The sequence below is a fragment of the Amphibalanus amphitrite genome, unplaced genomic scaffold (assembly GCF_019059575.1).
Source record: "Amphibalanus amphitrite isolate SeventyFive unplaced genomic scaffold, NRLGWU_Aamphi_draft 000128F_arrow, whole genome shotgun sequence".
Lineage (NCBI taxonomy): Eukaryota > Metazoa > Arthropoda > Thecostraca > Balanomorpha > Balanidae > Amphibalanus > Amphibalanus amphitrite.
In genome coordinates, this window is record NW_024881623.1 from 17,148 (window position 1) to 127,255 (window position 110,108).

General features: G+C 49.1%; 6 protein-coding genes across 10 annotated transcripts; 2 read left to right on the plus strand and 4 right to left on the minus strand.

The window, feature by feature from the left end:
- Positions 1 to 23,642: 23,642 nt before the first annotated feature.
- LOC122381830 (fumarylacetoacetate hydrolase domain-containing protein 2A-like) lies at positions 23,643 to 25,085 on the minus strand. The gene has a single exon (XM_043366522.1). The coding sequence runs from the start codon at positions 24,662 to 24,664 to the stop codon at positions 23,798 to 23,800; it is 867 nt and encodes a 288-aa protein (XP_043222457.1). The 5' UTR covers positions 24,665 to 25,085; the 3' UTR covers positions 23,643 to 23,797.
- Positions 25,086 to 26,686: 1,601 nt separating this feature from the next.
- On the minus strand, positions 26,687 to 44,986 carry LOC122381831. 2 transcript variants are annotated; one of them, XR_006256589.1, is made up of 13 exons: positions 42,097 to 44,459; positions 32,538 to 32,623; positions 32,190 to 32,333; positions 31,652 to 31,901; positions 31,387 to 31,475; positions 31,066 to 31,201; positions 30,461 to 30,622; positions 29,812 to 29,964; positions 29,470 to 29,622; positions 28,991 to 29,111; positions 28,514 to 28,699; positions 27,537 to 28,240; positions 26,687 to 27,369 (listed from the first exon to the last, which is right to left on the minus strand). XR_006256589.1 is itself a non-coding variant. In XM_043366524.1 (12 exons), the coding sequence occupies exons 1-12, from the start codon at positions 44,146 to 44,148 to the stop codon at positions 28,134 to 28,136; spliced, it is 3,639 nt and encodes a 1,212-aa protein (XP_043222459.1). In that variant the 5' UTR covers positions 44,149 to 44,986; the 3' UTR covers positions 26,687 to 28,133. The 2 variants fall into 2 exon arrangements, 1 of the variants encoding a protein (XP_043222459.1); XM_043366524.1 differs by having other exon boundaries at positions 26,687 to 28,240; positions 42,097 to 44,986.
- A 5,875-nt stretch (positions 44,987 to 50,861) lies between these two features.
- On the minus strand, positions 50,862 to 54,877 carry LOC122381832 (co-chaperone protein daf-41-like). The gene is made up of 5 exons (XM_043366525.1): positions 54,721 to 54,877; positions 53,266 to 53,452; positions 52,796 to 53,005; positions 52,259 to 52,490; positions 50,862 to 51,153 (listed from the first exon to the last, which is right to left on the minus strand). Exons 1-4 carry the CDS (start codon positions 54,747 to 54,749, stop codon positions 52,305 to 52,307), a joined length of 612 nt encoding a protein of 203 aa, XP_043222460.1. The 5' UTR covers positions 54,750 to 54,877; the 3' UTR covers positions 50,862 to 51,153; positions 52,259 to 52,304.
- A 3,252-nt stretch (positions 54,878 to 58,129) lies between these two features.
- On the plus strand, positions 58,130 to 91,342 carry LOC122381833 (peptide methionine sulfoxide reductase MsrB-like). Of its 4 annotated transcripts, none has more exons than XM_043366530.1 (4): positions 58,130 to 58,301; positions 86,538 to 86,674; positions 88,569 to 88,741; positions 90,670 to 91,342. In XM_043366530.1, exons 2-4 carry the CDS (start codon positions 86,541 to 86,543, stop codon positions 91,059 to 91,061), a joined length of 699 nt encoding a protein of 232 aa, XP_043222465.1. In that variant the 5' UTR covers positions 58,130 to 58,301; positions 86,538 to 86,540; the 3' UTR covers positions 91,062 to 91,342. The 4 variants fall into 4 exon arrangements, with proteins under 4 accessions (XP_043222465.1, XP_043222463.1, XP_043222461.1 ...); XM_043366528.1 differs by having other exon boundaries at positions 58,184 to 58,301; positions 90,634 to 91,342; XM_043366526.1 differs by lacking the exon at positions 58,130 to 58,301 and adding an exon at positions 82,238 to 82,521 and having other exon boundaries at positions 90,634 to 91,342.
- A 177-nt stretch (positions 91,343 to 91,519) lies between these two features.
- LOC122381836 lies at positions 91,520 to 97,826 on the minus strand. The gene is made up of 7 exons (XM_043366535.1): positions 97,663 to 97,826; positions 97,216 to 97,444; positions 93,613 to 93,781; positions 93,154 to 93,293; positions 92,604 to 92,732; positions 92,167 to 92,341; positions 91,520 to 91,751 (listed from the first exon to the last, which is right to left on the minus strand). Exons 1-7 carry the CDS (start codon positions 97,809 to 97,811, stop codon positions 91,603 to 91,605), a joined length of 1,140 nt encoding a protein of 379 aa, XP_043222470.1. The 5' UTR covers positions 97,812 to 97,826; the 3' UTR covers positions 91,520 to 91,602.
- LOC122381837 (tektin-2-like) lies at positions 94,280 to 96,175 on the plus strand. Its single transcript, XM_043366536.1, has one exon. It carries the CDS (start codon positions 94,504 to 94,506, stop codon positions 95,905 to 95,907), a length of 1,404 nt encoding a protein of 467 aa, XP_043222471.1. The 5' UTR covers positions 94,280 to 94,503; the 3' UTR covers positions 95,908 to 96,175.
- Positions 97,827 to 110,108: the final 12,282 nt, after the last annotated feature.

Genomic DNA, 110,108 nt, shown 5'->3' on the forward strand with positions numbered 1-110,108 from the left:
TCCGGAGAGCCGCCGACATGTTATAGTAGGCACGCTTCTGTGGTCTGCAAGGCTTGGGATCAGTACTGCGATCTGGTCAGCAGTACAAAGGAGTCAATATTTTACCCGATAATAAGAGCATATATTTGGTCTGGTTTATATGGAGGCCTGCGATACACCTATTACACCTTTTTGCACTCAAAATAGGCATCTTTTCATTCAATTTCGGCGAATTGCATTCCATTTTAGCGATCTCTCTATTCGAAGCAAATGAGAGATCGCTAAAATTGAATGCAATTCGCCGAAATTGAATGAAAAGATGCCTATTTTGAGTGCAAAAAGGTGTACACAATGCGCATACATTGCAATAGACATTGCCAAAGGAAACGGAATGTGGAGTAAAACATACCTAATATACCTTCGCTAAAATAAACCTTTCTTCACCGATACTCAAACTCATACATTTTAAAAATCAACTAGCGAATAATTGGATCATTTATATGTAAATGCCCACATTTCTAGCGGCTCAAGAGATTCTTCCACACAGATCCCACATAATTCATAACCCACAGGGCACAGATATATCCAAATGGTTGTTCGCTTAGAACCGATCGTATGTTTGCGGGCTGCTAAACAACTTTAGAAACCGAAGGCGCGCGTGTCTCAGCATGCGTGGACTGAACAGGGACACCCTCTCCGGCAGTACGAGTCATATGACCTTGAGCAAGGTCAGCCCAAATAACTACCGGAAATGAATTACAAGGAGCTTTGGAACACGAACAACACTCACCGTGCTGTATCACATGTCCGAGCGATTCTTGGGAGCATGTATTTCACTGGCTCGACTGACTGCTAAACGCCGATGTATCTGTTCTTTTCGTCGTACGATCGGGATGGTCGGTATGATCATGATGGTCCTGTAGTTCTCATTCCTTTCGTTTCCAAGCGCAAGGCTTACCTACCCAATACCCATGTCCTTATCTTTTTTTTTTATCACCCGCCGCTTTCCGGGATGCTCGTTAGCAGGAAACCAGTTCAGGCAATCACTATGCAACAAAAAATGAAAGATTTTCTGTTCCTGGAAAGCGACCGAACTTTTCTTATTCATTGGGTCCTATCATAACCGAAATGGGCATTAGTTTTGATCTGAAAATGTTTTTTCCGGTTTTCAGGGCCGATTTTCGATTTTTGGCGCCAAAATTCGGTTTTGGGCCCACCGTGTCCGATGTAATTGAGCAATCGATTCACGGTAACTTTCATCGTCTTTCCTATGCCACGTGCTTTCGAATGATACCTGGTTTTGCATACTTGCGCCTTAAAATGACGTCATAAATCTATGTTAAAGTTAGAAAATGTTAAAATTTGGGATTTTTTAAACATTTTTTTCCATTTCGTTTCAAAATAGAGGAAAAACTAAAGGCCCTATCCAAATTCTGAGCCCAGTTCCTTGAAGAGCATTCAATTTCCGTTCGGAAGGTACTTTTTTAGTGCATTTTATCGGATTCCTGTGACGTCCAGATTGAGTTAACCTAAACACATATCCTAGGTCATATCACATAGCATTAACCTGATAACGTATGTTAACGCCATAGGGTCAACGAGGGGTCAACTGAGGTCATGTTGTTGACCCCTTGTGACCTCGGGTCACACGCAGGAACTTACTTTTGAGCAGTCCTGTCGCTCAGAATCTTGATCTGTACCTCCATTTGTTAGAGTGATTCTTCATGCACTGAACACATTTTGTCATGGAAATGGCTGGGGGCCCGTTTTTGAAGTGACTCAATCTGGACGCCACAGTAAACCGATAAAATGCACTAAAGTAGTACCTTCCGAACGGAAATTGAATGCTCTTCAAGGAACTGGGCTCAGATTTTGGATAGGGACTTTAGTTTTTTCTCTTTTTTGAAATGAAATCGAAAAAAATGTCAAATTTTTACAAAATTTCAACATTTTCTTACTTTAACATGGATTTATGACGTTATTTTTACACGCAAATATGCAAAGTCGGATATCATTCGAAAGCTTGTGGCATAGAAAAGGCGATGAAAGTTACCGCGAGTCGATTACTCAATTACACCGGACACGGTGGGCCAAAAACCGAATTTCGGGGCCAAAAATCGAAAATCGTCTCTGAAAACCGGAAAAGCATTTTCAGATCAAAACAAATGCCCATTTCGGTTATAATGAGACCCAATGAGTCCAAAAAATCGGTCGTTACTCAGGAACAAAATGACTGTTGCATAGTGTTATGTGTTCAATCTTCAGCAAACTTGTCATGATCAGTTCATCAAATGCATTATCGATCTCGAAATACCCGTAGTTCACATTCGACCACAGGCTTCCGAACGTTCCTTATCACTCCTAAGAAAGAAAAAAACGGCGAATATGGCAGAAAGACACCCGCAAAATGGCAGATGATGTTTACAGGTGCGTAACACCAGGCCGGTTCCAGTTAAGATCGCCACTTAATAATAAGATGTTTCAACCTATCTTTATTCTCTACCCATATGGCTAAGCAAATGATTCTGGGCAACGGATGTGCGGGATTTCATGCATACTTCATGGGCGCAATAAAACCGGCTAACGGCTGTGTCATGCATTTGACACTGCTTAAAACTGAAATGAATGAAATAAAAAAACATAAATGAAGTTTTGCATTTCAACGATTTGCTGTCAATGTCAATTCTGCCACACAAGGATCAAATGACAGCCGGCGATGTCGTTCCAGCAAGGGTATCAGACATCGATACCAATAAATCTACCAAATGCACGGTGTCCTTATCCACATAAACGTTCGGTTCGTATGGATTCGTCTTGACTCGATTTTCCTTTACAGTAGAGCTATTAAATTGGATAAAAGCATTGCTGACAGCATCAACATTACTGTGGTAGTACTAACACAGCGATTAGCGAGTTTATGACAGTAACAGAGCTGATTCCATCACCGCAGTGCTAAAATGCAACACGTGTCTGATGGAACATGCTGGTAAACAATATCACGTGACAGCATCGTGCTAATGGAGGGCTCAGTCCATGTAAAGACATGACATGATCATTTATAAACAGTTTAAGAATGATAAATTAAGCCCATTCCCTTGCCTATCCTGCCTGGCGCAGAGTAACCGTAACTGATTTATCCTCTAGAGACCCGAGAGCAAGTTTACAGATAAAACAAGACGAAATTTGGAATATAGTCTGCTTAAGTGGTGCGATTGATAAATTTCCAGTCGTTTTGGCCATATGCCCCAATGCGCATGCGCAGTGACCTGTATACTATAGTATGCATTCGGTTTCAGAACTTATTTTTTTGCACTTGGTTGTTAATATTAAAAGTGATAAAAATGCTTTTTAATGGTCGCATGGACAATGTCTAGCAATGTGATGAATGGGCTGATGTGTTCTAAACCTTTTGAGGTGATATCTGCATGGAAAAAACATACTTGTTGTTGTAAACATACCCAGGAGCATTGGGGGTGACATCTTGATCACCTAACTCGAGGTCACTCTCACTGTCGGACCCAGGAGCAGGATCGACTCGAGGGATGTACTCGCCCAGTAAACATGCCGACGTCGGCCCGACGTCGGCCGACGTCGGGGTGACGTCGGCATCTCGGCATCGGCATGCCGACGTCGGCACGACGTCGGCTGGATGTCGGATATGCCCGCATGTACCGACGTCCAGCCGAGGTCCAGCCGACGTCGGGCCGACGTCAGACCGAGATCAATTGCTGAGGTCCAGCCGACGTCGGGGCGACGTCGGACCGACATCGGCCGCTGTTTTGACCGTTAAAATAATATAAAATGCATGTTTCATTTTTCATAAAGAGCTTCTGTATTCAAAATATCCTCATGAAACTCAAATTTTCCTCCACGCCGCAACCCCCTGATCCGGACTGGACGGGAAACTTTAACCCATTTGGGATTGCCCGTAAGCCGAGCTCGCCCGTAGCCGGGAGCGGTGCCTTTGGCCAGGCTCAGCACCGGCAACTCACCAGGGCCGGGCCCAGTTTATATAGAAAGGCCAGTCGGTAAGTGTCACTTTGCCAAAGTGCCACTTATCAAAGGGACACTTTGGGAAACGTTGGTGCAGGTGTGTAAGAGTGGCTATATGAATCCATTGTGGGGTTGCCCTTTCCAATAAGTGTCACGTAACAGCAATGGGACCAGGGACTCTATATGAACTGGACCCAGGGTGCTCGCCAAGAAGACCAATGTCTCCATCCTATCATCCTTTCGGCTCTGAAATGGTCTTGTCAGACCGAAAGGGCATAACCCAACAAAACAAACTAAATTCGCTATCTGGATGCGTGGTTTAGTGGTTAGCGCACTAACCTCACGTTCAAATGACACGGGGTTCGAATCACATCGCCGGCTGATGCTTTTGGCGTGTTGTCCCAGTAAACATGCCGACGTCGGCGACTGGGGGCTCGAATCCCGCCGCCGGTTGATATTTTTGGCGCGTTGTCCCAATAAACATGCCGACGTCGGCCCCGTCGGTCCAACGACAAACGATCTCGTCAACCTCGGCAAACGACCTCGGCCCGACGTCGGCTCGACGTCGGCTGGACTTCGGCTGGACGTCGGAACATGCGGGCATATCCGACGTCCAGCCGATGTCGGGCCGAGGTTGAACCGACGTTGGGCCGACGTCGGCATGTTTACTGGGCGTCTCCTGAATCAGAGACATCTAGGTCGGATCCGGAATCAGGTGCTTCGAGCATGGCCTTGATACTGGCAGACGACAGGCCATCTATAAAACAGCACAGTTTATCAAACTTCGCTCTATAATCCGACCTAACTTTTCAGTGATGGCATGCAGACTGTGACGCCACGATCCCTTTTGGTAGTTTGACCATTTATTCTCCATTCAAGAACAGTAGTTTACCATCAAATACCAGTAAAACGCCGTTAGGGCGATGAACGAGAGAGCGCAAAGGTGAGTCGTTTACGTGCCTGAGTGTGAAATGGTACCCCGACTGACTTGTGTGCAACACCATACTAACCGGTCCCTAACGTTGTGCCATGTTTTAGCGCAATAATTATTGAGATGTGTCCGTGGGAACCACAAGTATGTTTACGCTTCACGTCCTGAATGTATACTTGAATGCACATGTCCTGTTGTAATGTAAGCCTAAGTGTATACTATAGTACACAAATCAAGAAACGAGTGAATCCTGATGGATACCATAGTATACACATTCAATAAGTAGGATTTAATTTTGTGGTTTAGGTATGACAATTATCTTAATATGTGTCTTACAGTCACGATACAATAAAGTTTTTTTTTCAAGAGAGTGGAATATAAGATATAGGGCACTTGCATCATCGGGTGGCATGAAATGAAGTCTGAAGTCCGGATGTATACTATAGTATACCATCAAGTACGATAACACATTTTGTCAAAATTACGAACGCTAAAGCAAAAATAACTATTCACATATTTGCACAGCACCTTTCTCATAACTAGCAACATGTCAAAAATGACGATAACATGGCATGATAATAAGAAAAAAAGAAAACATGTCGGAGCCTCACCTGAACGCGTCCGTCGCCCCGACATAGCGAAGTCAAAAAGGCCCCTGGCGGCAAATTTTGCAACCAAAGGTTTGTTTTTGGCACCAGATGGCAGGCATTGGATCAGTCTGAGGTATGACCATAGCTATTGCGATCTCGGAGTACATCGGAGCGATATAGACGGCGCTGAAGCCATGTATACTATAGTGCACCCGGGGTCTCTAGAGGTTATACGGAATGTCCACTGCGATTGCTATCGCTGGATAACAGCTCAAATTCAATAGGGCTGTGAAATGGAATTGCTAAGAACGATCGCCTATCGGTGAAAGATCACCACTAGCCGTCTATATCGCTTTACTTGCATGTTGGGACGAAACCTTTGCCCACAAAAAGATTCGTAGGTAATCGGAGATATGGACAGTTTGTTTGCGTTATGGTAACTTAGCCTGCATTATAGTGGGCGTAGTGATTTCATTGATACACATTATCTGCAGAAGGGCTGGCTTTCCTGCGCATTGGGCTATCATTCGTGTGGTGAGAGCATACTTTCAGAAACGAAGGATTACGTGGGATGCATTACCATAAGATCTTAACACCGCTTGAAACTTTCCACAGGTAGTGTTGCTCCAGTTGTGGTTTTGGGCACGCATGTGTAATGCTATAACGTTACACACTCGTGTGAATATAACTGACGAAATGCGCGAACACATAGGTAACTTTGACACAAAGCATGCTTAAGAATTCACTGGGCCTTACCGACGCACTCAGTCAAGACTCCGGTGTCGCAAACTTTGGCGAAAGTGTTGTTCATGGACACCGCCGACTTTATTCAAGAAATACTGCCTACAAATATTAAGTTTTAGACCCACAAACGACACGTTTTCCTCAAGAATTTCCTCAAATGTTAAGCTTCCATGCAACGAATAAACCTACAAACTTTATGTGCATTGTAAGCCCTACGGTCGGAAACGTCTGTATGACACACATGTGAGCACAAGTCATTCTCTGTGGTGCTTTAGGACGTCTCGTTAAAACTTGATTACCTGGCCGATGTAGCGTTTGCCCAGGTCTCGGCAAAGAGCTCACCTATCGTAGAGTCGACTGCACTGAGGATCAGGAGCACTGCCGTCAGGATACGGTCAGGAGCGACCATGGCAGCAGCTCCCAGCGATCACCTGTCACTTGCTGTGATGACAGATATCAGACACTAGCTGTCACTGATCACCGCCACCGCCACTGCCTAATAGCGATTACGGACAACGGTCGCTCATCACTAAGCCACTCGCAAATCATTCACCACTGTACACGGTCGCACGGTACAATGTCACTGATATATTTCAGCGGTTGCCGTTTCTGCTACTGTCGGCTACACGAACTCACTCCCGATTCACACCACTCGCGTCACCAGCGCAGTCCAGTCGTCGCACAGATAGCAGCTAAGCGCTCGTGACCACACCACCACCCTCCACTGAAGCCGAGTTCCATCTGACCGCCGGCAGCGTGGCTGGGCACCGCTGACTGCCCGGCCAACCGGCCGACGGCGGGGGGGGGGGGGGGGGGTGAGGGGGGGGGGGGGCGGGCGACAGGGGGGGCAGGCTCGGACGGAGTCCGCTCCAAATTCACACTCGCATCGGCGGTTCGCTAAAAGGAATACTTCGGCCCAATCGGAACGGAATGAATGCTGGAAGGGAGACGAAGGGCAAAACAGCTAAGAGAATCGAGAGGTGCTTACCAGGCAGCTTATGTTCTATAAATTGTACGCCTATTATACCGTATTTTCATAAAAAGGTGGGTACAGGATTTCCCTCTAGTATCAAGCAGCAACGGAAAGTTGATCATCAGGGTGCCATTTTTTTAATGCATTGCTTTTAAAATCTCACATTCGTATGAAATTCGTGGAAATATATTCCTTAATATAAAAGGAACATAAATTCGCTCTTAAATGGTAATGAAATATGCAAATTTTATTTCCAGAGATGTCACACCTTGGTCTCATAGTTTTCACGAATGTCACCTGGATGTAATTTGCCAAAGTATCGAATATTTTGCAATGAACCCAAAAATATTTTAGGGGGCTGCGTTGCATGCATTGACCTCATTATCCGTCCTAATAATGAGTGATTGCACTTTTTAATGGCTGCAGTGATTGGTTGCTTCCCATAAGTAATGTCAAATCCACAATTGAATAAGTTTCAGACGAAATGGGCATGAGTTTTTCTTAATTCGTTCACTTGCAGAGGACCAGATACGAGGGGGCGAGCCGTACTTTCCATCTTACTCGGGTCTCACTCCATCTTAACCGCACTCAAATCTGGGTAGCTATGGCAAAGAGCCACAACCGTTAGTAAAAACAGCCGAGGCTCATCTAGAGCTTCTCAGCTGGGCGCCAAAGCCAATCGTCGTGTTCTGGTGTTCGCCAACACCGATCTATCAGCAGCGACCGACGGACCACGGGCACCGCCGAGGTCAGCAGCCGACTGACAGACATCAGACCAGTGTGGGTCCTCAGCCGACCGACGGACATCGGAGTCACCGCTGTTATAGAGAGCCGACACGATCCGTGGAGTTATCCGATGGTCCGTCCCCGTGTCAGCTTTAACGAGCACGGAACTGGCAGCTTTGGCTGAATGTGCTGTCACACAGTTTGGTTGACAGGTGTTTGCACGATATCCATTCACAGTAAATGCCGAATTTTTAATGAATCCCTGAAACTTTTTGAATGGGTCAGACCTATCTAAGAAAAAGAATTAACATGTAATCTACCTATGCTTCTTGCAATGTGCAATGGAGCCTGGATGGTTGAATCTACAATCTGTACGTCAATTAGTACGAGACAGGTCAGTCTTTTTAGAACGCGCTTGAAGGTTCACCAAAATGTGCGACTGAACATTGTGAGCGCTTGGAGGCTCACCAAAATGTGCGATTAAACATGTGAGCCTCATATACATGACCCATTATGAAGAGGTGGGCATATACAATAGTGTGGATTTCAGCGACCTCAACATACGGTAATGCTGCCGACTGCCGTGATCGGTGCACCAGCAACATACGTCACAGTTCCGTCATGCCTGCTGTCATTTTTTTTAGGCGTATGTAGTTATGTACATTGCGTACCGCCGTCTTTCCAGAGCGTCAAAAAGTTATTTTTAATTTCAAGTGCTCATTCCTTAGGCATATACGCAGTGCATTCATGCATCCGACACGGAGCGGACCAATGCACCATGAAGCCAAGTCACTTCGGTCGAAGTTTCCAAAGAAATTCCTCGTGCCGCACTGCACGAGCACCACCATACGGAGTATGGTGGCCACCGAATGGTGGACAGCTGCAGGGGCCAGTGTGCCTCGCATTCACCAGGACTTTTATCAGACCAATACCTGCTGCACGGAGCTCAGATTTGGCAGCAACTACTATCGGTAACAACTTGCGGTGAAATCCAAATCAATTAGTCACGAAACGGCAATGTGTTTGGGAACAAAAGAACCAGCCACTGCCCGTCTAGATGACAGGCGGTGTGACTTTATTCGGTAATGTTATCGGTAAGAGCTGACACAATCGAGACCAAAACGTCATCCATTGATGTCATTTTCAAACAAAATGTTTGCTGACGTTAGCCAATTACAGGACAAGACTTTTTCTCAGAATGAGCACGCAATTTGGATAGGTATTTGATGACTTCCTTTCCGGGAACTGAAAGGGAATTCATAATTACTTCGTCTTCGTTACTCTCCGATAATTCCGACGCTTGACTGTCGGAACACATATATGAGATAATCTACATTCTACACGCATCTAGGCTGTAGGCATTCGGACGCATATACCTACGCAGTGAAAAAAAAACAAAGAAACAAAAAATCGTACCGTAAAAATCGTAAAAATCGTAACGCTGAGAGGCGCGAACAGTCATCGTGGCTCAAACTCCTTGGATACTTAACTCCAGTGGCGGATCTAGGATTTGAGTTTAGGGGGGGGGGGGGGGCAAACATTGCGCCGCCAGGCAAGTCGGCGAGAATTTCAAACGTCCAGTCTTAGGAACAAAAAAAAAAAAAAACGAGCTACCCCTATTTTTCTCCTCGGATTTCGGGATTTTTTTTTTTGATTTTTTACATTTTTGTCAGTCCGGCCAAGCCAGGGCAGCGCAAAAAAATTTGCAGCCACCCTGACCCCGGGAGATAGTTAGAGAATAGCTCACCGGCGCTATGGACGGTCCGTCCTCTACCTCCCGCATCACCTCGGCAAGACCTCGTCCGAAAGGTCCGCCCGCGCCGGTTCTCAAGGGCTTCTGTATCCGGAGACAGATAAGGGTCGCAGCAGCAGGTTCATGTGTAAATGCCCACGACCAAAGGCCACATCAGCGTACCTGCGATACTATACGCAGTCAGGGTTGCCACGTAGTTAAACGTGTTAACAGTTGTTTCCGGTAATAGAAAATGAGATCAGTCGATTAAGAACATAGGCGTAGGAACAGGGGGGGCCGGGGGGGCCATGGCCCCCCCACTTTCGGAGGTGGGGGGGCCAGCAATGTTAACTGGCCCCCCCACTTTTTGCTGACTAAGTGTCTGTCTGTACCTAACCTACCACCCGGTAACTTGACAACTATTCAGCTTGCCCTTTAATGAGGATTCTTTTTTGTTTCTACAGCGTTATTGACCGCAATTTCCTTCACTCAATGAAGGAAACCATATCAGAGACAAGACTGTGAGTCCTGGTGACAGCATTTTGTTGAATACGAGGCGCGGGACAGCGAGCACTAAAAAGGTATAGGCAATACTAAGACAATACTAGCACGGTGCAGGAGAATGCGTATACAAACGACCAACGCTTGACCTTATCTGCTTGGGGTCGGCATAGTTCGTCAAAGGCGTTCTAGCTGGGGGCCAGGGTGACCGTGCCTCAGCCTCGGTTCAAACAGGCTGGGGGCCAGCAATGTCTGTTTCTGCCCCTCCCCCTTCCACTTTCAGTGCAGTGGCGGTCGCAGAGGGGATCAGGGCCATGCCCTTCCCCCCTCCAAAGGCTAATCAGGGGGCCATCATATCATTTGCCCCCCCCCCAAACAACCAATGGGCCCAGTGGCGGATCCAGGGGGGGGGGGGCAAAATGGGCATTTGCCCCCCCCCCCCCCAAACGGCATGATTTTAACATTACGCCTATGGACGATGCATGGAAAGAATCGATAAATTTTTATGGTTTGCCCCCCCCCCCCCCAACCTCTGAGCTGGATCCGCCTCTGAATGGGCCCCCATGGGCGTATGGGGCTCTGGCCCTTATTGATTGTCACGAGACTCAAGAATCCCACGTTAGCTATTAACAGCTCCCAAACCAGTCTTTGAGGGTCCTACACTGATCTCGGAGGGCCCTTCAGTGGCGGTCAAGCGACCACATTGACCGCTGAGAGCCCACATTGACCTCATTTGAGGGCCCCTAAACCGGCCTCAAGGGCCCAGCCGGCGTCTGAGGGCCTCACACCGGCCTCTGGTGGCCTCATTTCTGTCTCTGGGGTCCCAAGACTAGCCCTTAGGTGCCTTTGAGGGCCCCGCACTGAATTCTGAAGACCCGATGCCGGCCTCTAAGGGTCCGCATCGGCCTCTGAGGGTCCACCTTGGCCTGAGGGGTCCAACGCCGGCCCATGCCGGTCTTTTAGGGCCCCACACTGACCTCTAAGGGCCCATGCTGACCTGTAAGGACCCACATTAGCCTATGAGGCCTTGTACGGGATTCTGAAGACCTGATGCCGGCCTCTGAGGCCCATCTTGGTTTTTGAGGGCCTTCTGCTGGTCTCTGGGTTCCAACACCGGCCCATGCCGGTATTCTAGGGTCCCACATTGACCTCTAAGGGCCCCGCACTGGATTCCGGAGTTCCGATGCCGGTCTCCAAGGGTCCGCATCGGCCTCTGAGGGCCCACCTTGGCCTATGAGGGCCCTCCGCTGGTCTCTAGGTTCCAAGTCCCGCCCATGCCGGTCTGTTACGGCCCCACACTGACCTCTAAGGGCCCATGCTGGCCTGTAAGGACACGCATTAGTCTCTGAGGGCCTTGCACTGGATTCTGAAGACCCGATGCTGGCCTCTGAGGCCCATCTTGGTTTTTGAGGGTCTTCTGCTGGCCTCTGGGGTCCAACACCGGCCCATGCCGGCATTTTAGGGTCCCACACTGACCTCTGAGGGCCCATACTGGCCTGTAAGGACCCACATTAGCCTCTGATGGTCCAAGTCGGCATCTTAAGGTCTCATCCTGCCCTTTGCAGGCCCTGTACTAGTCTCTGAGGGCCTTAACCCTCGCCGGCCGGGGGGGGGGCGGGTGCCGCCCCTCCGTAGTTTTTTTTCGCGATAGCTCCGAACACGCCGGCGATAGAGAGCTGAAGCTTGGCATACCTGACCTTTGAATCAAACGGGATCTTTTGACACCAACCGCATTTTCGGGTCAGATCAGGTCACTGACCCATGTGGTCATAAGTGAACCTCTGCACGGTCTTCAGATGTCGCAACTTCGCAACGCCCTCACTGCCAGGGGAGATTTCACAGGGAAATGAACCTTGGAGGACCTAGTATCCAATAGGAGTCTCTCAACATGTATAATGTATATCTCGGATTTTTCCTAAAGTTCATATGAGGTCAGGTCATTTTCGTGACCTCACCATTAGGTGATGTCAATGGGGATAAACTGGAAACTTTTTCTGGCGCCGGGAACGATTGATCTCCAACTATCTCAAGCACACCGAATCGTGATTTCATGCACTCCTTGCAAGGTTCGATGCGTCACTTTTGCAGTGTTGACCTTGCGCGACGTCATTTATGAAGTTATAAGGGTCTTATTAGTTTTTCGTCAATAACTAGGTACCGATCAAATTGAGCTAGCGAGTCGGGAAAGCCACCTATGGACTCAAGAAGACCTGCCGAATCGAATGATATGCGACATGACCTCCTTCGACCAATTTCGTGACCTGGGGACGCCGACCTGACCGTGACCCGAGGTCAACACCCTAAGTTTACCTCACCCAAACAAAAAGTATATCATTCGACGCGCCTGAGAGAGGCGAACACGATGCTAGCAAAATCGCGGCTTTGCGGCCATTTTTTGCGAAGTTATTCACCAAAAACGGAACCGTGCCTTGAGGCACTTGACCTGACCTCAGAGGTCACCGGTTTTTGTTTGTTTTGTTGGGTTAGGCCCTTTCGGTCCAATGAGACCATTTCAGAGCCGGAAGGATGATAGGATATAGGGGGAGACATTGGTCTGGGCAGGCACCCTAGTGAGTCGCCGGGGCTGAGCCCGTCCAGAGGACAGGCCACCCAGCCCCAAGGCACTCACTGCACCCGGCTACGGGGTGCGCTCCCTCGGGAGCAGCGGTGCCGCTCCAAGGGAGCAGCCCGCATGAGATAAAGTTGCCTGTCCAGCCCGGAGGGGGTTGCGGTGTGGAGGAGAAGGATTTCAGTATCCTGAGGATAGAAGCACGGAACGGTGTCAGAGGTCACCGGTTGACCCAGGACCATAAAATCGGGTATCGATCTCTGCGTCTCGTAACGGCGCACACGCTCGTTTTACCGCGACGCGCTAGCTCCACCTGGGGCGAAACGGCGAGGGGGGTCGTACCCGCCCCCCGCCCCCTCGGCCAGCGCGTATGTAGAAAACCTATAGGACCGGGCCGTGGAGGGTTAAACTGGCCTCTGAAGGCCCAGACCGTCTAAAAGTCCCACACCGGCCTCTGATAAGTGATAGTCAATCAGCCCAGTTGCAGTGGTCGCTGATATAAAACCTCTTAAAAACGTTATAGGCCTGGCTGAGCCTAGCTGGGCCGTTCATGCTGATTTTTATAGTTATATTGAAAAGACTCGCTTTGCACGTTTCACGCTTGCTCGTAATGAAAAAGTTGCTGGATGCCTCTGGAATTTGCATGGGTGCCAACGGCTGCGGAGGACAGGGGAACGCGTCCATCAGTTTGAGTTTATGGACGGGAGACTCCCTGAAATTTCAACCATTTTTTTTCTTTTTTTTTGTCTCGATTTTTTTTACCTCTGAGCATGTTTGCGAAAACAAAGTGGCCGAAATCCGAGGAGAAATCGGATTTTGGGGGTAGGTTAGGTTTTGGACCTCTGGGACCCTGGCCCCCCACTTTCAAAAACGTTCCTACGCCTATGATTAAGAATCCCAACAAGAAATAGACGAAGAACAGCGCATTTGTTTTCGGTCCTGCATTTATTGATGCAATTACAATGAACATTCCTTAACTTTGGGACTAAACTTCGCGGGCTAGCAAAATTATACAATAAGTGTTACTTTCGAGAGGAGATAAACGATGCTTCTACAGACTGCATAGGACCACAGCGCAACAGCCAACGGAATCACACTGAACAGCGTTAACATACTGAGCTTCTCCAACACCTCGCAAACCAAAAGCTCTGACTGAGCCTTTCTGTGTTTGTCCCCGTTAGATAACGGTATGGCTCATGAAAAAGCCGCGATTGGTAATCTTCTTTACGTTATTCCTCTCAGAAACCCATCTCGCACTTGTTCTCAAAGGCACGCAGTACACCGTTCTTTCTGGCCATCACTGAGTGACACAGCGGCAGTAGCTCAACCATATCGTTCAAACTGAGTTTGGCACCCCCTTTCGCTCCTCAGTCCTGCATACACATATGCAGCTCTTGTAGAGACTCACGGACTTTGGCACCCTTTTGGCACCCCCTTTGGAAATGGCTGTATCCGCCTCTGGACATAACTAATGTAGCCACAGTGGAAATGCTAGGTACTAATGATATTTAGACCCACCAATATTTTTTCAGCTCCTACACCCATGCTATCTAGCAATAAAATATTATGCAAACACTTCTTATATACCCATGCAAACCCACCACTGTCCAACCGCTCACCAGTGTGGTGACCCCTGACCCCACTGGCGTCTGGCGGGCATATTTACGTCTGGACAACGAGTTGCGTTGGAGAGGCCGGAAATAGTGGCGAGATCAGGACCGCAATAATGGACCGTCATTGGAATGATTCTTTTTTAAAACGTGCGTTGTTTTTAGCCGAAATTTAGTTCTTACTATAAAATATTTTGTAATTAGATTTTGGCCGAGAATGAATACCATCAAAGCTAAGTTTTTACTTCATTGTATTTTGTCCAGAAGCATATAGTGCTGTTTTATTGCAGTTTTTGCGCGTTTGTTACAAAATATGAAGCGAACCAGGTGAAAATATCACATTGACCTCAAGTTCATCCGTTCCTTCCATGATTGACTAGACAGATTTACACATTTCAATTTCATCTTGGATCAAAGGTGTCCGTGTGAATATCGGTGTGATCAGTGCCAACTCCCAGAGGTTAACTTGAAGGGAAGCTTGAGCTATGATATTTGCTCTTGTCCATGTCCCTCCACTAAGAAGAAGTTATTAAATATTTTGCTTTGAGTATATTCCAAGAGGAGAGAGAAGTGGGAACTATATTCTTCGTGCCTTCATGTCGAATTGAAGATGGATCATTAAATTTTCAAGGCATTGATCAACCAAGCATTTAGTCTTTCTCGTACATAAGCAGTGGCTAAGAAGAAAAAGTTAATCATACCTGAAGTTTAGTCATCTTACTTCAGCTCAAACTTTGCAGCAAGATCCCCAAGAACAGAGGATATATTGTATACCTATCCTGTAAATCAAAACATTTTTGTGCTTGCAAAGGCTTAAGTTATTTGTTGTGTGCTCAGAGTGAGGCTATGGGCGTTTTGTTGTATGTTTATGCGGAGATTGAATATAACTGTGACCCTGTGATTGTTTGTATATTTACTACAGTCAAACAGCATATTCAAATAACATACTCACCTAGCTCATAGCTGTACCCCCGCAGGATTTGCACTTGTTGATGTCTCAAGCATGAACAAAGCACTAAACTAGCTTAGTTATCATTTCCCACATTTTTCTGAGCATCTAACATGGCATACAGCAGTGCAGAGCAGCTTCAGAGAAGAAACACTTAAAATGCACAGACTCAAACCAGCCACCCAATGAGCCAGTTCCTCATTTGGCTGTTTCCCTGGATGTGGTTTGGCAAGGTGAGCTAACTGTTATCAAGTTGAAGGTTAGCAGGTAAGATTGAGTTAGAGTGAGTACCTAGTACCTATAACTGGGTGCTAATGCTATGCAGGTCTTGGGTAAGTTTCAAATAAGTGTGATGATTGAGGTTAGGTCAGGTTAGTCAGGTATGAATTGATCAGGTCACATTTTTATGGACACTTGGCAAATTAAAAAAAAAGACTTACATGACCTAATATTAGCTAACGCAACTAAACCTACATAACTACTAAACTATAGACTATAGGTACTGAGCACCTATACCTACTTGTGCCTACATCTCATAACCAAGTCAAAATAAAGTTTCTGGAAGATTACCCTGGCAGTACTTTTTATCCCAGCCCTGTGAAGAAAACAAATACTTCTCAAGTTCTGAGTCCCTTCTGGCCATCCACAGAAAGAAATGCTGACAGCTTTGCTTTTGTATATTAGACCAATAATCACCATCACGGAACACATGATATGATCACATCATTGCATGGATTGTCACATTGACAATTTTACTTAAATCCTTTTTTCAAGAAATGCAAAGTAATGATGAACATCAAATTAAACATTATAAAGCTGATTTAGTGATCCAAGCTTTCTCTTCCAGTAGCAAGCTGCAATAGAATGATCGCATGTTTCATTTGCCAGACACTGAGCAATCAGCAATGCACATTACCATCTGCATAGCAAAGTAAAGCTGCCCAGGTTTGTCCCTTCTAGATTTTTTCACTTGACTGTTAGCACTCATTGATCTTGCTGCTGTAAGTAATATTTCAATATTCATACCAATACATCAATGCGCGTTCATCAGCCAACGCCCAACATTTTCTGGCTTGATACTACGTGTGCTCTTCAGTATTGATTTCCTGCAATATTATAGCTTGTTTTCGGCCAATAAGCTCTTTTAATTTTACTTTTTCTGGCTGATAAGTGAGCCAGATCAACTTGCGTTTATCAACCAACATTTCCTAACTTCAACCTGATATTACTCAGGACTCACAACTCAGGACTCTTAGCCTCCTGTATACTTCAACTTGGGATTGTTTTCACTCAACATGCTTCTTTAATATGATATAATTCAGTCACAAGAGATTCAAAACTTACAACAAAACGACATACAAGAGTTCGAAAACCATCAGATAAGCTTAAAAAATGCCTTGGGAACGGAGCGCAGAACGGAGCCAAGTGGTGCTCCATTTGTTTGTTTACAATAATTGTAGTGCTGATGTATTGTTTTAGGATTCTAGCGGTCGGCTCATAAAAACTGAAACATTTTCACAAAATCTGTAAGGCAATTAATATTTCTCTGAAAGAACTTAAATATTCAAAAGCCAAACACCATGAAATACAGGAATCAGAACGAAAAAGTAACCCAAAAATCCAGCCTAATAACCGGCTCCTAAAACTGCGGCAAAATCAGCACTTTTCCCCGCAACTCGTTGTCCAGACGTAAATATGCGTCTGGCGGTCTGCTGTTGACGGTTTGTTTACTTGGTTCAAGGTTTCAATAAATCGCGTTATTTTTTTTTTGTAGCAGTAGCAGTGGTAGCACTGCTGATGGATGATGGACTGACATTCATGGGGCGGAGGACTTTTTATCAGCTCACAACTTAACCCTCGCCCGCACATGGGGGGGGGGGGTGGTTGCCACCCCCCCCCCAGGTAGTCTTTCTGCTCTGCACTCAACATTTTTAGAGCTAGAAGGCTGATTTTTCGTATAGCTGCTCCTCTATCCTTTCTTGATGTCCACTGAAAATTTCAAGTTTCTGTGATTTTTTGTTTCGGAGATATGACCTTGTTTTTCAGGTCATGTCATGACCCAAATGGCCAATTCTCAACATCTTGCGTTTGCCATGGGCCTTATGAGCTTTTGACACCCTGATTTCGGCCTTTTTTGCCAGTCTTACCTCCCACCTATCATGGAACATGTTGTTCGACGATGTACAGGGGTCAAGGTCAGGGTCAAGGTCAACCTAGGTCATCTAAGATAATTGCGTTTTAGGCTAGCTGAATTTACTTTTTTTGAATTTTTTTGACTGCATTTTTGGTAAAAGCTTCTCAGATCATGATTTCATGTAATATGGACCCAAAAACAATCGGTGCACACATCAGTATACACACAGACACACACAGACATACAAACACATATAATTGACCTTGACCTAACTTGACCTGAAATGACCTCAGCAGCAAAGTTCTGGTCGGGTAGTGTGACAAAGAGGTTCTAGCTGGCTTGGCACCAGAAAACAGCATCGTCATCGGTATTTGATAAGCAGCACACTTGATATCCAACGGTGACCCAAAACAGCAACATTTTTTAGTTTGACCTGACCTGGAAGGTCAATGACTGACCTGAGAAGGTAAAACTGGGTATCATTGGATTCGTCTCTTCCCAAAGAATCTTTTTGGTCTTTACTGCTAAGCTCTATCTCCAACAGGAACGAAATGGCGCGGGGGGGGGGGGGGTGGCAACCACCCCCCCCCCATGTGCGTTCTAGGATGGGAAAATGGCATGTGCGGGCGAGGGTTAATATCACGAAAATGACAACCTTCTAATCCTCCATTTATTTCACATTTTCTTTTCAAACACCATATTTTTAGTATTCAAGTTGTAGTTTTTTTAGGGGGGGCAAAAAGATATGTTTGCCCAGAGGTTTTCCGTTTAGGGGGGGCAATTGCCCATTTTGCCCCAACGTAGATCCGCCACTGCTTAACTCTCTAGTTCCTGTATCGAAAGGTCGTATTGTCTAATAGGTATGCATGACGCATGTACCTTCTGACCTAAAATCTTACATGCGGCACGCCGTTATACCAAACCTAAGCTGATGCATTCTCTGGACATGGACAGGCATCGGAAGTCAATACCATGGCTTACTATCGTTGTCGACAGTCTTTTACCCGTTGAGCGCAATGGATGGCTTGTCAGCACACGTTTTGGCGGCACATAACAGCAGATGTGGCCCATTGTCACCTCACGTTTTCTTTTGGCTCAGTCACCTTTAGGACAGCCGGCCCTCGTGCTGTGAAGTGATTAGCCTCCACACCAACGCCTTCGATCGGTGAAAAACCCGTTTGTTTATGCCGATATCGGCGACATATTGGGGCGAGACAATACCGCCAGGTATGAGTTTTATTTGATCGGAGGTTCAATATCATCCGATTTAGTCAATTGAAGCTTTCGTTGCAGGAAATTGGTCCAATTTTTCCGAGAAGGTTCAATATGATGTTACCGACAACATGTAAAAATAAATCAACAACGGGACAAATACACCCGAAACCGTAACTCTGGAAGCAAACATAACAAAAAGCGTTGTCAGTGGCGCCAGATCGCCCAAAGCATTTCGAAAATATTCCAATAAACACCTTTGACGTCTGGCCTTGTTGAAAGCATTGACATGTCCCCGCTGATTTCAGCCTTCTTCCAGCTCCAAATGTGGTGAGGACAGGCCCTTTGGCCGCATCACCAGCTTATCAGTGCATCTGCGAACAACACGGCTGGGTTCCATATGCGGCGCTACACCGGTGCACAGGCCAGGCCGGTGCCGAACAGAGACCGGGGCCGAGACGGGATCGACGAAGGACGGAGCTCAGGGGCGACCACAGTGAAACGTCAACTGCACCTGGATCATCATCAACTATCGGATCAAGACTAGAATCGCTCTTGTCAACGCATTTCGGCCATTGAAAGGCGACGCTCTACCACCGATGTATTCTGGCCACTCTCAATAAGTGATAAGTACGTGCTGCCGAGTCCAACGAATGTGAATGGATAACCCACAGGCTATAACGCGCCCGGCGGCCAGCCGGGTCCATCCTGCACGCGTGTGCACTGTGCAAGAAATTAACGGAAGTTGTGACCATACTATATGTCAGCTCTGGGGGCTCACTTCCGGTCACGTCTAATTAATGGTAATAGCCACAATGTCTTAAATACCGGGTGATCGTTTGGGAATGAGATAAAGTAAGTGGCACGTGCAGATGTGTATTCAATAGCACACCAGACAAAAGACACGTCATTAGACTCGTCATCGTGGGACATTTTGTACTGCACACTATTATACACCTGCAAGTCACTGTTCATCTACAGCAGGTGCTCAAAGTGGCCACCCCCTTCTGAGCGGCACAGCTCAGCCCGACGGCGTGTGTGACGCGCCATCTTTCGCAGCTGCGCTTCGTCCATGTTGCGGGCGAAGTCCTCAACCAGTTCCTTCAGCTGTTCCAGCGTTTGGGGCTCGCTGCGCACGATCTGAGCCGTCACCAATGACCAGAAACAAAAGTCCAGACAAGACAGGTCGGGACTGTACGGCGGCCATCGGTGTTCACTGTTCCGGGAGATGACGCGGCCGCCGAACTTCGAGTGAAGGAAGTCCATCACGGGAGCAGTGACGTGCGGCGGCGCGCCGTCCTGCTGGAACCACTACTGGTGGCGCGTCACCCGAGCCTTCACCGCAGGCCACACCACCGTCTGCAGCATCTCCAGGTAGGCGTCGCTGTTGACGGAGCCAGTGAACCAGTGAACTGGCAGGCACTTCCCATCCACCACGCCCACCCACGCTATCACCTTCTACCCCTGGGCCTTCTTGCATGGCACGAGCTTGTTCGGATTCTCTGGCGACCAGCACACGGTGTTCTTCTTGTTTGGAGACGGATGCAGAACGAACCACTTTTCGTCACTCCAGAGTACACGCTCAAACCACTCCTCATCATGGGTTAGCCAGAATTCACAGGAGTCCATCCTGGCCATCCGCGTCATCTCCCGGAACAGTGAACACCGATGGCCGCCGTACAGTCCCGACCTGTCTTGTCTGGACTTTTGTTTCTGGTCATTGGTGACGGCTCAGATCGTGCGCAGCGAGCCCCAAACGCTGGAACAGCTGAAGGAACTGGTTGAGGACTTCGCCCGCAACATGGACGAAGAGCAGCTGCGAAAGATGGCGCGTCACACACGCCGTCGGGCTGAGCTGTGCCGCTCAGAAGGGGGTGGCCACTTTGAGCACCTGCTGTAGATGAACAGTGGCTTGCAGGTGTATAATAGTGTGCAGTACAAAATGTCCCACGATGACGAGTCTAATGACGTGTCTTTTGTCTGGTGTTCTATTGAATACACATCTGCACGTGCCACTTACTTTATCTCATTCCCAAATGATCACCCGGTACATATGCATTTATTGTACACTGTATAATGGTATACGTATTTGAGAACATGGCATGCGTGTTTTGGGTCGCAATAGCAAACCACGAAAGTGAGCGTCATCATTCCGGGATCAAGCACCCACAATCTGCAACAATTTTCCCTGAGCATGACGTCATTCTGTCCGCAGAGTGCGCGGAGGCTTACTGCTGACGTAAGCAAATGCGATAAGTTCGATCTGCTTGGCGATTATCTCGTGACAGAGACTAGTCTTGTTAGTGCAGCAGCAGTCAATGTTCCGAATTTTACCAGTACTGTAGCGATTCCATCAATAAAAGTTCCCAGTGTGGTGCGATGTCTCCAGTTTTGCGATGCCGGATCCTGTCTGCCGCTGCTGCTGCTGCTGCTGCGGCTGCTGTTCAGAGCTGAGTGATGCCGCTAAGGTGATACTGAATCTGCACGACTACTCGACTCTCGTGCACCGAAATAGCTGTCACGCTCGACGGGTGGACGACCTGCTCGGTTTAACTTAATCACATGGACCGGTGTTCGCCGAAAAACCATTTCAATAAGAGCACTCGGTGACATTACGTTTCACTGGTCTCATGACATAAGCTGTCCGTCCCTTTCCGTCATTTGTTAGTTTTGTATTATACCTACCTGTTGCTAATTTGGATTCATCTAGTTTACGTTCAACCATAGTTAATATTGTAAACATAATATAAATATTACTGAAAACAATTAATGTATTTTAAGCTTGGAGGTATGTTGAGATAGCACCTTTTAGGCCAATTATAAACAAGACCAAGATTAAATCTCTCTTCAACTTCTCGAGTAAGAGTACATAAGCATCTACCGAATTGAAATAAGAAAGATGTCTGCAATGGTCCATCGAACGGGATAGATGAGTCATCTTCCGCCGTTGAAGACATACAACTCTATTCAGTCCAGTGAGTCCAACACCCTCAAAAACATCCGCCGACGCGGTGGCGCCTCATCACACCCCAAGTGGCGTGTTTGCCGAAAAGGACCTCGCGTGGGAGGTGAGTGATGTCGATAATAGCCGGATCGAATCGGCTCTTCTCCAATCGTCATTTGTATGTCTGTGTGAGTGGGTTAAAAGGGGAATTTAATAGGAAACCTGTTTAAAATTTGCATTTCTAAAGTCTTCGACCATTACCAAAAAAAAAAAAACGCTTGACTTGATGCCTAATGCACATTGTGTAACGGATATTGCATTACCAGATTTATATGCGATGACTATATATGAAACTTTGCATTGGTATTTATAAATGCTGACCATCATCGCCTAAATCTCTTATATCCTTAGTTCCAGTCCACTTCAGCTGTCACAGGCTCAGATGGCAGCACTGCGAACCGGCAGGTAGCAGCACGGTAGGCACCGTCCGTCAGCACTGCTCAGTGCATAGCGTGTAGTGTGTATCGGACGCCGAGCCCTACGCTGCGAACAAACTGGGCTTATGCAAGCTCAGATTATTACCACGGCAGGGGGAGCCTCGCCGTTGATCATGCTCTGCTCTCACGTCTAAAAAAGTCCAGGAAGTTGACCGAAATAGTTCCAAAAACAACATAGATCCTAAGGGCACCACTAAAAAGTCGAAGAAAACGCCTTTTTTTTAGAGCAATATTCAATCTCCTGAAACCCAAATTTATAACTTTTGCTTTTGGAAAAAATTGCCCGCGTTATCTCATCCACAGTTGAATGAGGCATCGATACCATCTCACACCATCAGTAAATTATTAAGCAAGCTTGCTCTAACAGTGTCTGACGTGCACTTTGGATCATATCTGACCCTATCTGTTCGGGATGCAGGCGTGTCCCTGTTAGAGCTCTGAGTAGGTATACATAATTAATCACCGCTGCCGGGAGTGAAAATAAGCGGACCATGCGCTGTGTTGACTGTCAGACGGACCATGTTGAAGACGAGCGTCAGGCGCTTTTTATTGCATTTTAAGTTAACCCGGCAGTTGCTGGGGTATTTCGCCACCCACCGTTTGCTGGGGGGGGGGGGGGGGGGCGGGAGGGGCGTTAAACGCCCCCAGCCGATAACTCGAGAACCAATAGGCGCAGCGAAACGCACGAGGCGGCAAACGAAAGAACGCGACGAGACGCTTCAGATGAGTACTTTAAAGTTGAAATTTGAGGTCACAGGTCGGGTCAAGGTCAGGTCAAACACCTGAAATCGGGCTTTCAGTAGCATGGACTTCAGGACTTCGCAATGGGCGCCTCTCGTCATAAACTCTGTCAAAACGGTGCACAATCCATCATATAAGGCCTACAAGAGTGTCAGCTCCATGTAGGGGTCAGTCAAGCATAGGCCAGGGTCAAGGTCAGGTCAACCGGGTAGGCACATATCCCCGAAAATCAAAACTGATATTCGCAGCCCGTGACACATGTTTTATGGGTAATTTGGGGCGTAGAACACGATGGTGACATTCATTTTATCATATGTGTACGTGTTTGGCTCAAAAAGTTCAATTTAAGAAATGCATGTATCATGGTCGTGAAGTAGTCACGAGAAATTGCCAAGATTCAGTTCAAGATTTTGGAAGATGCGGAACGATAATCAATAATCGAAGATAGCCATTTGATTGTTCATGGCATTGGCAGTCCCATGGCGTTTACTGCATGTCTGTATGTCTATTCTGTGATTTTATATGATTTTTTGAACATATGCCGTTTTTGGTCGAAAACTCAGAAATCATGACGTCACTAAAGCCTCGATATCTCAAAATTATTCGGACCGATTTTTTTGAAACTCTGTCACAATAACCTTCAATCAATTCCCTACAGGTACCCAAAATTTGGCGCGCCTGCGGCGCGCCGTTTTTATGCTATGGCCCGGCGAAAAAAGTGGGGGCGTTTAACGCCCCCCCCCCCCAGCAACTCGCGGGTTAATCATTCGTGGCGAATACGTACTGAACGATGAGACAAAGCGAGAAAACATCATAATACCCCTCACAATGTATTGGTCAACTGTCAAGTCAAACATCGTACATGGAAAAACTGAGAGCGGGCTCACCAAACATTCGCGTGAATATGTACAGCACAAAATTGATAGCATAACAACCTTTCCATTCCACTCCTCCCCAGTGCCGTCCATCCCCCTAGACGGCCACCACCTTGTTGGTGATGGTGCCGATGCCCTCCACGCCACATTCGACCACATCTCCGTGTTTGAGGAAGACGGGCGGCTTCCTGAACACGCCGACCCCGGGCGGCGTGCCGGTGAGGATGACGTCTCCGGGCAGCAGGGTGATGCCGCTGCGGGAGAGGTGTGAGACCACCTGGCGACAGTCGAACACTAGCTGCGCCGTGCTGCCCTGCTGCTGGGTCTCGCCGTTCACCCGGCACCAGAGCGAGAGATTAGCCGGGTCCAGGCTGTCCGCCGTGGTGATACACGGTCCTAGAGGACAGAACGTGTCCATCGCCTTGCCGACGAGCCACTGTCCGCCGTTTCTGCGCAGCTGCCAGTCGCGCGCGGACACATCGTGCGCCACCGTGTAGCCGAAGATGTAGTCGTCTGCCTGTTCGGGGCTCACGTCGCGGCACTTCTGTCCGATGACCACGACAAGTTCCACCTCCCAGTCGAGCTGAGAGGTCACGGCAGAGGGCAGCCCGATGGCGTCCGACGGGCCCACGATACAGCTCGGAAACTTGTTGAACACCACCGGCTCGGTAGGCACAGGCATGTTCTGCTCGGCGCAGTGGTCCACGTAGTTCATCCCGATACAGAGAACTTTGTCGGGAGAGGTGATCGGCGCTAGCAGCTTGACCTCCGACAGTGGCACAGCATTGGCGGTGGCTTCGGCAGCCTTGAGAATCTCCAGGACGTGCTGGCGTGGTCCGAGCTGCAGCAGCCTTACAGCCGAGTTGGGGAGATTCGGGTCGGTCAGAAGCTTCACGGTCGATTCGTCCGCTGACAGCAGACCGAGGTGGTCCTTACCACCGTGCGAACACTGCACTAGCTTCATGGCTATGTGTTCTTGCAGTGTCACTGACTGAACTCTCCTCTCTCAAAGACCACCTCGGACGGATCGGCCGCGGTCACTGAGCCCCCTCCGAGAGTGGTGTGCCAGACATCCCTCCCCTCTGACCACCAGCCGGCCGACCAGACCCACTTCAAGGCCGCGCCGCGTGGATACAGGGCGGGTCGATAAACAAACCAAGTGCCGGGCCTCTTGACGCCTCTTCACGACTGGTGAATGTCATCAAACTCAATTGTCATCGAGTCTGACTTTTTGCACATGTAACGGTATCGTAGCGCTACGTCTTTGTTTTAGAGCTTTCGTGGATATCAGGAGGAAGTAAGTGAATTTATTTATCTACAAAATCAATAACACCCCATTCAGGCGCACTGAGAAAGCTTGAAAAATTGAGGCCGATCAAACTTATGCACCCCATAGATGACCGGCTTGTTATGCATATTGCACATTGCATCCTGCATTGCACACAGCATCCTGATTTCACTTTTCACTTCTCTGCACATTGAAGACGTGCAAATGAGCTGCGCTGAACCTTCGGATATGTTGTTCGGAAGTCGGAACATTTGTATCGTGCACAGATTGTTTATACAGTCCCGTATCGAGTCCCGGGTATAAAATCGCTGCCAGTGCTAATGGTAGCTTGTTAACCCGCGACCTGGTGGGGGGGCTATTTTTTGCCCCCCCTCCAGACTTTTCGATATATCTCCAGAACCGCTGCGCCGATCGTCACCAAACTTTCAGTACCCTCCCGGACATCAATTTTACACATTGTGACCAAAATTTTTTCCAAAGGCTCTGATAAGTTGGCCGGCAATGACGTCAGAGTGACGTCATGTTCTGCCGTTTTCGACCCAAAAAAGGGTTTCGCGGGAAGAGCTGTCAGGCCTATAGCTTTGCAAATACAGGAAAATGAACATAAAAGCTGTAGATTGGACAGGGCTACAAAACTGCTATCTCGGATTTTTGAAATTTTTGGATTTTGACCCCCAAAAATCAAAAAAATAGATTTTTTGGATATCATAATCGAAAAATCCAAAAAGTTTTTTGAATTTCGCAAAAACCGGAATATATGTGATAGTCCTTACTGCCTTCCATCCACATACCAAATTTGAGATTGATACCTCTTTTTTTGGCGAAGTTATAGCGAAAAAACTGTTCAAAATTGATGACGTCAAATTTTCAAACTCAATTTTTAGCAATTCTAGACCCCGTAGCGCCAAACAAAGACCACCATTAGACTCCCCGTGACGAGCTGCATCGAATCAATACCCATTTTATTCAAAACTATCAACTTTAAAATTTGACCTTTTTTGGCCCGACCTTGACCTGACCTTGACCTGAACTTCACCAGAAAGTGACCTAAGCCGTACCTGATAGTCTTATAACCAACACCATTGAGTTGGAAATGAAAAATTGGCCATAAAACATGTATCACACAACCTTAGTAAAGTTGGGCTCATGTGACCTGACCTGTGACCCTTGGTGACCTGACCTGTGACCTGACCTGGTATTGCTAGTGACCTCTAATAGCAACATATCTACTAGGCAACTGACGCCCTACCGCTGATTCTCGACAAAATGCGTTTTCCTCGGTGTTATAGCGTATTCCCTAGAAGACCCGTGAACGGTGAAACATTTCATCTTTGACCTGACCTGTGACGTCATCGGTGACCCCGAGGTCAATGAAATTTGGTTTCCTTCAACAAATTTGACAGGCCTTTCGAACGCCGTTTGAATTTTGCGGATCCGTCCAGTAGTTTCGGAGATACGAGGGGGGGGGGGCAAAAAATAGCCCCCCCCCCCACCGGGGCGGGTTAAGCCTCCTCTCGCTAGCAAAACTGTATAGTAATTGAGTTCATGTTGACTTCGGTAAGGTTTGTACTTTGTTGTGTTGAATTTGCATTATCGTAATCTTAGGTATGAACCTACAGGTAGCGTTGATCTAGGTGTGTACCTATGGATTACGTTTTGCATGTGTATTTGTAGAAATCGAACGTTACAAAAAAAGCCTCGCAACACATCTTTGTATTTGTAGCTATATTTTGCTATTTACAAAACCTGATATCAGGACACCGCATTCATAGGACGTCATTCGATGTTAATATCCATCACACCAGCAAAAAACAAATATTTAGGGAAAATAAACAATTCGCTCTCATTGAGCGGATCAAACGTCGAAATTAATGATGAATTAGATCAAACGACATTCCCTATAAGCGCTACGCATTTCTAATCTTTCAATCGCAGTTTGATGAGCTTACCTCATTTCACCATATAATTATGCATGTCATAGATTGAACCATTTATTCAGACTTGTCAGCATGTATGTAGTCTGACATTATTTATACACAACCTCGTATGTCACTCATCGAGGCTCGGCACTGTCGACTTATTGCATGGCGAAGCGCTTCACCAATCAATTCCACTTGGTCCCTGTCTTATCACTGCAATGCTGTACAACATTACAAGAGAGCACATGAACGATGCATTTTACTTTGATCTACTATGCATGCAGAAAAGCTACTAAAGCACAACAAAGTGGCACGTAAACAGCAAGACACGAGGGCTCACGAAAAATATAATTTACAAAAGATTCAGCCATCTCAACATTTTGTTCACTTACTTTTTCAGGTCTTTGATCTGCTCGTGTAAACAAGTCTCAATAAAGCCTGCACCATTTTTGTCTGATCAACCTATACAACAAAGTGGCACGTAAACAGCAAGACACGAGGGCTCACGAAAAATATAATTTACAAAAGATTCAGCCATCACAACATTTTGTTCACTTACTTTTTCAGGTCTTTGATCTGCTCGTGTAAACAAGTCTCAATAAAGCCTGCACCATTTTTGTCTGATCAACCTATATTCTAAAGTGGTAGAATAAAGCAGATCACATTTCCAAACAAACAACAGAAACCATTTCTCTTTTAAGTCAGTTGGCGCACTGATGTGCTCAGTCACAACGAGAAACGGCACTGCTCGTACGATTAAATCAAACATTTGGCTCGTAACCTCTCTGAGCTAGTTGTTCGGTCAAATGAGCTGTCGGGTCGGTCAGATGAGTTGTCGGCTCGGTCAGATGAGTTGAGGTCGAGTCAGCTGAGTTGTAGCTCAGTCAGATGAGTTACCAGTTCGGTCAGATGATGTCCAACTAGCTAAACTCGATCGGCTGAACTGCAAGTTCAATCTACAGAACTGGTTGGAGCGGTAAGCTAAACCGTCGTTCCCAACAGATCAACGGTCGATCCTATCAGAAAACTGTCGATCTGGTCACCTATATGATCATCTGCGTAACCGACCTGTCAGTTGTCAGTCAGTCATACGAGCTATCGGTCGATAAGATGAGCTGTCGTTCAGTCAGCTGAGTTGCCGGTCGTCCAGATGAGCTGTCAGTCGGTCAGACGAATTGCCGGTCGTTCAGCCGAGTTGCCGGTCGTTCAGCCGAGTTGCCGGTAGTTCAGATGAGTTGCCGGACGTAGGTGGCCGGGAAGATGCCGATGGTGCCTCGCAGTTCCCCAAGCCACCAGCCGTCCGGCTGGCGGTCATGGACCTCGATGACGTCACCTGTCAGAAATAACAGACTGTAAGCGGGACAGTCAACTCATTGGGACAGACAGTTCCCACTTCCCTCAGTCACCAGCCGTCCGGCTGGTGGTCATGGACCTCAATGACGTCACCTGTGAGGGATGACAGTGAGAGCCAGTCAGGCACAGAACAACAGCGAAAAATGAGTGTCAGTGTCAGCAGGGTTGTGTTTGCATTGTATGAAACAATAAACGTAAAAAAGGAGTTGATTATGTTTGGTTGGAATGTAGTGACAATTGTTACGTAACTGACCTGCTCGGATAGTGAGTTCGTCATTCATGTTAGCCTTGTAGTCGTAAATGGCCTGGTACCGGTCTCGGCATGGCGCCCCCTCGGGCGGGTCTTTGACCGGGTCACAGGTCGGCTCAGCTGTTGGCGGTGACGTCACAGCCGATACAGGTGTGGATTCAGGCGGACTGTCTTCTGTGCTCAGCTCATCTGGAGAACAGAAACCACAATGCACTCATACAGGTGGGCAGGTGCGCTCTGCGCAGGACAAAGAACAATAACCGCTGCACCGTCTGTAAAAGCTTCAATTATAAATATTTGAATAATTCATCCGTGGGATATTAATTGAGAGACAAGGTAAAACACACAGAAATTATTCGTTACGGTGAAAAGATATTGCTTATGATGGATTTATTGACAAGCTACACAAACTCTGAACTCGGTTCAACAAGCTTCCGTTTCTGACTCTCGCTTATTGTGGTGAAGTGACCCTCGACTCACCCGAGTCTGATGGCGGCCTCTGGGAGGTCCCGTCGGCCGTGCCCCGGTCACGGTCAGCGCTCCACGCGGGAGACTGGTCCGGAGAGGTGTTGGAAGGCTCCAGGCTCACCCAGTTCGGCACCTGTGGCACAGACAATTGGCACAGTGAGTCTCAGGATTTAAGTTGTTCATCATCAGTCTTCACGGCCTAAGAACTTTTGAAGTTATGTTTTGATATATAATCATCTCTCGGGGACGCGTTTCACCACACCGTGCCGGCCACTGTGGTGTACGATTGCTTTAACAACCCGTTCCATTCCCTCACCCTGCGGTTTTTTGTCCTTGTCCAGTCAATTGTGATATTGTATCACTCAAACACAGCCTTATACACAATACACATACACAGTGCCTTATTGTCTCTTTCTTACCGTGCCTTCTCTTACCCGTAGCACGCATTGGACCATGCTCTGTCTGTCACTGAGGTGTGGTATCTGTCTCACCCGTAGGACGCTCTGGACCATGCCCTGCCGGTCCTTGAGCTGCTGAATGTGCCGGCTGAGCGGATGCTGAGGTCGGGGCTGTCCCTCCGTCTCTGCCAGCGCCGCCTGCACTTTGAACCGACTGGCCTCCAGGTACGCCAGCGTGGAGCGCAACTGTCGGCACATAGCGTATCCATATATTACAGTAAGACGATGTATAACGGTTAGAAGTGCACAGTACAGCACGACGTCGTCTGAACGCATTCTAACTAGCTGGCGAGAGACTCACAAAAAGTCACTGAACTGTAAAACAAATTTATTTTGTCAAGGCAGAGAACAGGTAACATAGCCCCACAGACTCACGTGCTGCAGCTTCTCCTTGACGTCCTTCTGGGAGCTCTCGGTGCTGAACTGGGGCGACTCCTTCATGGCCTTGGCCAGGTTCTCCACACCACTCTTCCCCCTCCGTTCCCGGCCGACATCCTGCTCCAGAAGGCGCGCAAACTGCTCCAGAGCCTGAGTTGGACAACAGAAACACAAAAAAGTCAGAAAAATGGCTCTATCCGGGATCAACAACAAAGTGAGGCTTCACAAAACGCCTGTGGGCTGTGACATCATACTGTGCCGCATGACTCCACAAACGCACGTGACATAGACTGCACGGCAGAATATCAAAAACGTCGTAGACTTAACTGCCGCGACGCTTGACAAAGCGCCTGTAAAATGGACTGTGCCGCAAAACTTCCCAAAGTGCCTGCGACATAGCCTGTTCCGCAACACTTATAAAACGCCTGCAAAATAGACTGCGCCGCAAGGCATCACTGAGCGCCTGCGATCTAGACTGTGCCGCATGGCTGAGCCGAACACGATATGCATAAATGGACAAAGCGTTCGCTCCTAAGCTATCCCGCTTGGGCGTTTGCTAAAAATGTAATGCATTCCTTACAGCCGACACACTATTTGATTTGCATTCTAACAGTTGACACACTAAGCCAAATCATATTGTGCGTACCTTTTTCCTCCTATCTCTATTCATGGCGTTGGTCATATCCTCGGCGTAGAAGTCGGGCAGCAGCTGCTCGGCCGGCTGGTCGGGCCGCTTCACCTGGAGCACCGTCTGCACGTCCTGGGAGACGTCCGCCCCCGACACGGGCTCCGAGAGACGGCTGGCGCTCTGCGGAGGACGGCAGGCTTGGTCAGACACGCGCTTTTGTGCAGAAAATATAAGGATTACAATAACAGAGCTGCTGATACTGGTGAGCTCAATGTGGGTGAGCTGGTGTTGGTGGCTTTGAATTCAATCGGGATTCGAACGGATAAGAAACGTTAATGACATACGGATATAAATAAAAATGTTATATGTATCTATCAAAATTACTTAAACGGGTTAAATGTTTGCATATTTCAGTTTCCATTTGTACCGTGCACACTGCACATTGCAAAATGCAGCCTAAGCAGCCTTGAATTCTAAAATAAGATATGCTGAGAGCGCGGCTGCAAGAATATAATAATGTACGCCGGTAATGCCATCACTCATCAGTTACTTATAATACTTTCGAGGATCTGCTGTGGCTTTGTGTTTAGGGAACACGTAGCCAGCAGGGGATTCGTTCGCACCTGCGCTATTTTCGGTGCCAGCTCCGCCAGGCTCTGGTGGTAAGCCTGTAGCGCCGCCCGGAGTCTGGTTAGTCGCTCCTCTTCCAGACGCTGGAAACACTGACTGCCCTTGTTCAGGGCTGTCTCCCACTCCAGCCTGGAATAAAAGACGGGAAAAGCATTACTCAATTATAGCATAATAATACTGTCCGTCATTTTTGAGGCATAAAAGCCAGTCTTCACCAGACTGATATTGCAGAACAAAAAGGACATGAAAAGACGGTCACACACAACCTTTAGGCATTATATATTGTAAAACACAAAGAAGCAGCTATCGCTTACCGCGCTCGTTCACTTCGTAAGCAGAAGTTGTAGTACTCGGTGTCCGCCTTGGCCAGGGCGTTCTCGGTTTTCTGCCTCCGACTCTCGACCTGTCGTGATAATTTTCAGTCACAATTCTCAGTTCATAGTTCGGACGGAATTTATAGATACGCGAAACTTTCCTCGAATAAACACGCGAATAGCTACTCTATGATTCACAAATAATCAGTCACTTCCGCAAAATCACTCCCTCAGTTGTAATTTTACCTCAGCTAATATCCCTCACCTTTCCGGCGTCCTTTCTGGCGCTGTCGTGCGCCAGTCTCGCCTCCAGCGCCTGCTCCTCGGCTCGCTCGTTCTCCCGCGCACATTGGTAGGAGAGCTTCTTGGCCTTGGCCTCCGCCGAGCGCCACTCAGCCAGGTTTTTTGCCGTCTTGTCGACATTCGTCTCCACGGTCCTGCGCGCCTTGTGCTGGGATTCCAGCAGCCCGCGCAGAGGCTTTACCAGCTCCTCGGTGTAGGTGACCGCCAGCGTTCTATGTCGAAGGAAACGAGCGCTGGGTCAGGAGACGGTTGAAGGAAACATCGGCTGTGCTCATGGGTCATCGATACAGGATCCTGACATGCTCATTGCTCATGAGCTCGTCTTCAATGATAGAAGTCCAGCCGGTAAGTCGATCGTCATAAAGTCGATCATCCACGATTGTTTCATCACTAAATGCTGCATTAATCCGACACTGCCAGCCTGTAACAATACCGTTAAAGGTAAAGATTTAAAAAATATATATCATCACGGAATGAGCATTGCGATTGCGCTAACTCACTTGTGGATGTCTGCCTGGTGTTCCATCTCCGTTCCGACTCGCTGCCAGGCCTGGTTCACGCTGCCCAAACCGTCTCTGGAGGCCTTGAGCAGCTTAGCAGCCAGCTTCTGCAGGCCGCGAGCGTAGGCGACCTCCAGGTCGGACCTGAGGTTACGGGGACAAAGAGGGGTCCAGGTGTCAGTACCTGCCCGTTCTCAGGTCTTGTGACGCGCCGGCCGAATAACTATAATTGTGAAGCTTAACCCCTAAGTTATACTTTGCATGCAGTTATATCGATGTAGACTGTGAGCAAGTAGACTATATAGCTGTAATTGCAAAGCAACTAAGTAAATGTTTCTTAGATCTCACCTTTCTTGCAAGATAGATGCAAGCTCCTTGCAAAAGTCGCCACCATGTTTGATGTATTTCCGGAGCTCTTCGAAACCGTTACTGCCCTGTAAAGCACAAAAGAAGCCCGTGAGACTGTGGGAACAGCCGGTCACACACAAAAATCACACTGCCCGACTGCCGCTATAAGCTAAAGACCTTGGCAACAAATATTGTTGAAGCGAACTGCGTATTACATGTCTACCTTCGTCATGAACTGGACATCTTCACCGGAATGTCAGCAGTCGCCCGGAATTTCAGATCGAAACCTCGAGGAACGATGCGTCAAACTATTTGACTTGCTGCCCTTATTACCCTAGACGGTATATCCCTGATGCATACCAAAATCCCTCATTCCATTCCGCCACCCTCTGTGCGCGTGGCTGTGCCCCGGGCATATCTAACTTTCCCTTCGGTGTTTGGGCGTGGATTCCTGCACCATCACCGGGCCGATCAGCCGCATGGCCCTCGAGAAAGTCTGCATCTGGCGCGTCCCGCGGCGCCGCTATGAATATGGGTGTTCCGCCGCCCAGGCTGGTACTGGACAGGCCAGTGAGTGCCCGGGGCGCTCTGCTCGATAAGAGGTTTGACGTCCACTGCCCCGCCTGACACACTTCTGACCCTCCGTCTGAGCTGAACACGTCACACCCCTGTCGTTGTCCGAGTATTTACGACCCATTCTAACCCGACTTTCAAGGATTAAAGTGTCCGACAGGATCGCGGTTTGGGGAGAATATCCGCCTGTCTTTCGTCACAATGGGCAAAAAAGTGAGCGGGATTGCGCATTAATGGGATCTTGGCAAGGCCAAAGCTATATGAAGCAGTCTCAAAAACTAACGCCGCCATTCCACATTTGTCCACGTCAAGGGTCGACGGCACAGCGTTTCCGGCATGTCAATCGTTGGGCGTAAACAGGGCTTTTCGCGGCACATCGCTTGTTTACAGTCCGTTATTTAGGTCCGCACAAGCTGCGCGTCAGTTTCCGACGAATGGAAATAGACATGTAACGAGAAACGAAAGCGTGGATACTGGATAGGTACTTGCGATATGTTTGTTTTTACTTCCCCGTTCTGTCGGGCCTTTAAATAGATGAACCCTACGCGCTTTGTAAGCATTCACCGTAAAGTGCCAAGATACAAGCCTCCGAAGATACCGTTGAACACTTCCCGAGCGTGTATTGTTATTGTATAGGATGTAAATGTATATATATATTTGAACAATGAGCTCGATGTGCCACAAACTAAAATGTCTTAGCAGATTTGATTCTTCCCAGAAAGACGGGGAGGGAGAACCCCGATGAATGTGCGAATCAACATTTTTAGTCGTCTTATCCAGAAAAAAATGAGTGAGGTAGAAATCCTCACACGTTATCAGAAACGCTTCTTTCCCCGGCTTTCAAATGTCACCTTACAATGTCCGCACCCATTCAGAGTCAGACATTCACACCAGATCAGAATCAGCCCTACTGGCGCAGCTTCTGAGCGCGTGGCGGCTGCAGTGATGAATGGCTGACACGGGGCGCAGACGGAGAAAGTCTCCCATCTGGGAGGGCATACGGGGCCGGCGCGGCCGCCCGGGCGGTGGTCGGACGTGTCTCGACTACACACAGCCTCTCTTGCGGCCTGACTGGGACGATGTGGGGTCTGCCGATGACATGAAGCCCGTATAAGGTCAGACCCCCAGCGTCGGAATCTAGACACTTATGGTCTTGTTTTGAGGAGAAATATTGAGAGAAATGTTGGTTTAGGAGAAGACGTTTCGTCTGTTTGTATGGGCATATTACCTTTTATTGAAAGCGAAAATGCCTCCGGTTCTTCATGCCGTGAAAAGTTTTTGTAGAGCTGAGATATATCTTCAATATTTTAAATAATGTAGGCTCGAGACTTTTCTTCATGCAAGTATCATGTTGTCAAAGTCTTTCAAAGTCTCCCATTACCACCGTCCACCCGCTCTGCATTTCTTCATTGCCACAACTTCGCCATAACATCACTTATCTAGCCAGTATGACACAATAGAACAGAAGGTTTTGTAGATGTTGCGTGCGGCAGCTGGTTACTACATCCAGTGAATGTGTTGGTTTTCTAGCATTTTGCTAACCATTTCATGTCTGTCTGGATTGAACCAGTTTTTGTTTCACCAAAGGTGATCCAAACTCGGAGGACCGGTGCGGCGTTTCCCTCTCAACACCAACGAGGTGGCACAACAGGTGTCGAAAGTGAAAACAGCAGCAGCCGAGATGGCACTCGGGGGTTTTACAGATTTGGTTCACTCCGACTAAACCGCTTCGACGCCCTTCCTGGGCGATACGGGTGTCGTATGGTGAAATAAGTGGCGAGTTCCGTGCCTGGCGTGCCTGGCACAGCTTCTGCATCGTATTTGGAAATTTTTCGTTACTTCATTTCGAAAGTGCTCCTATAAGGTGGTTTGTTGATACACTCGAACTCGAAGGTTATGCATGTGGCTATTCATCAAACGGCATATTTTAATCAGTATATGAACGGCATTTATTTTGTGTTCGGTAAATATTCAGGAAATAATATAATGTCAATAAACAACAATGGAGCACAATTTAAAGTAAAATGGTTACAATGCAATGCCTATATATGGTGCCTTCGGAATGCCATTTGATCGCGTTCCGATCGTTATAGTAGCACATCGGTTTGCATTGGCTTCTATTGCTCTGCAAAGCTGCATTCAATCAAAAAACAAAATCTGTTATCCATAACACTCCTGCCGATAACCTTCCGTTTAATGGGAGTGATTACAAAAATGTCACAAATATGCATCTAGAATTTCAGTTTAAGTGTCTTCGGCGAGCAGGAAAAGCGAATGGCTGGAAAACCGAAAAATTGTATCCAGTTGTGCAGCATCATCGAAAGCCGTCATCAAAAGCCTACTTATATCAACAAATCCAAAGACACTAGCAATCAATTTAATCCGAAACAACCCCTCGCAGTCCAACCATAGGCCCCACCCAATGTCGCCGTTTTAATTTCGAGTTACCTTTCCTCCACAGGACAGGAGACAGGCCCGGCTGCTGGAACGTCTGTCGCGTAGCAGCGGCATGGCTGACAGCGGGTGACAGCTACCGTCACTGAGCTGTCACAGAGCTGTCACAGAGCTGTTAGAGAGCTGTCACGGAGCTGTCACAGCTTCCCAACCACACCGACCGTCGAGTGTCGTACCGAGCTTTAGTCATGTAACCAGTTAGGTGTCTCACTCCACCGTCACGACACCCGTCACGCTAAAATACCACACCGCCCGTCAGGAGAACGCACCACTCGATCCGTCACAGTCCGACTAGAGCCGAACTCCGCAGCGTTCACTACACTGTCTGGAGAAAACGCCCACATCAGCGCCCTGCGCCAGCCACACTGGGGAGAGGCAGGCAGATCGGGCGGCTCCCGGGCGGCTGCTGTGGGCGGCCGTGGGCGGCGGCGGCGGCGGCGGCGGCGGCGGCTGGCGAAAGTGCGTGCCTTTAGTCCGCGGCACCAAATTCCTCGACACAGTCGACGTCAGAAATCAGCAGGTCATCTCTGCAATACTAGAGATTCGTCACTGTGATAGGGACGGTTTGACACCAAGCAGGTGTTAAAATATTTAACTGTTCTAACATTTTCACTGATAATCTAAATGCTTTCAGGGAATGTCAAGGGTTGACCGTCAAAATGGAAGAAATTATTGAGGCTTCCCCTGTAAACGATTCATTTTCCATGAAAATAGACGTCGAACAAACAAGTGTGAATGACGAATAAGCACAATTGTCGGGCAGCCCTTTACAAGGATATTTTCAACTGATCATCTGGAGCTTCTGTTTCACCGAGCCATGGTAATCAGATGTCTTACACAGACATCCATTTCAGTCACTCTGCAATTAGCTACAAAACGGAGCCATACGACCGAATGAGACTGGTGCGAGGTGCCGAACGCCAATGTTTACGGATCCTCATCGCAAGGCCAGAGGGATTGGATCTGGGACAACGCCAGCGCTGCGGAGAGGGGATTAAACAGGCGGCGATGAGAGCGATAGAAACCGTCGGCACTGTCTGCCTCAGAGCTGCTGACACAGCGTCGAGTCACGGCTGGTGGCAGAGGTCGAGGTCGAGGTCACGTGAAGTCGGCGAGAGGAGCGTATCATGCGGCGTGTCCCAGGGATGTGAACTTGCCTCGCTATGTTAGCTCATGCATTCATCAATTTCCTAGTAAAAGGGTTCAGGACCATTCAAAAGGACATATTGCTATTGCATGATATGAACGAGGCTGAGGGATTGATAGGTAAACGAGAGACATTATAGGAGCCATAGTTCACATCGGCTAAATATTAGCTCGTCAAGTTCTGATTTAGGTCCAAGTAACGCCTGTCGTGACGCGAATGATGCTCCAGTGCCAGGTGCCAATAATCATACACCGGCTCCCTAACGGCGAGGGATCTGAGACCTCTTGCACCAAACAACCTAGCTAACTAGGTAAAATCGAAAAACCGGTTTCAGAATAAGCTTATCTAACGGTGGTAACTTTGTTTGCAATAGCCCAATACATAATCCCACATGTGCTTGCTAAATTTTGCACGCAAATTGTTACGTTTGAGACTTGGACTGGGTATACGATGCAAAATAATCCAAGCATTGGTGCAAGAGGCCTCTGGACTGCACCACCCAATATAGCGCCAGCCCCGCCACCTACCGGCGAAGGTGCTGTGCTATTCGGGAGGAGGTCGGAGCGTTTCCATCCCAGGTGGCGCCACTCTGGACCAGCTAGGAACAGGCGGAGCTGCCATCTAGTGGAGCGGCCGGGGCCAAACGACGCCTCCATCGAACGATCATGCACGATGACTAGCCATTTGACTTTCTATTGACCGCTCGACATTTGATATAATGTGCAGCTGCCTAAACGAAGGCATAACCATACATTTCCGCATGTTATCTGGTAGACTCGAATGTGACATCAGAAAAATTATCATCGATATCAATCATATCGGTAAGTTTTCGTGAGCCAGCTTCATTCTAAAGTCACTGACTTAAGCATGCCGAGGTCCTGGTCGACTAATCATAGACATCGGTACCTAAGCATAGGTCTGGATAAGCGGCAAGCTGACCTACAATTCCTCTGGTATTTCATCCCGACGTATTAATATTTCAACAAACAAACCCCAGTTTCAGAGTAGGCGGTGACCATCATCCGACGTGAGTACGGAGCACATGCGGTGGGTTGACCTTAACAGGCTGGCCTGTTCAATGTTCACCGTGATAGGCTGAAATCAAATTTAGGCATGCCACGGCCGAAAAATGCAAAGCCGCAGGAACGGAAAAGCAAATCCTATAAAACGTCTCCGCATATTTATTTACGCATCATTGCACAGGACAAGGAGTAAAAAAGTGGCTGCTTTTAGCGGTGCCACAGCATTATGCATGCAGCCGCCGCCCGAAGTGGACCAGCCATGAGCCATATATCTTCATGGGACGTTGGTGATGGGATGGAAATATGAGAAGTACCTACATACCTAAGTGGGAATCTGATACCCAGCCGCTACAGGTAGAAAAAGCCCTGCAAAGTGCAGAATCCAATTTATATCACCAGAAAACAAGGTCAAATATCATGAGCGATTTTCATAGGCTTAGTGTAAACTTATGGCATCAATTGTATTGTTCGTGACTGAGCCCGACTTAAACCCAACCGATTATACATGACATTCATTTTTACACTATATAGCTCTGTTTCTTTCCAGATCATTTACAATCGTCCCTTGCGACTTTTACTAATGATACCCATTTCTCACCGGTCCCAGCCGATCCCTCACGCTCCACTGAGCTCCAGCAGTGGATGGCCCGTGTATAACCAGCACGGAAACTGGCTGACCCCGCTCGACCGCGGTCGTCCGGCCGCTCCGGACGGGGTAACTGGGCCGTAAACATGCCGCGCTGGCCGCGACCCGGTATGGAGATTATACAGACAGGTGCGTGTCAGCCGGGCCGGGCGGCTGGTCAGCGCGGGATGCCGCTACACGAGTCAATGGAGGTGGTGGGCGGGAACGGACAGGAGAGTTATCGAGACGGGATAGGAGCCGTCCACTGCATGTTGATTTTGTTTGTAAATTATTTAAGCATTTTATAACTATTGTCAATTTTTTCAGAGCTATATAGGTATGTCAAATAACGTTTACACGTTTGTAGATACAGTTTATTAGTTTAGATAACGTTTATGGAGCCATGGTATACCCCAGTTTTGTTTTCAACCAAAAACAACATGAAGATTGAAGAAGAGGGACGTTCAAATTACGAATAATATTAGTTCCCACCTTTAAGCGCCAAGCTGGTTGAACACTGAAACAGGTGGGTCCATGCTAACTCAAGCACATCAGTTAGCTCTCTCTTTTTGCAATCAGCAAAACACACACAGGTAACTCCGTGGGAGCTTTGTCTGAAAATTTGCCACGATTTCTCTCGAGGGAACTGTACGCCCGGGCTCACTGTGATTCGTGAGTCGTGATTCGTGAGTCGTGATTCGTGATTCGTGAGTCGTGAGTTGGTCGCTGTGTCACCGACAGCCGGACGGTCGTGAACGGACGACAGTGGCTGTGACAGTTTAGTCTGAGTGGGGTGGGAGCAGGGATGACATCTGAGAATGGGAACGGACGGTGCTGACAGTCCAATGTGAGTGGGAAGGGGAGAAATACCAGTTCATGAACGGCACAGTGCGAAGGCTGAGGTCGGTCCTACTACAAACAGCCTGTGGTGACAGGCGAAGGCTCAGGCCAACTTGAAACTACCGACTGTGATTCCTCTGGCTCCACTATATGGGAACAATTGGCTGTCACGGTCTGGCTAGACTGAGGCGTCTGCCGTCTTGCAGTTCAGTCACCCAGTGTGATCGAACGACTATGACAGTTGATTCAGACCAGAAACATACAGAGACAACACAGCGCGTTCTGCTGGGAACTGCCGACAGGCGACAGTGACAATTCAGTTCGGCTGGGAGCTGGAGGCACGCCGTCCGGCAGTCATTGGCGGTCAGTGGGCCACTGTGGCCGGCCGATTGTCCACCTCCACAGGCGTGACGATGCTCCAGAACTGTGCGGCGTGGTCAGAGAGCGGCGCAAAACCCGGCCCGTCAGTGGACACGTACTACCGCTCTAGGTTTGGCCGGAATTGGTAATACACCCCCAAATCCAACTGTCCAGCCAATTCGTGGCCATTATCTCATCAACTCAATCCGTCTCCAGGCTATCACGAATCCATTTCTGTCGGCTGTGGTCAGCCAAAATGGCTGAATGACTCGGCAGGAATGCAATGTAATGGTGTCACCAGCAATGTTTGGGTATGCACGAGCAGTTCGGTGTCGCTGTTATCACGCAGCTTACATAGACTGTGGCCGCGTTGAGAACCAATACACCGAACATTCCCATAAAGTGGTGAGTACTGCCAGAAGATGCAGCCAGTGATAACCTGGTTACCGGCGCATTGTGCAACTGACCGGTATGTGTGTTGTGTATCGGCAGTATCGAAGTGGCTCAACGGATCCGTGTAGCTACGTCACATGAATGTGAAATCTAGACCTACTGAGCGCAGGTGCGAGATGACCGACCTCAGGTCAGCGATCTCGTCTCTGAGAGGTGTTTTATTGGCACGTTCCTGAGCCACAGGCTGGGCTACTCTCGGTAAGGTGCTCCGGTCCTCAAACCGCTGACCGGTGTACGGGTCAGATCTCACGTATCCCGGCGGCTTTCCGACCAAGCGGCGAGCACGCACACCAACCGCATCACGACTCACTCAAGGCCCTATATACCAGGTAGGGTCGTCCGGCGATTCTACCTGATCGTGACGTCAGCTCGTGACGTCATCTGGGGGCAAGTCTTGAAGTCCCGTTTAAGTCCTATGCAAATGGGCGATTTTTGAAGCGCTCTAGAACAAACTCTGCTAAAGCTAGCACAAAACTAAGGGCATCATCGGAAAGCCGAGACATTTTTCTTCGAATTATCTAAGAAGTGTTTTTCACTAAACCCATTAGTTTTTCCAAAAATGCGTAAAAAAGCCCCCATGCCTCCGCAGCCTCCCTTCCGCCGGCCGCCACGCCGCCGCGGTAGTGTAGTGGTTAGGATGCTTGCGCCGTAATCCAAAGGTCGTGCGTTCGAATCTAGGCGCGGGTCGTACTTTAATTGAAATTGCAAGCAGAATATATGTTTTTTCTTGATAAATCACTTTTATTACAGCTAACCGTTCATAAGACTATCGATAACAATTGACTGAAATCCAAAATATAGAATACATTTTAATGAAACAAATTCAAATATGGCGGCCGTTGCGCCAGGCTCCGCCCCCGACTCCGCCCCTTCGTGTGACGTCATCTGTGCACTTGGACACACAGGGAGATAGGGGACGATATGGGCCTGGACTCACTTCGACCGGCGCACTAATTGGGACGCCATCTGGCGTACGAGGCGGTTACGGCGCGATCAGTGCGGCGTATACGCCTCCTCACACCGGCGGCGGCGAGATCGGCGACGGTGGCGGCGCGGTGGCGGCGTCAGCGACGCGGCGTCAGCTGGTGGAGGGATCTATCGAGAACGCTCCGTGAGCTATCGTCTGCCGCGACGGCCGAATACGGGTCAGCCGGGCGCCGAGAAATAGAGCCGAGCGCTGAGAAACAGAGCCGAGCTAGGCTTAGCTGTGACGTCGGGGATACCTCGCGGATATTTTCACTTCCACGGCGCAGTTTGTTCAGGATTGAAGATGGCACGACAAAGGACTATCCGTCAGAGAAAGTCGAGGGGAACAGATGAGCTGACGGGGATTAAATTGGCTCTGCGGTGGGATTTCACGGTTCCCTGACTTCCAGGCGCCGGACTCGTTAGGACGGTGATACAGGGACATATTTCACATGGTTTGTTTGAAAGGGTTCATCACCATTCATGAAGATAAGTTCTTTCATGTTTGTCATCGGCAATTGTGCTTATTGTGCACCGGCGCTTTTCTGTTTTCTCACAGTCTTCGGAAACCGTGACTACTGGAGAATGATTTCCCCATTCCAGTCTCCTGATGATTCTCCGGTAGCACCATGCACCCGTGTCAGTCATATAATAAGAGTTTTTAACAGCAGCTTATAGCCACTACGGTGATATTATTGAATTGCAAGGGCCTGCAATTACCCTCTAAACGACTGCGTAAGTAGGTTTTAAATGATATGCACATGTTTGTACGTAAAAGCATAATAATATGCATCTTCGGCGACAGTTTTCGGCGGAAACACGGTTCCGGCTGCTCATCTGTTTGGCGCGATGTATCCAGTAGTCGCTGTATCCAGTAGTCGGGTTCCGGCTGCTCACCTGTTTGGTGCGCTGTATCCAGTAGTCGCTGTATCCAGTAGTCGGAGTCCGGCTGCTCACCTGTGGTGCGCTGTATCCAGCTATGGTCCGGCTGCTCACCTGTGGTGCGCTGTATCCAGTAGTGGTCGGGCTGCTCACCTGTTTGGTGCGCTGTATCCAGTAGTCGGGGTCCGGAGCTCACCTGTTTGGTGCGCTGTATCCAGTAGTGGTTCGGCTGCTCACCTGTTTGGTGCGCTGTATCCAATAGTCCAGGTCCGGCTGGTCCACCAGGTCTGGCAGCCACGGATGGTTCCGGTGCAGGCTCATGTACTTGACGCCCAACCAGCCGGAGAGGGGCGCCGCCGCCCTGCCCAGCGCCCGTCCGGCGGCGCCCGCCCAGCCGCAGACGGTCACCCAGAGGGCGCCCAGGGTCAGCCACAGGGGCGCCGCTGACACAGGGGAGGCCGGAGCAGCGGGCGTCTCCTCCGGCGGCTGCTGGTCGCTGCTCTCAGCTGCTGACGGCAGACGGGTGTGGACTGAAGGGAGAACCGGTGCCGATGGTGGCGGAGTAAACAGCACCGGGCCGATGTCGTTCATGGAACTCGACTTACGCATCGTGCCCCGACCTCTGGTGGCCGGCTTGATGCGAACACACGCGAACTTGGAGTCCTTGGTTCTGAGCGCCAGCAGAGCCTCGGCAGGTGACGACGGCGTCTCGGTGTGCTCGGGGTGCGTTTCCAGAGCCTGACCGGCATCCACAGGCGCTGTGATCCGCCCCCGTCGCCGTCTCTTTCCCCGCGGCGCTATGTGCGCCATCCCCGGGGCGGGCCCGTCCGGCTGGTCGGGCGGCTCGGAGGGGTTCGTCTGCTCACGGAGCTGCTGCTCACGCAGCTGCTGGACCAGCAGCTTCTGCAGCTCTCCGCTGTTGGCGTACAGCGGCTCTGACGGCTGCAGCTCGGCGCTGTGCCGGCGCAGCGGCAGCCGCTCGTACCCCCGCTCCAGGGTACTGCCGCGTGAGCTGGGCAGGGGCTCGTCCTCAGTACGGTCCTCCAGCGCCGGCGGCGGGCACGTCAGCTCGCTATAGCCGTCCCAGGGCTGTCTGTCGGCGTCCCACGCAGCCGCAGTGCTATATAACGACGAACGGAACGACAGTGAAGAGCGCATGCCATGGCCATATGTCTCGAACTGCTTCGACGGCCTTAGTACGAAATTGTCGTTGATTGATTGGTTTATTGCTGCGACAGGGCTCTTCGAAGAGCGGTCTAGTTTCTTATTCGGTTTCGATCTTGTGTGCGTTTTGCGGTCTGTGCTGGGGACTGCTAATGCTTCGGTGTTATGGACCTGGATGAAGCATTGTTGGAGGTTTTGAAGACTGCGTGCCTTGTGCGGCAATGCGCTGAGTCTACCAGAATAGGTCTCCCCTCCAGACGTCTCGGGCTGATGCAGAAAGAATGGCTGTCCTACACCCCCTGGATAGGCTGGGCTGCCCTCAGCCACCTGTGATGTCCCTCCATTCAGCAGATTTTGCCTGTCCCGCTCAATCTCCTCCACTGTCTTGGGCTCCAGGTAGACGTTTTCATCGGGCGGGTCCCGGAGACACTCCACATAACACCCGTCCAGCTCCGCTCCACCGTTCGCGCCGTCACTGTCTGAGGAAGGCTCACCGACACTGTCGCAGGACCAGTTTTCGGTCTCTGCTCCGTTCGGTCGGTCCTCGGAGCCACTACCAGGGTCCTCGGCTCCAGCCTCCTGGGTCACGGCGGCACGCGGAACCTCGTACGTCTCACTCTTGGGGACGGCGTACGTGTCGCCAGCGTCACTGCCCTTTCCGGAGGACAGGCCGCTGTCGCTGGTCGACTCTCCGGTGTGATCGCGGCCCTCATCACCGCCCACTCCTGCTGTGTCTGCTCCTCCACCGAGTTCTATAGACTCAGCGTCAGCGTGTCTTGCGTCTAGGCTGCCTTCTTCAAACACATCCTGCACAGAGAGACGCCGAAGACCGTGCCGGAGATGCGGCCGGACTATGGTGCCCGTGTTGTAGCGCCTCTCCACAACCTCCTCAATGATCTCTGGGCACTCCCGCATCAGCTCGTACGTCATGTCCGGCTGCTTGCCGGCCCTGCCGTAGGTCGGCTCGATTCCTTCAGTGGTTGGAGAGTGTGTTGTCACAGAATGCAGCTCGGCAGCATCACCAGGGTCGTCGTCCTCTTCAGCACCGCCAGGCCCACCGCTAGCCGACCACAGAGTCGCTAGGGCCGGCAGACGGGTCTTGAACATCTTTCTCAGAGAGCCCATGGTGCGGATCGCTCCGTTTTTAACACGTCTCTACAGAGCTCACATATAGCCACGGTTATGAAGCGGGGTCGAATTACGTCTGAATAAATTAATCACCGCCCCCATAGCTAAAGTCAGTTACTGATAAAAGTTACCGATTCGGCTCATCACACACTCGCTCAGACCGAGTCCCTCACACTCCTGACTGAATCTCTCCTCAGTCCTCACCACTGACCTCTCTGTCCTCTGTCCACACTGTTTGTCCACACTATCCACATTCCACCGTCACCGTCCGACCGCGGTCCCCATCCGTTCACCGTCCGTCCCACACTGAGCGGCCGGTCCGAATCCGCCGCTACCGCCCCACACGCCGCCACCGAAATACAGTCGTCACCCGCGAGCGGCGGCGGCGGGCGGCTGCCAGCGGCCGGGGGGTGGCACCTCTCTCCCGGCTAAGAACAGAGTGTCTCCGCGTGGGGTCCCAGTCCTCCGGTGTGGTAGTTCCGCGCCGCTGCCTCCCACCGCGACTCACCAGCCGGGGAAAGTGTTGCGCAGATGGACGGTGCCGGTCCGAGCGAGCGACGAACGGCGGACGCACTGTCCACGGTGTGTCTCACACGGAAGTAGCTGTCTTCACCGAGGATAAGACGGGCTAATAGATGCAGCTTTTGATAGCCAGGATACGTGCACGCCGGCCACTCAGTACTTCGTGGTATTGACACGGCTCTAGTCCTGTGACACAAAGCAGCACTTAGCGCGACGGCTGCCAATACCACACCGTCTCAAAACTCACTAGCGACAACCGCGAGCTTCAAACACTATACGAGTACATACACGGCCGACCAGTCTATTATCAGCTAGTGTCAGTCAGTCGGTCAGGCGGCCGTACCGGCGACGGACCAATGGCTGGCGCCTCTGAACCGTTTCCACCAATGAGGCGCCGCGGCGCGCCGTGCCGAGCGGGCCCGCTACCCGGCGACCCGGCGAGCGGTGTTGCATGGCAGAGGAGCCCTGCCGATCAGCCGGTGATCTGCCGGGTCAGCGCAGCGGTCCGAACGGCCGCGGGCCCGAGCAACATCTCCGGCGGACCAGAGGAGCGCCGTCTGATAATGGCCGGGCCCGGTGCGTCGGTAATAAACCGCTGATTGGAACTGAACGGCAGGTCTGGGAACTGGGATGCTTACCTAAGCTAAGAGTCTTGCTTCTCTGGATGTTGCATTCTTGAGTGGAATCCGTTGGTGTTATGTTATTTCTTATGTTGTTTTCAGAAATATATGCTCAATTGCAATAAGACGTTACTTGAAGTTGAACCTATCTCGCTCAGTATTCCGCGTTTCGTAATGGCGAGAGGCACAAAAGTAACCCAACGTCGTCACGTCACCATGTAAAAATACACAGACCCATATAATTTGTAAGTGCCTACCAAGGCTATATAAACCAGGTAGAACGCTCCGGGAAAAAAGTTGGAAACAATAAATTAGTTGCAGCATTCCCTGATGACGCGAATGTGGGTCAGCGGCCGGCGGCCGGCGGCCGCTAACACTGTATGAGGATGAGTGCACGGAACTTTTGCTTGTTGGAGATTGCGCTAGGCAGTTAAATGTTAATGTTAGGATATGTTTCGAAAGTAAATTGAACGAGGCTTCGAACGCCGTCAATGAATTTGCGATGCGACGCGTATTTGTTTAGTTAGAGCCGGCGAACTTTTACCTTCCGACCGCGCGGGGAGGCGATATGGTGCCACACTAACGGTTTTTACGATAGCTCAAAATTCTTTTAAGCTAAAGAGCTGAAATTTGACTCGTCCAATCTTTTGATCAAGCTGGATCTTCTGGTACAGGTCGCATATTTAAGGTACGTCAGGTTGTTGACCTATGTTGTCGCTCGTGAGCCTCTGCACAGTCCAAAAACAATGCAATTTCTGAACACTCAGTGCCAAGAAATCCTTCACACAAAGATGACACTTGGCAGAAAGAAGAGTTGTCGGTTTCTTATCGTTCGTATGTGTCGTGTTTTCACAAGAGTTTAGTAAGGTCAGGTCCGTCACGTGACCTCCCCTCATAACTCAATAGGTTTACTTTCATAGAAGCGTTTATCAATCGCCGGAAATCTTAGCCAATCCCACTGGACACTGGATCCATACCCACATGGGGCCCTCCTGACTGGCCACTCCCTCTGAAATCCACAATAACATTGGGCTGCGGCCACGGTTATGTATTAATGCTTTTCACTGACAGAAATACAACAACTTCAACCACCACAGTGCACGCCGCCACAACAGTCCGACCGGCGTCCCTGATATCGACTAGCACCCGGCCGGATGCACATACGCGGAGCCAATCAGTCCGAATGTGACCTGAACCTTACAATTGCTGTGTCGCATGGCGCATGGCACAGGACGATTCCTAGCAGCTGTCGGCTGGAGTGGAGAAACAGCACGTTGCAACACACCGCGCCGGCGACAGAGCTCAGCAGGGCTGGTTTGAGGCTAAAGCCGGAGGTAAGGGCGGACACAGGCACATACATTGCAGGACAAATAACAGGATGTCAGTTAGGGATATAATTCAAGACGAATGATTCAAGACGGACTGAAATAATGCACATTCTGCTCACTTAGATACCAACTTCAAACTTGACATAGCACCACGGAAACAATTGGCACACAGGAAAGAAACAAAAGATGAGGTGTTTTTAACTCAAGGAGGTAAAAAGAGGTTGCATATGATGGAACAGCCCGAAGTGCAGACAAGCACATATTTTTGGTAATAGCTATCAGCTGTCCTACTTCTCTTCTCCCTTCACCAACTACTGGACACATCTGAAGCATCATATTAGCACCAATGTCCATAACAAAAGCTTGCAAGTAGTTTTATGAAGCCAGGGGAAATATGCCTACATCATGCATGTAAGCTCAAAATGCATTACAAAGGAAGGTTATCTAAAGAGAATAGTGGGCAAAAGCATGTCATAGTTAAATTATTCAAAACTGCACACAGGGCAAACATAAAAAGCAGCAAGTGTAGTGTTCTGTTATGCTTAAAAATAGTCCAAAACAAAATACAATCTTTTCTTGTTTGAATTGGTTGTTCTTCTATGCCACTTCATCCATATCTTGATTACAGATGGGCTGTTACTGTAGGCTGATGAAGTGACACTTGATTGCCTTTGTGCGAGTTTCAGTTGCAGCCTCCTAGGTACTGCACTGGAAAGCAGATTGAATTGAATGCCTCTGAAAGATAGGAATATAGGCAAAGTTAGCTGTAGTAGTGTCAATGATAATAGACATGACATTTTTGTCTTTTGACATACATTTGTTGAAGTACAAAAAGGTACAAAATAAATTGGTTTGTTTCAAGACATGCACACTGCACAAAGCCGCACAGACATTACACAAGCATATGAAATTGGTACACATAAAACTTGATGATTGAAAAGGTCAAAACTAGCAACAATAATTAATTGAAGTAAAAGTTACCATCACAATCATTTGATTTAAAATGACTTGACAAAGTCACAAGACGCAATGCTCCTATTCACTTGAGAAAAGTGTTTATGCTTTCATTATCCTCCACATATCAACCAGCTTGATACCAGGCTGTGCAATAGTGGGTACATAACCCCATGTTTCCATTTTATTAGAACAAGTGGGGTTACAACAACAATGCTAATGTCAAACCCACATCTGCAACCCGTACTGAAGTTTCAATCACCTTACAAGAACACCTTCTGGCAGTTTGATGGGCAGAATGGTCATAACTACTTTCTCCTCATATTCAACACAAATTATCTCTTATACAGATACAGTTTATACTTGGTTATGGCAAGCATTTTCGAGAAAAGATATGATAAAAGTCCAAGACAAAGGTCGAGAGAAACAACACCAACATAAAACACCGACTATGTAGCACTAATACTATCAAATTCATAAAAATATATACATGAGTCGATCAGAAATTCACTGTAGATTTCGAAAATGGTGTCAAATGCCACTCAAATACCCCCATTCGCATGTACGAAGCAATATAATACTGACCTTCAGCTCCGCGTGCCATTCTTCATAGGCCACTGTGTATTAAATAACGCGTTCACTGATCGCAAAAAAATGAGACCCACATATGACGCGTTTGCTACCAGCCAATCAGCGCTCGAGATGCCGAGCGCTGATTGGTGGAGAGGGCCGTCGTCAGCAGTCCATTACATGTCGTTTTCCTTGAACATATACGTGAGCAGCTGATGCTGCTCACGGGTTGTTTCCATTTTTCGTAATGCTAAAGGCACGGGAGCGAACCCCCCTGGTGCCTACTACCTACAGCCAGTCTAATGAATTGTTTAAAGTTTAAAAGCACTCGCAGGTCCAGCTAATGCACATTGCACAATGCACATGCTTCCAAGACTAATGAAGCTATCACCATCCTCCAGGGAGCGGCGCATGTGAGAGGCCGGTTCCGTCTCAGTAAGAGCCACCAATTGTAAATCATGTACCGTTCAAACCGTCTCCATCTCCGCGGAGTTAATTACCTCACCGTGCGTAAATAACACCTTAGCCGTCCTAACCCACCGCCCTGGAGCCATCAGCACCCCATTCGCACCGGAGTACTATGCGTCGGTGCATGAACCGTCTCAGTAACGGACTACCGACGGTCAGGACCGACTGGCGCCGTCGGCGCGAGACGACCCTGCTCACGGGTCGGCGACGGAAGCACCGGGCGGTAGCGGACGGCGGAAGGTGCGGGCGCCGGGCGGTGCCGTTTCGGAACCTAACCAAGGCCCTAAAACATAAACCTACCTATTGCGTGCTCACTGCTCAAGCCTCGAGTCCTCGGCGCACGCTCGAGCGACGTTGTGAGGTGTGTCGATGGATGCTCGATCGGATACACAACATGTGGGTACCGGGACATGCCGCCGAAAACCGGCACACCGCACGGCCGTAGGAACGGGACGGGAAGTGAGGGTGGTGGAACGGAATGAGACGGGCCGGACTGAGGGCTGGGGGAGAGGAAGTGGAACGGAATGGGATCGGCCATACGGTTTGTGGGGCGAGAGGGGATACGGAAGCCCCTAGGAGGAGTGGTGGAACAAAATGGGACAACGGGATAGGGTGCAATGGGACTGAATGTGATCGGACATGGAGTCTATGTGGCGGAAAGGGGTGAGAATAAATCAAGGAGTGGTGAGATTAGGTAGCGAGCGGGGCTCGTGACATTGAAAAAGGACGGGATGATTCAAACTTCATTACCTTCGTGGTCTCGGATGAAATAACAAAAATTATAAAAAGTATGTCCATTCCTCAGTCATCCAATCGGTCCATAAACGTTGAACAAATCTTCATAACATTTATGCAGCCATTCAAGCACTCAATTCGTAACGAACGCTTTACCTACATTTCGCCAGAACTGGCAGAACAATTGCTAAATGTGTCTACTTTCAGTAAACGGCATTGTTTCATGCAGCAGCCACATCTAATGAATCCATTGAACGTGCATTACCACGTCTACCGCCCATCGCTTCTCAACAAGGGGCACGAGTGGGATCGCCGACAGTTATCCGGCACGCAGGAGGCTATTTTAGTCTGCGGGCTGGCCCTGCTGCTGGAAAGACCGGCTCTCGTTGTGGGAGGTCGGCGAGGGTACGCCAGGCAGGGGGTCGGCTTCGGTCGGTAACCCGCCCCACCAGCCCCCTTGGATCCACCCGGGAGAGCTGGCACAGTCCCACCTGCCCCCTTAGATCTACCCGGGAGAGCTGGCAGACGATCACCTGCCCCCTTAGATCCACCCGGGAGAGCTGGCACTGCCTCGGCTGTCATGCGGGACACTTCGGGCCAGACGGAGTCCGCAAACGGCAGATGTTGTAATGGTTAGCCTTAATCTTTTAAGTTATCACACGCACAAATTCTCAATTCAAACACGCCAAATGCAAAAGAGTAGTATTGAACCATATTGGAATATCTTTGTCGTCTGTCGCCTAAAAGTACCTAATAAGCTATTTCGAACCGACGATACCCAACCTTCCGCCACCCCGGCCAAATCCGATACTGTTGGTGATACTCTGGTGATAAAGTGGGAAGTAAATTTGTGACCAACTTCCATTTTAATGGAGCGTATTAAAATCCAGTTCAGTCTTGGGTATTGCTAATTGCAGCAGTTTACGTACAATTGTCCCGTACCTATTTCTAGTTACCACCTTACCCTCATATCGACTTTGGCATAAGTAGTTCTGAAAGCTTTCTCCCCATCACAGAACATTGTCCCGAGTCGCACAGTCCATAAATGCAGCTAACCATGCTGGGCCCTAGTACTCTGAGAAGGGACCATATCCGAGATCATAAGCAGTTCCGCCGATGACGCCACCTAGCGCCATCGTGCACAGACGAGGGATACACGAGTCACCCGGCAGATGTCGCGCGGGTTGCAGTGGGTGCGTCCCCGAGTGCACAGCGACAGGGCTTGTACTGGATGGACACTGGACAGCTGCCCCCGAGCTCTATGCTTCAATATTCTTGCCTCCGGCCTTTCACTAGCACTCGCTAGTCTGCCCCACTTATCTTTCTCAATTGACGGGGAATTCGTGGAATCGTTGAAATGGACATTCACCGTTCGTGTCAGACCCACAACTCAACTTTCAATTCCCTCTCGTCGCGTCATTTCAGCCTGAGGAGGCAAGTGTTGTCACTCTGGCATCTCCTTCATTCCACCCCTATCACAACAGCCCCTTAGTCCACCAACCAAACACGCTCGTCGGAATCAATACATATGGCTGTATTTAAAACGTCCGCCGGCCGCGGTCAGCCGACATTGCCTGGCGTTCCGCGGACGGACCGACCCATCAACACATGCACCACAGAACGGCATAGTTCAATACAAAGGAAACACTTGGCTGCCGACGCAAGGCGGTCACCCAGAACGGTGGCGCGGACGGCCGGCCGGCGAACGGGCGCGCCAGCTGCTCTGGGCGGGGGCGGCGGCGCGGCGCCTTCTCCTCCGGGCGGGGGCGGCGGCGGCGCGCGGGTGATGATGGGGAGTGCTGGCGCTGCCGGGAGAAGGGGAGACATCGGTTAGATTAGAAGACCCTTCAAGTGGCTCGTGGACGCTGATATAATTGTGGCACATAACTGGAACTGACATCGAGCCGGGAAAAAAATTGACGAAACCACGCATTTCATCGCAGAACGGACGATCTTGACAGCGGACACGAATTGGCGTCAAAAACATGACGAAAACGGACAATATACAAAGACTAAGAGCCAATCAAATATAGCACCGATAACCAAGGAAAGTTTTCCATAGGGAAGTCAAAGTTACAAGATAAAGAGAGAAATACAGACGAACGCAAACAATGGAAACTACAGCAGTGCACAATCGCTTTAAAACATTGTAGTCTAATGATTCCTTATAGGATACGCCACAGTTGAAGATGAAATGAGCACGTAAACTGCCTCGAAATCGTCCCACACGACGAAATCACAATCAGACCGCAGTCGGTTTAACGGCTTCGACTTTTGATCAGCAGCCAGTCTATACAGCCGGTCCGTATCTTATCAGCAGGCGCGATAGAGGAGGGTAGCCAACGGAGAGATTCGTCGACAATGACTCGGGTGTGACGGAGGTGGGGAGACAGATGGAGTGGAGGGGTGGAACGGGCGGCGGGCGACCTGCCTCCGCACGGATAGTGTGATTGGGAAGCGGGACAGGGTTCAGTGACAGGCTCTGAAAACCAGATTGACAGACACTAGCCTGTAAACGTTATCCGAGACATATAGGTATACCAGGGCACCGCCGATGCCGGCTGTTTGAGACCAACCAGGCCCGGTTCTGTATGAACAATCAGCTATCAAAAACAAACAAACGACTTGTGTAACCCTTCCCAAACCAGCCAAAGCTCAGCCCCTGGTCACAGCAGAGGGAACTACAACACAGATCACCGCCAAACAACCCCCCCCCCCCCCCTCCATCAGTCCGCACCACCCCACCCGACACTGACCGTCCTAGTGCGTCCCGCCACCCCAGACCCTCCCCCTCCCCGGACCCAAACCAGGGTAAACAGTCACTTCAGATCACTGACTCAGCACACGCCATCCCGGAAGCTACCACCATTTATAACCACCCGACCAGACCTATTCCGCCCCTTCACGTACCGTCCGGTGTGGATGAAGAGTCGTGTCGCCGTTTGCTGACGGCCTCCTAGTCCTCCAGGTCGGGCAGATCCCCGTCGTCAGAGTCCTCCTCTTCCGCTTTGTCGTCGTCACCCATCCCCGGAGGCACGTTGGCGCCCATGCCGCCCATACCACCCATACCACCCATACCTCCCATGCCACCCATTCCGCCCATACCACCCATGCCTCCGAGGCCGCCCATCTGCTTCATCATCTGCCGGAGGTGAAAGAAGGCGAGAGGGTCACTATGGGGCGCAATCACGGCGGTAAAAAAAATACAGGCAACACTGAAATATTGCAAACAAAATCACAAAAAGATATGGAAGTTATCATAATATTCAGTAGTGATCCGATCAACTAAATTAGCGTCGTTCAGAACAAAACTAAAATAATCAAACATCGGTTGACTTTTCTTATAGATGGCTCATCATTTAAGCATAGATATCCAGTAAACTACTGACAAACAGTTTGGAAAAAGCGACAGTAGTCGGTAGATACGCCAGTCGTGTCCGTCCTCACCGCCTCGATGTCCATGTCCCCGCCGGGTCCGCCGCCGGGCGCACCGGCGCCCTCCTCGTCACTCTCATCCTCGTCCTTCCACTTGTTGAAGTCCACCTTGAGCCAGTGGCACTTCTTGGAGTCTTTGAGCAGCCGCGGCCAGTAGGGACCCTCCTCGGCCTTGATTAGCACAAAGTCGATCCCCCGGCCAGAGACGAGCTGCTTCGATTTCTGTCGGCGGTCAGGATCAGCAGTGGTCACACCGGGAGCGTGGCACGCACTCTAACATACGAATGGACACGTCCACAGGGCAAAATGAAAATAACACGACGAAATGGGACGATGCAGGTTTTCTGCAACTTAGCTTATCAGCTTTTTCAATAAACGCAATAGTGCTGACTTGACCATTCATATTTGCATTGAAAAATTACATCCGTGGATCATACTTATAAATTCATGACACAATCTGATCCATTTCACAAGTGAGTTACCTCAGGGTTGATTTCTTTGTACAATTCCATATCGACAGCATAGGTTTTCTTGTCAGGTCCACCAGTGCCTTTGAAGTGAAGTTTGTTTCCCTCTACCTTGATTTCAGGGTTTTTGACATCCTCAACCAGTATTGTGAGGAATATGAGATCATTTCGCTGGGCCCATGTGCAGGCTGGGTGAAGAGCACTGGAAAATGAGAATCATAGTGCTCAGATATTTGTAAACAAACACATTTTTACAGGTCAGCTGCAAACCACACCAAACAACAAATGTCTAGAGCACTGAAGCAATATTCACTTTGATTCCAAACACTTCAATGTGTCTGGAACTCTGAAGCAATCCTGCCAACTATCACTGTTACTTTGAGAGAAGCTTAGTTTAACTTTGTAAGACCAGTCTATAAATATCTTAGATTAGGATGTATCTTAGATTGGGCTGCATTCATTTACATGCACATTGTAGTCCAATGCTTCAATTGTTGGTTAAGGAATAAGTTGCCTTTCAGGCAGAGCTTATTGCATAGCACCACACCATACACACAAAGCCTGACTGCATCACCTTCACTATAGTTTTCTTTTTTAATTTGTGAAGATGAAGTCTAAGTGGTAGGTTGTAGGTTGGTAGGATGTAGGCTGGTAGGTTGAAGGACACAGCATGATGAGCATTGCTAGCTGAATTACTTAGAAACTGGTTTGTGCACATTGTTTATTGAAGATATGGAAAATATTTTCAAAATGTGTTTTGAACTCCAACAATGTACTGCTATGTTAAACGATGTGCGATCTATTTATTAGTCGAGTTATAACTGTTGACAAGTTGTGTATCCCTGTGGCCTGTGGTGTTGTAAATATATATCTATGCAAATATGAGCTGCAAGTGTTGGAAATGGCAGTCAGGTAAAAATAATTTTTGATCGTTGACCTTCTGTGATACAAATATGCAACAACCAGTTTTCTCAGTAGGTAATTTAGCTAGCAATTCCTGTGCTGTTTTCAAAGCAATATACCTATACACTTAGCGTCAAATTTTAAACAAATGAACTAAAGCTCTCCAAAACATATTTGAATCTTTAACAATGGCTAGTACCTAACATAGTAACTGATGACACACTACACAGTCCTCCTGGGTCATGACTTATGAGGCTCCTGCGCACCACCTGACCAAACAACAAAGTTCAATTGGTGTGCTGGGCGCAGACACTACCAGTCTCCCTCTCAAATCCGGGCACGGAGTCCGTTACGAATCAGGCAGCTAATTTGCCGTCAACCAGGACTACTACAAGCAGGGCACAAGGAATAATAAAAAACAGCAAGAATACACGAAAACTACTAAAATTTATCGATTGGCTCACATGATAGCGAAGCATGTCAAAAATATCAAATAATATCGCCAAACTTTGAGCGAATTCTTTATGCCTTTGCTTCCGAGAATTGAAAGACTATGTATATACTTACTCCGAAGACGACATATCTGCAGAGACCATGTCAGGAATACAATCAATGAAAAATACAGATATACCCAAAAAATTTAACCAGACAGCGGCACCCTACTTCGCAAGAGAGGAAACGCGCGCCAGCTTCTTCTCTTCACAGAATCACGCATGGAAAATGGTGTGACATTTCGTCATTCTACAAGCTTCTAGAATGATGACGTCAATAGTTCTAACCAATCATTTTGGCCCATGCTATTTAAAGCTTATTTTATCTCATTTGATTATTGATCATGTTAGCGTCACTTTTCAGTTTGCTTCGATAAAAATAACCTTATTTTCGAATGGGATTTGTTGCTTTTGTCAGCTGCTTTTAAACAAAAAATTGAATGCTAATTTTTTAGAACGTCATTTTTGGTATATAATTAAAAAAAACTCTCAATACCTTGGTAATTTGTTGCCAATTCAAGGGTTAGGAAATTCGTAATACTTCTCGTTCCAATATGTCTATCAGCTGATGAAAGTCGAGAACCCATAGATATAAAGACCGAGAACCCCTCTTTTTATTTATTTGGGGAGAATGATCTTTGGGTTCATGTAGCATGGGTGTCGCCACGCCACCACTACGGACACTACGGACAGTGTCCGTACAAGTTTTGGAAGGCCCGAAAACTTGTACGGAATGTCCGTACAAGTTTCGACTACTGCAAAACAGTCTTTGCACATGTTTTGAAGTAGCCTATCGCTTATCAGTCCCCTATTTGTGGGTAAAGTTACGATCCAAGGGCCAAGGCAGCCCCAAAGTCAATGTCACGCAAGAGTATTTACTACTAGCATTTAGGGTGTAACGAAATTATCCGGACATATATTTGTTAGTCATATCTGTTCGCACAGTTTCTTTTCTGAGGGGTGTTCATGGGCACCGCACACTGCTGCGTGCGGTGTGTCACGTGTGCGGTGCGTCCAGCAGGCGTGGGGGTAGGGGATGGGTAGGCGGCTCTGACGTCACGGCTGCGTGCGGTGGACGGTCCGCTGTGGCCAGTCCCGACCGGCCACAGCGGTCGCTGTGTGCGGTGACGGAAGGCTGACGTAGGGACGCAGTGGGCGGAGCTTCGAGGCTGTGTGCGGTCCGACCGCACACAGGGCCCGTGAACAGCCCTCTGATGTTAGAAGCGGGAATACTGGCTGTATAAGTGCCTCCGGTATCGGCTCTCATCTCAGCAAAGACCTACCGTTGCCAGATGAATCTTGCTTTGAGTAATTAATCGAGTCACCGACGGGTTCATTTGATAACTAGTTTTCGTCAAAAGCAATGGACAGAAAGGAGCACACTCTCTCCTTTTGTATTAGGAAGCATGTTTGTGGCATTGCGGCAATGAGCCTGAAGCTGGTCTGCCAGCAGCTCCATGGACATCAGCAGCAGCCAACTGCACATCTGCCTGAGGCGTAATAAGCTGCCGGACTTAATTGATGAACTCAGCCCGGCTGCGACCGCAAAAGCCACCCTTTGCCAAAGCAGATTGACTTGAATTCAAGACCGATGATAAGAGGGCCCACATCATGACCCACCGCTATCCGCCCCTTACCTTGGTTCTTCTGCTCATCAAACTGAAAAAGACAACGAAATTGACGGGGAAATAGCCGGTGCACCACCTTTAGCCTCACGCCAAGATGCGTCCACTGGTCGAAGGAACACATAAGCAAGGCATGGTGTGGTGAAATGGGCAGCTATTCGCGCTGTATTGTCCTTTGAACCGTCAAAGCGGCCATGTGTTGGCTGCCAGTAACTCAAACGTCCCGGCCGTCACCGGCGTTAAACATGCGGCCGAGATCCAGATTTGGAGCATATTCAGCTGCTGTGCGATGTTCCAGCTGTGCATTGACCAACCCATTGACAGAAGAGTCCACCATCAGTGACGACTGACGAGTATTACCGGAGCAACATCCTGTCAGACAAATTAGTCCGTATGGAGAATGAGAAGTGGCGCCGGGAGAAGCTCTTATCCTTCTGGACTAACGGACTACGGCTTGGAAATAGTTTTCATCCTAATTCCATCGAGATCTTATGGACTTTTGTCCAGCAAGAGGTGAATAAGGGGACACCCGGCACCGATAGAGCAACTGTATGTAGGCACATGCTAATACGGCGTCGGTTCACATCAAACCCACTGTGCTTAAAAACCCAGTAGCTGGAATGTTCTACGCATTTCTAAATATGATCTTATAAAAGATGGCTATATCAATATCAAAGGGAAACAACCTCAGGTTGTTTGTTTCTTAATTACAGCGGAAAAAGGTGTGCGGATAATTTCGTTACACTCTGTATCATTCTATAGACTGATATTCACTGATACGTCAGCCATAATAATTCTGTGACTTTTGTCATCCTAAGGCTCTAACTAAACTAAATGAATGCTTAGAGCAAAAGAAAATGACAAAATCGTGACCAGCGCCTTCAAATACAGCAAATGAGATGAGACTGATCATGTGCAAAAGTCAACCAAAGGCCATTCGAGGTCACATGAGGTCAACATAAGACTTGACCTGACCGTTTCAAACAACCTAACTATATGTCATTCGACGCATCTTGATATGACTAATGCGTTGGCACCACCTTCTTTGCTGAAGAACTCTGCAAAAAAAGCCGCAGCTCGGGGTCGCTGACCTGCCATCTACCCTAATGTAGGTATCAAAAATGTGTTTGTATTTTTTTTTCCGAAGCCCCTAGGCATTCAGGGGCTATCGCAACTATTCGTCCGGGGTGGGGGGAGGAGGACGAAAAATGCCATCCACGGGCCCGCGTGGATTTACACCTCTGACGAGTGTTACGGCTGACAGAATGTGTCCGTACAAGTTGGAGAGCCGTGGCGACGCCCCTGCATGTAGGGATTTTTTTTTTTAAGTGGACTCTACCTCAGATAAATAAAAGCTTCCGGATTTATTTGGCTGTCATTTTATTATACGTATGTACCTACCTATGTTTCTTAGGTTTCATTGCAATTTTTGCAGGCAAACGGTCACCCCACCGCGCCTGAACCTCACCCGGACGAGCTATGAGTTGCGACGTCGGATGATGTGATGACCGTTCAGCCCGAAGCACGGGGTTCTGGATTTTTTAAAAAGGATGTGTGCGCCCAGCCCCGAGCATTGATTAGAGGAACCGGAAAGTTGGCGAATTGACCCCAGATCCCCTTGGTCCTATATAGGTATAGGTATAGGTAAGTGGCACTGGGCAGATGCAGCCGCGCCGAAGCCGGAAAAGAGGGCCAACTCGCAACCCCCAAAATTGATGGCCCAGACTAGGATGTTCGTTTTTTCCACGGCTCATCATAGACAGTCCATTGGCCCCGTCCGTCCACCGCCGCCCGCCCGCCGCTGGAGCTGCGGTGTTGAGCGTGTCGGGGAGGGGGAGGGGAAGGTCTGGCGCTGCGAGCTGCAGCCGCCGCCGCCGGCCGCGCCGCTCGTGGCTCCGGGCGGTCGGTGTCGGCAGACGGGTGCTGGGTGCCGGCGGCGGCGGGCCGTGTGAGGTGTCCTACCCCGACTCCGAGCGAGGTGACGCCGATCGGCCGGCGGCGGTGCTGCGTGCTGGGACGGTGCCGAGGACCGGTGAGTGCGCCCCATTGATCGTCCGGCCAGCTGCAGCCGGTACGGCGCCGACTGACCCCAATACCAGACATACCGGCGGCGGCGACCCCGCGGCCCCGGGCCGTGTGTACGGTCGGTGCCGTGTCCGTGTCCTGGGAACTGCGGGAACGGGGACCGGCTGACCTCACCGCCGCCGGGCACGACAGACTGGGGTACGCCACCGGCCCAATCTGGTGTAGGTCCATACACACATGACACAGTAGGCATTTAACTCGTCTGACTGACCACAGAGGCATGCACGTAATTGACCCGACCAAGACCAAAAATCTATGGATCTATGGACCCGACAGTCATCTGCTTTATCATTCTACATTACAGTCACCCAGTCAAATTATTCGACATAACCATGTTAACCTTTTTACATGCATAGAGATTGTCGCAAAGGAAATGGCCTTCAATGCGGGAACATGCGACGCGAATGTGTTCCTGCGTGGCGACGTCTGATGCGCTACACGGCGACGTCCTCTCTCAATCTTGTCCCTGTCGGTGCGACTGTGTATTGTATTGTATTGTATTGTATTGTATTGTATTGTATTGACATCGCGTCTCATCCACTAGTGTGGCTTTTCATGAGAACAAGTACAGATATAAAATGTTAACATGGATGAGTGGGAACAAAATCACATCACAATAACTATGCACTCCATTGACACACATGATGTTCAAACATTCGGTCGAACGAAGACTGTGCCCTTTGTCTTCGGCGAGCAAACGTTAACTCCTGCTGGGAGCGGATTTCTTCGACCCGGGCGGAAAGACTGCAGGCCGTAGGGATGACAGGTCCTGGAGGGGAGTGAGTTTCCGGTGTCCCCGCTGCGACCGTTCCGTCGAGCTCAAAGGGCACCGGTGCCTGTCGTTGCAGGTAATCGGTCGATCTACACCGTGCAACTGCACAGCGCACGGGGTACACACAGCGCACCCCGCCCTGTCCCGCCAGCGCGGCCGAGCGCGGTCGTCACACGATCCACCTGTTGGCTGTGTGGTATGCTGCTTGGTCCTTACTCGTATTTTGGTCCATATTTGAAGTACCGATGGACCATACCGATTATATTACCATTACCATACCGTCCCAGGTATGGTCTTGTACCGAGTGACAAGCAAACCATAGAGAAGTTAAAACAAAACTTATTTTAATCATTCAAAACTGATAAGTGCCTTCGCCCCTTTGGATGCGAGAGACCTAATTTGCAATATGAAAAAAACATCAATGATTGCAGTCGAGTCGGATCCAGCTCAGCAACTCGGGTTCGGCTCGGGATGAGTCCAAGCCAGAGTCAACCCATGCCCGCAGTCTGACTTCCTCCGGGACTGACCCGGTGGCGGTCACACGGGGCCGGGACCCGCCGGGTCAGTTCGGGGACCCGCCAGCTCGGGGGCAGAGACAGCGAAAGCCCGGTCGGCTGGGTGGCGTCTGTATCCTGTGAGAGCCGTCCGTCCGGCCCGCCGCCACCGACAGCTCTGCGGTCAGAGGTGGGCGGTGGGTGGCGCCGCACCGGCGGATTGGGCTCACCGTACCGGAGGGCTCGGCGTGATGCACTGGCGGCACCGCATTCCTAGGATATCGCCGTGACACCGACCGTGCTTACGACAAACTGTGATCATGGAGGAAGATTCGGAACTTCTTGCTGTTCTTACCTTCCACCCCACTCCTAAAGGCAGGTTCATACTGGGCAATGCCTATATTACTTATGGAATTAGGATGCTGTAAGCTGTGACCATTGACGACCTAAGCTCGTGGCGATCTGATCAGCTGGTTCTCTCAGGGACCGGCGATCGGTGTGATCCGCAGTTCAGAAGCACACTGCAGCAGTTTGACAGATCGCGTTGAGTCGGCAGGCTTATGACGTATCAGCGGAGCGGTCAACACACCTAGCCGGTATCCGAATATCGAACTCCCTCCCAGACTTGTGACAGCTCAAGAAAAAAGTGAGCTCGCTCAGCTCAACTCCGTCTTATCCGCTCCCGCTCAGCTCCCGCTCAGTTTAACGCGGCTCAGCTCAGCTCACGTTCCGCTCAAACCGGCTGCGCTCCGCTCACGCTCAGCTCAGCTCAGCTCAGTTTCCGCTCAGCTCAGCTCAGCTCAGTTTCCGCTCAGTCAGCTCAGCTCAGTTTCCGCTCAGCTCAGCTCAGCTCAGTTTCCGCTCAGCTCAGCTCAGCTCAGTTTCCGCTCAGCTCAGTTTCCGCTCAGCTCAGTTCAGCTCAGCTCAGTTTCCGCTCAGCTAAGCTCAGCTCAACTCAGTTCCCGTTCAGCTCAGCTCAGTTTCCGCTCAATTCAGCTCAGCTCAGTTTCCGCTCAGTTAAATTCAATGCCACCCATTGCCGAATGCCGAATGCCACCCATATCTCCGTAACGTGTCGGGGTCCAGCCAATGACGTCACGGCAATGCGTGTGCTGATTGGTCATGGACATCGAATCATCGGGACACAGGTCGGGACATCACGCCGCAGTGGATAAGGATACCAACCGAACGGCTTACAACACGGTGCGAACGGGGTGCAATAGAGGAATGTAGCGATTTCCCGACCGATCGCTTCAGTTTGCGGTGTCGAACTACATGGCCTTTCACCTAGTGACGTCTTTGGTTTGTATATAATATTATTTCCAGTTTATCATGTTTCTAGTGTTTATAGTGTATCAATATTCAATGCACATTGCATTCGGTTTTATATTTTTATCCGTTCTCATCATCTTCCAGTGTACCTACTAGAACTGGATCAGCTCAGCTCAGCTAAATCAGCTCAGCTCAATCAGCTCAGCTCAGCTCGCTCAGCTCAGCTCTCAGCTCAGCTCAGCTTAGCTCAGCTCAATCAGCTCAGCTCAGCTCAATCAGCTCAGCTCAGCTCAGCTCAGCTCAATCAGCTCAGCTCAGCTCAATCAGCTCAGCTCAGCTCAATCAGCTCAGCATAGCTCAGCTCAGCTCAATCAGCTCAGCTCAGCTCAGCTCAAGCTCATTCAGCTCAGCTCAGCTCAAGCTCATTCAGCTCAGCTCAGACAGCAGCTCAGCTCAATGCATTACTGAGCCGGCTCAGCTCACAGCTCAACAATTTGGCAAAATGTTGAGCCGGCTCATGAGCTGAGCTGATTTTTGAGCCGGCTCAACTGAGCTGATCACAAGTCTGCTCCCTCCAGCAGTCCATAGATATTCATTGAATTGATCGACGGGCGATCTGATTTTACTCTTTTCATTGAAAGGAGAAAAACTCTCAGCCCAAGCCTCAAACCCTAAAAAGGCGCAGAAATTGTCAGCGGTAGATATCAAGGATCGTTTACATAATCGACATGGGATACCATATAAGTCCTCTCACCCTCTCCCGCCGGGGGGGGGGGGGCTGAAACTAATCCACCGCACAAACCGTCCGCGGCAATGACTGACCGCGAGGACAGGTCAGGAAACTCCACCGCACAAACCGTCCGCGGCAATGACTGACCGCGAGGACAGGTCAGGAAACTCCACCGCTCAAACCGCCCGCGGCAATGACTGACCGCAAGGACAGGCCAGGAAACATCAGGCGAGGGAAAACAACCCACTTCCACGATATAGCCAGGCTACCCGGCGCTGGCGGGTGGCGACGGATGTGGCCTGATGAGACCGCTACACTACTCAGTACCCACTTATGTCCTGCGTCGTGCAGCCCCACTGCGTATACCCACAATGGCGACCGACGTGCCTGCGCTTTGATGGCCCAGAATGGTCGGTGTGAGGCTACCTCAGACGTGAGTTAGAATGGATGACTCGATGAGTCAGCTGTAGGGGAGCGGGGCCTACTCGACTGATGGCGCGATGTGATGCCTCTCAGCTGCTAGGATGAATGAAACGAACACAAGAGTCATGACACAGCAATGCTAGGGCTGAGCTGCTTTTGAACAATGGCTATCGTACAGCCGCTTGTATTTTTGCACTCGGCAGACAGTAACTGAGAAAAACTGGCCTAACAAAGCTGGCTTTACATTGCATAAGCACGAGTGCTGAATATGTCGACTCAAATATAACCTGTTAGATTACGTATGAGCAACCAAAATATACCCTCAAAACCAAACATACCCAGTGGTGTGCCATTCCATGTATGTGTAACATATGCATTATAGGTAATTAGACGTCCCCTTCTTCCCGGACTAGCGTCATTAGTCGGCTCCCAGTGCAGGGTGTGATTATGACGTCACCCGTGACCTCATGTCGCTGCGTTTCCTGTAGAAAGTGAGACGGCCTGTGTCCCGCTACCCCTGCTCCGGCACTCGGTCAGAGGTGCTGACCTCTCACTCCTAAATCAGTCACACTTCCCATGCCAGTTCCGTGACCGCCTCAGACGGCATGGTTGGTTATTCTAGCTACGAACGCGTGTCGTCTCTAACAGCTCTGCCCTGTTAGTCGGCTTCATGCAACAATGCACCTGCCTTGTGTTGACTGTGACTGTCGCTCTACCGTCATGTATACGGTGCCTTCCTGGCAGGGCCTCGTCTAAGGAATTTTCACTGGGGGGGGCCAGAGACAACCCAGCCAAACCTAGGGTACCCCCAAATCCTGTTTTCTCACCGGATTTCGACCACTTATTTTTCATCACAGCCCTGATACCATGATTTTTTTTTTGAAAACTAAGAAAAAAATAGTAGACGATCCGACCAATGCTATTAAATTAGTTTGTAGTCTCCTCACATTGCCCAATTAGACAGTAATGTGTGCCTCACACTTCTCGGTGTTGAGCGTTTGTTCGAGTGGCAGTGCCTCGTCTAAGGAATTTTCAAGACGAGCCTCATGTCGATGGCCCGCACGCATATTTTTTTTTTTGCGAACCACATCGGTTTCTGATGGGCTCCGCCGACTTCTGATCGCTCGGTACCGAACTCTGAGGGCTAATTCCAGCTTCTGGACCCACGTCGGCCTCTATGGTAGCCCACACTGGTTTTATATGATCCATACCGATACCAGGCTTTAAAGATCATTCTAAGTAGAGACCGTACTCTCCCACGTAGGGCCCCCTCGGACCAGTGTAATGCCTGTGTATCAACTTGGAGACTGACTACTGAGGGCTTCTCAGGTGGATTCTCCATAATCGCCGTAGATCTCCGACACAACCTTAAGGTCGTCAGAGGCTATAGTGTGAGACAATCGGGGCCCCGTGGCCGTGTAGTAGCGCAATTTGAGGCCCGTTGGGACCCTAAGTGACTGGGATTTGCCCTCCGGCACTCCATTTTTGTTTTGTTTTGTTGGGTTAGGCGCTTTCGGTCTGACGAGACCATTTCAGAGCCGGAAGGATGATAGGAATTAAGGACAGACATTGGTCTGGGCAGGCACCCTAGTGAGTCACCTGGGCTGAACCTGTCCAGTCGGACAGGCCGCCCAGCCCACTGGCACTCACTGCACCCGACTGCGGGCTAGCTCCAGTGGAGCCGTTCCCGTGTGGGTTAGAGTTGCCCGTCCAGCCCGGAGCAGGGGGTTGCGGCGTGGAGGAGAAGGATTTGACTGTCCTGAGGATGGAAAGCACGGACCGGTGCCGGGACTCAATGCCGACTTCTTTAGATAACCCAGAGCTGTCAGTTCCCGTCCCCACAGACAGACCACCAATCTGTGCCTATGTACATACGACCATCCGGAACGGGACCCTGCTTCATTACGATTAGGAGCTTGACTCTAGCCGCACACCGGTGACCATCCAGCCAGAAGTTGGACGCTGCATAGTGAGGACGACGATAGGCAAAAACAACAGATTGACGCCCCGAGGACAGAAACAACAGATTAATAGGAGAATTTGATACGTTATTTGATACGTGATTGATAGGAGAGACTAGGCAAAAAAAGAGAATTTTTGCCGGTAGAGCGTTGGACCCCTCGTGGCTCGTGGTGAGGGCGTCCCGGTTATAACAGTCCGGTTTCGAAACGCGACGGAGTCGCTCGATGTTTATGAGCCTCCTGGCGAGTATAGTTGCGGTTGGTAGCGGGCCGCAGCCAGTCGAAGTCAGTGAGTGGACCGGCCGTGCGCGGCAATGTGCATACGTTAAACTTTGGGCTCTAAATTCTGTCATAGATCAGGAATTGCGCGATCGGAGGGTAGAGGGCAGGGCCAACGCAACAAGCTCTGCTTAGCGGGGGCTCTGTCCTTTTGAATCCTTCCATTCAAAAGGTTCGGACATAATTTATAAAAAAAAGAATATCCGGGACACGGAGTTGGGCGCCTGAAAAGACGAAATGTAACGTATTACTGAGCGAAAAAAAGGTTCAGGTAAACAAAATAAACACTTGATAACAACCCTAGGTAATCGGGTCAATGTGCTCACATTGCATCCATGTGTCGTTTACGCATTTGTTTTGATGTGCACTGACGCCTTGCAGTAAAAATTCGTTTGCTCTTTCGCTATTGCCGGCCCCCCCAGTAGTGACTTTTTGCCCTGACTGGGGGGGCCAGGCAGGTGACTGCGGGGGTTTGGCCCCCCCAGTTAACATGTTAGACGAGGCCTTGCTTCCTGGGGCGGAAAGGAGACACACAATGGGTCATCGAGCGGCATTACTGTCCGGGTCGAGGTCAGGGCCGCCCACCTCCTCCCACCGCCACCTCTCCCCCAACCTCCCAAGTCCGCCCCGCCGCGTTGGTCAGTCAGTTCCGTGTCCGTGGACGTGACCGGCCCGGCCCATGGCTGGTCGGACTGACCGCCGTGACCACCGCCGCGACTTCTTATATCGACGGTCGGAACGGTGAGCAATGAGCACTGTCTGAGCTTAGCCCGTGCTGGCCACTTGGCAATTTGCCCCATGCTATAAGAAGATTTTCTCATGTAATTTTTGTTATCATGAGTACGGTATAAACGACTATTATCATATGTCAGAACTCAAAGTGAGACAAATGGGTGGACGCTAAAAGATGCTCACCCATCAGGCATAATGCTTCCATGCCTTTATAATAAACAATGCAGTCGGGAAACATCAACGTGGACTTCTACTGCTGATGTTTCTGTGGATTTCTGTTTTATTGTGCAATTCTGCTGCTGATCGGTCAATTTATTATCCCTCTCTTAGCCAGGATGGCATCAGGCCGTTTTCTCAGTGGCACCAGACGCGCATGGACAATATACAAGAACTTCCCTAGTGAGAAGTGACTGACTGGAGATGCAACCCAAGTGGCTGAGCATAAAAATAGCTACAATTGATCGACGAACATAGTTACGATACGTGCACCGAACAATACTTCATTCTCTGAGCGGTCCTGACGTGATATCCCCGTGAACAGCGAAGTTAAATAAGGTCAGCCTGATGTCACCCTGTTGCCCGATGTCCGGCACGTGGAGCCGGAGGGATACGGCGGACATCGCCCTGGGGAGTCGTCAGTGGCCGGTAGAGTGCTGTTCAAAAGTCATTCATTATAAACAGACCGGAATGTGACACCATTATTTGTGCCTTTGACCCATTATTGTCAAAAACTGTCCGGTGTTCGACGACTGCCCAGAACCCATGACACCCTATAAGCATTGGTGTCATGGCCTACCTGCCTACCTTTTCAGTGTTTCTTGTGCTACGTGCCTGCCTAACTCCCCACCTTAACATCCGACTAATGAGACCATATGCTCTACGTCTACCTAACCTTAACTATTATAAAACTTATTTCAATTTAATTAATTTATACAACGGTTGATTGAGATTCTGATTGAGATCACGAACAGCATTGAATTCAACCTAAATTCAATTTACATATATATATATATATATATATATATATATATATATATATATATATATATATATATATATATATATATATATATATATATATATATATATATATATATATTACATAGCAATTGCAGTCAGACTTGGGTTTACAAGCAATTTATACGTTGCCAAAATACTCAAGTCATAGCTCATAATCTAACAATGCCTTACCTCATCATAGCCTATAAAATAGATGACTGTTATGAAGTTATGACATTGTTAAATGGCTTTAGTTATAGTGTTCAAATAGTCTATGCTCATTGCTCATCATATTAAAAAGTAACCTAAGTAGAAACGAGAGTAATATGTAGATTGTTTGCCTCAAAGCTGAATAATTTACTGATCTCTAGGAGAAACAACATGAAAATATGTTAGCCAAAGTAACAAATAATGCATGTAAGAAGCAGGTGATTTTATAAACTCTTCGTAGTTTAAAAAACGACCAAGTAGCTTAATCGTTTTTAAAGAAAAAAAACAAGAAACAATATCTAAAAATAGTGACCGATTTAAGAAACCCGTATGATTAAGGTGACAATAACTAACAATGGCTAAGCACTACACGCTCTTCAAACGACTGTTTCAATATAATTAGCATTTAACTAGATTTATGCATAAAGATCGGATCGATATAGCAGACATTACCAGGTAAGCAATTGATGGTGATGTCATCGAATGTCAACTTGAGCTCATGCAAGATACCTAAAACTGATTGGAGCCGTCATCAAATGACTAAGTAAAACTAATTGGAGCCAGTAAAAAAGATAAGTTTCTACACGGGCACATGAAATTTATTTAAGTAACGGATAAAAATACTTTGATTAAAGGTACAGACCTTTTTCTCACCTAGCAGCTGAATGCTATTTTCATCTTGGAGCAGCCACTTCACTGAACACTGCAAAAAGTAATCGCGTCGAATAAACAATCGATACAAAAACTTCCGAAACGCTTTGACGCATGAAGCCTCTTGCTTTAAACGGCTCAATGATAATCGTTCGCAATAATAACTAGCACGCAAGAGCAAAACGGGAGCAAAGCTTGGCCTCCGCGCTAAAACACGCAGCGAAATGGCGCAATAAATTTCTAAACCACCGTTAGACATATCTATTTAATAATTCATCATCAATTCATATGTGTAGTTATTAGGTGATGTCAATAAAGAAAGGTTTATCATCTTATAAAGAGTTTGATGGGAAGCATTCAGGTGTTTCTATGTCATTCGGAAATGCTTTTTATTTAATGCAATAATTTTCCATGCAGATGTGTGAAGGTAGTAGGCACTGTGCTAGATGGTGTACAAACATGACACACGACAAAACATAGGGTTAAAAAGACGGAAGGCAAAACAAACATACAAACAATCACGACCACATACACATAGAAAATAATGGCAAACGTTCAGTCCAATGAGGATTGAGGAGCTACATTTTCGGTAAAACCATTCATTGATTGCGAGGATACCTAATATGCTGAGTAAGTAGGTATACTTTCCCCAGGAATAAAGTTAAGCTGTTACATTAACTACGGCTTTGTTAATTGTTACTGAGGTTGGCACTTAAAACCTAGGTAATTAGTTTGTACCTATTTTGTTTGAAATGAGAAGCATTGCTTAAAAACGTGTTTGAATTGTGAAAGAAATGCTTACATAAAAAGCCTACAAAATATAAATCTTCAATATTACATAAATATTATTCGAAAAGAATTTCCCACAATTCACTTTTATAAGAGCCCTACTTACTGCAATAACAAAATATGTTAAACCCTAACCATTGACTAGCTGAAGCTCCACAAAACTACTGGTGGGCTATACAGGTGCCCTCTCACTAAGTTATTACCTTACTTAAATAGCGCCAAAAACTGACGCGTGTCAAAATTTTCCAACAAAACCATAGTGCCTTTTCCGTGCACCAAGGTAAAATAAGTTAAGCAATAAAATCAATTACATGCCTAGCACAAAATAGCAATCAAAATAGTAAAGAAACATACATACCATAACCTCCTTACCTTGTACATTTCATTGTCTAGCAGCCTTCTAGTCGATCACTCGGTATGTGACAAATAAAGGAGCTACTTCCAAAACGCCACAAAATGTTACATGTGCGCGAGAAGACGACGACGGTAAGCCGTCACCATATCCGATGGTACGTCCAAAACTGCGCCAACACATCCGCGCTTCAAAAAAAAAAAAAAAAAACGAAAAGAACGACGGTATAAACGACGGTATAAACACCGCTAGGCTGTAAGGATACAATTATTCTGCATCGTTCTGTACGCTACTATATGTTTTCCCATTTTATTGCGTCCGTTTTATGCTATCATATTCTATTATTTGTTTTATGTATGGTTTGGATAAAGTTGCGCTTTAAACCAGAACAGGTTACAGATGAAACTCGTTAGGAAGCAGGAAGAAGGAGACTAAAGCCTTCACTTACCGAAGAACTCAACAAAACCGACAATACCAGTATCATTTCATCAACGTCTTGCAGCACAAGTGAAAAATTCAGCCAGCAAAGCCAGCATTAAAGAGCGCGGCATTTATCAAAAAGATCAAATTAAATAGACACTAAGACAGTCTGTCTTAAAAGTACCGCGCAAAGTGACGGTGGATCCATCAAGCCTGACCGAGGAAGGGCCTGCTATAATTTGAAAGTCACCGAACCAATTGACCTGGGGAATGGATGAGGATGTCAATTGCTTCGGTGGCTCAAATTTAGCAGGCCCTTTCTCGGTCAGGCTTGATGGATCCACCGTTACTTTGCGCGGTACTTTTAAGACAGACTGAACAGTACAAATACCTTAAACATTATTATAGCACATAAAAGGGAGGACAATTCAAAATCACTGCGTTCTACACTTACAGAAGGACCGACAATGACCCACATCGCAGCTGAAAATTAGAAATTGATCAAAACGAAAACTCTGGGTGTTCAGAACACAGCACCCAAATTCACCAGATCAAACCAATTGAAAAACCTTCCGAATGTCACCTAATTAACTGAAAAGAAATCTTACCAAGCAACGCAAGGAACTCTTCTGAATATCAAGTACCTATAATCAGCTAAAGACACCGCAACCGACCAAGTGGAGAAGCTCTTCTGGATGACAACTAATTAACCGAAGGGACACTCGCCTAGCAAAAATAGAAACTTCTGCGTGTCACCTATAGTTGACCGGAGAAACACCTGTCCTAACCAGGTGAGGAAACTTTTCTGAACATCAGGTAATCAATTCTGAAAAGATAGGTACCTTATCAAACCAGCCGAGGGAATTCTTCTTAACATCACTAATAAGCTGAAGAGGGACCTCACCTAGCCAACTAAAAAATCTGAATGTCACATAACCAACTGAACACTTCTGAATGTCATGTAATCAGCTGAGACAACTCACCTAACCAACTGAACTCTTCCGAATGTCAGGTGAATAAACTGAGACACCTCATCTGACCGACTGAACACTTCCGATTGTCACGTTATCAACTGAGGCACCTAAACTAAAAACAAAACTGAACTCTTCTGAATACCACCTAATCAACTGAAAAGATACATCACATAACCTACTAAATACACTTCTGAATGTCACGTAAATAACTGACAAGACACCTCATCCAACCAACTGAAGATGTCTTCTGGATACCAGCAAATCAACTGAAGACAACTAATAACCTTATCCTTACCACCTCACCTCATCTCACTCCTTACACATCACACCTTATCACCTCACCAACTGAGAATCTTTTGAATGTTACGCAATCAATTGGCCGGACAAGCCACCAAAACAGCCCGTGGCACTTTTCTGAATGTCATCCAATCAACTGAAAAATCCACCGAACCAGCTGAGAGAACTTTTTCTGAATGTCACGTCATAAACTGATAAAACACCTCGCCTAGCCAACTCCATAAACTCAGAATAATCTCTTCTGAAGGTCACCAAGTCAACTAAAAAGACGCTTTGCCTAATCAACTGAGGAAAATCTTCTGAATGTCACCAAATCAACAGAAGAGGGATGTCACGTAGAAACTGTAAAACGTCTTCTGAATGTCCGCAATTAACCGAACAGACACCCTGCCTGACTCACCGAGGGAACTCTACACTGAATGGCAGGTAATCAACTGAAAAGGCATTTCATCCAATCAACTGATAACACTCTTCTGAATGTCACCTAATTAACTGAAAATAAACGGTTTGTAAGTCTTACCGACCGACGGAACCCTTCTTAAACGTCAGACAATCATAAACTGAAGTAACACCTCATCAAGCTAACTGAGGGAACTCTTCTGAATGTCACCTAATCAACTAAAGCGATGTATCACCCAACCATTTGAATATGCCTTCTGCATCTCAGCTTATCAACTGAACAAACGTCTCATGTTATCAACTGATGATAATCTTCTGGATGTCACCCAATCAGCGAGACACCTCACCTAGCTAACTGAATGAACTCTTCTGAATTTCACCGTCTCAACCGAAGCGACACCTCACCCAACCAACTGGAGAAACCCTTTCCATTGACATCTAATCAACTGACGATATACCTTACCCATCCAACTGAATACGCCTTCTGGGTCTCAGCTCATCAACTGAACAGACACCTCATCTTATCAACTGAGAAGAATCTTCTGGATGTCACCTAATCACCTTCGGGCTTTCTCTGAATGTCACCTAACCAATTGAAGAGAGGCCTCGTCTATCTGAGGAAACTTTTCTGAATGTAATGACATCAAAGGAAGTTTGAGACACCTCGTCAAACAACTGAAGAAACTCTTCTGAATTATCAGAAGAGGGCACTCTTCTGAATGTCGCCTGGTCAACTGAAAAACTACCCTAACCAGCTGAAAAAAACTATTCTGAAGGTCACTAAATCAGGTCAAAAGGGCCCTAGCCTAACCAACTGAACAAGCTCTTTTGAATGTCAACTTATCATCTGAAAAGACAGCTCACTTAGTCTAGTGAGGAAACTCTTGTGAATAACACCTAATTAACTGAAGAGATATACTTGTCAACAGAGGGAACAATTCTGAAATTCACCTATATCAACTGAAAACACGTCATCTTATCAACTGAGAGCACTCTTCTGGATGCCACCAAATCCGTTGAGAAGGTAACGCACCAAACCAACTCAAGAAACTCATCTAAATGTCAGCTCATCAACTGAAAAGCATCTCACTTAGCAAACTCAGGGAACTTCTAAATGTCACAAGCCACACTGAATAAACTTTTCTGGATGTCACGTAATCAACTGGAAAAGCACCTCACCTAACCAGCTGAGGAAAGTTCTGAATGTTACGCGTTCAGGTGGCTGGACAAATCACCAAAACAGCAGAGGGCACTCTTCTGAATGTCGTCCAATCAACTGAAAAACCTCACCTAACCAGCCGAGGGGACTATTTTGAACGTAACCAAATCAACCGGAGAGGGACCTCAACCAAGCAACTGAAAAACTCTTCTGAATATCCGTAATTAACGGAACGACATCCATCCTAACCAACTAGCACTCTTCTGAATGATACTTACTTAACTGAAAAGAAACTTTATCTACCCAGCTTAGGGAACTCTTCTATATGTCACGCAATAAACAGAAGTAGTACCTCATCTAGCCAACTCAGGATACTCTTCCAAATGCCACCTAGTCACGTAAGGAGGCACCTCACCTAGCCAACTGAGGGAGCTTCTGAATGCCGACTGATCAATTAAAGAGACACCTCACCCATGAAACTGGATAAACCCTCCCGAGTTTCACCTAATGACTGAACAGATACCTCAGCCAACCAGCCGAATACACCTTTCTTATCTCAGCTTATCAACTGAACCGACACCTCATCTAATCAACTACCGAGAATCTTCTGGATGTTACCCAATCAATTTGGATACACCTCACTAACCAACTGAATGAACTCTTCTGAATGCCACCTAATAAAATGAGGGTACTCTTCTGGATGTCACCTAATAAAATTAAGAGACACCTCGCCTACCCAACTTAAGGAACTATTCTGAATAATCAGAAAAGGTACTCTGAATGTCGCCCAATCAACTGAAAAGAAACATCATCTAGCCAACTGAAAGCATTCTTCTGAAGGTCACCAAATAAGCTAAAACGGAACCTCTCCTAACCAACTGAACAAGTCTTCTGAATGTCAACTTATTATATGAATAGACGGCTCACATAGCCCTTAGCCATCTGAGGAAATTCTTCCAAACGTCACCTAGCCAACCGAAGAAACTCCCATGAATGCCAACTCATAATCAACCGAAGAGACATCTTATTAGCTGCAGCTGAGGGAACGGTTATGAATGTCACCTAATCAATCTCATCTAATCCACTGAGGGAACTCTTCTGAATGTCATCTAATCAACTGAGGAAGACACTTCACCTAGCCAATTTAGAGTGCTCTTCTGAATGTCACCAAACCAGCTGAAGAACCTCTTCTGAATGTCAGGTAATCAACTGAAAAGTCATCTCAGCCAACTGGGGGAACTCTTCAGAATGTCACCAAACCAACTGAATAAATGTTGCCAATAAATGTCAATTCTTCTGAATGCTACGTTACGTAAGCAACTGAAGACTGCAATACCTGTGGACAAATGAAAGCTCCATGGGAACTGATTCATGCCATTACCTAAAGACGCAGCGTAACCGGCCCACCAGAGCAGCCGGAACTATAGTTTCCTCGGCACCAGACCCGCCATGGGATCAGCCTACAGCAGGGAGCCAGCTGAGGGATGGCCAGTCCCCCAGCGGCTCAACCAGCGAGGCCGTCCCAAAACGGCGGCGGCGAGCGAGCAGCTAGACTGAGGGACTCGAGGGGGAACAGCGGAACAGGGAACACCGCGCCTAAACATGAGGGTGACCATAGACCAGCTTCAGCTGCGAGAAAGTGGGACTTCAAGTCACAAAATAATGGATTCGAAATAACCCGCCACGGCGTTAAACAATTGACACAACCAGACGCAGCTTTTGCAAGCTGAGCACTGCATTCCGGTGATCCGATGAACACGGCTGACAGACAGAACCATAGCACTCCATAAACGAATATGTAGAAGGCACCCGCCGGGACATGCCTTTTCATGTGTCACGGTTGGGGTGCAACCACACGTGCGCACGTGCAGGGTGACGCTTCCAGATCTCGAGAACGGCCGGGCCGATTGAGCTCAAATTTGGTACACCGCTAGAGACCGGTTAGTAGGGTGCCGTGCACAAGTCAGATGGGATCCAGTTTGCACGTGCGCACGTGCAGGCTGACGCTTCCAGATCTCAAGAACGGCTGGACCGACTGTGCTCAAATTTGGCATACCACTAGAGACTGGGTAGTAGGGTGCCATGAACAAGTCAGTTAGTATGTATTTTCATGTGCCACGGATGGGGTGCAGCTGCACGTGCGCACGTGTAGGGGTCGCTTCCAGATCTTGAAATTGGCCGGGCCGATTGATAAACGAGTAAAGCCTACAGACCAAGACGGCCCGGGAACCTGACGAGATCACTGATAACTTGATCAGCGAGATAATTTTCTATTGTTCGAGATTCCAGTGCCGACCTATGGAATGACCACTAACCAGCCGAGAAGTGGTATAGAGGATTCTTCATGGCTCCGAGTGGAAGATAAGGATATCTTTTCCAAGCGGGTTTTTGTTTGAAAAGACAAACACTATTCGTTAGAATTGTGTTTTTCTATTGAAAAACAACCGGAGCAGTCGTTCTCCGGGCTATGTTTTGCATGTCTGGCCGCGAATCAGTACAACTTGATACCAGCCAAAACTTCTGCAACGATTTTCGTAAAAATCTCAGGGTATAGACTTTCGAAGGCGATCTAGCTGATGGCACCGGCTGCTACTCGCTCAGAATTCTTTTGCGCGTGGCACGTGCGTTTCAATTTTCGCCCATGTTAAGTCAATGGGGGTTTGGGGCACTTTTTGCGCGATCGCGAATGGCGGACAAACGAGCCAAGAAAGGGGTGGTTTTCATCCCAGCATTTTATGGCAAACACGTTCCGGTACACGCCAGTGTGCGCCGTATACCCGTCAGAATCTCAGGTCACCTCTTTGCACGAGGTCAAAGTTGGAATTTTGCTGTGTCCCATGTTAAGTAAATGGACAATTTTGCAGATATATTTTCATTCGCGCATTGTAAAAAATTATGTGTCACGATTTCGTCCAAACTTTCAAACGTTGTTGACAAGAGAACATAGTATACGCTGTTATGCTTCGTTAAGCTGTGCAAAATCGTTTTTTCTTTTAAAGCTTGGTTAAAAATGGCAATTTTTAACATGGAAAGTCAATGAGAGCGTCTTTGTTTCATAATAACTTTTTACGTTGCAACTATATAAAAGTGAAAAGTTAATATAATATACAACTTTTGATGTTCTTCCCAACGACGTATAGAACGTCACTGCACAATGTGTCGTTTTCAAGAAAAGTTGTAAAAAAGCAGGGCTCGACTGTGACTTGAACCCAACCACATTAGAGTATACGAACAGGTGACGGGGATACCTCCCGTGTGCGGATGCGACACTGATTATTGCTAAATATTAGCATTTCGCCGTTGTGGGGGCGCCTTTGCAAAGGTTATAGCTCCACAACTGCTTGACCGATTCACTCGCGGTCTTTTGTGAGGGATAGCTTCCTCCTTTCTCAAACGTAGTGTGCTACTCTCGATGCGTATGGGTGACCTCTAATGCACGTGCCACGTGCAAAACGAAGAGACGTCAGTTTGGTAACAAGTCTAATTACTCTGTAATTAGTTTGCCGATTGCGCTGATACTTGACATGGATGTAGGCAACCGCCGGGCAATGCATTTCCATGTGTCACGGTTGGGGTGCAGCTGCACGTGCGCACGGGCAGGGTGACGATTCCAGATCTCGAGAACGGCTGGGCCGATTGTGATCAAAGTTGGCACACCGTTAGGGATCGGCGAGGAGGGTGCCGTGCACAAGTCAGATGGGACCCATTTGGCACGTGCGCACGTGCAGGCTGACGCTTCCAGATCTCAAGAACGGCTGGACCGACTGTGCTCAAATTTGGCATACCGCTTGATACCGATCAGTAGGGCGCCGTGCACCAGTCATTTAGTATGTAATTCCATGCGCCACATTGGGGTGCAACTGCACGTGCGCACGTGCAGGGTGACGCTTCCAGATCTCAAGAACGGGCGGGCCTATTGTGCTCAGATTTGGCACACCGCTAGAGACCGGCGAATAGAGTGCCGTGCACAAGTCAATTTGAACCCAGGTTGCACGTGCGCACGTGCAGGGTGTCGCTTCCAGATCTCGAAAACGGCCGAGTCGATTGCACTCAAATTTGGCACACCGCTAGAGACCGGCGAATAGAGTGCCGTGCACAAGTCAATTGGGACCCAGGTTGCACGTGCGCACGTGCAGGGTGTCGCTTCCAGATCTCGAAAACGGCCGAGTCGATTGCACTCAAATTTGGCACACCTCTAGAGACCGGTTAGTAGAGTGTCGTGCACGTCAATTTGTAGCACACCCACTCCGGTGTGCACGTGCAATGCTCGTTCTCTCGTTTGGCGGCGGGCGTTTTTGCTGCGCTTACAGAGGTGCTTGCTCAAACAACCTGCGGTCCCGCGATGCGGAGCCCAGCATCGCAGATGCTCGTTGATGTAACACGCGAGGAAAAGATATCCGATCTTTCACGAGTGAGCCAGGAGGAATCCTATATCTTTCTATGTTGAGGTTTATTCTTAATCAATTAAATATTATATTTAAATGTATTCATCTATGTAACAATAGATTTACAGTAGTTTGTTTTTATTTCATAAGTTTCATCATACATAAACAGCCATTAAAGATGCCGTTCGGTTATTGACCCATCATCACTTGAACTCTTGATTTTTGGCTATGAACCCTCGAGACCTTATCTTTGCATCTCAGAGGGATGCAAAGATAACAAATTCTTATCTTTGCATCCCAGAGCAGTGCGAGATAGAAATATCCCTGCACTGTACACCCAATGGCAAATAAACCTCAACTAGAAAGATTTTAGAGACTTACGACACCAAACAGTGAAAGATAACGATAACGATCTAATACAAGAATTATCAGCGAATATATAACAGTTACACGCCGACATGCAACTACCGTGCTCATGATGGCCTAAAACTCGTCATGAACACATTTGAACGACGGGTATTGAATAGGGACACTAAACGCCTAAAATTGGGAAGCCAAAGCATCTGATATTACAAGTTAAGATGCCTTGCGACCTGAAAAACGAAAGATCGTAGACTTAAGGTGTATAAATTGTTTCCCGCTCGAAATGGATGCGACTTATTGCAAACTGCTGTCCTTATGCGTTGCTAGTTCCTCACCAATTAAAAAAGGTTTGATATAAATTGGCTATCTTGGTCACTAAATAGGCCCTTTGGCAGATTCAAGAAACGGACCAAATACAAACTGCCAGTGGCCATGAACCGACAATCTGTGCATTTGATGTTTGTGCCCGAGGCAAATACGTTGTCTAATTTGTTATGCCTAAAATTATTTCATTTGCATAATATAATCTTATTCTTCATAACAATGATAACCGTCTATGTATTTTTGGTTACGTTGTCTTCATTAAGATTATAAAGAACTAGACGTATTAGGACCGTATCGTGTCGGCGCGGCGCGAGAGGCTTTTCGGCGCCACCTACGGCGTCGTCTACTGAGAGAGAGTAAAATGATATTGTGTGTAGTGTAATGTAGAACTAGTGAGTCTGTGGCCTGTCAATACTACCCTTGAGCCTATTCCACTGTTTTGTCAAGATGGCGTATGGCAATGAAAACTGATGCCTTATGGATATGTCGTAAATAAATAATCTGAAACTGAATCCACAAAAATGTAATGTAAACCGCAACTTATTACTGCTGGATCACCTATCCACACCCCATACACACACGTGGTTCTCCAGCGCAGCGTTGGGCCATGTGCGCAGCTGGCTGACCTTTGTCTGACCCCTGCCGGCCCGGTCAGCGGTCAGCTGGCTGACCCGGGCGGACGGCGCCCCTTGCGACCCGACTGTGCCGGGAGCCGGGCGTTGGCAGCGGCCCAGAACGGCTAGCACGCCGCGACATGACGAACAAAGTTAAAACGGAACAAATAACAGGCGGATCCAGGTGGCTTCAGTAGAGACCACGTTGCTCCATAACCTTATGCAAGAATTTTCAGATGCCTATAGCAAACCAATTTTCCTTCAAACCTCGATAGCCGATGGTAAGCAGAAAGTAAGCGGCAAGTCTTAAAGGAAATAGTTCACTTTTTAACATGGGTTTTGAACTGGAATAGCAGTTCCGTAGCTTGGGCTGAGACGAGCATAAATCAGGAGCTTTTACAGCCCAACGATCACCCTAGGCAAAGATATTCTATTTCTCGTCCCGAAAAAGGTGTCTTGCGTTGAGGATGTGTGCCTTGCATATATTTCCATCCAGTATGAAAAGAGCATGGGTCCCGAAAATTCTTCAGAAAGTAGAGAAATTATCTACGAGAACTCTAGAGAAATTCTCGTACTGATCAATTAGGACATTCAGGGGAACATTATCAGATCGAGCAGATCGCCCAAATGCCGGTGGCTGCGATAATTTCTCTGTTTCTGAAGAATTTTCGGGACCCATGCTCTTTTCATACTGGATCGCGTGTGCCTTACAGAAACTGAAAAGTTCTTCCTATATCAAAATATAGAAAATAATCTTTTGTTATAAAAAGGTTTTATTTTCTTTGCTGATTATTTTGAACATAAAAAATCATAAATCCGTTGCAAAAAAATAATTTCGTGAAAGTGAACTATTTCCTTTAAGTAGCACGCAATTCTTAGTTCCGCATTTGAACATTGCTACCGTTTATATTTACATTATTTCAAATCAAAATTATTTCATGTGGGTTTATTCCATAAGAAATAGCGACATTCAACCCTTCCTTTCCGCGCAAACAACCCGCGTTCACACAATTCTTTCAGCGATATCGAATCTGAATCATGAGGGTATAAGTTAACCGGCAACCAAAAATAAAAATAAAATAGCTTACCTAAAAGAACATCTTTATCAGTGAGCCATTAATCCGCGGGATTGAGAAAACAGAACAATATCATTATACACCATCATCTTTGTTCAAACCGTTCAAACTACTCCTACTCGCCTATCAATTTTGAAACACCAAGCAGATTCCCACCTGGATCCGCCCACATATCAATATGCATAAGAACAGGGCACACGATAAATAATTGGATTACCGCTCCAGTGTGGAACTGGAACGGACTGACCATTCGTGGTCCGAAGCTCCAGGAATCTCGTAGAATATGCCGAGACGAAAAGTCGTGCCGCCTCAAGCTTCTTACCAGCGACGGACACTCACTTTTCTCACCAATCACTCCACTCAACTCGTACATCTCACTCATCTCACTGACAGTTGAATAACTCGCCCGTCGTCGAGGCCAAAAGTTCGCCCAAATAGTATCACTTACCATGACACGTGTCCACTGTCGCGCACCCCTCGGCACCAGCACCGCACTGTCACTTCACTCACTCACCAATCACACCACCAAGCATCACCAAGTGCAAGAATGTTCACCATTTTGCATGACACGAGAGTGAGGGGGACCCCTCACGCACACACCCTCGATGCCGCCGAGACAAAATGCGCAGTTTCCCGGCTCACAGTCCCCCGGCGTTAGTTTATCAATCTGCCGCAAGGGGCACGGCTTTGGCGAATAAAATGAGGGCTAAAATATGCATCTCAATGGAACCATGCTATGCCTTGATAAGTCATGTGTTTTTCTCCTTCATCTGAATGACAGCAAAAAGACTATTGTTCAATGTTTACTCTAATTGATATTGCACAAAATTAACGTTCACGCCTCACGGGTTGCTAGGAAAAATCGGCGTCAAGAGCAGAAGTTCGTTGCTAGGCGGCGGGGAGGTTGGGGGAGGGGAAGGGAAAGGGAAGGGAGGGGAAGGGGAAGGGAGGGGGCGGGTCGGGCGTGTGGACTGCCAAGTGAGCGGCGCTCGGCCGGTTGTCGATTAGGGCTACGGTATTGAAACGCGCAATGCATTATGTGAGGCCTGTCTCAATTCTCATGCAGTGCGCGACGTGTGTGAGCGTGACTTTTCATGACTTATCTACGCATGCATGCTAAGAATTACGGAATATGACTTAGTGGTAAATTGATGTTTAATGGACGGTTGTAATACATAATGATCTGTGGAATAAAAACGCAGTTAATTTTTTCGCACTTATTGCTCAAAGACTGAGGAACCTGAAAACAAAAGCGTATAGTTTTATAAGCGTCAGTTTATGGCGGCTAGTCGCTATGCTCAGGAGTCAGGCGCTGAATCCCCTTTATAAAGTAAAAGACGGGCAGTGTTGAGGGTATAAATGAAATGCAAAAATGACTGATTAACTATCACACAAGGGGCGGGAGTGGCGCACGACCCCGGATCAGTGCAGTGGCCTCCCCCGACGAGTCTGGAGGCATACGTTTAGGTGATGTGGTTCTTTTAGAGCATACATTCATTGGCTTCTGAGAGCCCTACGATGGCCTCTGACAGTCCTCAAGACGCGGCTACGGGCTAAGCAGACCTTTAAGGGCTATGTCCAAACTATTTCTTGGGCCCCCACGTCGGTACACTATTCCTGCACCTGGAACCTCCCACTAGCCTCTGAGAGTCCTGGTGAGCAGGATGATTAAATTGACTTTGCTGTTGAAAGATTGTCGTGAAATGACGTAAAAAAGTCTGTTAGAAGTTAGAACGCATTTTTCTTGACGAATCCAAGCAAAACTTAAATAACGTCAAAGTGATTAGGGGAAGCTATAATCTATATGCCTAAATTTTAGGCGATTGCGTGACAAGCTCTTGGGTTATCGCTAAAACACGACAGGGGAGGGGGGCGTCAAAAGCCCTCCCGCTCAGTCAGTATACGGGTAAAGTAGGTAAGGCATCTGCGCCCGCAGACCTGGAGCGACGGGGGGCAGGGGCAAGACAGTAAAAAAAATATATATTGCGTCCCGAAGCGTAGCAGAGGCTACCTTCCGGCTGGCGCGACTACGACAGGGCATTATAACTGCAAATAGATTATACATGCATGCGATTTATATGCAATAATAATGTACATAATAGGTAAAACAGCAGGGCACAAGGCTAGACACGAGACAGAGCAGGACATAGAGCAGGGCACAGGACAGCCACAGGTGATGAAACAGGGAAAGGCACGTCAGGGAAAGCGCAGGTCACAGACCAGGGCACAGAGAAGGAAACAGAGCACTCAGCACAGGGCACGGCACATGTCAGGGTATAGAGCGAAGAACAGGGCAGGGCACGGGTACGGCACATGACGGGTCACACTGTAGGTCACAGGGAAGGGTACGGGGCAGGGCACAGGACATGGGGACTCAGAGTGTCAAATCTGCAGGGGATACGTCCCAATGCGAGGGGGCGTGTCCCGAAATGGGATGCAGTACGTGCCTTGAAATATACGCTGCACCAGGATAAAAATATTTTAAAATACTTTTGATATTAATATTAGCAGCCACCAACTATTGCAAAGCAAACCGTCAATTAGGTAGCTACGTTAAAAGGTATGGAAATTTGCTGGGTCAAGCTCCGTAACACCGTTTCGTTCACATGTTGATGCCAGTGTGCACGCTGCATACCGCACAGGACCCATTTACCGATATCCTCGGACCGGGTCTGGAGGTCATCTCTGGAGGTCACCTCAATCAAACTCCCTCTCGCTCCCTTTCATCACGCGCCATTCCCGCTCTATACCTTTCACGTCATTGTCACACCCCTGCGCTAATTGTCACGTTGCCACAAAGCAGCGGAACGACATCAACCCTCCGTGAATTATTGGCGTGACACAGCGCCCTCACGAGCGCCCCTGTGACGTCATCGGTCGGCTGGCGGTGTGGGCGGCCGCCGCGCCGGTCCCGGCTGCAGACCAGCTCCCCGTGACCGCCGCACCCCTGTCTCGGCCGTCCCCTGAAGTGGTGAAGCACCTCACCGGACGGGGTGTGCCAGCCTGAGGTGCAGCGTCTCCAGGGTCGAGGTAATGCCGCGCCCGTGGCAGCCGCTCCCTGCTTCCACCAGTGCTGTAAAGAGACCCGTAAAGCATGCCCCGAGCACTCCACCCATTTACCCAGCATTGAGGCGACGAGAATAAGCGACGCACGCAAAGCTAAGCGATGCATTGCTGATTTTTTAGCTGAAATATAAAACTACTTCTGTGTGAAGGAGTCGGCAGCCAAGTATCTGGACGTTGTAGTCGGCCAAAATAACGTTTGATTCTGTGCATTGTGAGAAGTGTTCACGGGCACTTTCTTTTATTCATAGCATTCTACCGCTACATAGGTACACTTTGCGCTCTGCAATAGGCAACAGGTGCAATTTAGGGGAACATCCGCTACGAGCCGTACATCACGACGATGCCCCTCCCCGGAAATGACTTTCGTGACTCAAGCAGTTTATTTTTTCGCCGCTACATGAAAGTAGAAACTCTTGTCTGGCCTGAGCGACACTTGCCGAGTTATTTATCATTTGAACAATGGTACGACAGTGAATGACCGTACGAATTTGGAATCGGACAGCTGTTAGGGCATTGGATCGATGATAAGCAGCTCACTCGGGGCATGTCACACCTGCTGATCGGCGACTTTTGCCGGACGTAGATTTTTGACTTCACCGCCTATCATGGGACCCATCACCGGTGACAGGACAATTGTTCGAATCGGCCACATGTGACGAGCCGCAAAAAAAAAAAAAAAAAAAAACTCAGCGATGGGCGGTCTTTGGATGGCTGAAGTATTCTTCGGAAACTCCGAAAGATCCTGGATGGTCTGCTGTTTTCCTTCCTGCGAAAGAGATGATTATGTTTACGAGTAGGGTGTTACGTTCGATAAAGTAATGCGACGTACCTTATCAAGTTATTTACTCGTTACTTTCCTCGTAATGATCTTCACCAACGCTCTTTGCACCCAATGGACCAATCTATAATCTAATGATGATTATTTACCCTCGTGAATCCATTCCCCAATTTACATTCGCCGATTTGTCAAACAAGTTACAGAGTTTGTTTTTCTGGCATGCTCGGGCGCTCCGGCCGCCGGGTCAGCCAAGGTCAGCGGGTGTTCGTCTGCTGTGCCCCGGGGGTACCTATTTCTGTCGCCCCGGGCGCTTTCTCTGGCCGTGCGCCCGGGTCGTCTGACGTCACAGGCAGGTTAGCCTCATGCAGTACAGCGCTCGGCCGACGAGGGTTCTGTCGAGAGCTGCCAGCCCGGCCGGGACGTCAGTGTGGCGTCGGCTGCCGAGCTGCGAGCAGCGCCGGGCCGCTGCCTGGGTCGGTGTGGATCGGTGGAACGGTGCTCCGTTGAAGCCGAAAGGGGAGGTCAACTGACCGGTGAACGTCACGGCTGAGTCGAACAACAAACACCACTGTGAGGACAATAGTTTGACCGCGCCCCAAGTCCAGAGCAGGATCAGCGGCAAAGAAAATGTCGAGCGATTCCAAGCCGGTAAGCATCCATAATTCAATGTACATTTTATGTTTGCTGTCGCTTTTACATACGTTCATTTGTGCCGTCAACCCTTTTCGACCTTTCAGAAGTTCCAAAAAGTCGAAGAAAGATGTTCGATGTTCACTGTTCAACCTCTCCCCACCAAGACGTGGAATATACCTATGCTAACGCAGGGGTATACGGCCATTCATTTTTTCGTCGAAGGGATAATACCAGTGAACGAAGTTTCACAGTCGGTGAATAAATTAATATAGGGCGGCTCCTCTTGTGTTGAGGAGACACGACCGATTGTCCACCCTGAATCGTTCTTCGCCCGCCTATGAACGGTCGCCCTTCATTGACTGTGGGCGGGCCACGAGTCTTTTGGGAGGGTCCCCGAGTCTTCTATGGTGGAGAATGAATGACACAGAGGGCGGACCTCGGCACACCTCCGTTCCGGGAAACACCGCGTCCGTACGACGGCAAAGGGCCCACGAATTAGACATGGAACCGACAACCGTGCCACAACACCTATCACGGCACTGCAAAACTAGCTCGTACGTACCGTGAGTTGACACTGGACAGTTGAGTCCTTAGATGTTTTGTGCGGGCATTGCGCATGCATCATTCCTATCTCGATCCGTCAGCCCCCGCTGTCCCCTGCATTAGTACGGCCATTGTCTGTGCCTTCCGGGCCACTTTGCGATGACGTCACTAGCCGAGCTTTGTGCGCCAATGCGGGCGTTGTCGCCGCCTTAGCTCCGTGAGCCCCGTGTCCATAAAGTGGCCTTAAGTGTCTGCAGATTCAGTCTGAGGTGTGCCCTTGGGTATGCACTACGCCGAACGGCCCTATCACCGCGAACCGTGCCGACTTAGGTGAGTGCATCGTGTAGATTGTGCACCGTCCAGGGTGCGCTGTGCACTTTGCACTGTTCATTGTGCACCGTCCCAGGTCCGCAGGAGATGAGTAGAGCGTTAGTCCCAAACAGGTCACGAAAGGATGGAATGATTCATCTACTTGTCCGTGAGGTATTGACAGAAATTGAGATAAAGAGAGGAAAAGAGGAGAAGAAGAGGAAGAGATGGAGAGAGAGAGAGAGAGAGAGAGAGAGAGAGAGAGAGAGAGAGAGAGAGAGAGAGAGAGAGAGAGAGAGAGAGAGAGAGAGAGAGAGAGAGAGAGAGAGAGAGAGAGAGAGAGAAAGAGAGAGAGAGAGAGAGAGAGAGAGAGAGAGAGAGAGAGAGAGAGAGAGAGAGAGAGAGAGAGAGAGAGAGAGAGAGAGAGAGAGAGAGAGAGAGGGGGAGAAGATGAGGGACGAGAAAAAGGGATACATACAGAAAGTAAGTCTGTTAGCGTTCATGGAATTGCTTGTGTGGCTTCATTGCATTGAGCAAAAAAAAAAAAAAAAAATCAGAGAAGGCGCAAAATTATAGCACTCACAAGTCACAACATTCCCTAATTCATGACACGATGCGAACTGTTGAATTATGCTATTTCACGCTATGACCTCATACGACGACCACGACGTTCGATATAAAGCCACGAACAGTCCATTGTTTCCGCCATTTAAAGTCCAGCCTGCGCCCCATTCTGTGTATATTGTCTGAGGCCGCGGAGGGGCTCTCCCACCGTTTGTTGACCGCTGGGTGACCTGCACGTTGGCTACTTGTTTGCTGTATGTGTGTCTGACTGCGGTGAACGCTGATGAACGGTCGTGAGGCCGAGCCGGTCACGGCAGACCGCAGGCCCGACCCGCAGACCACGGGTTTGGGACCTGCTCGGGGCGAACGGGGAGAGTCGTGGCCCAATTATCGCCGCAGTCCAGTCCAGGCTAAACCGTGTCAGAAACCGAACGGCACATACTGCCTTTCGGTAGTCACTGACATATCTTCAGAAAGATGTTAATAAGCTCAATCAAAATCTGTTTGATTGGGCATTGTTGCTCGGGTTAAATGGTCGCCAGAGTGGAGTCCGCGGGACCACGGCCTGGTGGTGCTGGCCCAGGAGCGGAGCCTGCGGCCCCACCGACCCGCGAGAACCGACAAGGACTAGAGACGACTGGCGTCAAGGGCGCCAGTCGCCCGCCAGACTGGATATATTTGGACTTACCGCTTGATATACTTTGGACATTTTAACCTTTCCGTTTACCGAACAAACCTATCTTCCACTACCGCATCACATCGTCCCCCTCGGCCGGCCGCCCTCTGGGCCGGTGCACCCTATGGGAGCTGCACTTGTGCTCCGTATTGATCGGTGCGCTCCCCTCTGCCCCTCTGTCCCCGGCGGCCGTCCCCTCCTCTGTCGTCCGTCCGTCAGCCCCGTCGGCAGTTAGCTGTGCAGGCTCTCCCGTATGGAGACGGGAAGAAGTGACGTTATATCATAGTCGGGAGGGGATGGGAGCGATGTTATATCACAATCGGGGACAGAGTGACGTCTCAACACAGTCCGACGAGTTCGCAAGTGATGTCATATCACGGTCGAAAGAAATTCGGGAGTGATATATCATGGTTTAGAGAGGACCGCAGTCCAGGCTGACGCCATGCCACGGTTCGGATGGGACTATACTGATGTCACACCACGGTGGGAAGAAGAGGAGGAAGGTGAAGCGATCAAAGGCGAGATCCTTGCTTGTTCTGTGTCATGTAGCATGACGGATTGAGAGCTGGCAAACCGTTTAGCAGGCTGTACCAATGCCAAATGTCATAGAGAGCGGCTCGGTCTGCGAACAGGGCCGGGTGCCGCCCGCTCGCAGCTGGAGACACAGCTGTGGCCAGGGAGACTCCGCACAGGGCCATTCAGGTGTCAAACGCGGACAAATAGGGACATACGGAGTTCAAACAGCCGGCAGCACAAGAAGTTTGTGAACGGCGCTTTCAAACCGTTTCAAAGGTTAATAAAACAGATGCTTTAATTCCTCGATCGGGTGAATTTCACCCGGACGCGTGCGTCGAGATAAATGCTAATTCCGGTGGTTTGTTAATTCATGAAGCTGTTTCTCTTTGATTCGGTATTGGACAGGTGGTGAATCTATTTCGCCAAACTACTCCAATCAAGGAATCAGGGCACCGTAAAATAATCGCCAAATAGCAGACGGTCATTGACACACAATGGTCGATGAATGAACACGTTCTACATATATTGAGAATATAGTAAAAAAAATCCAAATCGAGCTGAATAAAATAAGTCCCGCGTACGCTGTTAAATATCGAGCTAAAACTTTTTCGGGAGTTGGATCGTCTTTACCGACTTCCGATCCCTCTGCCGACCATGCATATACCTATGTCGTTCATTTTTCCATGTCAAATTTTAGATTATTCACCAGCCGAGGCGAGGGCAGCTTTTATTGAGGCAGTCTTTTTCAACTTTCTGCGCATCAATGCTGATACACGTCGACTGAGCATGTCAGGACGTAAACCGCCCGTTTAATTCGAACAGAACGGCGTATGAACTCGAGTGCGTGACGGGACAAACAGATGGGTGGCGTGTCCCGCGAGGCAGAAACGGAGACCGAATCTGCACGCGCGTTTGCCCGCTGTTTTGATGTCGACTTCCGTTTGATTCCGCAACGGATGACTGACTTTGACAGCTGGCTTCTGGAGCGGCGAGCAGTTAGGAAACAAACAACCCCGAATCCTGAAACGGTTTTTAGTCCGACCAAGTTGTATCCCTTGTAAGAGGTCCGGAAGCCGAGATCCTCTTTGATTGATGAGTGGAAATAGAGACGGATAGGTATTTGTTTGGGCGAAGCAACGCTTCGTACTTGTTTTCATCGTGGGCGGTACTGACATGTGTGATGTTCAGGGCTCCTGCGGTTCAGTAGCACACAACCTACGACGTGACGAGCCGCACCAGCAACGTCAGACTTTCACTACGCCCTGACACTTGCTTTCCGCTTCTTTTATCCGGACTGGCATCCACAAGGACATGATGACTGATGAGCCATCCACTCTTGCCATCACTCTCTGCTGATATGTCTTCACGTCGTGCCCTTCGTAATCCTCACACATTCTAACGCCGCTCGCTTCCCGTTTTTCAGGAGATGAACGGAGTGACTGCGTCCCCCGGAGCCGGGGCCGCTGCCGAGGAGGGCCCCTATACCGTTGACAAGGCCGCCCTGCGAAAACGGCTCACTCCGCTCCAGTACCAGGTCACACAGGAGAAAGGAACAGAACGGTACGTACCTAATTGAAGGTTCTTGGGATAAAGCGCAGGTCACAACTAAAGAACAATCTACTCAGCAACTGTATGTTTGGAGAAGAGCTGAAACTTCACGATTTTCTCTAAAGAAGTTTAACTTTCTGTGGCCTACCAAATGCATCCAAGAACGTCTGGATGTTTGATTAGATTTTTTTCTACCGTTTCTTAACACAAAAACTAGCTCAGAATTAGCTCATGAAGCCGCGACTGAGCTCGTTTTTGCGATGAAAGAAGACCAGAAGTCGGTCCCGGAGAGATCTCAGCAGATTTAATCCCAGCTTAGCTGTGCACTACTCTACCGGTGGCAGCGGCCCAGTGTGCGCCGGTGCAGATACCGGTTCGGTCACTGCTCCGGTGAGTGTGGGCGAGGTGACATGCGAGGCCCGTATGGTGCGCTGGGGGAGGGGAGGGGTCGTAGTGGTTGGTCGGTGGGCACGGCTTGTGTTGAGGGACGAATGACATTCCCCGCAATACGGTGAGTTTACATATTCTAAGGTGAAAGATGTGTATGTAGCCATATGTCTCATTTCAACCGGATGTTTCCGAAAACTAGCGGCATGCCCTTTACTCGATGTAATTAAAATTCATTCTGCATGACAATCTGTGATCCCTTTCACGGACATACCCCCGTATCACTACCGTCAATCGATCCTCGTCACCGCCTGTGGCCTTGGCGACGTCAAACGTGTTACACTCACTCCGTGGAATCGACACCACTGCACTGGGCTGACCTACACTACTAGCCCCCCCTCCCCTCCCCTCCCCGGCTGTCTGGGTGGCTTCATCGCTGACATGACAGTTGGCACGGACAGTCGTCGCCACTGCCAGCTGCGGGGGTGGAAGCGGGGAGGGTGAGGAGGGGGAGGGGGCGGGGTGCGACACCCGCATTGGTATGACGTAGGATTATGCTGTCCCTACCTATTTGGTAACCATGATAAGTAGAAAGGCGGTATTGTGATGTCATATCTTTAAGCACAAATTAAGTAAATAAAAATCGTCAAGCTAGCAAAATGCACAAACCACAAGGACACAGGGAAAGAGTGAAAAGTCCAGATTCAATGGAAACACGGGACCGGAACGTCCGTTTAGGTCACTGCTATTCGCGTTGAAAGGATTAGGTATGACATAAAGCTGCATATCAATATCGCATTTCTTCTGAAGCTGCGCCCATTGCCATTTCCGTCTGGTTGCATGCCTGTTTTACATCGGGGGAGTATCACAGTCTCCAGCAGCACAGGAGCCGGACCATAAATGGATCCAGCGAGTCAGATATGGTCGCCGGATCCGGCAGGTGCGGCGTACCGCGTACTCGTCACTTGTTCGGCGTACCATTCACCTGTCGGGTACAGCGTAGTACACAAGTCACGACCGGTGTACGCCTTTGGCTTTGAGATGCTACCATGGCCGGATTAGTACGGTGACAGTACCGTGCAGGGCGCAGCGGGAGAGGAAGCGGGGGCGGGGGCAGGTCACGCAGAGCCGGGGCCCCACGCAGTTCACCGCCGTCGCCGCTGTCGGCTGATCTGTTACTCCTGACCTTGGCTCCCCTGGACCGTCTGCCTACGCAGCGACGTTCCTGGCTGGACAGCGGACAAGGTTCACCTGGCAAGCCTACCAATTTCCTCGCCGAGCATCTTGCCACTCCTGTCCATTTCACATCCCGCCGATAGTCTCCCATCCTGGGGATTTATTTTTCCCCGTCCCGATTCCACACCCAGCTGACCTCTAACCGAGCCATCTAGCTGTGTACTGAACGAGCACAGATGTACCGAACGACTCCACCCAGCCGGAGCGGAGGAGGACAGGGAAAGAGCGAACATCCCACTCCTGACATTCTTCAACGGAACAACCCTCCCCGTCTATCCCCCAGAGCCTTCACGGGCCGGTTCAACAAGCACCGCGAGCCGGGACTGTACCGGTGCCTGGTCTGTGGACAGGCCATCTTCAGTTCGGCTACCAAATACGACTCCGGCTCCGGATGGCCCAGCTTCTATGACGTCATCGACGCCAAACGAGTGAAACTCAAGTCAGACCTGTCTCACGGTAGGTGCGGGGGGGGGGGAGCGGCACCGCACAGCAGATGCACGCTCCTGTGTGTTGCACGGTTGTCGCTGCATGTAGAGGATTTCAAGTTAACCGAATTTTATTTTAAATGCTTGACGATAATTTTCGTTCACCTGTTGCATCAGTAGCATCCCACAATTAATCCGTTCGATTGCTAGTAAGGCTGTCCGTTTGCTGTGACCTAACGAACTGTTTTGGCTACTGCCCGCCCTGGCGTTCAGCCACCGGAGCTGTTTTGTCGCCTGTTCACTGAGAGCCTGTCGTGTCGTACCCATTGTGCCCGCTGCCAGCCGGGCTGACGTGTCCTCTGCGCCGATCACGTCATCTGGTCCTGTGACGTCATCGGTCTCCCGGTGACGTCACAGGTCAGCAGAGGGCGATCGGCCGTAGGAGCAGACTAGAGGTGGCAAAATGTGGACCCGAGGACCCGGTGCAAAGAACCAGTCTGGACCCATACGGGTCCAGACCGGTTCCTGGAAATTTTCGGACGGGTCCAACCGGGTCCTACCATAAACTGTACATCTTGCACACATTATTGCAAAATATGAAGTAAATGAAGCGAATGTTTCTTGGTACACAGTAGCTCATGAGTATTCCCAGTGAGAAATAGGCTGTTTTACATGATGCAACTAATGATACCTACAAGTAGTTCGTATTAATTGACTTTGGGGAACCGGGTCCAACTGGTTCCGATTCCAACTAAGGACGGGTCCGACTGGTTCCAGAAATGTCCAGCCGGGTCTGGTTCGAGTCTGGTTCCCAAAATTTTCATCTTTTGCCACCTCTAGAGCAGACGTGTTGGCCGGTGTGCCCGTCCCTATATTTAGCTTCCTCGTGGCTGTGTGCAGGCTGGGTGGAGCGCGCAGCATGCCTGGTGGAGGGATGGGTGACCGCTCTCCCGGGGCTGACCGGCGGCAGAGACGACAGCGCTCAGCTGTCAGTCGATAGCCGAGCCCAGTCATGACCAAGGTATGCGGTGATTGGCTGCTGACTCCACGGCCAGGCTTTGTTCGTCGTCAGAGGTCCGTCTTATTCCCAGAACATGAGAGCTCCGATCCGTTCCATTGATGTTGGTATTTCCAATCTAACGCTGGACGACAATCCTTTCTCCTAAGAGAATCGATTTACAAATTACCCAAACGCCAGCCATTACCAGTTAAGTGTAAGAAATTCCAAACATTTTGAACAACACGCCTCGTCTTGATGAGCCTAGCCACTTTGCATCATCGACATCCCATGGACGAACATTTGCATCAAATATCGATGTAATCCGTAATCGAGAACGCCCCTCCGATATTAAACGAGAGTTTTTATGATCCCACTGATCTGCACGGTACCATTATGCATGCAATGGTAGAGAATGGCTTCGGACATTCTTTATAGGCTAAAGGCTTTCATGCCTATCGCTTTAACTAACACGATTGAGTTTGCTTGCACGATTTTCAACTAATGGTGATAGTGACTACCATACATCGCAGTGTATTCAGCATATGACTGGACTTTACAACGACGCATCGTTTATCAATTGCCAACAAGCGTGGTGACAGTTGATGCTTTTTCTTCGTTTGCTTGTTCAAAAATCAATCTCTAGTGAGTGATATCTCGATGACCTAAATGAGTCACAGACCTTGCCTAGCAGACTATCATCTCAAACGTTAACATGGCTTATGGTTGCGGGTCGGACATGGTTGCAGCGCTGGTTAACTGAGCCGTGCTATATCGGGCGGTCCGCTGGTGCGACTGTGCGGGCTTGGCAGGTCCCTCCGCCGCCGCCCGCTCGTCCGCCGGCGGACCGCCCGGCTGACCTCGCTCGGCGCCGCTTCACTAACCCCCACGAGGAAGCTGACCTGTGTCCCGTGCCCGTGGCCCAGTTGGCGGCAACATCCTCCTTTTGATTGCCAACCCAGGCATGGAGCGGACGGAGGTGAGCTGCGCGCGCTGCTCAGCCCACCTGGGACACGTCTTCAAGGATGGACCCAAACCCACCGGCAAACGCTACTGCGTCAACTCAGAGTCACTGCAGTTCGAGCGGGACGACTCAATCGACGTGCCCGACGGTCCTCTGGAGTTCTTCCGCGGCTCGTGCGCTGGTGGCTCGTGCTCGGCGCGTGCCGCCCTCCGTCCCACGCCACCCCGACCGGCGGGTGCCGGTGCTGCCATCTCGCGGGTAGTCGATAAGTACAACCGCCTGGAAGGTAGCGCTAGTGGTCCCGCAGCGCCGCCCGGGACCAAAGGGCTGCCCGAGAAGGCGATAACGGGACAGATTCAGGGGGGTCAGGTGCTGAACGGACGCGCGTGAGAGACTGAGGGCTGTGTGGGGAGGGGAAATGCGAGGTTAGCTGTGTGTGAGGCCGCTACTGATTTGTGTTCAGGGCGCCCGATGCGAGGCCGCCCATCTACCGCTACGAAGCAAGTCTATCGCGTGTACTTGCGAGCGTGGCGCCGCGACAATGTGAAGCCGTAACGCACCATCGCCGTATTTATGCTTTTGTGTCCCAGCTGTGACTAACGCGATGCGAGCGAACGTGGTACCTTGCCAGCAGGGCTTCAATATTTTGTGAATATACGTGTTTTCAGTAATATGATGCACATGGTGTTTCTATACAAAGGTATTTATCGATTGTTTGTTATCACAACGTTCAACGTAGAACATGCAAAAGGTCACGCTTCCCATCGAATATGAAGGCGTTAGAACTCCACCAAGGTACCCTCGCTTATTCGCAAATAAGTACGTTGAAGACTCGAGCCATGACAAAATTTGAGACCTTTTGACTGATATATTATCACTTAACACATCCATAAATCATCACAGCAGCGACTGGTCCTCAGGCCACCCACCACTACAAGTGCCGCTGCGTCCCCTCCCCGTCCCACCGTGGTGCGTCCTCCCGGTCCTGGCAGTCTTCCTCCTCCTCCCGGTCCTCCTGGAGTTCCTCCGGTCGGCGGCGCCTGGAGCTCTCCCACTCCCGGAGGTCCACCGTGCTGCTCACTGGAGGGACACAAAACGGGAGAGGTTGAGACGTCACTGATGAAAGAAGGTTGTAAAGGACAGATACACGGCACAATACATTATCTAACACATGACAGGTCAGTAGAGAACAGATGACCAGGTGGAAAATAGTGTAGCGAGCACTGGGGCAGCGAGCACCATGTGGATAACAGTTACGAAAACGTGTTCCCCGTAGAGTAAAATCTCTTACTTGGGGAAACTGTTACGCATCCGGTCATATTTTCAAAATTATCGAATTTCTACGAACACATAGGTCATCCAGGAATTTTCCATGTCTTTTTACTAAACGTAGCCTCAATAGGTATTTGGCAAACGCTCCATCCTACGAATCAAGTAGCTCTAACTCTAACTGACCGACTGAATTGATCAATTCCATTTTCATTGTTCTCCTTACCTTTGTTCCGTCTCATCCTGGCCCACTTCCTCTGCTTAGTGAACCTCTCAAAGGAGAGCTGCTCACGCTGAGCGGGGGTAGCAGCGCCGACCGCAGGGACGGTGGGCGTCACGGCCTCTGGGTGCAGTTCCACCTGTCTGTGCAGCGCCGAGGCCTTCAGCAGTCGCTCCTCTACCTGGGGAGAGAGGGGGACAGGGTGTGTCAGATAGGGTATCGTAGGAAGGAAGTCAAGGTCAGACACTGGAACATGAACCGCACCATAACACAACAGGGCGGAGAGACACGAAAACAGTGCAGGATAACCTATTTGAGAGCGGAACCAGCCATTACCTCTCACGTAATTCCCACTCCTGCGCTAGTGTCTTTTATGCGTCTGTAATGACTGGGTACCCCCACCCCAGCAGTCCTATACCATCCCTCCTCCCGATTCGGCTCACCTCTGCGAGGATAGCGGCCCGGTTCAGCCCTCCGGTCGTGTGAGGCATCTCGAGCTCCTCAAACACGGAGTCGGGGGCCGAGTCATCTGATGAGCCGCCGTCCAGCGAGTCACTCCCCAGCAGGTGCTCCTGGGGACCGGTGGGTGCAGTCAGTCGCAGTGAGGAGGGATACGGAAACATGACTGTATATAGCACCCTGGCACAGTCTCTCAGCTTTGTTTTTACAAAGCATATGCTATTTTGCACTTTCTCGACTAGCTTTGTAAGTCATGTCAATTGGTGATACCTACATATGACTGCACGGTCCTATGCTGGCATAAATTATGAATGTAAATGCATACCGAGACACTAGCATTTTGCTGGGGTACAGAATCATTACTCCATTTCAAGCCAGCGTCGTCAAATATTATTCAGACAACTTGACAAAATCAGATGGTATTAGCAAGCGTTACCGGTAGAGACTGGCGAAAAATGACCCGACCAGTCTCTGCATTATCGTCCCGCGTTATCTGCGATGCCCATCTCAGGGGGAGAGGGAAGCTGAACTCACCGTGTGTTGGGCAGTGAGCGGCAGGCCGAGCACACCCTGCCTCTTCACCAGGTGGGTCGGGTCGGTCGGCACGAAATCGGGACCGAAGTCGGCCACGGCCAGGCGGCGCTCCACCTCCTGCAGAAGGCTGCTCTCCACGTCTGGGGGAGCGGAACAGGCGGGGAGTTCAAATGTCTGCGAAAATCAAACACTGTTTCACGAAACACGGCAGATGAACAAAATCATCAAGGACAGCGAAACAATCGAATTCATCATATACCTTACTGCAGTCTGAATAAACCAGTTTAAGCAATTATAGTAAATAGCGAGCACGAAAGACATTTTATCTAAGAGAGTTGACCACAAAAAATTATTCGTAGTGGAAAGGACTTTACTTCGTACTTGATGCATACTCTTCCCCTTACAGCTGAGCACCATCCAAAGAATATCCCCACTGATTCTACCCGTCTGTGTACGCACCTCTGACGAATTTGATGCCGGGCACGTGTCCGGTGACGCGCTGCTGAGTGAGCGCAGCACGCAGGGGTCGACCGGCCTCCTCCAATCGGGAGGCTATGCGGCGCTCGTCCGCGCCCGCCGAGCACGTCCAGAACACGTACAGAAGACGCATGTTGCCCGACAGCTGGACCTGAGAACGACAGACGACGGTGAGGATGAGGGTCGAGAGTCTGAGACATAGGTACTTATGCAATAATGACATACAGGCATGAGAGACTGAGGACATGGTTGCACGTCAGTCGTAAGTCACGGTGAACTGATGACCGGGTAATGCGACAGTTAAATGCGATCTATTGCAACATGGTGAGCGAACAGGGGTGTTGATTGTTGTGTGAACGAAGATCAATGCGTTACAACATTTCTATTCTCTGGATATCAGGGTTACGTTCTCGTGCCTTTATCATGTTTGCTTTCATAACAAAAAAGACATTTCAGAGCGCAGACGATTCGCCCCGGGTGGCTACAATGAGGTACCTCGCACTCGTCAGAAATAATGACGCAGTCAACATCTTGAACCAGGCCCACAGCTTAGAAACGTGTAACAAAAGGTTTCAATCGTGTGATTTCACCTCATTTTCTACAGACGAAGTTCACATGATAATACAGCTCGTGCAAGAATGCCAGGCAAAAAATGTTCGGAATGAAACGAATTTCGGAATTTCATTAAGCAGAGCCGCAGTTTAAATAATTTAAGGTATTTTCGATCACATATATCAGCATGGAATAGCGTAATGACCTTATAAAATTTTATAGGACATACTGTCTGTATGAGACTTCAACTTCCTAGTTCCTACAGGGGCTCGCAGCTTAGAGTTGAAACTCGAACAGTTTTAACGACGAAAAAATTGCAGGATGTCTGCCATCGTTTATAAGCCGTCGGCGAGATATCAAGTTCCAGACTGGTTCCGACACAACTGCAGTGTTTCAGATACCAGCAACCGAGAGCTTACTGTTAGCCACGATACCAGACAAGGAACGAGTCAAACTTTAAATGAAGCAGAGATAAAAACAAAATGGGACTACCACGACACAAATAACCGTCTATGCGATCGCATTCGCGATGTAGAAAGCTGGAAATTAGTTCTCGAGCAAACATTGAAAGAAACTGATGCCGAAATTGTGTCCCTGTCAAACGCGAAAACGGCAGCGGAAGATGAGCTCGAACAAAGACATTTCGACTTGGAAACAGGCCTGGAGACTCTGGCGATCCGGGAAGGCCGACGAACCGTCGATGTGGTCAAGGATGGGGTCGAAGTCGAACTGAACCAAGAAGTTCAGGTCATCAAGGACTACCGGAGTGAGCTCCAGGAGCGATGTAACCAGGCGTTTGAGCAGCTCAGTCGGCTGCAGGAGGCGCGTCAGAAGCTGCAGAGCGACATCACAGACAAATACAAGGCGCTCGACATTGACGGCCTTTGTCTGTCGATGACTCCGCAGAGTCCCAACATCAGCTTCAAGCCGCACTGCATGCGCATGCCGAAGGACACTGTCACCGTGCAGCAGTGGCAGGACCACTCGCGGCACAACAAGGAGCGCGCCGACTACCAGATGTGCCAGTCGCGCCGACTGCGGGACGCCATCATGGCCTCGCTGGCGCAGGGCCGTAACCGGCTGGACGCCCACCACACGGCCGTCCAGTTCGCGCTGCGACAGCGGCTGCACGAGCTGCACCAGACGCACGACGACCTCGTCTGGCAGCGCACCAAGCTCGAGCAGGAGATCGCCACTGTCGAGGAGGACATCCGGCGTCTGGAGGCGGCCATCCGCGATAAGGACCCCTACCGGAAGCTGGCAGAGACGCGGCTCGAGTACCGCATGGACCGGCCCAACATGGAGCTGGCCTACGACCCGCCGTGGCACGGCCTGCGCGAGGAGCGGCTCAGCATCCAGGCCACGCAGGAGCTGCTCAACGGCCGGCTGCAGCAGCTGTGGGACGCGCTGGACCGGCTGCGCCGACAGCTGGCCGCCGTCAACGAGGACATCTCGGTCAAGGCCAATTCGATCCGGCTGGACAGGCTCAGTCTGGAGACGCACGGGCGCACGCGGCCGCCGGCGCCGCCCAAGGACCGCAACTACCTGGACAAGGTGCTGCTGCTGCGACCCGAGAAGACCATCTGCGAGCGAGGCGTGCACTACCTGCCGCGGCCCGACCTGCTGCCCGGCTACCAGACCGAGCAGGACTGCTCGTATACGGCCGGCTGCTCGGGCAACCAGTACCGGCGGCCGTGCCACAACGACCGGGTGCTCGGCTGCTGAATGGTCGAGCCGCCGTGAACTGGGTCACAACCAGAGGGCCCGCCAGGTCGACACGACTGACTCGACCCTTGGTCGAAAGGGCCGACTCTGCGTGGCTACGCAGAGCGGTCAAAATTGCTTTGTGCGTGATTTTCGGATTGGTGAATTTGTCAAAAGTGTCCGATGTTGAATTAAAAGTTGCTGGTTATCTTGTCTTACCATAGAGCTGTCAAACCAGCAGTTGTCAGCTTCAAGTCCGGCATCGATCAAAATATATCTGTTGATGTCACACATTATTTACAGATCGGCGTACTTGAGTGAACGGACATAATTGCCCAAATACCGTCTCATTATTATTTTCTTATGCTTCGCCTTCGCACCCTTGCATGCAATTTTCCGAGGTTCTCATATAGAAGCATTACGCAGTGAATAACAAGCGTGCCGGCCATAAACTGGTGATAGTCGCCCAGTCCGGTGTTAGCCCTGCCCTGTCAGGTGCGAGGTATCACCCCAGTCCAAGATAGCACCCCATCGTAATCTTACGTCGGACAGTTCGGTGTCGCATCCCATCCCCGTCATTTGTGACAGATGATCTAACCTGGTGAAGGCTAGTCCGGTGATGTCGGCCCCACCCACTGTGGCATGCGCCCTACCGGCCTGTTGGCAGGTGACCTACCCTGGTGACGGCCAGCCCGGTGTCGCGGAGGGACGGTTGACCTACCCTGGTGACGGTTGACCTACCCTGGTGACGGCCAGCCCGGTGTTGGCCCACCCCGGTGTCGCGGAGGGACGGTTGACCCACCCTGGTGACGGTTGACCTACCCTGATGCCGGGTGACCTACCCTGGTGACGGGTGACCTTCCCTGGTGACGGGTGACCTACCCTGGTGACGGTTGACCTACCCTGGTGACGTGTGACCTACCCTGGTGACGGTTGACCTACCCTGGTGACGGTTGACCTAACCTGGTGACGGTTGACCTACCCTGGTGACGGTTGACCTACCCTGGTGACGGTTGACCTACCCTGGTGACGGTTGACCTACCCTGGTGACGGCCAGCCCGGTGTTGGCCCACCCCGGTGTCGCGGAGGGACGGGTGACCTACCCTGGTGACGGTTGACCTACCCTGGTGACGGTTGACCTACCCTGGTGACGGGTGACCTACCCTGGTGACGGGTGACCTACCCTGGTGACGGGTGACCTACCCTCGTGACGGTTGACCTACCCTGGTGACGGTTGACCTACCCTGGTGACGGCCCACCCTGGTGTCGCGGAGGGACGGGTGACCTAACCTGGTGACGGTTGACCTACCCTGGTGACGGTTGACCTACCCTGGTGACGGCCAGCCCGGTGTCGGCCAGGTCGGGTAGCAGCTCGCCCAGACACAGCAGCTCGGTGAGCCGCTGCAGGTAGATGGCGCTCAGCGCCTCCAGCCGGTGTCGGTGCCGCGCACTGCCGGCGCGCAGTGGTCGGATCCGCACCGGGTCCGTCGAACTGGCGGTGCCATCGTCGCCAGTGTCGCCGGCGCCGCTGTCCACCGCCGCGGGGGCCTGCAGCATCCTGGACCGGATCAGACGTCAGAGAACACAGAGGGAAACGGCACACTGGCAGTGACAAGTCCAGACAGTGTTAAATGATGATTTTCTTACTGATCTTTATTACACTGATCTTATTACTGATAAAACAGATGTGCGATTTTTGCCATCAAATGGATATTAATAAATGCAAGAATCAAACTGCTCAGGAAATGACAACACTGAGCAAAACTTGCCTCTCACCTTTCCTTTTTCTTGGCAGCTGCCATGAATTTCTTCATCATCCTAGCCTGCTGTTGAGCTGATATCATTACCCTCACATTATTCATGCACACAGAAGTGGAGACCCCTCGGCAAATGGCCACCAAATTCATTGGACGAAGAAAAGACATGATGAAAAGCAGAATCTGTAAGCAAAATGGTTTGTTAGGAGCCCTGATCGGCGGCCGGCTAGTACTCTTGCCCGCGCTCACATACGTGCACGTTACCCCGGCAACGGGCTATTGACCAATGAGAAGCGAGAAAAGTGTTACGTCACTGCGATTTTTCATATACCTGTGCCCCCCGGACGTGACGTAGTGTGCTCGCGCGCGTGCAGGGTCAGAGGCGATCGAAAAAGAGCGCTAGCAGCGCGCCACTCGACGCCGCAATTGTCAAAAGCGGCGTGTTAGGGCTCTCTCTATCGTCTGGAGGTTTCGAAAGATGCTCTCCAGAGATGGCGCTAGTAAATTTGGCTGACATGACGTCATGCTAAAAAGTGATGGGTTTTGTGAGAGCAAATGTAATAATAGTTGAAAATTTTGTACTTTTGCTTAATTAAGAAAAATAAATATACAATTGTTCAAAACAGTGTTTTCCTCATTCAACCTTCATTGTTTTAAGAGGAATATAGACAGTTTAAATATTTTTTCTTGACTGCAATTCGCACACGCACTAAATTAAAAGCTGGAGTTTTGTGCGTTCGTAAATCGTGATTTGAGAAAATAAGTTGACAATAATCTTTTGCACTTTTGCTTTACAATCATTTTTCAATGCAGATAAATGCATAAATTATTCGAAAAAAGGCATATCTTTGAAATATTATGATTTTCCACAAGCAAATTTTCCCAAAAACTTGAACTACTTACAACTGACGAACGCATCCAATAATCTGGATGTCTTAGGATGAGTTCGTCATTTTTTTCCAAGGAAATACGATACAGTTCAAGCTACTTTACCGATTTATTAGGGTACTTTTGCCAATGAATTAATAAATAAATGACAACAATCAATCTCATTATCAACCATACTCGGAAGAATTTTCTTCGCATAAGCGCGAACACATCCGCGCTTTCATGAAAAGTCACGCCTGTAGATGTCAGGACTGCTGCTTTATGTTTCGCAAGGTGGCGCAGCGCGCAGGGTACCGACTACCGAGGCTGAGGTCTCCAGACTCTCCACCACGATTTAACTTGGAAATGGCCGATGGGGAAGGTCTCACCCAAAAACGGACGCCCTTTTACACAACTGCATAAAGAGAATGAATTATTGGCATAGCTGACCACACGTCCCCTCCCCCTCTCCGCCCCAGCTCAATAGGAAATATCGCCTATTTTCCTTAGTCAGTTATATTCTGACTAATTTCTCACTCTTCCCAGTACACCTTAACATGCATGATGCAGATGTCCACTGCGTAAGTCGTGTGCTTCCGTAAGTGTGCCAACTGTATAGTGTTGCCTACACTCTACAGTGCCTACTGCTTCCCCATTGTCGTTATAATTGGTGATTCTCAGGTCAAAAGTTACACAGTGGTCTCAGAGAACAATCGTTTCAACAAATTAACGATTCAAACCGTTGCATTCTACTGATATTCCGGTCAGTTCTGCTACTAAACGATTCCGGCAAAACACTCTTTAGGTTATGTATTAGCGAACCACCAAACAAAATTCGCCCAATCAATGGTCAGTTATTACTGCTGGGCTGAACCGTCATACGCTATATAGCCTATTGCAGTCAATATTTTCAGAACGATACTGACTGACGAAACACAACGTATTCGCGGATTCGCACATACGTTGGCACCCAGGTGGCCTGTCAGCAGCCGCACAAATCCGCACAGCGCAGCCGGGATTTGACATTGAGATGGTACACCGTAAAGCATGCCTTTCCACACAGGCACAAGCACAGGGACACAAATTCTCAAAATCCAAACTTATTCCAATACTGGTCAATTACGAATAGGCATAAAGTTTTGAGGTTTTCTCATGTTCATTCTTCTTTCAACACACGCGGCAGACTGCAGCAGCTGCAGAACATCTCACAGAGCTGCGCTGGATGCAGTCATGAGCTGGGACACGGTTTGTGACCACTGACCAATGACCGATCGGGGGTGCCAGCCTCCTCCCGGCACGCGATGCACTGGCCGCCGCGCAGTCGATGTCGGGGCACCGCCGGCATTCGCCGACAGGGTTCCATCCGATTCGGTGTATTGGTGGCAGCCCGAACAGTGACCCACGCGAAGCTGGCGGACGTCGATGGCCGATGAGCGATGCCCTTCCGCGACCGGCGGTGGCAGTCGGTCCCACATCAAGAACAGATACCAGTCATGCGGTCAGTCGGCGACGGCGCTGTCGCGAGCCGATCTGATGGTCGCGCGGTGGGCGTTGCCGACGTCCACCGGGACCGTCGACTGGGGGAGCGCGGCCGCCTCTTGGCCGCCGCCTCTGGTCGGCGAGCTCGTTGCGCTGTGGGACGGCATCCACTGCAAGTCGTTCACTGTGAAGCGGTCGTTTGACCGGACCTGGCAGGCGGGGAAAGGGGGCCTCAGATGAAGTAAAACCATCCCTCAGGCCAGCTTGAACTGGCTCTCCACCTCACCATGTTAGATAAGCGGACACCCTCGTGATCATTGCAGCGATGATTGCCAATTGGTGTGTCATTATGGGAGAGGATGCCAGCCTCCTTTGCAAGATAGTCTGCCTTTAATATAGTGCAGCCCGACCCATTGCCTGTGGCGCAGACTGGGCTTGATAATGCAGTGCAGGACACACCAAACGTAAGCGGCCATCTGTACCCCCTGTGCAGTAGGGCTGACTCAAGAGCCCAGAGTTGCCCTCCCCCCACCATTCTGTGCACGTGATAACTGGATGGGACATGCCATGGTCAGCATCTGTTCAAAAGCTGCCCTAAGCATGTAAAGCTCCACTGGCATGCTCAAGCATGGTCACAGTCAGTTCTCACTTCTCAGTTGAACCTCCAATGGAAACCCATCACAAAGTAGAGATCAGGGCACCTCTCACACTGCAGCACACTTAACAACTGAGGCACCATCTCATCACTTGCAGGTGGTTCTTGCCAGGAGCAATGCCAGCCACGCACATCAGGTGATAACAGCAGTGTACAACTGCAATCTACAAGCATCCATGTTCTTTCTGGTTTTCTCCTGTTGAGATCCACTGCCATGCATGAACTTGATGGGCTTTTGTTGCGCTCCTCCCATGTGCAGACAGGTTTCTGCTGAAACAAAGCAAAGCAAATGTGATTAATAATGGCCCTGTTTCACCATCCAGACACTGTGTGCACTGGTAGCTACGGCATACCATAGCATCACTCAAATGACGTTGCATGTGATCTCTTAGTTTATGATCAATCGCGTTTGGAACAGAGTGAGAGGTTCTGAAGAACCGTACCAAGAACAGAGGTTTGAGTTCAAATACTGCTAGCATGCTGCTGGTGCTGGTACCGCAGCGTGCAGCGTTCTGGGATGCTGTCATAGCTTAGCGTCACAGTGAAGTTTGTTGACACTGCCATGGAAACCCAATGCTCTGACACACGCAGCGCACTGCAGTGCTGAGCACTGCAGTGCGTGCTCTGCCGTGAAACTCCACCCATGAACGTTGGTTGCATGACCAGGATGGAGCAGTGTGGCAGACAGTGATTTTAATTTTAATTGCACTTCCTAGAGATTAAAATGTTGTTGGTGAAATTGCTATTCATTATTCCTATTACCATTGTCTAAATTTCACATTTCAAGACAGTATCAGCATTGACATGTTATATAAAATAAGGTTTAGACTTCAGGTGGTCCCGGGTTCAGCTATTAAGTAAAACAAGGGCAAAAAATTGTCAAAATTTAAAAAAAATACCTGCCTTCATCAACACCTCATCTAATCTAACCTCATCCTCATCTAACAAGGCCCTAAAAGCAAAAACCGTTTGAATAACAATGCAATATTTTGCAACCGCTGCACCATTACTGTCACGTACGCTATCCCTAGATTGGTTGCTGGTAAGTAGTGGTTGTCGTCATCAACTCGTCATGCAGCAGCTGATTGGGATGGGCGGGGCCTATTTTTATCCAGGCGATAGAGAGAGCCCGTGTTAGTATGCTTTATTATGAATGATGTGTGTAAATTGTAAAAGTGAGTTTTTATGTTGTTTATTTGGTGGAGATGGTTGTAATAAATTAAGTTATTTTTATTTCTGTTGGTTGGAGTTTTTATTCAAAAGATTTCGGTCTATACCATTGATATTTACTGAAAATACCTTCGCTTGAATAAATTGCAGATATTTGGCAACTGAAGTGTTAGGTAAGCCTAAATGATATGTAAAAAGGTAAGAGACACCCTGATTATCATTTGAGAAACGAAAATATATGAATTTTCCTTATAAGACTCGCTCAATATGCTACTCCGCGGTTTATGCCCCGAGGGTGTCCGAGGGTTCCCGTTAGTTTGTCGTTGGCGCTCGGCTCGCGCGCGAGCCGACGTCACCGCCTGTGACGTCGGCTCGCGAAATACGTCATACCCTGCACACAAAATAGCCGGCTGCCGAACAGCGCTAGGCTGATTGTATTTGGGGTTCTCACTGGGTGTCAACAGCTCAGGTCAGTGATCTTACACCTTATCATCTCAATCTGTGTGTCTATGAAGGTATACCCAGACCATTGTTACTAGCATACCTAAGAGTCTAAGAGAAAGGAGGCCTGGTGAACAACTGCTGCTGGTCTTTGCACGCTGATCGACCCTGGAGGAGCACTGCACTGCACTCAACTGCACTCAATCTGCACAAAGCTTACCGGTAGGGTGTCTGGAAGCTGACCGGCTTTCCTTGTCCGCATTGCACGCCTCAGCCTTGGTCTTGCCTGCTATTGTTTCTTGCCTGTCCCTTCTCCCAACTGCATGGCACCGGCACGCCCTCGTGGCGGTAAGAACAATGCATCTGCTAACAGTCGTGCAGGTACTGGTGCTGCTTCTGCTCAAGGTGCCCCAACAGCGGGTGGGGCAGAGGGGGGTACTGATGCCGCTTCGGCCCAAGAGACTGATTCTGGCCAAGCTGCATTGGGGGATGAGCCACGGGCTGGAGGGTCTTCACAGCATGATGTGTTTCACTGTGGTATGTGCGAGACTGTGGTGGATGACTCTGCAATAGGGTGTGACAGATGTAATGCATGGTTTTGTCCATCTGAGATGTGCACGGGCCTCGCTGACAATGCTATTGCTCTAATTTCTTCTCTGCGTGAGGAGAACTCTGTGCTATTTGTGTGCTCTGGATGTCGTGTGAAACCTGGTGCGGGCGCTTGGACAGAGGTACCAAATACTCGCAGCAGGAAGAGCAAGGAAAAGGAAAAAGAAAATGAAACTGTTTGTGTAAAACAACTCTACCTAACTGTCAAAGGTCTATGTTCTGAGATGGCTAAGCTCACAGCAAAGCTGGATGCAGCCATTGGACAGAACTCACTGGGGTCTTCTGCTCCTCCCCCACAGCCAACACCTTCAGAGAGAACTGTTCCGACTTTGTCCTCACGGGACTTCCCTGCCTTGCCCCCTCGTGATGCCAGTGTGGTCAGGCCCTCAGCTGATCAGGACTATCGGAAAATGATCAGACAGGAAGTCATCGAGGCACGGGAGAGGGAGAAGAGGAGATGTTCAGTGGTCATCAAGGGTCTTGTTGCCAGAACTGCTGATACCATATCAGCAGAGTTTGCAGAGCTCACCACTGTTATGATGGGGGTCAGGGTGTCTCTAACAGACATTGTGAAAATCAAAGATCATCCTGAATTATGTCGAGCAAAGATAATGGACAGCGAGCTCAGGGCTCTCGTCCTTGGCCCTGATCGGCGGCCGGCTAGTACTCTTGCCGGCGCTCACATACGTGCTGGTTGCCCCGGCAACGGGCTATTGACCAATGAGAAGCGAGGAAAGTGCAACGTCACTGCGATTTTTCATATACCTGTGCCCCCCGTACCGCGCTTCTCATTGGTCAATAGCCCGTTGCCGGGGCAACGTGCACGTATGTGTGCGCGGGCTAGCGCGCTAGCCGGCCGCCGAACAGCGCTCTTGACAAGGCAAAATTCTTGAAGGGATCACAGTACGACCATGTTTACATCCGTAGGGACTTAACTTTCACCCAGCGACAGGAACTAAACATGAGAAGGCAGCAACAACCTATCGCTCGGGTGTTCACAGCGAGCGTGCCTCGGCCTCACGGTGGAGCCGAAGCTCAGAGAAAGTCAGAGTGTAACCAGCAGGCAGCACCTGCCAGGGAACCCCCTGTTAGTGGCACTGATACTGAGGCCATGCCCACGGCGAGTGCTCTGCGTGCCACGGAGACCCAGAATAGTGAGGGAGCACCTGCCACCACCCCTGTCAACCAGGAAAACTAGGTGACCCGTCTCCCAGTCTGCAGCACACTGTGATCAAATGTTGTACAGTAAATGTAAATGGCATCTGCAGTAAGATGACCTCATTAATGAGATTAATTGAGCAGCATGACTTGAAAATTATATGTATTACTGAATCTCATCTAACGTCCTCAGTCTCGAATGCCATTGTTTCTATTCCACATTTCCAGTTGTTTCGTAAGGATGTGATTGGCGATGTAGGAAAACATGGAGTCTGTGCTTATGTCCATGAGTCTTTAATGGTTGATGAAGTAGCTGATCTCACTGATAATGCTTTGTTGTTTCGTCTAGCTAGTTACAATGTGTATTTTGCGTGTGTTTATAGACCCCCTTCAAATGATTTAGCGAAGAATGATGCTCTTGTTGATTGTTTACAGAGTATTGTGGAGGGCAAAGAGATTGTAGTCTTGGGTGATCTCAATCTTCCAGGTATTCAGTGGTGTCAATCTGGGTGCTTACCAGTGGGCTCGTACCCGCCACTTGAGACTAAATTTATGGATGTGTTTGAATCAAAAGGTCTAGTACAGTGGGTGTCAGAGCCCACGTTTCCTAGGTCTGGAAACACATTAGATCTCGTCTTGACTTCTGAGTGGGATAGAATTGGCAGTGTCATAGTGCAACCCCCCTTGCCTGCTTGTGATCATGTGCCTGTAGTATTTGACTATATCTTCAGTGGCGAGTCATCAGTAGCAAAGGCAGTGCAAGGGAGGTTCTCTTGGCACAAGGGAAATTATCGTAGATTGAAGGAGGACCTAGGATTGGTTGATTGGAATTTTGAGCTTAGATATTTAAATGCCTCTGATAGTTTTGACAGATTTAGAGACATTGTCGTTAGTAAAGTGTTAGATCATGTGCCTCCTAAAAGCAGGAGCTCGGGTGGCAAGCCACCCTGGTCAAAAAATCCACCTAGGAGTTTACTAAGCAGGCGACACGAGGCTTGGCTGACATATAAAAGAGTCAGGCTGCATAGCGGCCGGACATCCGCTGCGGCCCGCGATGCCTTTGTTCATTTTTCTACTATAAACAAGAGAGTTCGTAACTTTGATGTGATGTCTCAGGCGTCATACGAGCAATCTATGATACAGAGGTTCAGTGAGTGTCCAAAACTCTTGCACTCTTACGTCAGATCTAAGAAGGTTGCGCCGGTTGCTGTAGGGCCTTTAAGGTTAGATACGGGACAACTGACTTCGGACCCATTAGTCATGGGTGAAATACTGGCCTCTTCTTTTGCCTCTGTGTTTATGAAAGAGGTCCCCACTGCCCAAGAGCCTCATCAGACCTTTGACGGTTCTATTGACGCTATCCGAGTTACGGCGCAGGATGTGCTGTCACATCTTCGCTCCCTTGACACAAACTCTGCAATGGGTCCTGATTTTATTCATCCGCTAGTGTTAAAAAATTGTAGTGATGTCCTAACTTACCCTTTACATGTTATCTTTAACCGATCGATTGTGGAAGGTACCGTTCCAAGCGCCTGGAAGAGGTCTAATGTAATACCGCTGTTTAAGAAGGGAAAGCGATATGAACCCCTTAATTATAGACCCGTAAGTCTTACCCCTGTCTGTTGTAAGGTGCTAGAACGTGTCATTGCCAAACATGTATACGAGTACCTGGATTCAAATAGAATTATATCGGAGCACCAGTTTGGGTTCCGTCCCGAGAGATCGGTGATGGAACAGCTCCTACTTGTCTATGACGACGTATCATCGAAAGTTGACGCAGGTCAGACCGTTGATCTTGTTCTGTTTGATTACTCCAAGGCGTTCGATGTGGTGTGTCATAGAATACTGCTTAGGAAACTTCAGCTGTTGGGTATTGATGGATGCCTACTCTCTTGGATTTCTTCATTCTTAACAGATAGAGTCATGCAGGTGTGTGTTGGTGGTAACTTAAGCAGCAGCAGAGACGTGTGCAGTGGTGTTCCACAGGGTTCCGTGTTAGGTCCGCTGTTGTTTTTGATATATATTAATTTTGTGTGCTCAAAGCTTTCCTGTACTTTTAAAGGAAAAGGGTCACCTTTAACATGGGATTTGAAACTGAGATGGCCATCTTGTAGCCCGTGTCCGAAAACCCCGAGAGTGTCCCACCTTACGGCCGATTTCGGCCTCCATTCGTAGGTATCGGCAATTTTAAAAGAAAATATGCCAGGAATGCGTCCTTATCCCAGGAATGCGTTCTTATCCTGTAATACAGCGACCCGCGGCGAGGCTTTGGTTTTTAACCAATCAGCTCCAATCAGCTCAGCTTTAACCAATCAGCTAATCTGACACAAGCCGACGAGTCTGTCTGCTGAAGGCTGATTGGCTTGAGTGTGATGTCATCGCTATGACATCATACAGAAGGTGCGATAGAGAGTACAAACATAGTACCAATATGTTAAATAGTTTGACATACTTTTTTGCGAATTATGCACTTCTGGCACCAGATTTAAAAAGAACATGAAAAATAATAATGTCAAAATGAAAAGCAACGATATCTTCATATTTCACGAAGGTGGCACTTTTCCTTTAAGATGTTTGCCGATGACCTTAAATTGTATGCTTCTGTTGCGCGCAACTCTGTGTCGTTGTATCCCCAGACAGATCCGACACTGCAACAAGATATTGACGTGCTGTATAAGACCTCTCTGTCCTGGGGCTTGCGCATGAACAAGGCTAAGTGTGCGGTGTTGAGATTTTCCCGGAAGTTCTGTAGCCAATCTCAGCCGTTGTACACGTTAGACGGTACACCACTTCCGATCCATCACTCGCAGCGTGACCTAGGAGTGTTGGTCGATGATTCGTTAAAATTTCATCTACATATAGCCACTGTAGTGCATAAGGCCGGTGGACTGTGTCACAATTTTAAAAAGGCTACAGTTTGTCGATCACCCGCATTCATGTTGTTCCTTCTCAGGACGCATGTAAGGCCTGTGCTTGAGTATGCGTCTTGTCTGTGGTACACCGAATATGCTGAGGATGTGCGTAAACTAGAAAGGGTACAGCGCAGATGGACAAAACACATTGAAGGGATGCATGACATGACTTATGCGGAGAGGCTGAAGGAACTTGACCTTTTCTCTGTGCAAGGCCGACTAATTCGCGCCGATCTGATACAGTACTGGAAGATTTTCCATGGGAAGAGCACAATAACCCCTGAGGACATTTTCCATCAGCCTCCCCGAGGTGGAACTCGTGGTCACTGCTTCAAGCTGCATGTAGCACGTGCTGTTTCGAACGTGCGGCAGCGCTCGTTTTCGCATCGTCGGGTGGCTATCTGGAATAGTTTGCCAGAGGCCGTGGTGGCCGCTTCAGATCTGTCGTCTTTCAAACGACTTCTCGCACAGGCACTAGGTAACACATTGTACGACTACATCTGACTCGCGATATTTGTGCAAACATACCGATAAGTGTTGTTTTCCAATGGCATATGCCACGAGGACACACACTTTCCAGTCATCTGGCCATATCTACAGGACATCATCGTGGGGAGACTGTGACTGGCGTGTCCTGATCCTATCCGGGTTCCTCCTGCTCCAGTCCTTACTACCGGCTGCGAAGCAGAAGGAGCCCCACCAGGTAAGAGTACCAGGTAAGAGTACCTGTAACATGTTTGGTTTTGGTGACGTCATAATGTGAATGAAGCACCTGTGCTGAAGAAACCTCATTAATAAATATATTGTTTTAGGATTATTTCGTAAGATTCGGGAATACTTCGATGAAAAAGTGAGCTGCATAATCTCCATGAAATAGGACCAAGCCCGAGGTCATTCCATAACAATATTGATATTGAGCATTTATCACAATCATGCAGTCTCAAAGCTCGTGTGAATTCATACAGGCGGGGTTTATTCAAAGACCCTATGCTGCTATACTCTGTTCCGTTTCAAGTTTGCAGCCGAAGTGCCCTGCTGAAAGCAGTGCGTGATTTCTGTAAATACAGCTCTTACATTTTAAGAAGCAAATTCTTGAGCGGAGGAGCGATCAGCCCATTATAGAGTTCAGTGGATCAGCCGAAGAAACTCCGACTGCAAGCTTGATATGGAACAGACTATAGCATGACCCTAAAATATCAGGTACTCTCACTGGCGGTCGCAGCCGCTGGCAAAAGGGGGGGCCAAAGTCACACTCGCGGGACATAACATTTATCCGTCACCGGGAGGGGGAGAGGGGGGGGGGGGGGTGATCGGCTGATTTTTACGTCCACGAGGCGCCGCGCAGTTGGCATTACTTACGCTTCATCCATCTCATTCTTGCGTGAAATCTTTAAGCTCAATCTAAGGCAAAATCACCAGTTCCATTTCCCGTCCAACTGTGTTTCCACCGGTCAGGCCACTGCACCATGACGACGGATCGGTGTAGCATATACTGGAAGGTCGGGCACGCGGATTCATGACCTTACCACTATAAAACAATTCGGAAAAGCACAGATACCTCTTGCTTTGAACAAGCATGTGAAACCCAGGGAGCATTTTCAGACTATGATATTTACCCATATAGTTGAGTGGCGGCGGGAGAGAGTAGGTACACCGACCCCTGGAGACCCCCACAGGTTCCGAGCTTTCAAAATTGGCATCTGAGGGCCACGCGCGACTCCTGCGGGGCTTCGCAACGGCTCTACTCGTATTGGGGCTCACTCAACCTGCCTAGTCCTACTGCTAAAAAGACTGGCCCTGGGCCCTAAGGACTTCATCAGTAGGTATCTGCCAGCCCCAGGACCCACACCGGCTCATGGGGTCCCGACGTAGAAATATGAGGGAATCTGCACGGGACCATCAGGACGTAAAGTAATCTCGATCAGGAGCAACGTAAGGCTGTGCCGGAGTCTGCGTGAGCCCTCTGATCTTCAGAAACCCACCCATGTATGTTTTCACGTAGAGGCCAGTTTAGGACCCTCAGAGACCAGTACACGGCCTGCAAACTGCAAAGGCCAGTAGCTTGAGACCATCAGAGACCGAGTTGGGCTCTCAGAGGCTAATGTGGGTCCTTACTCATTACAGGCCAACATGGGTCCCTCAGAGGTCAGCGTGGGGCCCTAAAAGACCGACATGAGCCGTCATTGGACCCCAGAGGCCAGCAGAGGGCCCTCAAAGGCCAAGATGGGTCCTCCTCAGAGGCCAATGCAGGCCCTTAGAGGCCGGCATCGGGTCTTCAGCAGCCAGTGCGGGCCCTCATTGGCATCTAAAGGGTCGTCTTGGGACACCAGAGACCGGTGTGAGACCGTCAGGTCACCAGAGGCCGGTGTGAGACCGTCAGACGCCGGTTGGGGCCCCTGAGGCCGGTTAGGGGCCCTCATAGGCTAGATGTGGGGCCTCAGAGGTTGATCTGGGCTTTTAGCGGTCAACGTGAGCGCTTGACCGCCACTGAAGTTCCCTCAGAGGTCAGTGTAGGACGCTCAAAGACCGGTGTGGGAGCTATATTAATAGCTGGGCGTGGGTTTTTTGAGCCTCGTGACGATCGAATAAGGGCCAGGGCCCCATACACCTATGGGGACCCATTGGTTGTTTAAGGGGGGCAAATGATATGATAGCCCCCTTTGTTGGCCTGGGGGGGGGGGGGACATGGCCCTGATGCCCCCTTCCGCAACCGCCACCGTGTACACACCACACATGCCTCTGAGATTACGTACTAGCTCATGCAAACTCAATGCAGGCCCCGGAGGTCCCACACTAATCATAAAGTCCCACTAAAGAAACCAAGCCGGCACACGGCGTCACCACCGGGCTTCTGAGGTGCACCGCACCAACCCATGAGGTCTTACTTTAGTGTCGTAGAGCCACGCTCCTTTAGCAGGGCCCACCCGCCACTGTCGAAGAGGGTCTCATGCCAGCCATTGCTGGGCCTACGAGAGCCTCAAGTAAACCCACGCTGATATTCCATATAAGATCCGGCCATACTCGTGAACCGGTGCCAGCGACGCTGACCGCCAAATTGACAGAACGCGAAACTGAGCCCACTCATGAGTGAAATTTACGTCCTTTGATGGCACAAGAAAGAAAATGAAACATACAAAAAGCTTTTTTTAGGACTTTTGTTCGATCTAAAAGGTG

Coding starts and splice junctions, on each gene's coding strand:
- LOC122381830 (XM_043366522.1), bottom strand. CDS start 24,664: ATGAAGCTAGTGCAGTGTTCGCACGGTGGTAAGGACCACCTCGGTCTG.
- LOC122381831 (XM_043366524.1), bottom strand. CDS start 44,148: ATGGGCTCTCTGAGAAAGATGTTCAAGACCCGTCTGCCGGCCCTAGCG. Junction 31,902..32,189: donor CACCAGGCAGACATCCACAA/GTGAGTTAGCGC, acceptor CCTTCGACATAG/AACGCTGGCGGTCACCTACA. Junction 29,965..30,460: donor ATAGAGATAGGAGGAAAAAG/GTACGCACAATA, acceptor TGTCCAACTCAG/GCTCTGGAGCAGTTTGCGCG.
- LOC122381832 (XM_043366525.1), bottom strand. CDS start 54,749: ATGGTCTCTGCAGATATGTCGTCTTCGGA. Junction 53,453..54,720: donor GCAGATATGTCGTCTTCGGA/GTAAGTATATAC, acceptor CTCATTTTCCAG/TGCTCTTCACCCAGCCTGCA. Junction 53,006..53,265: donor ACAAAGAAATCAACCCTGAG/GTAACTCACTTG, acceptor GACCGCCGACAG/AAATCGAAGCAGCTCGTCTC.
- LOC122381833 (XM_043366526.1), top strand. CDS start 82,501: ATGTCGAGCGATTCCAAGCCG. Junction 82,522..86,537: donor TGTCGAGCGATTCCAAGCCG/GTAAGCATCCAT, acceptor CCCGTTTTTCAG/GAGATGAACGGAGTGACTGC. Junction 88,742..90,633: donor CAAGTCAGACCTGTCTCACG/GTAGGTGCGGGG, acceptor CCCGTGGCCCAG/TTGGCGGCAACATCCTCCTT.
- LOC122381837 (XM_043366536.1), top strand. CDS start 94,504: ATGTCTGCCATCGTTTATAAGCCGTCGGCGAGATATCAAGTTCCAGAC.
- LOC122381836 (XM_043366535.1), bottom strand. CDS start 97,811: ATGTCTTTTCTTCGTCCAATGAATTTGGTGGCCATTTGCCGAGGGGTC. Junction 93,782..97,215: donor CCGGGCTGGCCGTCACCAGG/GTAGGTCAACCG, acceptor TGTCGTTCTCAG/GTCCAGCTGTCGGGCAACAT. Junction 91,752..92,166: donor CAGGATGAGACGGAACAAAG/GTAAGGAGAACA, acceptor GTGTCCCTCCAG/TGAGCAGCACGGTGGACCTC.